The sequence below is a fragment of the Pocillopora verrucosa genome, chromosome 11 (genome assembly GCF_036669915.1).
Source record: "Pocillopora verrucosa isolate sample1 chromosome 11, ASM3666991v2, whole genome shotgun sequence".
Lineage (NCBI taxonomy): Eukaryota > Metazoa > Cnidaria > Anthozoa > Scleractinia > Pocilloporidae > Pocillopora > Pocillopora verrucosa.
The window spans coordinates 1,624,697-1,747,711 of NC_089322.1; the positions used below are offsets into that span (position 1 = coordinate 1,624,697).

General features: G+C 38.1%; 8 protein-coding genes and 4 pseudogenes across 12 annotated transcripts; 7 read left to right on the forward strand and 5 right to left on the reverse strand.

The window, feature by feature from the left end:
• Positions 1-1,172: 1,172 nt before the first annotated feature.
• On the forward strand, positions 1,173-19,381 carry LOC131768440 (uncharacterized). Of its 3 annotated transcripts, XM_066158552.1 has the most exons (4): positions 1,173-1,291; positions 2,754-2,826; positions 14,747-14,836; positions 16,790-19,381. In XM_066158552.1, the coding sequence occupies exons 3-4, from the start codon at positions 14,789-14,791 to the stop codon at positions 17,651-17,653; spliced, it is 912 nt and encodes a 303-aa protein (XP_066014649.1). In that variant the 5' UTR covers positions 1,173-1,291; positions 2,754-2,826; positions 14,747-14,788; the 3' UTR covers positions 17,654-19,381. The 3 variants fall into 3 exon arrangements, with proteins under 3 accessions (XP_066014649.1, XP_066014650.1, XP_058940163.2); XM_066158553.1 differs by lacking the exon at positions 14,747-14,836; XM_059084180.2 differs by lacking the exons at positions 1,173-1,291; positions 2,754-2,826; positions 14,747-14,836 and adding an exon at positions 15,705-15,790.
• A 12,510-nt stretch (positions 19,382-31,891) lies between these two features.
• On the reverse strand, positions 31,892-51,697 carry LOC131768493 (SRSF protein kinase 2-like). Of its 3 annotated transcripts, none has more exons than XM_059084236.2 (17): positions 51,438-51,697; positions 49,302-49,386; positions 49,117-49,208; positions 47,102-47,210; positions 45,946-46,033; positions 44,927-45,014; positions 43,946-44,052; positions 43,182-43,341; positions 42,640-42,668; positions 41,481-41,853; positions 40,389-40,460; positions 38,773-38,891; positions 38,085-38,192; positions 35,171-35,240; positions 34,235-34,327; positions 33,389-33,422; positions 31,892-33,022 (listed from the first exon to the last, which is right to left on the reverse strand). In XM_059084236.2, exons 2-17 carry the CDS (start codon positions 49,334-49,336, stop codon positions 32,869-32,871), a joined length of 1,731 nt encoding a protein of 576 aa, XP_058940219.2. In that variant the 5' UTR covers positions 49,337-49,386; positions 51,438-51,697; the 3' UTR covers positions 31,892-32,868. The 3 variants fall into 3 exon arrangements, with proteins under 3 accessions (XP_058940219.2, XP_058940213.2, XP_058940205.2); XM_059084230.2 differs by lacking the exon at positions 51,438-51,697 and adding an exon at positions 49,465-49,540; XM_059084222.2 differs by lacking the exon at positions 51,438-51,697 and adding an exon at positions 49,465-49,540 and having other exon boundaries at positions 49,117-49,386.
• Positions 51,698-53,681: 1,984 nt separating this feature from the next.
• LOC131768449 (adenosine receptor A3-like) lies at positions 53,682-54,933 on the forward strand. The gene has a single exon (XM_059084192.2). The coding sequence runs from the start codon at positions 53,795-53,797 to the stop codon at positions 54,767-54,769; it is 975 nt and encodes a 324-aa protein (XP_058940175.2). The 5' UTR covers positions 53,682-53,794; the 3' UTR covers positions 54,770-54,933.
• A 2,653-nt stretch (positions 54,934-57,586) lies between these two features.
• LOC131768560 (adenosine receptor A3-like) lies at positions 57,587-59,209 on the reverse strand (annotated as a pseudogene).
• Positions 59,210-63,971: 4,762 nt separating this feature from the next.
• Positions 63,972-64,972, forward strand: LOC131768349 (beta-1 adrenergic receptor-like; annotated as a pseudogene).
• Positions 64,973-69,505: 4,533 nt separating this feature from the next.
• LOC131768428 (adenosine receptor A3-like) lies at positions 69,506-70,480 on the forward strand. Its single transcript, XM_059084169.2, has one exon. The coding sequence runs from the start codon at positions 69,506-69,508 to the stop codon at positions 70,478-70,480; it is 975 nt and encodes a 324-aa protein (XP_058940152.2).
• Positions 70,481-73,733: 3,253 nt separating this feature from the next.
• On the reverse strand, positions 73,734-74,585 carry LOC131768409 (adenosine receptor A1-like). The gene has a single exon (XM_059084148.2). It carries the CDS (start codon positions 74,583-74,585, stop codon positions 73,734-73,736), a length of 852 nt encoding a protein of 283 aa, XP_058940131.2.
• Positions 74,586-80,794: 6,209 nt separating this feature from the next.
• On the forward strand, positions 80,795-81,762 carry LOC131768398 (beta-4C adrenergic receptor-like; annotated as a pseudogene).
• Positions 81,763-85,450: 3,688 nt separating this feature from the next.
• LOC131768460 (beta-1 adrenergic receptor-like) lies at positions 85,451-87,012 on the reverse strand. Its single transcript, XM_059084200.2, has one exon. The coding sequence runs from the start codon at positions 86,582-86,584 to the stop codon at positions 85,646-85,648; it is 939 nt and encodes a 312-aa protein (XP_058940183.1). The 5' UTR covers positions 86,585-87,012; the 3' UTR covers positions 85,451-85,645.
• Positions 87,013-98,211: 11,199 nt separating this feature from the next.
• LOC131768551 (histamine H2 receptor-like) lies at positions 98,212-99,305 on the forward strand (annotated as a pseudogene).
• A 9,611-nt stretch (positions 99,306-108,916) lies between these two features.
• On the reverse strand, positions 108,917-109,985 carry LOC131795217 (adenosine receptor A3-like). Its single transcript, XM_059112784.2, has one exon. It carries the CDS (start codon positions 109,983-109,985, stop codon positions 109,011-109,013), a length of 975 nt encoding a protein of 324 aa, XP_058968767.2. The 3' UTR covers positions 108,917-109,010.
• A 9,819-nt stretch (positions 109,986-119,804) lies between these two features.
• On the forward strand, positions 119,805-120,884 carry LOC131768367 (adenosine receptor A3-like). Its single transcript, XM_066158615.1, has one exon. It carries the CDS (start codon positions 119,910-119,912, stop codon positions 120,882-120,884), a length of 975 nt encoding a protein of 324 aa, XP_066014712.1. The 5' UTR covers positions 119,805-119,909.
• The last annotated feature ends 2,131 nt before the right edge of the window (positions 120,885-123,015 follow it).

Below are 123,015 nucleotides of genomic sequence, written 5' to 3' on the forward strand. Positions count from 1 at the left end.
ACCTTAACAATCCCCGCTCCACAGTGAAAGCTATAATTGACTTTATCGTTTCAACAGTAACTTGTTCGTTTCAAAATTTCATGATCTCAGGTCAAGTCACTTTTCTTCATTCTGTGCATACAAACGTTTATAAGGTTGACGTTTTCCGAGTGAGAGTGTAGAAGTTTTACTTATGGGCGAAACCTTTATTGTTCTGGGCGAAACCATTCTCGTTCTGGGCGAAACGATATGTGCGAAACTCGTTATGGGCGAAACCCGCTATAACCAATTGGCTTTACACAAGCCTAGGACGCTGGTACTATTTTTAGCCAGTTCACATGCATGGAACTTTTGAAAAGCCCAATTTTACTCAAGGTTATTTACTTCCCTGATTAACAAAGCCTAAAGTTTTTTTAAAAAATTGCAAAACGCGTGAAACAAACAAGATAACCAGAACTTTTCTCTGGCCTGTAATTTTTTATTTGAGGGCGGGTGCTACGAGAAAGATGGAAAATTACGCTTGTCACAGAATTGAAATCATTTTCCCGAAATTCTAGCTGTACTAAACCTATGTGGGTCCTCCGTAAGATTAATGGAGTTCGAACTGCGATGCGAAGTATTTTACGTAACGTCTTTTAAATTGATATGAACTTTTGTGGCCTTTACGGTTCGTGGCAAGACCACTAATTGACTTTACGCAAGCCTAGTGCGCTGGTACTATTTTTAACCAGCTCACGTGCATAGAACTTTTGACAAGCCTATGCTTGTTCAAGGTTATTTACTTCCCTGATTAACAAAGCATGAAGTTTTTAAAAAAAATAATTGCAAAACGCATGAAACAAACAATAGAACCAGAACTTTTCTCTGGCCTCTAATTTTTTATTTGAAGGTGGGTGCTACGACAAAGAAGAAAAATTATACTTGTCACAGAATTTGAATCATTTCTCTGAAATTCTAGCTGCACTGAACTTATGTGGGTCCTCTATAAGATTGACGGAGTTCGAACCGCGACGCGAAGTATATTGCGTAGTGTCTTTTAAATTAATATGAACTTTTGTGGCCTTTACGGTTCGTGGGAAGACTGTTAATTGGCTTTACGCAAGCGTAGTGCGCTGTTACTATTTTTAACCAGTGCAAATGCATGGAATTTTTTACAAGCCCATGCATGCCCAAGGTTTTTTTAATTCCCTGGTTAACAAATACATTTATGAAAGTAACTGGTACTTCAGGAATCATCATTCGCACCCAAACACCTCGAGAACGTCAAGTCACTAACCGTTTTCACAGGAAACTATTTCTATGCGCACTAAAGGTGAGTAGAGTCTCACTATAAACTACAAACTTGGAAACAATTTTGCTAATTAACTAATACTTCATCAATTAACTATTATTTCATCCAAATACTCCAAACTAGAAAAAGCTAAGACAAACTAACTGAAAAAAATGTTATGAAATATGTGCTTATTGTTCTTTCGTGGTGCATTAATCGATACTTAATACATACATCAATCAATTTTTATATAATCAATCGATCTCATCGCCTGATGAAGACTAGTAGTATTGCAGTCATCGCGATCAACATCCAAAGTGACTCTATCTTGAGACAAACGAATAAAGTTCATTTCCTAACTGAAAAAATATTATATCGAACTACACCGGAACTACACCAAACCATGCTGAAGAACTTCAGCTACATTCAGCATCCTGCACCAAAATTCACAAAACTGCACCAAACTACACCAACTTACTCCAAACTACACCAAACTACAACAAACTACACTAAACAACACAGAATTGTACAAACTACGAAAAACTACACTAAACAACACAGAATTGTACAAACTACGAAAAACTGCAATCGGACTACCATCTGAACTACAGTGTACTAGATTAAAGCTTATTTAATGCAAAGCAACCTCACTGATTTCACCAACAACACGGACTGAAGCTTAAAGTACGCGGAAGTACACTCAACTTCACCAGATGCTAAATTATCAACCACACTAAACTACGGTCAATTCATTTCTACCACAACTATACTTAAAAACTATATGAACTTTTAATGATAAAGTTTTCACGTTTCAACAGGTTATCATGAAAAAAAACTGAAGGCAAAAACTTAAAATCACCTTAAGGATGGTCTTCTACGTAGCGGCTGAGAATTGATATGTCAGCACAGTAGCGAAAAATGTCAAGCATCACACTTTCACGATCAAAATTTTAAGAGATAAACAGTTGTTACCATGGAGAAAGGTTTCATTCTCAAAAACAATTGAAGTGTGAGCTGTTCAACAATAACTGTTGAAACAATGTTCTGATATCCTAAAGTAGGCGTTTTAGCCTTCACTGACATATTTTCATCTCAACAGAAAATGAATCATGTCTTATACAGAATTTTCGCCACATTTTGAATCACATTTCGCCAACACAATAACAAGTTTGTGTCATCCTTCACTCGTTTAACTTTCGTAAACTCATAAATATTACAAGAACTGGCCATACGTTTCTCAGTCCTAGTGTTCGAGTGCTCATAACAAATAAACAGTATATTTCGGAAGACTTGGCAGCTGTTTCTATCAACTCTCCTGTCGATGGGAAAGATGACAGGAGAAAGAGAATCCAGAGGGGAATAGTATTTTCAGCCGCACGATCGATCATTTTGCACGCGCTGGCCGGGTCACTACACTTTTATCACTGGCATCACTGACAGCAGGCGCTGATGGTAGATTAAAGTCATTAATTGGAAAATAATTTGTTCCTTGTTGCCTTTTCAGCTTTACGGGTTGAGTCTGTTGCAAACATCATACAGTTGTGATTTAATAAAAGCGAAATCCCCTGCGAATAAAGGTAAGCCCTTGATGGTTTAAATATGATTGTCATCGTAAAAAGTGGACGACGAAGCGGAAAGTATTAAATCACTTTCATGAGCTAGCCTAAAGGCAATTATGTTGTTATGCTGTCCTCATCAAAATGGCGTCTTCAGGTCCAATTTCAAGAATCTGTCTCGTCCTTGAGTTCCGCGGCATTTTGATCTCGGATCCTAAAGTTCGTTAATTCCCAAATCTCCTGAAAAGCTAATAGAGAGAAACATGATTCGTTTGCGGTAAAATTTTGCGATTAAAAGGAATGTGAAAGTAAGGCGAACTCGTTATGTCCGAACTTGATAACAAGGAAACATAACTCGAGGTACGCGCAACTTGTTTTGGGAAAAAAATAGCAAAGATGATTCGGTTAGAAGTGGATAAATATGCTTCTCATTTATCGCCGAACCAGTGTCCGAGTAGAATATGGTTTGATGCAGATTGTTACTGCTGTGTTTGGCCTCTTGTTTTCTATTATCAAATATGTTTCTGATGTGGTTTAAAATATTTGAAGCTTATTATAACTTTTAGTATGCATCTACCGCCGTACTAACGGCTAGCAGATGCCAAGCCCGATTTTTTTCATTTTCATTGTAGTATTAAGAAAATTGAAGATGGAAATGTTTGCGAAATTTGCCTCCAGAATTTCGAAATAACTGCTATCTTTGCATTACAATATGCACACAAAGAGTTGCCCACCAGCGCGGGAAAATATAGTCATACAATAGCGCAAACATTTTTGGTTTATATCGAATACATCGCTAAAAATAAGAAGAGACCTACAGGAACCAGGAAGTTTTGTTTACGACTGATGATTCCTGAGCGTGCACAATTTACAAATAGGCATTCGATGCCGTGAGCAACGACGCGGAAAGATAAGTTTAATTGCGCGCCATTTGAAACTGACAGAGAGGGTTCGAGCTCAGAATTGGCGGCACGACCTCCACCGAGATGATCATATGCGTAATAAGCGTTATGCCCAAAATATAAGAGTTTGTATGGGAATATTTACGACCACTCTAAGGAATTAAAAATACAGTCAATTTTCAATGAAAAATGCCTCACCTTACTTCCACAGTGTATCGCTTGTTGTCTGAACGCTTACTTTGTTAAAACGAGGCCGTTATAGCGAGTTATCGTTACAAGGTTGCACACTCCATTTCCGAATATCCGATCTGAGAAGCGAAAAATCCATGCTCAAAATGACCGAGCGGCCACAAATCCAACGCAGAATCTAGCCAAATAATCTGTAGTTTCATTTCAATTCTCTACCAACTTGATCCTCCCGGTGGAACCGACGCCAAGCCGCAGTTTGCTTCCAAAATTTCCAGTTTACACGTTTCTAACAACCCGCGAACACATTCACCACGACACGCGACCGTTGAAACCGTTAAATTGGTGTCAACTTACGGCGTGGTCCCTTACTTCCTAAGAGTGGTCATAAATATTCCCATACAAACTCTTTCATTTTCGCCATGACGCTTATTACACAGGATGATCGTCTCACAGCTGGAGCTTGAGTTACCTGTGAGCTCAGAGGCAGTGATGCGAGTTAATTAGGAGCCTCAAACCACAGAGGCCACGTAGAGTTCACTAAACATAAGGAACATGGCACGAGATGTTATTCTAGCACAATTCAGACTCTATAAATATTACAAAAAGAGGCAAAGAAATCAAGCAGCAATAAGGACACACTATTAATGTGACTCGAATTTTCAAATGACGAAATTCACCAGCCACATTATAATGTAGTCATGGAAGAGAAGCTTTTCGCTTGAACAGTAATTGTCAATTAATAAGTCTTAATAGCTGTATTGCAAATCAGACTTTGATCTCGCTGCCCTAGTCAAAATAAAATCCAAAGGATGACTGATCACAAATGAATAACAAAGGCAATTTTCTTCAACAGTTACGTTGAGAAACCAAGATATGAACATATTCATGAATTTTTCGATGGGAAATAGAACGTAATGATAAAGAAATATCAAAAATAAATAATAAAATGATATGATTAAATAAATGATAAAAACAATAAAATCTTAGACATTACTGCTTCTTAATTATCACTTTTTCCAATTGCTTTTTAATCGACCAACTAACACCATTCGATCTCTTCGTTAGGAGACAGCCGAGAACCCAAATCCTCGCAAGTTTCTGTTGAATCTTACCATAAATTTCCTCAGATCTTTACTTTGCCAGAAGAAAGATGTCTTTCAGGAATAGTGATTTTCATGGATTCTTATCTCTCTTTATATAGAAGTTTCTCAGGACTTGCTGCTCCGACTCAGTTTTCATTAAGACCATCCACCACCTTGAAATTACTTCTTTAGGCCATTCACGACAATTTTTGTGTATGTTGAAGAGCAATGTGATCATTGGTTCACCAATCTGTTAATTATCTGCTCTCTTCAGGCTTATTAAGCAAGAAGACTGAGGCGAATCATTTGCATGCAAATTAAGAATCCGGAATTTTCGCAAAACATTTACAAAGCCTTTTTTGCCAGTCCCGCTTTTTCTTAGAAAAGATATTTTTAATCACATCAAAGAATGCAAACGACGGTTACTCCATAGTGTGTTTACCACATAATTTGACACGAACATTATGATATCTATCATTAATTTTCCTTTTGTGTTAGCCAATCAGAAAATATTGATGGAACAAAGCCCCTGAGAAGTAACTTCTAAAGCATAACCGGTTCATTTTTTTCTTAATTCGGATCTTGAATGTCGATGAAAGGAGGAAAGGAACCCGTCGGTTTCATTTTGATCAGGGGCAATGCTAGTAGACTATGTTAAGCGGATTCGGAACAGGACGATAATAGTTGTCTACAAAATAATTTTCGTATCTAACCCTAAGGGAAAAGAAAGAGAGACTAATTGATCTACTTTTGTCACGAGAATTAGTCGCAAAAGTAGCGTGACATGAACTGACAAATTAACCTCCGTTGTGTCCTATAGACAGGGGTTCCTCTTTGTTGTAAAGGGCTCAGAAATTAATGCAGATAAAAGATATAATATTTTTTATTTATTAAGGTAAATATTGTTTTTACGTTGAACTCTTGCACCTTTATATCATTTTCATGCAAGGACTGTGTCCATTTTCTAGGAAAAGCTCTTCAAAGCACTCCTCTGCTTTTAAATCTCAAGGCTCTAACGAGGGGCCGACTTGTAAAACCTCAGCTTTTTTTTCCCTAACAGCAGCACAAAAACTCTCAGCGGTTTCTAAACAATTAAAAGATATGTAGTTGGAACGCTATTAATACAGTGTAACTGACTCCAGGTGCAATTACCGCAAGTTCAGCATTAAAAATAAAGGACGTCGAAGCACTGATCAAGAGCACTGGACTTTATGTTGACTTCCAATGATTTATCTTTATTACAATATGCCAATGCTTAAAACCGTCAAAACAAAATACAAATAAAAATATCTAGTCCATGCGACGCGAAAGGACAAAGCCGAACAATAATTGGATGTGATAAAAACACGAACACACGAAACGGCAAAACAACTAAACTAGAAATAAAACCGACGAAATGAAACTAAGAAAGGTAAAAAACACATGCTTACCGATTGTCCCATCTGTACGCCTGAGTAGTTATAAACGTAGGATCCAAAAACTTCGCAATAAAGGCAATAAACTTCGCAAACGCAAAAACACAGACCATGCACACAGACGACTAGTAAAGACGCACGAGGTTCTGAAATACGATCTGACGGAAACGCCACTAATATCTAACCTAGAAAGTTATAACAGAAATTACTCAACTTTTAGAAGATATCAATGATTTACTGTAAGGTCTACTTCTTACCTTGATATTTATATTATACCTTGATATTTATATTGGATGAAAAGCTTTCAATAAAAAAGAGATCACTCAACTGAGTAAGAATGTAGTATTGATCCAATTTTACTTCTTAGAAGATTTAAGACCCCTTATCGAATATATCGAGCCTTTACTTTGCGGAAAGAGGTTTTTTGAAACACAAAAGCTGAATTGTGTGTAAGTCTGGGTCTTAAAACTGGAAGCTTAGCGTGCGTATAATAATAGTGGAGCTCGCAGCGCGTGCAGCGAAGCCCCATAACTATTCGAAATAGTAGTAACCCAAGAAGCCAAAATAATTTAGACTAATGACCGTACGGGCATCCGTTGAAGGTTTTTACTTCTAGCATGCGCGGCCAACTGTACCGCGGGCACTATCTTAGCTATTTCGTAATGGAAGGGCGAGGAAGAAGATAATGTGCAAGCTCGATTGCTTACGTAACTTGGATACCCCAGTATCGTGCGCTAGGAGACACCGGCAAGATGACAATGAAGTGCGCATACTCGCGTGCCGAGCTTTAGTGAAGCAAACGGGCAAACGGTTAGGCATTACACGAGGGCTTCACATGGGCTAGTAGATGTGAACCTGCTTAAACATATAATTCGCAACCCGCGTTTTGAGCGGGAAATCAAACTGGCGAGGTTTTAGTTGAACAGTGGTTCTCAGCATTTTGCAATTTCTAATCAGCTCGCAAAGCAACAATACTGGCAGAGCTATAGCTTTATCAAATGGAGGAAATTGTTTTAATTCAAGTTCGTGGAGAGAGGGTTTTGAGTGAAAATAGGCTGGATAGAAAGAGACAGAGCGACCAAAGAAACCAACCAATACACAACGTAAAGAAAGTTAGAAAAGGCGCCAAAATAGGCAGAATACGGCGAGAGGAACTCAGAGAGAACGAGAAAAGGCATAAGTAAAAAGGCAAATATCTAGCGAAAAGTAACGCGAGAAAAAAATTCGTAGTCGCTCCTGAAAACAGACTAAAAAGAGATCATCAACAAAGACAAGCAAACTACAAAGGATCCGAGAAAGAAGATGAGGTAGGTCGTGTCTTAATTTGGTTTTTTCGTACGCTAAGGCCCACAATAATTCCAACCTTTTTTTCACCAATCGTCGTTTGATACTAACTTCAGTTTTTAATTAAACTGATCACGTTTGGGTAAAACATTGACTTTGGCATTTATCTCCTAAAAGCCCTTCCGCCTGTTCATTGCTCGAATAACATTTCACAGGGTTTGTATTCTGCAGCTTATTTCTTGTCCTATCGTTTGGAATGTGTAATACAGTCGTGGTGTTAGGGGAAAAGAAGTTATCTTTCTAGGATTTTGTTTTGTTTTCAAATTATAGCGAACGGCGAGCGCAATTTTCTACTTTTCTCTCCCTTCAGTTATTCAGTAAACTATCGCAGGATTTACATTATGCATTTAAAAGAATCGCGCTTTGTCGAAAATCAAAATGAGATTGAGTCAGCGATGTTCAACTTACATTAAGTCTGACGCGCCAATTCGATTTTGACAATATTGTTATTATTATTAAATTTATTATTAAATTTAAATTTATACCGCGCAGTTTCTATAAAAATATTCAACTGCGCCTTACAATAAATATTAAATTAGAAATTAAAATAGAAGTTCAAAATTACAATTCTAAAATAATGCAATTCAATTATAAAAACTATAGAACTAATTAAACGCCCTATTAAATAAAAAAGTTTTAAGTCTAATTTTAAAAATATCTAAACTGGAAATAGATCTTATTGTGGTAGGAAGCGAATTCCAAAGTCTAGGGGCGGCACAACTAAACGATCTATCTGCCAGGGTCTTCTTGGATATTATCTTCGGGAAAGTTAATAAAGCTGCAGAGTCATCGTTGCGCCTTAAATTATACCTAGATGGCGGCAAGATAGATATTAAATGGCGCAAGTAATCGGGCGCCATACCATGCAATACCTTAAATGTAAGAAGAATTATTTTATATTCGATACGATAACAAACAGGCAGCCAATGTAATTCGTGAAGTAGAGGCGTGATGTGGCACGACTTTGGAGCACAATATACCAAACGGGCACTAGCATTCATAACACGCTGGAGTTTAGACAACTGATATTTCGGTAACCCATACAAAAGGCTGTTGCAATAATCAAGTCTGCTTGTTATAAACGCATGAACTAGTGTTTCAGTGCTACTTCTAGATAAGTACTTCCTAATATGTCTGATATTATAAAGATAATAAAATGAGCTGCTGCATGTTTTGGTAATATGTACATCCATATTCAAATGCGGATCAAACCATGTGCCCAGATTACAGACTGATGAAGAAGGACTAATATTATAATCTCCGACTCTGATGCCATCGATAGACACCTTTGTGAGTTGCTTCCGTGTCCCAACAAGCATAAAATCAGTCTTGACATCATTTAGCATTAATTTCCTCACACACATCCACTGTCTAATGTCACGAATACAATTTTCAATGGCAGTGACCGCATCCAACTCACCAGTGCCAACACTAGGACTAAAGGACAGATACAACTGAGTATCGTCCGCGTAAGCATGCGCAGTTGGTAAATGGGACTCCAGGAGAGAAAACAAATCACTTGAATAGATAGTAAACAAAAGCGGGCCGAGGCAAGAACCTTGAGGTACACCCCACTTCAAATCAAATGACTGCGAAAGCGTCTCTTTTATGCAAATTCTTTGAGATCTCCCTTCCAAATAAGACTTGAACCACGAAAGAGCAGAGCCGCAAACACCTAGTTTCGTCTGAAGGGCTTTTAATAAAATCTTGTGGTCAACAGTGTCAAAGGCGGCACTCAAGTCTAATAACACCAAGAGTGATACATGCCCCTTGTTCATATTCATTAGCAAATCGTTTTTTACTTTTAACAATGCAGTCTCAGTGCTGTGATGGGAACGATAAGCAGATTGAAGCTGAGGGAAGAGATTGTTCTTAATCATGTGACACTGAATCTGATTGGCTACCACACGTTCAGTAAGTTTGGACACAAATTGCAAGTTGCTAATTGGTCGAAAATTCTTGAAAAGAGGATCAAGACCAGGCTTTTTCAATAATGGATGTACCACAGCAGTTTTCCAGGCGTCAGGAAAATATCCAGTTCGTAAGGACAAATTAACCATATTCGTTATTACAGAAAGGAGTGGGTCAAGGCAGGCAGATAACAGAGTCGCAGGTATTGGATCCAAGATGCAAGTTTTTTTCTTCCCTGATGTAATCATATCACGTATTGCTACAGCCGTTGTACATTGAAAATCAGACAGTACAATATCGCTAGGTTCAGATACCAGATCAGGCTCCGACGTCGACAGAAGATGCGATGGAGAGATACCTTCCAACTTTGACCTTATATTAGCAATCTTGGTAATAAAAAACTCGCCCATGTCATTTGCAAGCAGAGAAACGTCAGTATGAGGAGGAAGAGCTCTATCCGGCTGCATATTCAGTAGACTCTTACTTGCCATAAACAGCCTCCGCTGGTCAGAACTATTATCTTCAATGAATTGATTGTAGTAGACACGACGTGCCTCATTCATCAAGTTCACCACACGATTTCTTTCCTTTTTAAAAGCAGCACGATCTGCAGATAGGCCAGTAATTCTCCACTTCTTTTCAGCCTTTCGTCTCGACCGTTTAGCTTTTCTGATATCATCATTAAACCACGGTGCTCGAGGCCGAACAACAATATCACGGGACAAGACAGGTGCATAGATATCTAGTATAGATCTTAGTGTCTCATTGTAACAATTGACTAGGGTATCCAAGTCGTCCGGTGGGTCAAGACAGAGCTGAGAAGAGCAAATCGTCTCGGAAAATTGATCACGGTCAATTGATTTAATTTTTCTGAACTGCAGATGTTTGATGGCCACCGGAGGTCTTTCAGGTTTTAGTTGACAGAAGACTGGGAAATGGTCAGAAAACAACTCACCAGTGTAGGGGCACCCAGCAATGATGTTATCAGATATACGAGTGATGATCAAATCCAGTGTGTGACCAAGTTCATGGGTAGGGTGTAGAACATGTTGTTTAAGACCCATCGACACCAGAAGGTCAGACATGTTTCTACAGTCAGTGTCATCAGGTAGATCCATATGAATGTTAAAATCGCCCAGTATTAACAAAGGCTCACTTGACATGACCAAAGACTCGAGATAATCTGAGAATTCAGTGATAAATGTTGAAGTAGACACAGGATGTTTAACAGAATATGGAGGCCTATAGACTAAAACAACCCGCAAACGAGTAGTAGCCACAGGATTGACCAACCATTCTGACACCTCGAATGACTCTTTTCCTGCAGCTGAAACCTTTTCAACGTTGATAGATTCTTTGAAAATCAATGCAGTCCCACCTCCTCTGCGATCACTGCGGGGATGATGAAGGAGTTTGTATCCCTGTGGTGTTATTTCACTAAGAATAGCAGTGTCATTGTCTGTAAGCCAGGTTTCAGAAACAGCAAATAGATCTGCTTTGCTATCGCATACCAAATCCACAAACGACGCTGACTTATTTCTCAAAGATCGAGCATTGAGAAGGCAAAGCAACAATCGTTGCGTATCGTTCTTGATATTTTCCAACACATTGTCATGTGAGAACCCGTCAAACATCTGAGAATTAAATTACGTACCGCACGGGATGAGTGAATTTCATTGTTTGGTTGTCTAACTTTTCAGCGCTATGTTTTCATGCTTTCTACTCGATTCGTTCCAACTTCAGGAAATGGTTGTCTCACAAAACATGGAGCCACTTTCTCTTCGCTCAATGTCTCGAGGCGTACTTATTGCTCGGGTTATGATAAAAATACTTGCGATACGATAATTTTTTGTTAATGCTGGAAACTGTGGAATCAATCTCCGGAATTGATAGTGATTACATTTTGCAAGAAGCGTTCGACTTTTGATTGTGTAATTAAACGGGGTCCTGGCAATTTGAGCTCACAAGCACGCTGGTAAGTACAATTGTTGCTTACAGTTCTCGAATTCAAGAGCAGGTGTTGTAAAAAGGTTTGCTTAGCTTTTTCATTGTTACACATTTCTTTTTCTAAGAATCTTGCTTATTCGGTGCATGCTGAATTCTAATTTTTCAACCAAATTTTCTTTTCTTTTGAATATTCTAATATCTCCTAGTATCAGTTGATATTCATGTGATTAAAATAATTACATGGAATCTTCCAGATATATAGCACATAATTTTTTCCTCTGATCCTCTTAACATTTTATTATGTGAAAAGACTGGTATTGGCTCTAAAAGTGTAGTCAAATTAAAGTTTTTATGCACATCCTATGCATCAAATTTGTGTTATAAAATGTTGTATCCTTCTTAAAACTAATTAAACAGAATAAGAATGAGTTACCAGGCACAAGAATGGCTTCCACGATGATAGTTTCCAAGTTTGAAAAAAGTCACAGCCTACTAAAATCCTCAGTTCCTTTGCCCTGACAGCCCAACCTCATCAAAACATTGCCAACAGGAGCGATTAGCAAATTAATAATACAGACAAGGGAGCCTATTCCCACATCCACCCCCCTCAATCCCTTTAGCTAATTATGGACATAGCATTTCAAACGTAGTGAATATGCCACAAGTTTTCCATTTCCCTGACTAATTATTTTGAAATAGTGTTTATAAGTTGTGGAAAATGGTTTGGTTGAAATGTAATACAAAGACTTGCCAGCAGATAGTCACATGAAAATTTTTTACATATTAATAAAACTTGTCGTTGCGTTTCATGTTAACAAGAGGCAGCAACTCCACCTTCCAGTAAATTCAATTATTGACAAACGTGAGAAAAAACCATCTAAAATTTTTCAACCTATTTAATATCGCCAACAACATTATCAACTCAACTTTCAAACTAAAGAAAAACTTGACTGAAGTTTAAAAATTAATTTCTGTAATGTAAAAATGAATTTTCCAATCCTTTTTCCTGCAGTGCGGCGTTCATAACGCAGAATATTCCTCTCGAATTCTTGTCTGGAAAATTAAACAAAACCGAAACTATAGTTTGCTTTAATTTTGACCCAAATAGTTGCACGAATGTAAGAAAGAGAAAATAAGGCTAAACATCAGAAACACTAATTGTGAGGCATTTTTCTCGGCTAACTGCAATGTATTGTGATAGGAAACGTCGTTCCACCATGATGAATATTTTAGCATATGCTAATTTAGGTGTTGATTGAAAATTACTCCACTGCAACCTTGACCGCAACTTGTTATCAAAAGATTAGCCGGCTATAGTATAGTTTCCCTCGCAATTGTTGTACATGACAATATCCGTAGATTTTTAAGTCAGTATTTTGAATCAATCACTTGACACTCAGATCTTATGACCAGAAACAATAGCTCAGCACGTGCATTCTTTACCTTTCTCAAACGTACTCTACCAAACGACAATGTGAAATCGCCAAAATTTTTTGTAGTCTGAGAACCGAAGCCCTGACTGAAAATTTTTAAAGTTTGCATTTGCACTACGTTGCTAACATAGGTATTGCTAAAAGTTGAGGTGTAGCGCCTTAAGGGACGTTAAACATTTGCAGTCATTCACGATATTTGAACCATAAGTATTTATTTATTTTTAAGCGAGGTTTTTCTCGTCATGACTGCTTAAGGTCATTTGGCACATGTGACTTTCATTCATTTGTTAACCCCTGGGCAATGTAGTTGAAAACTGGGTTAAGATAACCCAGGGTTGGTGTGAAATCTGATTTCAGATCTGTAAGCTTTAAGAAAAAGTTCAGAGTGATTTTCTGCAATTTGATTATTGGATGCCCTCAAAAGAATAGAGAATTACTGAAAAATTGTCTGAAAAAAGCTTTTGAAAAGAAGGAATAAGGAAACCCGGATGAAAATTTAACCATATGTTGGTACTTATCGTCCTTTGAGCAACGGTTAAAAAACGATTAAAAGTTTGGCCATTTTACGGCTAACAATTATTATCAAATGAATAAAGGGGTAAGTTTCGAAAGAAACTGTGGTGCTGCGTCGGTGGGAGAGTATCTCTCTGACGAAGGGCTAACGCTCGAAACGTCAGCTTTTTTACCCTTTACGGTGGCTAATTTACGTTTTCAACCCAGTTGTTAACACTAAATTACCTGCTAACAATTATTATCAATCCATTGCTGTCACCAGAAAATTTTTTACGGTTAACTCCTTATGTGACTAAAGGTTAAAATTTGTCAATTTTTACGCCTAAATGCTAAATTTTTAACGGTTAACCCCATGTAGACCCTCGAATAATATTAAAATTTAATTAGAGCCCAACTCGCCAAGGCAGCTTTCAGCGGGACCCTCGAGACGTAATTCACATTTCTGATCTGTAACCATGGCATTTCCTTAGCTTTATCTAGCAATTATTCCATGAGAGCGAAATTGATATGAGTTAGCCTTTAAGTATTTTATTTTCAAGAAGCGTAACTGTTATTTTATTGCAAACAACCAAATAAATATGTCAAAATTAGCCACAGAGAGTGCGAAAGCGAAACGAGTTTCGTACACTCCGCGAAAAGGTTTATGGCTTACGACCAATCAAAATTCAGGAGCTGAGAAGATTTCAATATTTATATCAACAACAGAACAGATACTTAAAAGTATTGTTTAAGTAGCTTGCTCCGTAAATATTATCGAGGTTGAATTATTTATTGGTAAGGTAAAGCATAATGTTTGTGAAACTTATTAGATATTTGCACTACGTGATTTTATGAGAATATCCGTGACACCAATAATCACAGATGTTTCCACGGTGTTTTAAAAACGTATAATTATCGGTTGGTTTAACTAAAAGCGAAAAGGTAAATCAACAGTTTAAATACCCGTACTAGAATAAGCTTTATGTTTGAAAAGTGTCGAATTTTCCAGAGGCTATGTTCGACCATTTATTATTCATGACAAAACTTCTATCAAGAAAGGTTACCTATTTAAATTTGAAAGGCTTTAGTCGCTTGCTGAATAAAACTTATAACTCAGAATTGTCTTTTGTTTCATGACAAACCATGCACCAATCACATTTAAGAAAAAGTGCTCCCTGCAGTTTACGGAATATCTTTAAAGGTAGGGTTTCGCTTACCCCCCTTAGAACCAGAGAAACAAAATGAAAAGCTAGACATGTTAGCTGCGGATGATTTTAATTTGCGGTCAATTGGCAGTCGATGAAGACGAATGTCAGGTAAGACATAAACCTCATTGCTAATAATTTATGTTGAGCGAACAAGGACGATATTATTGGTATTAGCATACCAATTAAAGATATGTTTCTGACCCCTCGAATGTCGATGAACTAAGTATTAGAAAACTTTTGAAAAAGATCTTAGGTTGGTACGTAACATTTGTGACTTCGTAACAAGGGCTAACTCAAATACATCCGTAAGATAAAATGTTAAGTTTTACTTGGACCTTCAGGGAAAACTTAATACGTAGGCATAGGAGGACACTGGGGTTCGCGATATTGCGACAGCGGACAATTTTTCTTGCAGTACTTCGGTAGGTTTTGTGGCATTTTGGGCGGCACCAAATATTATCCTCTAAGTCTTTCACTGTTTCCGAGCCGTTTCTAGTTTTTCCGATTCTTTCGGAAACAGACTAAATTAGAAAATTACCCAACTGAAACTAGATTTCCACAAGTCGAAATTGTTCCAGATTCCTGAAGAATCCGGTATGTTGTAGTACCGAATTCGTTTTGCCGTTTACACACAAGTAGAAAAAATCCGAAATAAACCTCCTCCCTTTCATCGTGTCTCCGGTAATTTTGAATCTGAAATCTAAAATTGGAACGTCGAATCCAAACACTTGAGTCCGGGACGTGTGAACATTTATTATGTCTGAAAAGAGTTGAATTGTCCTGAGGCTATGTTCAACAATTACTCATGACAAAGGCTTTAGTCGCTTACTGAATAAAACACAAGACTCAGAATTGTCTTTTGTTTCACGACGAACTATGCACCAATCACATTTAAGAGATTTTTTTTTGGAGTACATGCTCCGATACTGAAAGCGCTATCTTCAGTTCACGGAATGTCTTCAACGGTGGGATTTCAGAGAAACAAAATGAAAGCTAGGAAGTGTTAACTGCGGACGACTCTCAATTTGCGGTCAATTGGCAGTCGATGTAGACAAGTGTCAGGTAAGACACAAACTTCATTGCTAATAATTTGTGTTGAGCGAATAAGGGCGAAAATAAACATGCCAGAGGTACGTTTCTGACCCTTCGACTGTCGATGAAGTGAACAATAAAAAAAGGTTTTTACAAAAGATTTTAGGTAGACACATAACATTTTTGAATCCGTAACAAGGGCTCACTCAGATATATCCAGGAGATAAATGCTACGTTTTAGTTAGAACCGTAGGGATAACGTAATAAGTATGCATACGAGGACATTGAGGTTTGCGATATTGCGCCGATAGTAGACAATTTTTCTTAGAGTATTTTGATAGTTTTTGTAGCACTTTGAGCGGTATCAAATATCTTTAAAGTCTTCCAATGTATTCCGAGCCATTTTCAGTTTCTGATTCTTTCTGAAACAGACCAAATTCGAAAATTATCCAACTGGAACTAGATTTACACGAGTCGAAATTGTTCCGGATTCGTTTCGCCGTTTACACGCAAGTAAAAAAAATCCGAAATAAAACCTCTTCTCTTTGGTCGTGTCTCCTGTGATTTTGAATCTGAAATTTAAAGTTGGAATGTCACATCCGTAAAATTTTGAGTCCAGAACGTTTGGATATTTACAAATTCTAAGTTGCTATTTCCGTGTTGTTTGTACTGTGTATATTTTTGGCGATATTAAGGAATTTGCCCGTTCTTTTTTTCAGTAATGCAGCTTTCAGAACCCAGAATATCCCCCTCCGAATTCTTGTCTTGAAAATTAACTAAAACGAAAAATATGGTTCGCTTTAATTTTGACCCAAATAGTTGCACGAATGTAAAAAAGAGCAAATAAGATTATACATCAGAAACAATAAGAAGCAAAGAATAAAAGCTTTGTTCAATTAAGATTCTTTCTCGGCTAACTGCGTTGTATTGTGATCCGATGCAATACTTCGTGTAAAGAACATGTGAGAACTATCATAATACTTTTGCCCGCATTAAAAAATGTTTAAATCTTTTTATTCTCCTCTTAAGCTTGGAATGGAAAAGGAGCACCAGTTAGCAGTGGAAGATGAAATTTCTCAAAGACATAAAGAACAGGATGTAGATGTTGAGTTCATCTGCACGCTGCAGAGGATTTCCGTGGAACTCGTGAAAGAGTTGTCTCTTTATCCACTCTCCAAAAGTGATGATTATCCTGCTAAGCGTTCCCGATTTCCTGGTGTCTACCTTATATATTACGATGGTGAGACTTCACTCTATGGAAACCGGGTCCGTCCGTCAAAGGACAAACCAATCTATGTGGGAATGTCTAAAACAAGTGTCTTAGAACGCCTGAACTACCACCGCGGCAGACTGGAAGAGGCGAAAGACTTACAGGTGCAAGATTTCAAGGTACGGTTTATGAGTTTGGAAATTGACGACTATGCCCCCTGTATTGAGGGGATGCTAATAAAGTACTATGAACCTTTTTGGAACTGTAGGAATGGCTCGGAAGTAAACTTCTCTTTTGGAAACAGTAAAAGCAATAATAACACGTGGTACAAATACCACATTGATGAAGATAAGAAGATAAGAGAAACTATAGACGGTGTAAAACCTGCAAAACCTACAGGCTTGAGAGTCAGGGTTTTTCCACGTATTTATGATATCGCCATTCAGCTACTGCGCTGGAGTTTCGCGATTTTTCCACGTATTTCTGATATCGCCATTCAGCTACTGATACGTAGGAGGCGCTCGGCGAGCTCGGCGGGCGTGGCGGGCTTAGCGGGCGTGGCGGGCGTGGCTGGCGTGGTTGGCATGGCGGGTGTGGCGGGCGTGGCGGGCGTAGTAGGCGTAGCGGGCGTGGCGGGCGTGGCAGGCGTGGCAGGCGTGGCGGGCGTGTGCTTGGCAGGCTAGGCGGGCTTGGGGACCTCGACGGGCTTAACAGACTCTAGGGGCTCGAGAAACTCGGCGGGCTGGACAGGCGGAGACAAGTTAATTGAAACTGTAGAAGGTGTAAAACCTGCAGAACCATTAGAATCAACAGGCTCGACAGGCTCGGAATTAATATAGTCATTTTTAAGCCAGGTTTTTCTCGTTCTGGCTGCATAAAGTCCCTAATATCATCTGGAGACAAGGACTAGGAAGTCATTTGGCACACGTGACTCAGATACCACGAGTTTCCTTCATTTGTTAACACCTGGGCAATGTTGTTCAAAACTGGCTCAAGATAACCCAGGGTAAGTGTGAAATCTGATTTCAGATCTGCAAGCTTTGAGAAAAAACTTAGTGTAATTTGCTGCAATTTCATTATTGGATGCTCTTAAGGGAATAGAGAATTATATGAAAAATAATTTTAAAAAGGCTATTGAAAAAAAGGATTAACGAAACCAGGATTAAAATTTTATTGTATGTTGGTGCTTTTTAGCCTCCGAACATCTAAATGAAAAAGGGAGGCTCAACGAGTTGCTGGCTTTTTATGGCTAACAATTGAAATTTGACCATTTTACGGCTAACAGTTATTATCATTCCATTGCTATCACCACAAATGTTTTTACGGTTAACTTTTTTGTGACTAACGGTCTAAAATGCGTCAATTTTTACGCCTAACAGCTAAATTTTTGGCCGTTTTACGGCCAACTATTAACCCCATTAGACTCTCTAATAATGTTTAACGAGGGAACCCAACTCACTTGGGCAGTTCTCAGCGGAACCCTCAAGACGTATCTGTAATTCGTATTTCTAATCGGTGACCACGACATTTCCCAAGCTGTATTTAGCAATTATTCCATGAGAGTGAAATTGACGCGAGTTGGCCTTAACTATTTCTTTTTCAATAAATGTAATTATTATTTTACTGCAAACACCCAAACAAATATCTCAAAACTTCCCACGGAGTGTGCAAAACAAGTTTCGTACATTCTACAAAAAGGTCCTTGGCTTATGACCAAGGTTCGAGACCATTGCCTCGATTCCAATCAAAATTCAGCAACTGAGACGATTTCAATATTTATATCAACAACAGAACAGATGCTTAAAAGTATTGTCCAAGTGGCTTCCTTCGTAATTGTTATCGAAGTTGAATTATTCATTGTAAGGCAAAGAATAATGTTTGTGAAACTTATTACTAATGATCGCAGATGTTTTAAAAACGTGTAATTATCGGTTGGTTAAGCTAAAAGCGAAAGGGTAAATCAGTAGTTTATATACCCGTACTAGAATAAGCTTTATATTTGAAAAGTGTCGAATTTTCCTGAGGCTATGTTCAGCAATTTATTGTTTATGAAAAAATTTCCATGAATAAAGGTTATCTATTTGAATTTGAAAGGCTTTAGTCGCTTGCTGAATAAAACATAAGACTCAGAATTGTCTTCTGTTTTACGACAAACCATGCACCAATTACATTTATGAAAAACTGCTGCCCGCAGTTCACGGAATATCTTCAAAGGTAGGGTTTCGCTTACCCCCCTTAGAACCAGAAACAACATGAAAGGCTAGAAGTGTTAACTGCAAATGATTTTAATTTTCGGTCAATTGGCAGTCGATGAAGACGAATGCCAGGTAAGACACAAACGTCATTGCTAACAATTTATGTTGAGCGAATAAGGACGGTAATATATAGATCTAGCCACGCCTAAGAGCGTAGCTCTTGTTAGTTTATTTTTTAGCCCCTCATCAAAATAAAAACTGTAATAAAACTTTTCAGCACTGGCTGTAGAAGTGTTTCTTCAAGGGGATTAAGAGACCAGTCCCGGGGATGGGGAGGGAAGGGAAGAATTAGCGAGGTCTGGAACCTGGGGACGATGTTCTCACAACTTGCGATAAAACGCATGCTAGCCAGCGCTATCTTCAAGCAGCTGAGGACCTTCGTTGTTGTTCGTGATAACAGTGAATTAGTAAATCAAGACGCCAGAATCGTATGGGCTTCTCTTATATCTTCTCTTGAAGTTGCCAGGTATGACTGCTTGCCCCACCATTTTTCCTAATGTTTCAACCTCTTCTTTCTCGCGAAAAAATTAAAAAGAAAAGTCGTTTTCAACTAGTGTTTGAACATGTAATTTCTGAAAACTTTTCCTGTTTTGACTATTATCGTTTCATGATTTTCCTCTGGCTGGAAATACACGGCGTCTTTTTGACATTCTTTCTGTTATTTTATTCGGTAACCTCTGCTGTAACTACTTATAATGTAGCTTTCTTTAGGCCAACTACCCATGATCTTAGCAACTCTAGGTAATGAAGTACGAAATTTGTCTAACATGTTTCATACGCTACAAAAGTTTGCTTAAAGAGAAGACAAGCTAGAGCTTAAATGTAATGATCAAAACTTGATGACGAAGAGAGACCTAGGATTCGATCATGAATACATTTGTGAAAAACTTGAGATAATACCTGGATTTCATTTAGCATCACAGAAATCAATTCCAAACATCAATCAAGTTTTCTCTTTAGTTTTAAAGTTGAGTTGATGTTGGTATTGGTTACATTAAATGGTTTGAAAATATTTTTGATGGTATTTTATCATGTTTGCAAATAGTAGAAACATAATGAAGCATCACTCATGCCCATTATGCGTGTGGCACGTAGGGCGGCTACGAAGGATCGCCACGTCTGTCAGTTCCAGGCAAGCTTCTGGATGGTACCCCAAGTGTGTTGCATGGTCTTGAGCTATGCCTCAACAGTTCGGCGCCAGGTGTTTCTTGGTCTTCTGCTCTTGCGCTTTCCTTCAGGTGTCCAGTGAAGGGCTGTACGAATGATGGTGTCCTGCTCTCTCCTCATGACGTGCCCAATCCACTTCCATCACCTTCCCATGATGATGGTCTCCATGCTGTCTTGATTACAGTGGGCGAGTAGCTTTTGGTTGGAGATGGTGTCAGGCCAAAATATTTGCAGGATTCTCCTGAGGTTCTTTGTTTGGAAGACTGACAGCTCGGTGACGTCGCTCTCTTAGGGTTGGACACTTTCAGCAGCATCACTTCTGTCTTCTTTTGGCTGATCTTCAGGCCAACTCGCTGTGCGTAAGTGGTGAGTCGGGTCGTCTTTTTCTGGATGTGTTGGTGAGTATGGGAGACCAAGGCTAGATCATCTCCAAAATCTACGTCCTCCAGCGTAGATAAGAGGGTCCATCTGATACCCCATGACTGATCATCTGTTGTGCGCCTCATTACCCAGTAAATGGTCATGTTGAAGAGCATTGCCGACATTGTACAGCCTTGTCTGACGCCAGTCTTCACTTCAAAGCTGGTTTCGCTGTTGCTTACTCTGCATTTGAAGTTGTTGTAGAAGCTTTTGATGATGTCGATAATCTGCTGTGGTATCTCATAGGCCCGAAGGATGCGCCACAGACTTTCCCGGTGCACACTGTCAAAAGCCTTCTCAAAGTCTAAAAAGTTAATGTAAAGTTATCTCCGCCACTCTGTGCACTGCTCTATGATGTTACGCAAGGTGAAGATCTGGTATGTACATCTCTTTCCTTTCCAAAACCCTGCCTACTCTCTTCTCAGTTGTTGGTCCACTGTGTCGGCTATTCGCTAGATGATGATCTTGGCCAGGATCTTACTGGGTACAGATAGTAAGGTGATTCCTCGCTAGTTGTTGCAGTTGTTGAGGGCACTTTTCTTCGGAATCTTCACAATGACTCCCTCTGTCCAATCTTCAGGTAACTTCTTCCCCTCTCAGATGCCTGTAAAGAGTGGCTGAAGTTGGTCTGCTGCTAGCTGTGGGTCTGCTTTAAATACTTCTGCACTGAGATTATCTTGTCCAGGGAATTTTGAAGCATGATATGGATAAATTCAATCTCACCCAGTTTGAATGTAGATTCCGAAATCTAATAAACTTACTAGCGAATAGGAAAAAGCTCAATGTGTTTTTCCTACTTCTGTCATTCTAAATATCACGAATCAATCATGCCACCACTTCAGTACGATTTTGTTTAAGAGGTGTACTTTTTCTTATAGTCATCTATTTTTTAGCATCTATCTTTTACCAGCTGATGTCTGAGAAGAATCAAGTCCACACTGGTGACTTGACACATTGTAAGCAAACCCTACAACTGATTAAATTTTATTTGATCAAAAACATGAAGGGCAATAGAGGAAACTGGCTAGCACAATTCAAGTTTCCCTTCTTAAGTATTCTGCGATCGTTTCTTCTACCATTGGGTAAAGTTTACAGTTTCCCCCATTTCACTGTCTTCTGTTCATCTGTTTGCTTTTCTAATAATCTTAACTATTGTTGCCAACAAGTGCAAGGAGCATATAAAATGTGTACAGTTATTAACACTTTAATTCCTGAGAGTGACTAGTATCTAATTTCTCCTTTCAATGTCATCCCTAAATCAAACATTAGTGTCATGAGAATAAAGGAAATGATAATCAACTGAAGAACCTCTTGATTGTTAAACAAATTCTCCTTGCCAGCACATCAGGAAATGCATTAAGAAGAATACGGAGAATACACATACTGATGTTAGGGTGTAAAGGGTTAAAGACATCATGTATCAGTTTTATAAATGTAGACCAATAAAAAGGGACCAAAAAAAACAAGAAGTAAAAGAAGTAAAGCGAGTCGATAAAAACGCGCAAGATAGTTTGAGAGGACACCACAATAGGTAGAATACGGTGAAAGGAACGCGAAAGAGAACAAGAAAAGACATAAATAAAAAGGCAAATATCTAACGAAGAGCAACGCCAGAAGGAAATACAAAGACGCTCCTGAAAACAGACCGAGAAGAGGTCATCAACAAAAAGAAACGAACTAAAAAGGATCCGAGGAAGACGAGGAGGTAAGTCGTGTCTTATCTGGGTTTTCTCTAACGCTGAGGCCCAGAAAAATGCAAGCCTTTTTAAAAAATCGTCGTTTAACACTAGCTTCAGTTTATAACTAAAATCACGTGTCAGTAAAACAATGACTTTGGCCTTCATTGCCTAAAAACCCTCGCGCCGGTTCATCGCTCGAATAACATTTCAAAGTGTTCTTGTTCTTCAAGGTATTTCTTTTCCTCTCGTTTGGAATGTTTTATACAGTCATGGTGTTTATGGAAAAGAACTTATCCTTCGGATTTTGTTTTCCCTTGAAAGCTTTCAAATAATAGCGAACGGCGAGAACAAGTTTCTACCTCTTTCTTTCTTTCTTTAGTCAACTATCGCAGGATTTACTCTGCTCATTAAAAAAATCGCAATTTGTCAAAGGAGTGTTATTTTTGCCTAAGAACAAAGTGGTAGCCTTTCCCAAAATTGAAATTAAATGAGATTGAGTCAGTGATGTCCAGGTTTACATTAAGTCTGACGCGGTAATTTGATTTTGACGTTATTGTCATGTGAAAACCCGTCATACATCTGAGAATTCTATTATGGACCGCAAATGTGTGGTGCGAGCAAATCACGGGTAAAATGGAGTTAGTTCAACTGCTGAATGAGGAAACTTCATCGCCTAGTCATAGCACTTTTCAGCGCTAAGTTTTCATGCTTTCTACTCGATTCGTATGAACTTCAGGAAACAATTTCAATTGTCTCACAAAACATGGAGCCATTCTCTCTCCTCTCAAGCGTACTTACTGCTTGGTTTATGATGAAGATGCTTGCGATGCGATATTTTTCCTAATGCTGGAAAATGAAGAATCAATCTCTGAAATCGATAGTCATCACATTTTGCAAGAAGCGTCTGAGCTGTGATCGTGTAATTAAACGGGGTCTTGGCAATTTGAGCTCACAAACACGCTGATAAGCACATGGTTAGCGTAAATAATTGTTGTGTACAGTTTTTTAATTCGAGAGCCGTTTTTGAGAGTCCGTTTCTGTAACCTATTTACAATCTCGGAATTTTATGAGTGATTATGAACGATAAATTCGTATCGGCACCATAATTTATGGAGGTTTTGTGTACACATTATCAGTTTACAATTCGTGAACAATGTCTGTAAGCTACTTGGATATTTTCTTTTCAAGTAATTGAGTCACACTCTCGGAATTTCATCAGTAATTAAGAACGATAAATCCGTATATGTAGCACAAGTGAAGCAGATTTTAAACTTTCCATGCTATTTTAGAAAATATATTTAATTTCCTCTCGATAAATTGACCTGTCATAACGCGTTGATTATTTCACTATTCTGTAGCCCTAAAAGCCCGACTTATGACTCTGGAAGTACTGAACTTAATATATTTGATACAGAGGGCACCCTTGAAGGAGGAAGGCTATAGTAAAATAATTGCTTTTACGATCGTATATTTGTAGTAAGTTAACAGCAGTCAAGATCGTTACTAAAGTTTATTACACGAAGCAACATAGTCGACTCACATGGGAGAAGCACTATAAAACAAAGGATCACGGGAGAAAACGCTTTACATCAAAGCATGATGGGAAACACGTTATCTTCTTTCAACAGAACTAAACAAAGCTTCTTTACAGCTAACAGCAATGAAAATAATTTTCTAATGTCAGTGGTCCCATCTTAGAGTATTGTCACTGCTGTTAAAGGTCAATATAGGCTGTACGTTTACATAAATGGGTACTCTACCCCTGTAACAAGAAATGCAATACATCGCATAGTTAATCAGAATACCGAGCCGGAAGTTGAGTAACTCGATCACTTCGAGTAACTGTTTGAGACTTAGGCAAACCAGGTGACGGAGGGACAGGGGATACCAGAGGTGGCGTAGGTGATAGCATAGCACAACAGAGTGAAGTTTCTATGTAAGCTGGTGCTGATGACAGGGGGATTTCCATAGACCTTGCTGGAGTCTGGGATATTGGAGTTGTAACCGTTAATTAATTGAGTAGTAGTTGGTCGCGAAGAGTTCGTTCAGCCCGGCTGTAAAACGAAGAGTTACTTGAGTCACTTCGGGGAGGGGCTAGCTGAACTTGAACACGGTTTCGACTGATTCGGCTTTTGCCAGTATCAATGAGGTAGGATCGAGGACCGGCGTGACCAACCATTTTTCTCGGGATCCAGGCCTTACTTGTTGTAAGCGGTGGCTTTGCATACACGTAATTTCCTGGAGGCAGGGCAGAAAGAGGGGCGCTTGTATGTTTATCATACGCATTCTTTTGTTTCAGTTTACGATGGCCATGATCAGCCACCACAGTGTCACGTGGGGAAGTAGAAGGTTCCAAAGAGGCAGCAGGTCGAGGAAGATCGCTGTGGGGTGAGCTGCCAAATAATCGCTGAGCAGGTGAGAAGGTATGTCTTGCAGGTGGGGTGTTGCGGATGGATAATGAAGCTAAGTCCACATCGTCAGCTATGAGCAGGATGTGTTTTGCTAATTTGACAGCAGTTCAGCTCGTCCATTTGACTGAGACCAGTATGGGGAAGTTGTAAAGTGGTTAAATTGGTTCTTCTCGGCAAATGTCTTAGATAAATCAGAGGTAAACTGAGCACCACTGTCGGCTATGAGAGTGTGTGGAATTCCGTGTCGGACAAAATGTTGTTTAGTGATTTGGATGACAGCTGAAGATTGGATAGTTGGGAGTTTGTCAATTTCATAAAAGTCGCCGTAATAGTCAACTGTGACCTCCCATTTGGCTGAACTAATACCAAATGGGAGGCGCGTCCAACGGTAACGACCCTATGGGGTGTGCATGGTGGTCATCCGAGAAGATTCCTCTGTTAGCTCATTGGTTTGAAACGCGTCCCTGATATCAAACACAGAAAAAATCTTCGCTTGGTAGAACCGGTAAATGTTCTCCTCAGTAGCTAGTAGCAGATGCAGGACGCTCACGAACAACCATATTAGAGATCCAGGCAGTTGGTTCATTTACTCGAACCAACTGACCAGTTTGAATAAGTTTATCCAAGGCCCCCTTGATAATAGGTAGTTTAGGTGCAGCATAACGGTTGGGAGGTACTTGGATGGGCTTCACATCGGGATTGAGGTTGATCGAAAAGGGTTCACTCAGTTTGCCTAAACCCTCAAACAATTCTAGATCTGCAAGTTTGATGTTATCTGAGGCTAAGCCAACAAGAGAAGGAGAAGACGTTTGAGTAGACTCCAGGTGATTAGCAGTGTCCACGTCATAATGGAAAATGCCAATGCAGATGCTGTCAGCCAATCCTAAGAGGGGGGCATAATTGTGCTCCGCAGTGATTATTTGGACTACAATCTTGTATGATTTCCCACGGCGAGTGCACTGTAATGTGGTTTACCCCGAGGTTGGGATGACTGACTTTGAGTAGTCAAGGAGACGGACAGAGGACAGATCCACTCGTACCAGGGAGAGCTTGTTGAGGTCGGTGACATGTATAGTGTTGCAGGAGAAACCAGAGTCAGCCTGGAATCTGAGCCGTTTGGGAGAGGCTGGCAGCTTCTTCCAGGTGTTGCTGGGTGATGGCAGTCAGTTTGAATGCTCGCCTCAAAATTAAGTCTTAACGAGAGATGATGCCACTGCGAAAGCGTTGGAAAGAATCATTTAGGCCAATAACAAAAATGTCTCTCTGCAATCTGTCATCTGCTACTGAAGGGAAGTTGCATTTTTTGTATTCCACACGCACAAGAGTATGCCATGCTTGTATAGACATTCCTAGCTCTTGTTTCAGGATACCGAGGAAATGGTGTGTACTTTGCATTATCGGCTCCCCGCCAAGATAGTGTTCAGAGAGCTTGATGAGCCATTGTGCAGGATTTTATTTGTCCTCCTCAGCGATTTGCGCGTCGATAGTAGTAGTGAGAGCGTCCCATTCCGCTTGTGGGAAAGCGCGACGAAAAGCAGCCATAGCTTTGGGACGTTTAGCGGCTATCCAGTAGTCCTAGCTGTTAAAAGCCGGACTTATGTAATCTCTCGTTACACAAAAGTCTCTGACATTTGCCACGAAGAACTTGAATGCTATCATTTTTAAGTTTTTTGCATTTTCTATTTTAAAATCCACGAACAGTATTCTCTTTTCATCCACGTAAAGAGATATTACACATTTCTTAAACTAAAATCTGAATCATGAAGTCAACTTAATTTCAATGAGTTTGAAAGTTCATTGTACATAAGAAACTTTACCGGAGTATGTTACATACTAACCCTTTACACCCTAACATCAGTATCCATGTTCTCTATATTGTTCTTTATACATCTCCTGATGGGCTGGCAAGGAGAATTGGTTTAACAATTAAGAAGTTCTTCAGTTGATCATCATTTCCTTTATTCTTATGACCTTATTATGCTTCATTTAGGATTGATATTGAAAGGAGAAATTAGATACTATTTACTCTCAAGAATTAAAGTTTTAATAACTGTACACATTTTACATCTTCCTCGCATTTGTTAGCAACAATAGTTAAGATTGTTAGGAAAGCTAACAGATGAACAGTAGACAGTGAAATGAGGGAAACTGTAAAATTTACCCTATGGTAAAAGAAACGATCACAGAATAATTAAAAAGGAAAACATCTTCACACTGAAGTGGTGGCATGATCGATTTGTGATATTTAGAATGACAGAAGCAGGAAAAGCACGTTGAGCTTTTTCCTATTCGCTATTAAGTTTATTAGATTTCGGATTCTACATTCAAACTGGTTGAGATTAAAGTTATCCACATCATGCTTCATTATGTTTCTATTATTTGCAAACATGAGAAAATACCATTAAAAACTTTTCAACCCATTTAATATAGCCAATAACAACATCAACTCAACTTTAAAACTAAAGAGAAAACTTGATTGACGTTTGGAATTGATTGCTGTGATGCAAAAATGAAATCCAGGTATTATCTCAGGTTTTCCACATATGTCTTCATGATCGAACCATAAGTCTCTCTTCGTCGTCAAGTTTTGATCGTGAAATTTTAGCTCTAGCTTGTCTTCTTTTAAAGCAAACTTTTGCAGCGTAAGAAACATGCTAGACAAATTTCGTACTTCATTAGCTAGAGTTGTTAAGATCATGAGTAGTTGGCTTAAAGAAACCTACACTATAAGTAGTTACAGCAGAGGTTACCGAATCAAATAACAGAAAGAATCTCAAAAAGACGCCGTGTATTTCCAGCCAGAGGACAATAACGAAACGATAATAGCCAAAAGAGGAAACGTTTTAAGAAATCACAGCTTCAAACACTTGTTGAAAATGACTTTTCTTTTAAATTTTTACACGAGAGAGAGGAGGTTGAAACGTTAGGGGAAAAATGGTGGGGCAAGCAGTCATACCTGGCAACTTCAAGAGGAGATATAAGAGAAGCCCATACGATTCTGGCGTCTTGATTGACTAGTTCACCGCTATCACATGCATACTCTTCAACCGACCGATGATGTCTAAACTCGAAGTAGTTTACCGTCGTTTCTTTCAATTTTGGCTCATTTTCCCAAACCAAAATTATCAGTCACGCTCAAAAGAATATAACTTTAACTGATGCTGACATCGCACACTTCCTCTGAGGAAGAAAAGATTCTCTATCTTCGAAAATCTACTCAAAACATCACGAACAACAACAAGGTCCTCAGCTGCTTGAAGATAGCGCTGATTAGCGTGCGTTTTATCGCAAGTTGTGATAACGTCGTCCTCAGGTTCCAGACCTCGCCAATTCTTCCCTTCCCTCCCCATCCCCCGGACGGGTCTCTTAATCCCCTTAAAGAAACTCTTCCACAGCCAGTGCTGAAGAGTTTTATTACAGTCTTTATTATAATGAGGGGCTAGAAAATAAACTAACAAGAGCTCCGCTTTTAGCCTAGACCACAAAATGCTACGTTTTAGTTAGAAGTGTAGGGATAGCGTAATACATATGCATAGGAGGACACTGGGGTTTGCGATATTGCGCCAATAGTGGACAATTTGTCTTGCAGTATTTCAGTATTTTGGGCGGTATCAAATATTATCTTCCAAGTCTTCCAATGTATTCCGAGCCATCTCCAGTTTCCGATTCTTTCGGAAACAGACCAAATTCGAAAATTACCCAGCTGAAACTAGATTTACACTAGTCGAAATTGTTCCGGATTCGTTTCGCCGTTTACACACAAGGAGAAAAAAATCCGAAATAAAACCTCTTCTCTTTGGTCGTGTCTCCTATGATTTTGAATCTGAAATTTAAAGTCTTAACGTCGTATCCGAAAACTTTTGAGTCCAGAACGCTTGAATATTTACAAATTCTTAATTGCTATTTCTATGTTGTTTGTACTGAGTACATTATTGGCGATATTGGGGTATTTGCCCATTCTTTTTTTTAGTAATGCAGCTTTCAGAACCCAGAATATCCCCCTTCGAATTCTTGTCTTGAATGTTAACCAAAACCGAAAATATGGTTCGCTTTAATTTTGACCCAAATAGTTGCACGAATGTAAGAAAGAACAAATGGAGCTAGGAATGGAAAAGGTGCAACAGTTAGCAGTGGAAGATGCAATTCGTCAAGAATGTAAATAACAGAATGTAGATGACAAGTTTACGTGGATCTTGCCGGGGATTTCTGTGAAATTCGTGGAAAGTTTGCCTCTTTTTCCACTCCCCACAAGTAATGGTTATCTTGGTGAGCGTTCCCAATTTCCTAGTGTCTATCTCATACATTACCCTAGTAAAAAATTGTCTTAAACAAGTGTCTTATCTCGCCCCAACAGGCACCACGGCTAAGTGTAAAAAGCGAAATACTTACAAATGCAAGATTTCATGGTACGATTTATGAGTTCAGACATATAGAAGACTATGCCCCCTTATTGAGGGGTTCTTATAAAGTACTCTAGATCTTTGTGGAACGAAACGACAGTAAAGTTCTCTTTTGGAAACAGTGGCGACGAAAATAACAATTGCTAGAAATACCATATTGATTAGGATAAGGATACAATAAAAATCATGATAGAACGTGTACAAATTGTAAAAGGTGGAAAAGATGTAGAGCGTGTAAAAGTAGCACGTTTGCACTTTTTAAAAGAAGCATCTAGAAAGTAACAGGTTCACCCAATCAAAAAAATACGGTAGAACGTTAAAAGTGGTACGTGTAAAACCTGTACAAGTAGAAGGTGTACACAATCAAAAACGTGTAGAACCTGTAGAATGTGATGAGGAGTATCAATTAGTACAGCAGGCCTAGCGCCTCAATCTGACCACACCTTAATTTGTAAATCCGTCATAATTGGGCTTAAAGTTTTTAATTTAAGTTGCATATAAATAATTTTATCACATAAACTGCGGTGTCATACAAGGATTTCCGGCCCTGAGAAAAGCCGTAACAACACACGTGAAAAAATAACGTATTTTTTCACGTGTGTTGATATATCCAATCAGCTACTTATACGTCACTCGCCTTTAGCGCCACTCGGTCAGGTTGATGAATGAATGGCAAAGTCTCCACGATTCTCAATACAAGTTGTTTGTCGGAGTTTTCTCGAATTATGGCGGCTAAAACACTGAAAAATCCGTATCGCTGGCAGACAATGAGATTCAAACTTTCCTAGAAAGGAAGAAACCCAATATACTAAAAGAAAAACCGAAAGTTGAGTATTCAGTGGCATTAGTATTAGCATTTCTCTCGTCTGAGAATGAAAATCGACAACTGGAAGATTTTCTACGAGCCGATTTTGGCCGTTTATCTGAAAGACATCTTCTGTCGGTAAATTCAATAAATGAGAATTTTGTAAATTGAAAATTACGACCATTGTTGTTTTTGTAATCACGATTCGACGCATTTTTCCATCTGAAGAGCCAGCGCAAACGCACTATATTCATATATTGTTGTTTTTGTAATCATGATTCAACGCATTTTTCCATCTTAAGAGTCAGCGCCAACGCACTTTACGATTATTATTCGAGGATTGCCGATTCATCTATTTTCATTCATTAATGAAGTCGACTTTTCTTCCCAAGAGAGGGCTATTGTGTTTATATGATAAACAAAATAATACATGGTCGCTTGTAGATATGGAATTTCTCTTCTCGTGTTCAACTCGCTCACTCGTGAGCTATCGAGTTAAACAGTCGAAGAGAAATTCCATATCTACGCACGCCCATGTATTATTCTCTATTTATTTGATCTCAAGGGAATGTCTGAGTAATTAGCAACTGCTGGACGAGGTTGAGAAGAATAAAATAGTCAGTGACAATTAAGTCAGTTGGTTTTGAACTCCGGAGACTAAGGCATCGACCATCGGGACATATTGAAGAGTCGCCTAAATTTGTGGTAACCCAGTTCAAAAAATGCGTGATCATTCGATTACCAAGTTTGTTGTACATACCTGTTTTGTTTTTTTGTTTTCGTCTTTTTTCGGGAATCTCGTCTACCGTCTTTCCCCAACCCCTTCCCCCGTTGTCCCATTTCATTGTCACGCACTTAGGAATCGAGGTTGCATCCTTGACCAATTGGAGCGCACGCTCTGGGGATGAGTGTGGGCACTGACTACGCATGTACAGAATATCAATAGGATCAAACCCGATCAGATAGATCAATCAGATACATTTACTCCGTTTCGGGCATGAACAGACCATTAATCGTTACGCGACGTAGTAAGATCCAAATAAACGAAACTGAAGAAGAGAGATATCGAATGATGACTTCTCATGTCCTTCTGGATCTAACAAACTGTCTGGCTTACCACTATTCCAGATCCTCGTTCAATGAGGCGAGCCGTTCACGGCTAACTCTGTGGGTGGGAGATTATCAGCTTGGCCCCTCTTCGAGTGATCGAACTAGAATGACTGTTTATAAAGAAATAATTCACACTAACACTTTGCAAGTTTGATCCCCTCAAAGAAAATTGAATACATGTAAATCCAGTCTTTTTTCAGGAATGAGGAAGTCTCCAGCCTTCACGCTTTCCCTCAACTCTTTAACCCCTTAGAGACTAGCGTCTAATTTCTCCTTACAATATCACCCCTTAATCAAACATTGAGGTCATAAGAATAGAGAAAATGACCACCAATGAAAGCAGCTCTTGATTGTTAACCCAATTCTCCTTGTCGGCACCTTAGTAAATGTAAAGAGGACAGTATTGAGAATATCCATACTGATGTTAGGGTGTTAAGGGTTCATTGGGTTGACAAAATTGGAAAATTTCACGAAGCTTCACTATTTCTCCAGTTGGTTTTTCATTGAATCATTCTATTACGGGAACCCGACTGAGAAAGTTAAGCTTTTAGCTGTGGCTTTTACTGGGTCTCTTCACCAGCTGTAGTTATTTTTGTTTGTTTGTTTATAAATCTTCATCATGGAAGAACACCTCGGTGAATTGCGCTTACAAAGAAAAACACTTCACGACTAAACTTGACTCATGGCAAAAAAAATCATTTGAAACATTAAATACACCTTAGGACAAATATACATTACTTCGATTTAACTCGTTAGTTTAAGCGTTACATAAAACATATCCGCTTCACATCTTTCAAAGACTGCTCACTCTTGTGATTAGTCAAAGGTTTGATTGACTTTTGGCACCTTTTAATGGTTTTCTCTGCCGACACTAAAAGAACTCATGTTGCCAAATGTTGCCACATGCTTATAGTTTTAATTCGAGACTGTTTTTAATTGTAAATAACTGCCCACTATATAAAATCAAAATTTTAGTCTCTTTGTCTTAACGAATTATTGCTTTAAGCAGTAGTTAGATCAATGACTCTGTGTAAGTATGGTTTGTAGTAACCTGAATAAATACTTCGTGTGCTGTTCAAGTGGTACTTCTTCGAATAAGATGTCCTTTTTTCATGGTTTTTCTACAACACTGAGTCTTCGGAATACTTTATTCCTTGTACAGACCGCTTGAATTTGGACGAAACTGTGACAGTTTTGAGTCTGAGAACTCTCCTGGAAGTTTTTAAGAACTTTTTTTTGTTTTGCAGACTTGAAAGACGAAAATGAAGTATGCTTAAACCAAGGAAAATCCAAAAAGACTGTAAGAGTGTTATGTTCACAGTGTAACGTTCACATCTGTACAAAAATTTCACCTCATCATCTTTTATCGGAAGTGAACTGTTAAGTTCCAAACGAAAATGCAACCTTAGTTAAATCCGCCACATCTGACTAGCTGCTTTTTCGTTCTATCTTCGCCACAAAGCGTGGTTTATTTAAGTTAACAGTGCTCGACCAAACATAAATCCATCTTCGGATAAAAGGGTTTTAAAGAAAAACAATATATCCAGATGATATCAGACAACCCTTAGTCATCTTCAGCTGTACAAGATGGCTTAAAAGGATCATGAATGCCAAATTCAGCGAACACAGGTTTGTTTTCCTCTGGGTTCTTCTAAACTTCTTTCAGCCACGGATGTTCGAGGCACTGCGCGGCTGTTGCCCGTTTATCTGTGTTGAAGTCGAGCATTGGAAGCAGAAACGCTGAGAATTCTATGGCGTCCTTTTCAGGCCATTCGTATTTCTCGCGAAGAACATCGTAAAGTCCCCTGGAAGAGAAGACAATCACAACTTAGAATCTATAGCTTTGAAGCTTTTCTCAAAAAAAAAAAAAGAAAACAAAAACCTTTGGACGACTCCTAGCTCATTCAAGGTTTGAAGCTGATAAGTTTCAAAAGAAACTGTGGTTCTGCTGCCGCACAGTGTTTCCAAAGTACACGTTTCGAGCGTTAGCCCTCCGTCTGAGCGGATGGCGAGGGGCTAACGCTTTAAACGTCAGGTTTAGTGACACTTTACGGTGGCCGATTTACATATCAACCCAGTTGATAAAACAAAATCTTCGTTCAAGGTTTTCCTTGCAAAAATTTACAGCCATGTATGGTTCTCTGATATAATAAGCTAGAAACACTACTCACCAAGGACGTAACTTGGAAATATGTTTGAGTTCTCCTATTACAAACAAAAACAAAAAATAAATTTGACAGACCTCTCTGAAAACTAAAACAAAATTAAAAGGTACGTGCCAATTTTTGAGACAAGTCAAACAAGGACAAGGGGTAAGAATTCAGAGTCGTACAGTAACCTTGTCCCAAGTTTTTTTATGGTAGTCAAATTATGCGAACCGTTGGGGAACGGAGCACTCGCCTAAGATGTGATCATCTAGAAAGGTAAGTAAATGGCGAAAACAGGTGATATGCCGGGGAAAACCGCTAGTTGCCCGCCCTTGTCGAGAACTTGTCCGAACTACAAAGGATTGAGATATAAACAACTAAATTCAAATAATTAAAACTTAAAATAATTTTGAGGTTAAAAAAACTAATGTGCGGCCCTCCGGGCGTTAAAAAAAACGAGGGGTTTGGGTCGGGTCGTTCATTATACGACCAGAACCAAAACAAAGTTAAAAGGAAGTTAAAACGAAGCGCGATAGTAGCAGAGGAGTGAAAAAACGAGGAAGTTTTGGGTCGCGTCGTTCATTATGCGACCCGACCCAAACCCTTCCCGTTTTTTCACTCCTTTATCGCGCTTCCTTTTAACTGATTGCCTGGTGAAGGCTACAATTTATTCAGCAATAGCATGGCAATTTAGACATGCTCAGTTTCCGAGTGATTCAAAATCCTGACAATTCAATAGTCACCGAATAACCAGAACGCGTTCGCCGTCTTTCGCAATGAATCCATCTGTATGCTGTTTCACAGCGTGTTCATTGATGTTTCAATTAAAAAAAATTGAAAAGGATTAAACAGGCTCAAGGTAAAACCTACCTTTCTTGTTGAAAAAATCTCTGGAATATTTCCCGGAGAGAGCTATGTGCCGTGGAACTTTCCCAAGAAGTTCAATAACGTGAGCAAGGTGATCTGTAAAATAGACAAATTAAATAACAAAGATAACATCGATCAATTAACGAATCAGCCATTGATCATAAATTCCTAAAGATATCATTACCATAAGTTTTCCTACAAAAGACCAATTTTCAACTAAGAGTCACAAAGAACTCTTTGTGACCCTCAGTTGAAAAGAGTTTTAGTTGACGACGCTCTGTGATTAGTCTAAAATTTGGCGTGGTCTTTCACAACCAATCAGATGCAAAATTTAAATCAATCGCGTCTGGTCACCAGCGTTTTTTTCCCGCCGCTTACCGCAATTTGGTTACGTATACTTCGAGTTTTCACAGACTCCTTGTAATTGACGGTCTGGAATTTTCTACTCGACAATCAATCGAAAGAGATCTGTCATTCTAACATCTTCAAAACATTTCAACGATCCGCGAGAGGAAAATATCCAGCTTTCTTTGTTTACCCGAGACTCTGTAAGGCTTCTGTTCTCGACAGGATTGATTCACACCTGCGTATCCGCTCGTTTCGACAGGGCGCGATTAATTTAGACCAACACGCGTGAGTAATTTCTACCATTTCGCGAGCAATTCAGACCAACACGTGCGATTAACTCAGACCAACACACGCGTGTAACGCAGAGCAACACGTACGAGTAGCTCAGACCAACACGTGCGTGTAACTAAGGCCAACACGTGCGAGTAACTCAGACCAACACGTGCAAGTAACTGACCAACACGCACGACGAAATGGGCCTCTTTGGTGCGTGTCCAATCTACTTCGCGCGCGTTTCTTACGTTCTTGTCTAACAGAATGCCACGCCATTTCAAAGAACAACAAAGGATTAATACACCTCAAACTGTTTACCTTCATCTCTTGAATAATCTTCTCCTGAATGTGGCTCAAATAGGAAGTCTCCTGTAGCTAATTCAAATGCCTAGAGAGAAATGGCAAAAAATTACATTCTTTGGCAAGTTGCACACCGTCAGGGCACCATAGGGAAAACACATAGAATTCCACGAGTCTCCAGGTTTTCCACGACCCGAAAGAACTATAGAATCAAAGAGACCGTGCTTGAACAGAGGCCTGGTTTGCCTTTTTAGGCAAGACACTTCCATCTCACAGTGCCTCTCTCCTTCGACTCACTCGTTAGCCGCTGGTCGGGAGATGAGCCTGCACTCCTACCAAACTGTTTGGGAAACGAGATTAAATAAAGGGGGATAACTTGCGATGGACTAGCGTCTCATGATATTAACTTAGTAGCCATAAAAATCGGGAAAAGTCTGGCTTTAAGGGCAAATGTTCTCAAGTTGGCACATCCTGACATCTACAACTCTCGGTCTTACTTACTGTTCTCGTTAACTGCTTCTACATCCTACATAAAACACTACCGAACTACACATTGTATATTACCGGATTGCAAAGACCATAAATGCTTAACTAAAACTCAGTTAACTTCCTGACGTCGGAATGTACTCAAAATACGTGGCAAATATCAAACTCCTCCACGTTAGCCATTTCAGTGCATCTTTGATCGCAGTTTGTATCTTCACTAATTCGTGCAAAGCAATGAGAGAGTTTAAAACTCATCTTACTTTGCAAGAATAAGTGAAAAAACAAGCAGGGCTCAGTGAGCGTTGATTTCAACATGAGACATGACACATATTTTATTAACCCTTAGACTCCCATGAATGACCAAGACATAATTTCCCTTAAAATATCAATACAATTTCAAGTAGACAAGTGATGAGAATGAAGGAAATATGAATGATTTGAAAAAAACAAACCAAAAAAAAACCGGTGTAAAATCTCCAAAACAGAATAATTGTATTGTGAATCAAACTATTTATCGACCTATTGGGGCATGAAAATGTTGTAAAACTGAGAGAATTCTGAACGATATGTACGGACTTTTAAAAAGCCTTGTCCGAAAGTTGAATCTTGATATGCCAATACATTCAGTAATAGTACAATTTTCGATGAAGTCTCGCCGGAAAGTAATCCGGAATCACATTGGTTTTGCTTCACTTCGTTCTGTGATTGGTCCAGAAACCCCTGCCACTCTTTCATCCAATCAGATACAGAATTAAAACCAATCATGACATGATCGCTCGCGTTTCCCTGCGCCTTAGACAAATTGGTTTACTTGATTTTAAGTTTCGACTGCCTCTTTGAGGTATTTTTCTTTCTCCCGATTGGCCGTTGTTGATACTTTGATTTCGGTTTTCCAACACTCAATCGAAAAATGCTCTAACACAAAGGGGTATCAAACTCGCTCTTAACTAAAAACAAGGGTGTTTTTAAAAGCTGCAGTGTTGTTATGGTAACCTTCCATACCTGAAATAGATCACAACACGCTGAAAAGTAATTGTCTATTTGATTCTTCCAAGGAAACAAACTAGAAGTGTGTGGAAAAAAATTGCCTAAAAGAGTCCAAACCACTTTCAGCGGTATCCGCCGCTTTCGCCCCCTATCGAGTTCGCCCCTACCTTATACCGTGTTCGCCCCCACACTTTTCGAGTTCGACCCCACCAAGTCGAGTTCGCCCCCAGATTGAGTCATGTCTAAATTTAGTTGCTATCGAACAATTCCTTTCAGCCGCCATTTGGATTGTTTCAAATAAAAGGGGACGGAAATTCCTCGGAGCTTTAGATTAAAAAAGAAACAATTCAAAATTCTAGGTTCTCCTCACAGTATCACCCTTTAAAGGTCACAAGAATGAAGAAAATGATCATCAATTTAAGACGCTCTTGGTTGTCAAACAAATTCTCCTTTTCATTACTACAGGAAATGTAGAGTGATCAGTGTGGAGAATATGAATACTGATATTAGGGTGTACAGGGTTAGATAGCAATCCATGAAGTCTCATTACCCAAGAAGAGTTCAGTGAGTTCAACACACATGACTGTTCAAGAGTTCATGAAACAACATGGAGGTACCTGTACACTTTAATTCATTTTCTCACTGGATAGGAAAAGTAACAAATCGGTATAAAAATCAGAATCCCTGGCAAAAACAACACATCAGATAACCCACAAAGAACTAGGCATATCCTGATCTATGTAACATGGAACCACAAGAAGTAACAACTACTCCCCCCTGGATGGGATGCCTATTCAAAGCAAGGTTACCCCCCAGCATTTCCTGAGGCTTCCCTGACAGTTTCACAGTACCCATTTATACTCCTGGAAGGAGAGAGACAATATCCATTTTAATACTACTGGGTGAAGAGAAGCACTGTGAGAGTAAGGTGTCTTGCCAAGGAACTCAACACATTGACCCAGCCAGATCTGGAAACCAGACTTCTTATCACAGATTCCAGCACATTGACCCTCCCCCCCTCTAAATGTTATCATATTTTTGATTGGCAACCATTAACACACAAGCTCAGATTCACAAACTTTTCTAATATTTCCCTACACTTGTCTTCACAGGAGACTGTTTCACCCTACCCTGACACCCTAGCAAATTGAAATAAAAATCAGAATCTCTGGCAAAAACAACAAATCAGGTAGCCTACAAGGCACTGGGCATATCCCAACATCTGTAACATGGAACCACAAGGAGTAAAACTACTCCCCCCTGAATGGGATGTTAGTTCAGTGCAGACTCATCATATTAACCACATGGCCTGTGAAAATGCCCTCTCAATATTTAGCATTGTACATAATGCAACACTTAAAGAAACTCATATAAAGCAACGCTAGAACAGGGAGGCCCACATGTAACTGATGGTGTCTCCCTTTGAAGCCCCTTCAGGTATGTTACTTCTTTCTCTCACCATACAAGCTGTGCTCCACATATCAGCCGCTGGGCCATAACCAGCTCCGATTAAAACTTCAAGGCTACGGTATTGTCTTGTTTGGATCTCTTCTGTAAAGTGATGATGCTAAAAGAGAGAGAAATCATATGTGACTGTCGGGAATTGGCTAATGTTGGCCAACATTGACCAAGGATCTCACAACTACTTGTTTTTTCTTAGTTAATAATTCCACCTTTCAAAAACACCAGTACCCCCTGTGTAATTCTTCCTTTCAAAAACACCAGTACCCCCTGCATTCTTCTTTTTGGGCCACGACCAGTAAAATTCACCTCCTGTCATACCACTCATTACCAACTAAATTCAGCAGGAATTCTTGAAAATTTAAGATGTAAAAGGATTGTTTCCCTAGTTTAAGAAATTTCTTTTAACTGTCATGCTTAAAATTTGGGAGAATAATGTACCCTACTACTCCTCTGCAATGTTGGAAAAGATCCTTGATACAATAAATAAAAGCTGAAGCTGTGCTACACCTTGCCTGGTGGAAAAGGGAAGGGAGGAGAGTTAGGTACCCTCACAAAAAAAAAGATTTTTGTAATCAATAAGGCACATATTTTAATACAAGCCTCTAGATACAACATTGAAAGTGTCCTTCCTAATTTTAACCAGGGTTGTTGTTATATTAAGTACAATTAGTGCCTATACTTACAATCCAACATGCATTCCCCAGATCAGCTATTTTTACTCTTATAGAATCTTCATCTTCTTCTGGTTCTGTGACAATTTCTTCTGGACAAATTTCACCAACACAACTCTCCTCAGGTGCAGCTACAAAAAAATACACCACAGGGAGCATGTAGTAATCTCCTATCACAAAAGCAGATTTCGTTCTTAACCATTTACACCAATATCAGTCTGCATATTCTCTATACTGTTCTCTAGGCATTTACTAAGGCACTGACAAGGAGAATTTGTTAAAGAATCAATAGCTTATTTAGTTGGTGATAATTTCTCTATTTTCCTGACCGTAATGTGTAAATTAGTGATGTCATCGCAGGGCGTGAAATTGCACCTAATACAGGCGCCAACGTGACTAAATTTTTAACTTTGGTGACCAAATCCTGAAAATTGCTCGCCAAATTGGCGACTAGAATGTTTCGTCTCAACCTTACCATGATATATAGTCAATTAAAAAGATTTGCAAAGATAAATCCGTGGCAAACTTCCTCGTTAACGCAGCACATGCATCTCGATCGATAACTAGACGCCATTTGGATTTAGGTGAGCTTGAACGTTGTGTATCATCCATCCTAGTGTCCACTTTGTAGACGTTAAAAATCTTTTCCCAAACTTAATTAAGGAGGGTCTATCTAGAACGCTGACAGCGTAAAAAAAGGTTTTGTTTGTCTTTAAAATTGGCGACCATATTTTTTGAATTGACTTTGAAGAATTTAGGAGCCAAGTGGCTATCAGAAAAAAAAGTTAATTTTATGCCCTGCTGTTAAAAGGAGAAATTAGAAGCTAATCACCCCCATGGTTAAAGGGTTTGAACTCAAAGCTCAGCCTCTTTAAGTTGCCATTCAACAACCAAATGATTACCACAAATTAAATGTAAGTCATTGAAGAATGGAAATAGACATTTTGTGTAACATCAAATGAGCTGCCATGCCCTTAACCCTTTAACCCCTGACAGTCACTGGCATCTACTTTCTCCTTAGAAAATCAAACCCAAATCCCAGATTAAGATCGTGAGAATAAAGGAAATGGTCACCAACAAGAGAAGCTGTGGATTATAAAACAAATTCTCCTCATCAGCACCTTAGGGATTGTATAGAGAACAGTATGGAGAATATGCATACTGATGTTAGGGTGGAAAGGGTTGACCAAACTGCTTATGTAACCAAAAAGTGTGGCTAGCAACTATTCTTGGAAGTTCATGCAACACTCGAAGCATAATTTTTCACTGGAGAAAATGATGGAGAATTGGCAGAATCGTTCACAAGTAAATATCTTAAATTAACAGGGTTTTTGATAGGTTTTGAAGTAGCAACAAAACCTTCGAAGTAAGCAGCTAATGGAAGTTTGATCTTCACTCTAAAGTTATGAATTTCAGAGGAAATAGGTGGCAAATTTTCCTTTTGTCAGCTGTTAGTGAAAACCTTGAATTGACCTTAAAAGTACAAACACAGATCACCATATCAGCATTTTTAACCCAAAATTTCCTTTTCTTTTTCATCTTGCCATCAGGACCAAAATGGTCTCAACATCCAGCCCTGTTGATGATATATTAGAAAATAAAGTTTAACATAACATCATCTCAAGTACCTTTCTCCTCTGGTAAAGATTCCATATCTACACTTTTGCTATCTTGTGCATCACCATTGCAAAGCAGAGCATCTAAAAGCAGGTAGCAAAGTTAGATTCTGACAGTTAAATTCAGTAGTTATTCCTTTTCCACACTGCTCTCTATGCATTTCCCATGGTACCAATCAAGAGCTTCTTACATTGGCAATAATTGACTTAATTTATACTCAGGACTTTATGGTTTGATTCAGAGGTGACACAGCTGTGAGAAGAAATTGTGTGCTAGTCACCCTTTCTGCAGGAAGTGGGGGAGGGGGGATTAAGGGGTGGGGTTTACAGGGCTAAGTATCTCAGTGGCCCATGATTATAATTCCTTAGAAAAAATTGCTGACAGATGATTTTGCCACACTGATATCCCTAAGCAGTAAATTATTGAATATGGCTACTGCTCAGATATTTTGACAAATTCTATCTCCAAATAACGAGGAAGAGGGTAGCTTAAAGGACGTAAAATTAATTTTTTTTTTTTCTGATAGCCACTTGGCTCCTAAAGTTTTCAAAGTGGTAGCCAATTCAAAAAAAGTTGGTCACCATTTTTTAAAACAAACAAAACGTTTTTTAACGCTGTTTGCGCACTAGATAGACCCTCCAATATTAAGTTGGGAAAGAGATAGTTAACGTGCTACGAAGTGGACACTAAGATGGATGATATACAACGTTCAAACTCAATTAAATCCAAGATGGCGTCTAATAATCGATCAATATACATGTGCTGCGTTTTGGAAACAAACCTAACGAGGAAGTTTGCCATAGATTTATCTTTGCAAATCTTTTTAATTCACAATATCTCTAGGTAAGGTTATGGTGAAGCATTCTAGTCGCCAATTTGGCGACTCATTTTCAGGAGTTGTTCACCGAAGTGAAAAATTTAGTCGCATTAGTGCCTGTATTAGACGCAATTTCACGCCCTGGGCTTATAATTTCAGAATAGAGATTTTTCTCAAACAGTAACTGAACATGAAATAATATAAGGTAAATCTACATGTCCTCAATAAACCCCTTGACATAAAAAATAAAATAAATGAAAACAACCCACAATTAATTGTTGTGTACCTGGTTCATTCTGTTCCTCTGTCACTGACATATCATCATTGGTGACTATGCACTTTTGTTGAAGAGATTGGCCACTTAGATCTTCAGAATTTTCAACCGATTCACAATCAACAAGATTTTCTACAGTCTCTTCCTGCAACTGATTTGATTCAAGTTCATTATCATTCTGTTCACAATTTGTGGAATTTTCTGTGCAATTTTCCATGCTATTGCTACAACATTTCTCTGTCTCCTTGTCTGAAGCTTCTTCATTTTCTTCCAACATCCCTTGTTCAATTTCATCCTGCTGCTGCTGTTGCTTCTCAATCTGCTTTTTTAACTTTTTCTTCATCTTCTTTTTCTTATTCTTTGAAATCTTTGTTGAGGTGCATTGCTGCCAAATAAAGAGAACATTTGTACCATGAAGACCAGAAACATGTGGACACATCTCTCTCTTTCTTTCTCTTCAAGCACCAATTATTCCCTCACAAAAAAACGGGTTTAGATCGAGAGTCAAGACAGGAGAATTGTATGACATAGGAGGATAGGATTATATAACCAACACACCAGCAATAACTTTGGGAACAAAATGAGTTTACTTTGGGACGACTCAAACTCTTAACTATAGAAGTCATTGCCGACAGTTTCTAGAATAAAAGTTACAAAAATAATACATTAAGAACTGCACAATTTATTTCAACATTGAAAAAAACAAAGGAATAACATACTACGAAATATGCATAGCATAGGAAACAAGAGAAAAACAATAAAAGTTGACATTTATTTGCTCATTTGGGGGTACAGCAAAACAGCTTAAGAACATAACATTACTCATGATCACTTGTGAACTCAAGTAAACACTTTGGCCTTTTTCATAGCCAGCACCAAAGTCAAACTATTTAAGGATGGACGTGGGGACTAGGCAGGAATTGGTTTACACATATATGATATATAGCTCAGGCTGTCAAAATTACACCAGAGAATTATACATAGCAACTGGAAAACAAACACCCTGCAAGATAAACGTCAGGTTTCTGGTTTGAAAATCTCACACACCATGGTATAAATATCACAGAGACCTGCTCAGCTTGCTGTTAGTTTGATATGAGGTGGAAATAACTAAATTGGCATTGTTTAAAAAAACATGTTCTGCTTTAAAAATAAAAAGTTTACTACACACCTGCATCACTGACGGAGGAGCTGTACTGACTGGAAAAAGTAGAAAAGAAAAAATAGTTCATCCTGTTTAATAAATAAAGTTTCCATAACATCTGCATTAGTTCTAACATATCAGTGCCCCTTTACACCCTAAGATCAGCATGGGCATTCTCCATACTGTTCTTTAACCATTTCCTATAGCTCTGTCAAAGAGAATTTGGTTTTGGATCAAAAGCTTCCTTATTTGATGATCATTTTCTTTATTCTCATGACCTCTATGTTTGATTCAAGGGTGACAATGCAATTGGATGCTAGTCACTCTTAGCAGTCATTGGGTCAAGAGATCAAATCTTTCTATTTCTTATCATAAGTTTCTTGTAGTATTGGTAATGAGAATTTTTGGTTAGATCAAACAATACCATATCCCCTGGACTCTTCCTTACTCTTGTCATCTGCATGACAGTGTACAAACATTATAATGAGAAATTGAGTACACATCACTACTGAGAATAAAAAAGGTTCTAAGTTAAATTTCAATCCTAATAATGATCTGTTTGTACTTACTGAGTGCAGGAGAGTACAGCCCTGATGCCCTTGCTGCTGCAGCCTCTGCTGCCAGTTGTTGTATGTATTTCTCACTCACACACAGTAAAATATTCTCTGGTTTAATATCTGTATGAATTATTTTACATTTTGAGTGCAGATAGTCTAGGCCTTGTAACGTCTGTAAAAAACAGAGTTGAAAAAACAGATTGCTGTGTTATTTGAACTTTCAACATCTACACATATGCAACAGTACAAGTTTATTTGGCAGTATTTCACAATTATTCTCTAAAGTGGAGGTAAATGGAGACAATGATACTGAGGTGAATAACTGTTTTTAATACCACACAATCTGGGGCATGATCTTTGGGAACAACAAACAGGAGATTTTTTTTTTTTTTAAAACCCATGCTGGTGACAAAATGACAAACATCCCTCTTCACAACACAGAGATAACAAATAAACAAAAAGGTTCCATATTGCTACACATCTGTTCAGTAATAGATCACAGATGATGCCAAATTGTGTAACTGAGAGCACAAAAGTAGCACATAAGACACAGCTGAGTATATCACCGATGTTTTAAATATTACAAAATTTTTACATCATCTGTGAAAGTGATGAAAGGTATGTATACTAGTAATCATCCTCAGACTTCTTCCCCTGATGAAGACTCACTGTATTCAGTTGAAAACATAGCAATCCATATCCAAAAAAAAAACAAACAAACAAACAGCAGAGTAAGACAAACAATTACACTCCAATACAATGTACTCAAGGCTGACCTGTTTTATGATACTCTTCACTTGCACTAAAGGTATACCCTTATAGCTGGACTTGATTATTAATTTCAACAAGTTATGACCTAGCACTTCAAAGACCATACATATATCTGTTGTATCTAAGTCAAAGAATGAATGTGTTGAATATTGTAAAAAAAAATCCTCATTTAATCCTTTAAACCCTTAAATCAACACACACATTCTCCATACTGTTCTGTATACATTTCCTAAGGTGCTGACAAGGAGAATTTGTCTAATAATCAAGAGCTTCTTTAGTTGGTGATCATTTCCTTTAATATCATGAAAAAATGTGTGATTTGGGGTGTGATAATGCAAGAAGAAATTAGATGCCAGGGAGTTTTTAGGGGTTAAAACTTTAACTCCCCCATCAGATTTGTAATTCTCCTTACTGTCAACCATACAATTCTTATAATTTTAGTTCAGAGAATTTAGAATTAGATCCACTTAGTCCCCAAATTGATATTTTTCTTTATTCTCATCACTTATCTGGTTGATATTGTATTGATATTGTGAGGAGAAATTCTGTCTGATTGGATCACTTTTAAAGGTTGCAAAAAAAAAAAAATTTGCTCACTCAACATCTGATTGTTTATTCTTCCCTTCCTCTACTTGTTACACATTTCAATTCACACTAGTTGTAAGAATTTGGTGTTAGATCAAGTTTTGCAATTGCTATCTGATAAGTTTGAGTATTCTCATTTCCTGTTTGCTGGATATCGTATGGATATTATAGGAAAAGTTACAAGATCACTTCTGGGAACTAATTGAATTAGGACATGTCAATGACGATGGCCACATTGGCAACTTTCATTGAAAATTCAGTTGCCAACTTTTTTCTTTTGCTTGCCATGGTTGCCTAAAGGGTTAAAAAAATTACATTTTCTAATACTCATAGTCCCCACATTGAAGGTACAAGAAACGGAAAACAGGTTTCTTTGGACAGAGTTCTGTCATAAAGGATACGTGAGCCATTTATTCCTACAATTTTGAAATCATCTGTTAGTTGGACGACATGTTTATATCCAGTGTGAGTCAAATCAGCTGTGTGGACCTAACAAAAAAACGAAGAAAGCAAATTAACTGACAGATCTTCTTAAAGCACTCTGGTAAGGAAGCAAATAAAGTCCACAATGATATGTACAAGATGGTTGTACTATTTCCAATAATCAATTCAAAATTCTACATTGCTATGAAGGCACTTAAAAGATGTGGTAGCTTTCCAGACTGTTCTCTGCAGGATACCAAGCTGACTTCAACCCTAAATCCATACTCCACACTAGACTGTTTTTTTAATGTTCCTAATTGGCAACCTGGCTCGTGATTATAGCGCTCATCTTTGATTGAAGCAGTATAGCTGGGAAATGTCTTCAGCAGTTCACTTAACAACTTAAGTCTTAGGAGTTGGAAAACCATGGCTTCACACAACCATTAAACTCTGGTCAACAAGTACTGTCTACAGTGAGGCTGTTTTTCTCTCTTGCACTATAGGAATCCGACAAAAATGTTGTGTTCCGATCTTTCTTAAGCCTTTTATTTTTATCAAGTTTTATCACACTTTAAGTGGTGATGTTCAAAAGCATAATCCTAAATTTTTTTAGCATCATTACTCTGACCCTACTGATGACAGATGATAAACATTGACAAAACATAGGAGTTCAAGTTGCTTATACCAATAACCACAAAAGGGGGAATTTGATTTTCCACCAACAAGAAGAATCAGACCTTGCACATGAGACCCGGCACAAAAACAAGAAGAGTCAGTACTAAAGGCATAATCCTGGACTTTTTTAGCATAACTACTCAGAACCTACTGATGACAGATGGTGAACATTGACAAAACATGGGAGAGTTCAAGTTGCATATATACCAATAACCACAAGAGGGGGAATTTGATTTCCACTAACAAGAAGAATCAGTTCTCATTATACTTATTCAGCCAGACCATGCACACGAGACCCAGCACAAAAAAAAAAGTTCCTTACTGTTCTTAAAAGTTTCATTTCATCAATGGCTGTCTCTGTGTAATGCGATGCACTTTTTACAATCTTCAGCGCCACAAACCGCCGCTCTCTGGGAAATAGAAAAACATGATGTAACATGAATAAACAGCATACAATAAACATTAACAAAGAAAACTATCAATTGAAGGGGTAAGGTATAGGTTAAGTCTGTATTTGAGCAAAATGACCCATTCAGCTAGAGCTGAGTGGGTCACTTGGGTAAATTTTACCCCTAGTATTTCATCAAGCTTCCCTGACAATTTGCAGTAGTTTCAATGAAAGCTGGTTAGGGGTGGCCTACTGCTGCCTAGAAGACTTCTTATCCCCATCTCTTTAGCCTGAGCGAGCTATCATGATTGGTTTTGAGTTATACCTTTCAGTTTTTCCAAGCACAACCCCCCTTGTGCTCTATTGGCAGCTGCTTATGAGAGAAGTAAGTAAAACCCCTGAATTTACACATTCCCATTTGTACTTCTGACTGGAGGGAGGCAGTGAGAGAGCCAGGTGTTTTTCATCACAATTGGCAGTACTGTCACAATCTGATTAGCCAATTTGCTATTGTCCAGACAATATTGCTTGCGTCAAGGTGTCATGATCTTAGTCACACACCCAAAAATGGTTTTATTTGACCTAAATATTGCCCTAAAAAACAAATGGACAGTGGTTTAGCGTGGTCTGGTCAACAATATTCATCACCACAGTGGTCAAAATTTGTTGCCTTGCAAGTCCATAAAATTACAACCACGGTGATGACAAATATCATTGTTCACTAGATACAGACCATGCTAAACCACTGTTAATATCTTAATTGCCGAGAACACAATCTCGATTCAAGGAGAGCATGGAAAAAAACTTGAAGCATTTTTGAACAGATTGCTAATATTATATTCTCTAATAAACACACTGATAATCACTAACAGCTTTCGTCTATGCACCACTTAAATTTATTTTTTGTTTTTTTGAAAACTCACTTGAGATCCCATGCTAGCCAGAGAGTTGAAAAGTGACCCCAGCCCTGAACAGATTGCTAATTTCTCCATTAAAATAATATTGTTTTCTCTAACAACCACACTAATAATCACTAACAGGTTTAGTCTGTGTACCACTTAAATTTATTTTTTGTTTTTTAAAAACTCACTTGAGATCCCACGCTAGCCAGACAGTTGAAAAGTGGCCCCACCCAAGCTTTCTGATAATACTATAGCGGTTGTTGAACAGGTCACCCAAGCGCACAGGATGGTAACCTCCTATAAGGTAACGATTCAATAGAAGAGTACAAATTATAATACACAGAGCAAGCTGGTTTACACTTGGTTTTGTTTTGCTTCTTTGTTTTTATGATTATTATTACTATTAATTGGATATCATGAATTTATTAACAGACATACATAAAATTAGAATATTACGTTGCATTATAATGATAGATTGCATACAGTAGTATATTATATTACACTGTTGCTTTACTGACATAATACCATTACTATGTAACAATACCACATTCTTGACAGACAAATGCCATTTACTTTAAATATAAAACAGCACTGTTCATTAAATTTCTCACACAAATTTTCTTAAGAGCCACTTTGGCCAGACGTTCTTGAAACATAAAAAGAGCCAAAAATTAAAAATTGACTGAAGTAATATTATTTCCGTTCAAGTCGAACTTCATTGTTTTGTTGAAGTTATTTTTCTTTTAGCTTCAAGCTGATGAAAGTATCATTCTCTTGTGGCAGAAGACAAAAGCTGTTTCATTTGCAAAACTCAATCATAACAAGCTTCAATGCTAATTGTCACTTTTGGGACTTTTGCACAAGTTCAGTAATAACCATTAGTATATACCACACAGATAAATAGTGCTTTTTGCACACCCTGATGGACTAGTTTGGTGGTGATTAGCAAGTACTATTCACATCCTCACAGCTGAGGAAACAAAATTGTACATCAGCAATTTAATTTTTGTCCATTTTTTTGATATATTGACAAAAATACATTAATTTTTTTAGTTTTGTGTGGTGTGTAATTAAACAATTGTTCACTTCCATTTTATTGAATTCTTAATTATTCTTGTGCTGCTTTCTAAAGAAAACGAATTCTTAAACATTGATCCTCGCTGAATTAAAGATGTGTTTTCAGCAACAGCAGATATAATTTGATCTCACACAAAAGCGACTTTAAATGTTATGCACACAAAAAAAAAACTGAATAACAGAATATTTGAAAATGACAAAAGACAAATCATCTGGTGAACTTGAGATATTCAGAGCACTCTACTTTTTTTTTTCTTTTTTATATCACAATATGTCTAGCAGTTGACAGTGTACCAAAATGCTACATAACTGAAGGAAATTTCAAAGAGTAACTGGCTTTCAAAATACGTTTTCAAAACAAAAACAAGAACTAAAAGCATATATTTTTATTTTAAGACAGTAATCAAAAATATATCCCGAGAAAAAGGATACAGATGAAAATCATCTATTGTGTTTAAAGAATATTTTGTAAGCTTGATGCATACACAATTCTAATTGCCACCTTTTAACCTCAAACAAAGCCATTCTGAAACCTCTGTTGCCGCAGAAACAAAATCCATGCAAATATTTTGGTTTACAGAGCAAGATATACTTCCTTTGAGATTAAATACTCCAACTTGCCTTGAAATGTCTTCTAAAAGTCGATCTTTCGTACACCTGTTAACTATGTTGACGATCGATTCAAAAGGCGCAGTTAATTTTGGTACATGTCGATGTACACTTTCACAAAGCTAAAACAAATTCCTTTATTGCTACATTTCGTAAGCAGTTAAATAACTTCTGTGTTGGCTAAAATTGCTAATCAGCTGAACTGCCCTAAGACGATTACTGGCAAACCTTTTAAGAACGAGTCAAGCTGGAAGCAACTTAATGTTCTAGTTTTCAACACATCATAAGATTAATTTACCATTTGACTTGTCATTTGCGAAGTGCTGATAGATTCGTACTCAACATCGATCGCGGCACAAAATAAATTCCCGGCAACGGAAAAATGAATCCTTTTTTCATCTCACAGTGTAATATTTCAACAAGATGAAGATCCTTAGAATTGAGTAAATCGAGCGCTAACTTATGCAAAACCCTTTCCAATGTGCAATTTGTTACTCGCTCAAGAAGGCAAGCTTACCTTTGCAATAGTCACCAGAATCTTCTTGCTCCTCATCGTCGGAATTCTCGTCTACCTCATAATCGTCGTCGTTAAAACTAGACACACTCCCGCTAGACATAACAGAAAACAAGAATCCTTTAAACTTTGGCCTTTGTAAAAGCAATGAGGCGACACCGCCTTGTATATAGTACAAATTCGCCCACCTTTTCGGCTTGGATTTCGTATCTTCAGGCCTCATGCGTGCTTTCGGCGCCTTGTAACGCTTTTTCTTCGCTTGTATTGCAAGAACTGAAAGATAATAAGGCGAAAAGGGAGGTTTAAAATCTACTCCTGCTCCGTCCAGAAAGAAATATCAGTCACTTATACCTTTCCGCTGCATTTTTGAATTCATTTCGCCGTTTTTACGATGCCACTGAAAAGTTTGCTTGAAAACTACGGTTTTTTTTAGGCGCGCATGTCAGCGCACAAAAAACGCGGGCTCGCATAAAAATTTTATCACAAAATATTCCTTTGAGCGCTCCAAAGATATCATTTTAATTTAACATAAGAGCCTTGGAAATATATTGTTTTCAGAGGGTAAGAGTGCAATTGGTTCGTTAAGAAACTAAGCCAGAGAAATATCGATACGGATAAACTGTCAAAACGCACAGTCCAGCGGTTCTATATTTCTTGCCACAACGCGAAATATGTACTGCAACTCATGAACATTGAAAAAAAACAAACGAAAAGTTATGTGTTTCTTTTCAATTCTTCGACAGGAAAAGAGTTCATATCAAAATTGAGGGCCTTTTAAGTTTAACGTCTTATATTCTTTGCACGATTGCACCATAAACTCCAATTCCTGAGAAAAAATGTTCAAAATATACTGTTAGTATTTTTGTAACACGCCATGCTGTGAACAACTGGAGCGTTAAATTAATTTCGACTTTGTCCCAAATTGAAAAGCAAAACTCGGGAAACGAAGTAAAGTAAATTTGCACCTCTTCTGAGATGAAGAACTTTTATAACCCAGCGGGGATCCCTTGTTAAATTTATAACAACATAAGATTCCTCTAAAGAAAGCTAAGTCGCAAACAGAGAATATCGTGACTACTTGGACGAAAAATATCAGCTCGCAATCTGCATCAATTATATGTGTTATACAGAAACTAAGCATGTAACATGCCTCGGGGTAAATGTATATTTGGAAAAGGAATAAAAGAATCGTGGTAACATTGCAATAACGGTTTGATCGCATGTAGTGACATCCAATTCAGTTGGATAATATTCTTTTCTTTTCGAAATTTTCAAACCCTTAATAAAGATGTACGAACTCAGACTTATATTAATTTGCATGAGACCGCATAAGGAAGGATGCAAACGATATTTAATTCATCAGTATTATTTATTAGACAATTAACGAGTTCGATGTAAGCCTTAGTATTACCAATATCGTTTATTGTCTCTTTTTCATGATCAAAGATTCTTCAAAACCATGGTTGTCGGTTTCAGTCGATAATTAGATTTAACTCGCTACGTGGATCACGCGATCGAACTGGAATGTTTACAACCGATATATAAGAAGTGTTTGGGTATCAATGAGCGAAATGCATCATGTTTTGGATTCGAGAATCTACTGAATCCAGTATTAAATGAATGTGATTAATTGTCCGTGTTCAATTGGCAAGTTTTGAAATAATTAATTGTGACCTCTTCGGCCTGTTGCAAAATGTAAAACCCATTCGACATAAATTGGCTTAAGTTACAGAAATTGCAAAGTTCGCACCTTTGTGCGTTTTATTGATAATTGGCACAATCAAGAGGTAACACTGCATGAATTCCCGAGATTGAAAATATCAGTGCAAGATCTAAACTCCGGGTAAAGAAATTAGCGCCGAGTTGCCGCAAGTAAGATTTTGAAGATTTCAGAGCTCGTTCAAACATCTGTGCTTTGACGATAGCGAAGAAGTGATTCCAAAAATTGTTTCTCCGCTACCACTGTTTCCAATAAATGTTTTGAAAAGAAGTATCTATTTTTACTCACTGATTGGAAGAGGACTTAAAGGCTGCAAAATTCAGATTCCTTAACACTAAGAGGGAAGCATTTTAGTTGAAAGCCTTTCGTTATCGTTGGACTATTTGACAAACTTTCTTGAATTAACAATTTATAGAGATCAGCTGGAATTCTGCATTGGCATCAACAGAAGAGAAGATTTTGAAATATATAAAATTCCCTTTATCTTAAATCAGAATGATTATTTGTCGTTTGGTTCGATCAAGTTGTTTTCGCTCTCGAGCTTCACCGAGTTGCTCGGTAACCAGACAAAATATCTGAAGACATATTGTTGCGATTTGCTCACCTTCCCTTATGGAGGACTCTGCTGCACAATGACACCAGTAACAGTCAAATCGCCCACAAAATAACCTTGTGGGTTCTGTATCTGTCAAGTCTGTTCTTGAAAAGATCAAATTCTCCGAATACCAGATGAATGGATTTCAATTATAAGGCTCCAGTGGTTAAAGCAGGGTGAGTGGCGCACCGCTTCGGATTAAAACGTTATTGAGTTTGTTTTTGTTTGAAAAGCGCTCCGATTGATAACTCAAACAAAGATACTGCCGTGACCCTTCATCGCTCAAATGACGTTGCGACATGCTGATAAAGATTTGACAGCTCAAGTGTATTCAAAATTGCCAATGAATGAAACGCTCTTGAGGTTGCCCTGTAGGCGCTCGGTTAGAACAAATTAGAAGAAAAAAACGTTGACAAAAGGACTTTTCACCGCTTTTTCGTTAGATTCTCGATAGAGCTATCCAACAATTTGGCAAATTTCTATTTCAAAATAATCGAACATGATAGACCATCAAATCTAACTGCTTTGCACCGATACATTTTATCATTTAGGCAAAGGAAAAGAAGGTAAAAGTATTTACATGTAATATGCCCAGTTCCTGAACTTTCGAAAGCATTTCTGTGGTTTCATTTGTGACGTTACTGGTGTTATTTCTGTCAAAAAGCGGAAATAGGTAACATTAGCCAAATTAGAGGTTTCCTTCTAAATCCAACCAAGAAAAATCACATCAACAGTGCATCTTGTATTTCCGATGAAAAAACAAACAAACAAGCAAAGTAAGAGGAAAAAGGAATAATTAAGGGAGTTACGAAAGATTCAACGCAAAATATTTTTCCTCTATTGAAACAACCTCCTTCCGTGAGTTCGCAGTGCACGCTGGAGGCGAGAGTGAATGTAAATAACTCAAAAAGCACGGTGGAGGGGGGTGGGAAGGAGTCGGAGGATTTTGGTAGTGTCACAATAAAATTTACCTGAACCCCCTATAACGCTCTGCATAATCTAGTACCCAGATCCTACCGTGTTACTGACTGAAATGTGATCTTGCCCCTGAAGGGTCTGGTTACGAGACTAGGCACTGCAGTATTCTGATAATCCCTCCCCTCCACCTTCATTGATTTTTTATGGTTTCCCGTCTATAGTAATTATATGCAATTATCAATATTGAAAATATATGCAAGTAATTCGCTCAATACACGCAACAGCGAAATTTGAAAGAAACAACAGAACAGTAAGTTTTGTTTTATTACTGAACGACCACTGGCCTTTTTAAGTGAAATTTTAGCTTTGAATACATGTTTTCGATACTCTACTAATGTGATATGAATAACTAACCAGTCGAAAAAAACCGTACGGAGGGAAGAGAGGAGGGGAGGGGGCAGAGAGGGGGTGAACGGGATAATTTCCATAATTCGCCCTTCAGACTCTGTTAGCAACAACTGATCCCTCATCTGTCCCCCAAGGAAAACGTGTTATTCTCTGGCCCCTCAAAAAAAAAAAAAAAAAAAGTCCCCATCCCTCGGTCGATAAATATAAATAACGACTGTTCCCTTAGATTTCAAATTTCTTCAAACGTAAAGTTAGCCAGAACTAAGGAGAAATATTCTCCACCCAAACAGGAGAAACTATTAGGACATAATTTCCTCTTCGGTTGTGTTTTTCCTGTACGCCGTCACCCGAGGTGCGGAATTGTATAAATTACCAAAGTTTGAATTTTTCATAAAAAACCCGGAAATTGAAGAAATCTATTATTTGTGAATTTTTTTGAAATAACTTTCTGTTGACTTGAGCAAAATGCTTTACGAAAGCGACAACACGGGCGGCTTTAGTTCGACGTTTTAGTAATTATGCAAGATCGATATCGCTAAAGATGGTTCAGGCCTGTGCCAAGACGCTAGAAAAATTTCAGAACTCTGATCGATCCAAATGACGAGTTTTTTCGTAATTGCCTCCTTTCGCTTAGAAAAGATTAACTTTCAGGTTTTTGTGTTGAACAGTTCTTCTCAATTTCATGGAATTAAGAAAAAAGCTTGAGTTAACATGTTTAACATACACTTGAAAAACAAGCGTAGGGAGAAAACCGTCTATTTTAAAATATATTAGAACATCTTGACCGCTCACATATCTGTTAATTTGTCTGACGTAAGTTCTTCCTTTGTCATTGGTTTACATCCCAAAAACCCGTGCCACTCGGGAAGTTTTGTTGAAGTTCACCACTTTTGGGAGAAAAGGTAGCGTTTTAAGTTGAAAGCGAAATCAGCTAAAAAATTACTGCCCGAAATAAGGAGAAAACTGTCCTGCTAAAGAATCGCAACACGTTCTGTTTGTCTGGAATAGTGGTTCCTATATTTTATAAGTGAGTTGATATCATGAACGACGTTACTTGCAACGATTCTGCACGGTTTTACCCCATATCCACTGAACTCAAAGATCTTCGTTCGACTTTTATCGCCAACTGTATCTTCAATATTTTTCTTACTCACACTTCCATCATTTTGAATATCATGACAATCTACGCTATCCACAAAACTTCGGCAATCGTAAAAACTTTGAAAACTCTGCTGCTGAGTCTTGCCATCTCGGATATTGCTGTTGGTTTGTTTAACCAACCATTATACACTTTCTTTCTGGTCAAGTGGTTACAACTGGACAATCTTAACTGTAATATTTACCAAGCGCTGAATATTTCAGGTTATTTATTCTCAGCTGTTTCGTTCCTTGGTGTTGTGGCTGTAAGTGTAGACAGGTTCTTAGCTGTTCATCTTCATCTCAGATATCAAGAGCTTGTGACTCAAAAGCGTGTTGTTGTTGTGGTGATCAGCAAATGGTTGTGCAGTGCATTTGTTTCTTCGGTAGCATTGTGGGGGTTGCCTGGTGCTCGGAATATTACAGAGTCAGTCGTTGCAGTTTTCGGTTTCGTTGTCACGTTTGTGGTGTACACCAGGATATATTTAACTGTCCGACGGCACAAAAATCAGATTCATTCTATGCAAATACAAGAAGTAGCTCATTCTGATGGAATAAAACACTTCATTGTCCTCATTAAATCCACAGCTAGCATATTTTACGTATATCTCTTGTTGTTGATTTGTTATTTGCCTTTTTTCATTTGCATGGCTGTTATTCGAATCTATGGCTCGAGTATCGCTTTAAAACAATTTTTACTTTACTCATCGACTCTCATATTTCTTAATTCATCTTTGAATCCTGTCATTTACTGCTGGAAGATGAGACACGTTCGGCACGCTATCGTGAACTTACTTCGAAAGATGTCCAGGACCAGCAATCGGCCATTACGGATAAACTACAATCGATCATCGAGTGTCGTCCATGTTGATAACTGATACACTCTGTGCGTCTAACAAGGACTGTGCGCGGTTTGTTTACCACAAAGGAAACAGGGAGAAAGAACATTGTACATAAACTTAGTGATGTGACTCAGCAGCCAAATCATTGGGTATCCTGTCGAGTTTCAAATACACAATACATCAAATTCTCACGAGTGGAATGAAGGAGGACAATTAAACAGGAAAGTCGGTTTGGTTATCGATGTATCTCAGCTAATTCCTAAATTAAACGAGCGTCATTTGCTTTTTATCCCAACCTGGTTATCTATTCTAAGGAGGTTAAAACAGAACAAAACTGTTTAGGCTCACGACAGTACATGGCTCAAAACTTCGATAAGTCATTTTTTTTATTTAGCCATATGTTGATCAGAGGGGAATTCCCTCGAAGCATCTTCAAAAAAGCTGCTATAACTCTAGTTTTTATTATCAATGTAATCATTTTTTTTTCCATAGAAGCATTACCCTAAGAAGGAGTAAGATAAAGTCCGCGAAGATAATTGCTCGTACCTAAATGAGAAAAAAACTTTTACGGGCATAGAGTTAAAAGCATCTGTTTGCGCTAATTTTAATGAATGGATCACGCTGTAAGCAGACATCCCGCGGTATTTTTCTTTCAATTTACCTCTTTTTACTTCGAAGGATAACTTGTATTGCTAACATCATTGTGACAATGTGAACTACTTACAATCAAAAAGAGTTTCATCGTTATTACTTTCGTTTGCAGAAGTCTGACGATTAACTAGGCTTGTTTGGAAAATAGGAAAACACAAAAAAAAAAAAAATAGCTTTTGAATAACGTGTTGTGACCAATTACAACGTTTTACCTAATTTACTATTTCCGATGATATGGCATATACCTTAAATCTTAAATGACTGAATTTTATTGCGAGAGTTCACTTCTCGCGTGACCATGCTTATCGAGATAGTTCTTTCTTGGTTTATGATAATTTGCAGGAAGACTTAAGACACAATTTAAGTGGCTAAAAATAGCGTGTTGGAGTAGTATACGGTGCACATCTTAAAAAACAGTCAACTCCTTAACTCCCCTATTAAAGTGTAATTTAAAGACAGTTTAAAGCAAGCAGATGATGAGATTGGCAAATATGATCAATTTAGGGACACTGTATTGATAGTAAGATGCTGAGTAATAAACAGCAAATAAATATAAGTGATGACCCTGAGTGAAGGGAATAAACTTCCGTCTCTTTATTTAGAAGTTAAAAACTTTAAATGATTCCACGATGAAATGGTATAGCGTCACATTTGGAGCGTCACGTTTTTTCGTCAGGAAAAGAAAAAACCAGGAGCACCTATTTAAGAGGGAAAGGGAAATTATTGTTTATCATTGTCTATTGAGTGAATAGAAAGCGAAAATGGGTTGATTAATATGCTTGAAAACTAACCAAACAGCGAATAGCATTTCGTTTGCCTTTGGTTACACTTTTGAGGTAAAAATTTATTCAAAGCAGAATGTTGCATACGAAAACGAAAGTTATAGATTAGTCTGCAGATGTTTTAATGTGATTTTACATAATACTAGCTAACCGGGAATTTTATGAGCTTAATATTAAATATGTTTCCTTTGTAATCTCCTTTCGCTTAGACGCAATAGCAGATAGGTTTTTGAATTAATTTAACAATTCTTTCTAATTTCTAGACAAATTAATGGGTCAGACTCTCTTAGCGACGACTTTTCCCCACTCTTTTGCCCCTGAAAACCAGGAGAAATCGAGGCTTTTAGAAATATTCTCTGAGATTTTGAAAGGCATTTTCAAATTGCCACGTAATCATCATAGATGTGCCCAAAATTTAAGCCGTCGATTATCTGTATAAACAAACACTTTTATTTCGAGACTAATGTTTTCAATACATCTCATTGTATTTGACCCATCAACTTGTCTAGAAACTGTAAAGAATTGTCATAATGATTCTAAAACCTATCTCTTATTTGCATGTAAACAAAGGAAATAACCAGGAAAAACATACTTAATTTTAAGTTCTTAAAACTCCCGAAAACATCTGCAGGGTAATCAGTAACTCTTAAGCCACCTCTGCCGTCGTTTTCATATGCAGCATTCACCTTCGACTCAGTTTTTACCTCAAAAGTGTTAAGGCAAACTCATGCTTTTTGTAGTTTGTTCAATTTTCAAGGATATCGATCAATTCATTTTCGTTTTGAATCCACTCATTAGCCAATGATTAACATCGATTATTCTTCCCTCGTAAATACTAGCTCCTGTTTGTTTTTCTTCCTGAAGGCATTACGAGACGCCCTAAATGTGACGCTATATCGCTTTATCGTATGATCAATTAAAGTTTTTAACTTCTAATAAAAGAGCTGGAAGTTTATTCCCTTCGCTCGTAATCATAACTTATATTTATTTGTTGTTTAGCTCTGAGAATCTTACCATCAATACCATGTCTCCGAATTGATCATCTCTGTCATTCTTATTACCTGTTTGCTCGAGAATTTCTTCAAATTACACGTTAAGGATGGCCAAAGCGTTGACTGTTTATTAAAAGGAAGAAGTTCGCTTCCACTATTACAAAGTAATTTGGGAATTCTGCTTTTGAGGCAGAAGGATGAATGGCAAAAAAATTCCTTCTGTTTTATTTGAAACTTGCATGTCACTTAGTTGTCAGTGCTAGTTTTAAGAAATTCGGCGAAACAGTTGGCAGTTATGGGCGGAATTTACAAGGGAAAAATGAAACCTTTTCCGAAGCTTAAGTCTGCAACCACCGTTATTGGTTTTAAATTCTGATTTGAAACTAAGAACGACGGAAACCTCGATGTGAATAAAATCTTGTGTCGTATCCTACTTTTATTTACATCCATAATTACAATTTCTCTATCCATCGATGACAAAACCAGCTTTCTTGCTCAAATTAGCCTTTCCCTGTCACACTAAAGATTATTCGATTTATTGTGTACTTAAAATTAGAACTACGCGATTATTTGGCTGCCGGGTCATATCAATAAGTTTATGTATACTATAATATTGTTTCTCCCTATTTCAGTTTGTCGTAAACAATTATTATGCGTAGTAAGCCACACAGAAGGGATCATTTATCGATATGCACGACACTCGATGACCGATTGTAGTTGATCCGAAATGGCTGATTGCTGTTCCAAGACATCCTCCGCAGTATGTCTATGATAGCGTGTCGAATGTGTTTCATCTTCCAGCAGTAAATTACAGGGTTCAAAGATGAATTCAGGTACACGAAGGTCAGTGAGTAAAGATAAAGTTTCTTTAAAACGATACTCGGGCCGTAGATTTGAAGAACAGCCTTGCAAATTAGGTAGGGCAAATAACAAATTAAAAACACGAGATGTACGTAGAATATGCCAACTGTGGATTTAATTAAGACAGTAAAGTTTTTTATTTCCTCATACTGAGCTTCTTTTCGTATTTGCATGGACTGAATATGATTTTTGTGCCTTCGCATAGTTAGATATATCCTGATGTACACCACGAGTGTGATAATAAAACTGAAAGCAAAATTAATCATACCTACAAGATCCCGAGTACCAAGAAGCTCCCACAATATCATCAAAGAAACAAATGCATTATATACCCATATGACAATCACAACAATAACAACACGCCTGTGAGTCACAAGCTCTTGGTATCTGAGATGAAGATGAACAGCTAAGAACCTGTCTACACTTACAGCCACAACACCAAGGAACGAAGCACCTGAAAATAAAATAGTTGAAATCGTCCGCACTTGTTGAGTGTTACAGCCAGGATTGTCTAGTCGAAGCCAGTTGATCAAAATGAAAGTGTATAATGGTTGACTAAACAAACCAACGGCAACATCCGAGCAGGCAAGACTAAGCAGCAGAGTTTTCAAAGTGTTTGGCATTGTCGAAGTTTTGTGTAAGGCGTAGTTGTCACAATATTCAACATGAAGGCGGTGTAAGCAAGGAAAATGTTAAAGACACAGTTGGCGACACAAGTCGAACGAAGATCTTCAAGTTCGGTGAATATGGGCAAAAATTGCGAAAACTGGTTTCAATACAATTTGTTCATGATTTTCGCTAGGAGCCGCTATTTCAGACAAATATTTTTGCAGGCCAACTTCTCACAAGCCTTACTGAGGATAACAACGATAGTACCCTCCGTCATTCAACGTTGAAGTAAACAGTCCTTGGATCTCGGCAGATCGTTGCGGCCGGTTCTGAGATAGGAAGTTAAAAGAAAATAAGTTAATTATCAGTTTTCCTTGATTACCAACATTCGCTTAACACGTGTAACAGTGCGTTTGTAGAGCTCGTTGGATTTCTCGTTCATGTTCTATAACTGTAAAACAAACGCTCAAAAAATTAGTGGCTTGATGATGGACTGATCATTGTCGCAGGACGAGAGTTGAGGGTCGGAGGATTTTGGCTGTCACGATAAAATTTACCTGACGAGACAATTTGATTTTATCTGAGTTGATAATGTAAATTAAACACTGAGGAAAGTTTCTAAAACTGAAGTTTCGACCGTTTGCGTTTCGTCGGAGTAAATGTCTAAAAAAGTATCACTTGGGCTATTCCGTGCTTTTGACGGTCCGCCTGCTCTTGTTTCGGATTCTCATTCGCTAATTATGGTGTTACCCACTGTTCCGATGCCCGTGTGGATAAGACTGGTTTTGTTATTTCGACACGCATGTGGAGCCTGCTTTATTCTTAATTTGCGTTTAAATATTCTGAACATGGTTCTTTGGGGTTTACATGCTACATATGCGCCATACTAAGCTCGCCTTATTCCCCCCATTGATACAGATGAGGCGCAGTAAAATGAACATGGACTACAAACAAATGTAGAAACGAAAGAAGCAATTTAATTCTCTTTGTATTCTTTGTATAACATTGAGCCTTGCTAGAGCTACAAAAAAATAAGCAACATCAAGTACACAGATACACGAAATTAAGTAGGTATCACTTGGGGAGATAATGAAAATTAATAATGTACGCAAAAGTAAAACATAATTAAGAGCTTGCAGTCCTTCTGAAGGCTATCATAAAAATTTTAGTCTTTCCTTCACACGCTTGCTAACTCCAAAGTTTATCCGTCATGTCAGTTCTTCATTCTTCGGCCTCCAAAGCCGTACAGCGTGCGTCCTTGTCGTTTCAGCGCGTATTCAATGTCCATCTGGCCTCCGTTTTGCGCTCAGCGTGTTCAGTGTATGTCACCGCGTCGCTTATCATGTTTTCGAAGAAACCTTGGAGAACTCTGCGATATTCTTCATAAATGAGACCTGAAAGGCGCTTTTTATGTTTTATTAACATCCTAATAAACATAGCTGTCACTCTGGAATAAATGAAAGCAATTAAAATGAGCTTAGTATTTTTGGTTTTACTCATTGACTCTCACATTTCTTAATTCGTCTTTGAAACCTGCCATTTACTTCTGAAAGATGAGACACATTCGACACGCTATCATGGATATGCAGTGGAACATGTCTTGGGAAGAAATCAGCCATCTTGCGTAATTTGCAAACCGTCTTCACTTAGTGTCGTTCCACGGGTGGACCACACTATGTGTTCATGGTTAATTAGAACAGAATATGTGAGGGTTATGAATAAGGCTCTGAAAATTGCCGGCATATCTAAGTCACATCTCGGTTGATTAACATTTCATACTTCACATTTTATTTTTCATGTCACTAAGAAGGACTTGTGCAATGACTGTATACTGAGATGCAATCCGAACCCAAAAAGTATTCTATTTATAACAGCGACAACACCTGTGGCTTAAATTCGACGTTTTAGCAATTAGGCCAAATATTGCTGCAGATGGTTCAGGTCTGTGCTAAGACGCGGAAATTTCAGATCTTTGTTAAAGGATGAGTTTTTCTTGATTAGCCATGTCGGCTTAGCTTAGACACGGGTTACTCTCGGGTTTTTGTGTTGTAAAAGTATGAAAATAGTATTAACATGTTTAACGAGTCTATTTAGAAAACAAACCTTGTTAAAAAAATTGTTAAAAGTTTCTTTTGAGAGATACTTCTCGACTATAATAAATCATTCAGTACTTGTTTTAGCGGTGACTTAATTTCGCAGGACTTTAATTTCTCGATTCGGCCAAAACAAGAGGTTATAAATCGTCTACAATCTTTGTCAAAAGTATATATTAGAAGGAACTGAGTAAATCGAAAATTGTCAAAATACTGATCAGCAGGAACAAAGAATTAATTAACAAGTATAAATAACTTGTCATGACGTTTTACAAGGAGTCAGATAAGAATATAATGGCACCTGTATGAAGCAGCACCGTATTAGCGGTCACCCTGTATTAGGAGGTCAGTTGTTAAAGTGCTGAAAATGGAACCCCTTAGTTTGTGCAATTTTCACCTCTATCAAGCGGGAGTGACTAGCTTCTAATTTCTCTTTACAGCATCACCCCTGCATCACACATTAAGGTTATGAGAAAAATAGAAAGCAAATTCTCCTTATCAGTGTCATTGGAAATGTATAGAGATCAGTGTGGAGAATATGCATACTGATATTAGGGGTGTCAAGGGTTAGGCAGTAGCGGTCACCCTTTCCTGAGTCCCAACGGCTTGTTGTTACTTTTACATGTCTATGTTGTGATCCATGTTGATTCTGTTCTTTTATTTTGTTGTTGTTTTTTTCTCATCGAGATTCTATTTTGATTTTAAAGAGACGACGAAAACCTTGATGCACATAATATCATGTCTCCCAATTCCTTCTTCTTCGAGAACCTTCATAATAACAACATCTCACTAAAGTAAAACCGGCTTTACTATTCAATTTAATCTGTCCGTCTTTCCCACTGCAATTCCTTCATAGATTGTTTCATTAAAATATTGAAGTGACCAATAATTTTGGCCATTGGGACATCATTGAGTCTAAATACAATTTCGTATCTCCCATCCCTGTTTACTCTAACGACAGCAAACGTCCAAACAAAGCGCTTGTTAGCCACACAGAAGATTTCAGCTATTGTTGTGGAAGACACTCGATCACAGATATGCCCGAAATTTAAGCCGTCAATTATCTGTACAAATAAACTTTTCAACACTTTTATTATGAGACTAATGCTTTCACTACATTTCACTTTATTGATCCATTAACTTGTCTAGAAATTGAAAAGGATTGTCAAATTGATGTCAAAACCTATCTGTTATTTGCATCTAAGCGGAAAGAGATAACAAGGAAGAACAAACTTAGTTTCAAAACTCACGGTATTATCAAGAACCACCTGCAAACATGCGCGGGCTAATCAATAACTCTATAGCCACCTCTGTTATCGTTTTCATAGGCAGTTTCTGCTTCGAATAAGTTTTTACCACAAAAGTGTTGAGGCAAACTAGATGCTTTTCGTTGTTTGTGTAATTTTCAAGTATGTCGCTTAATCTATCTTCGTTATGAAGCCACTCATTAGCCAATGATTAACATCGATTTTTCTTCCCTCGTAAATATTAGCTCCTGTTTGTTTTTCTTCCTGACGGCATTACCAGACGCTCGCAATGTGACGCTATACCGTTTTATCGTAGGATCATTTAAATTTTTTAACTTCTAATGAAAGAGCTAGAAGTTTATTCCCTTCACTTATGATTATACCTTAGATTCATTTGTTGTTTAGTTGTGAGAATCTTACTATCAATACCATATCCCCAAATTGCTTGAGAATTTCTTTAAATAACACATTCAAAGGAGTCAAGGCGTTGACTGTATATAATAGGAAGAAGTTCGTTTTCCATTACTAAGGAGTAATTTAGGAATTTTGCTTTTGAGGCAGAAGGATGGATGGCACGGGTTTCCTTCTATTTTATTTGAAGCTGGCATCTCATTTAGTTGTCAGTGCTAGTTTTAAGGGATTCGGCGAAACAGTTGGCAGTCATGAGTAAAATTTACAAGCCAAAGAAGAGACTTTTCCGAAGCTCAAGAGCGCAACCACCGTTACTGGTTTTTAATTCTGATCTGAAATTAAGAGCGACAGAAACCTTAATATGAATACTTTTATTTGCATCCATAATTACAATTTCATGATCGATCGATGACAAAGCCAGCTTTCTAGCTCAAAGTAGCCTCTGCCCTTCCAGTTGTGATTATTCGATATATTGTGTACTTAAAAGTGGAACTATTAAAATTGGCTGCCGGGCCATATCACTAAGTTTATGTACAATCTTGTTTGTTCCTATTTCACTTTGTCGTAAAGAATTACTGTGTATAGTCTTTGTAAGCCACACAGAGGAGATCAGTTATCAATATGGACGACACTCGATGACCGATTGTAGTTTACCCGAAATGGCCGATTGCTGTTCCAGGACATCTTTCGAAGTATGTCCATGATAGCGTGTCGAACGTGTCTCATCTTCCAGCAGTAAATGACAGGGTTCAAAGATGAATTTAGATACATGAGGGTCAATGGAATAACAGCCATGCAAATGAGATAGGGCAAATAACAAACCAAAAACACGAGATATACGTAGAATATGCCAACTGTGGATTTAATGAGTACAGTTAAGTTTTTTATCTCCTCAGACTGAGCTTCGTCTCGTATTTGCACGGACTCAATGTGATTCTTCTGCCGTCGTACAGTTTGATATTTCCTGATGTACACCACAAATGTGATAAGAAAACCGAAAGCAGCAATGATTGTACTTATAAGTTCCCGAGTACTAAGAAGCCCCCAAAATGTCATCAAAGAAATGAACATGGACTACAAACAAACGTAGAAACGAAAGAAGCAATTTAATTCTCTTTACATTCTTTGTATAATATTAAGCCTTGCTACAGCTACAAAAAATAGGCAACATCAACTACACAGGTATACGAAATTACGACGGCGGTAATGTTTCCGCGCGGGATTCTGGCGGCGGTTCTGCTTTGGTATTCGTGACGTCCTTAGCGCGTTTCCCTGTTTCAATGGGAAAATTGACGCCACTTTGTCTCGAGCCTTCTCCAACAGCTCCATAGTTTCGCCCACAGTGTTTTTGATTGATTTTAAACTCTCCAGAAGTTCTTCATTCGCATTAGGACTAAATTTATGACCAGATTAAATATCCCGTCCGTTTGAATCGAACAGCGCATCACCATGAAGGTAGCATTTTAGGCAGAAAGTGGAATCAGCTCAAGATTTGCTGCCCAAAATCAGAAGAGACCGTCCACTTAAAGAATCGCAACACGTTCTGTTTGTCTGGAATAGAGGGTTCCATGTTTCATGAGTGAGTTGATATCATGAACGAATTATTTTGTAACGAATCTCTGGATTATTTTCCCACATACACTGAACTCAAAGATCTTCGTTCGACTTTTATCGCCAACTGTATCTTCAACAATTTTCTTACTTACACCTTCATCATGTTGAATATTGTGACAATCTACGCTATACGCAAAACACCGACAATGGCAAAAACTTTGAAAACTCTGCTGCTGAATCTTTCCTGCTCTGATGTTGGTGTTGGTTTGTTTAGCCAACCATTATACACTTTTTTCCTGGTCAAGTGGTTACAACTGGACAGTATTAACTGTAATACTTACCAAGTGCTGGATATTTCAGGTCTTTTATTCTTGACTGCTTCGTTCTTTGGTGTTGTGGCTGTAAGTGTAGACAGGTTCTTAGCTGTTCATCTTCATCTCAGATATCAAGAGCTTGTGACTCACATGCTTGTTGTTGTTGTTGTGATTGGCATATGGGTGTACAGTGCATTTGTTTCTTTCATGACATTGTGGGAGTTGCCTAGTACTCGGGATCTTATTGATTTAGTTGCTACAGCTTTCAGTTTCATCATCACATTTGTGGTGTACAGCAGGACATATTTAACTGTACGACGGCACCAGAATCATATTCAGTCCATGCAAATACGAAACGAAGCTCATTCTGATGAAATAAAAACCTTAATTGTTCTCTTGAAATCCACAGTAGGCATGTTCTACGTATATCTCGTGTTTTAATCTGTTATTTGCCCTATTTCATTTGCATGGCTGTTATTCGAATCTATGGCTCGAGTATCGCTTTAAAACATTTTTATTTTTACTCATCGACTCTCCTATTTCTCAATTCATCTTTCAACCCTATCATTTACTGCTGGAAGATGAGACACGTTCGACACGCTATCGTGAACATACTGCGAAAGACGTTTTGGAACAGCAATCGGCCATTACGAATCAACTACAATCGATCTTCGAGTGTCGTGCATATTGTGCGTCTAACGAGGACTGCGCACGGTTGTTTATGACAAACGAAGTGGGGAGAAAAAACATTGCACATAAACTTAGTGATATGACTCAGCAGCCAAATAATTGTGTATTTAGTCCAGTTTGAACACATAATACATAAAATTATAACAAGTGGAAAGGAAGACGCCAATTAAACAGGAAAGCTGGTTTGGTTATCCATGTGTTTCAGCTAATTCTTATTAAACGCGCTCATTGCTTTTTGCCTCAGCCTGGTTAGCTATCCTAAGGAGGTTAAAACATAACAAAACTGTTTAGGCTCACAACAGTTCATGGCTCAAAGCTTTGATAAGTCATTTTTTATTTAGCTATAAGTTGATAAGAGGGGAATTCCCTTAAAGCATATTCAAAAACGCTGCTTTAACTCATGAAAAAGCGAGTTTTTATTATCAATATAATCAATTTTTTCCCAAAGAAGCATTACCCTGAGAAGGAGTGACGTAAAGTCCGCGAAAAGAATTGCTCTTACATCAGTGAGAACAAGCTTTTACGGGCATAGAGTTATAAAGCACCTGTTTGCGCTAATTTTGTTGAATGATTATGTTGCAGGTAGAGATCCTGGAGTATTTTTCTTTCAATTTACCACTTTTCACTTTGAAGAGTGACTTTTATTGCTAACATCATTGTGACAATGTGAACTATTTACAATTAAAAATATTTTCATTGTTATTGCTTTCGTTTGCACAAGTCTAACGATTAACTAGGCTTGTTTGAAAAATAGGTAAAAACAAAACAAAACGGAAATAACTTTTGAGTAACTTGTGACCAGTTACGACGTTTAACCGATGATATGGCATATAACCTTTATCTTAAAAGGCTGGATTTTATCGCGACAGCTCACTACTCGCGTGACCATGATTATCTAGATAGTTCTTTCTTGGTTTAAGATAATTTGCTGGAAGATTTAAGACATAATTTAAGTGGCTAAAATAGCGTGTTGGTGTATGCGGTGCTCATCTTAATAAACAGTCAACTCCTTAACTCCTTAAAATGTGTAATTTAAAGAAAGTTTAAAGCAAGCAGATAATGACAACGACGAAGATGATCAATTTAGTATTGATAGTAAGATGCCCAGAAATAAACAGCAAATAAATACAAGTTGTGATCACGAGTGAAGGGAATAAACCTCCAGCTCTTACTTTAGAAGTTAAAAACTGAATTAAAAACTGATTCCACGATAAAATGATACAGCGTCACATTTGGAGCATAACGTTTTTTCGTCAGGAAGAGAAGAAACCGGGAGCACGTATTTAAGAGGGAAAGGAAAATTATTGTTTATCATTGTCTATTGAGTGAACGGAAAACGAAAATGGATTGATTGATATGCTTGAAAACTAAACAAACAGCGAAGATAATTTTTTATTCCTTTGGTTACACTTTTGAGATAAAAATTTATTCAAAGCAGAATGCTGCATACGAAGACGAAAACAGAGGTGGCTGTAGAGTTATTGATTAGCCTGGAGATGTTTTCAGGTGATTTTGCATAATACTAGCTGACCGGGAATTTTATGAGCTTAAAATTAAGTATGTCTTTCCTTGTAATCTCCTCTCGCTCAGACGCAGTGATAGATAGGTTTTTGAGTTGATTTAACAATTCTTTCCAATTTCTAGACAAGTTAATGGGTTAGTTATGTAAAATGAAGTCAAAAAATTATTCTCGTAATAAAAGTACTTGAATTTTTTTTTGACAGATAATCGACCGCTTAAATTTCAGGATTATCCATGATGATTACGTGGTGATCTAAAGATGTCTTCCAAAATCTCGGATATTATTTGTAACAGCGTCGATTTTTCCTAGCTTTAAGGAAAAACGGAGGGGGTTTCAGTTGTCGCTAACAGAATATAAAGATGAGACTGACTGACCGATCAACTGGCACCCAGGAGGGAGGGGTCATAGGGGTCTTATAGGATTCTTATGGGGGGCTGTGTAAAGATTGTTGTGACTCGACCAAGATCCTCTAACACCCCATCTCTCTCCCCACAGGCGATAAATAATGACCAGTCTATGAGAAGGATAAATGACAGATGAACTATTTTTAATGGCTTTCTGCTGTAAAAACTCAGATTATACGCATTTACTTCTAACAGCAACGATTACTGCAAAAACTCGTTCAGGAAAAGCGAGATCACTGATACCAAAAGTTCCATAAGTTACATAACTTATTATCGGTTAAGATAATAAAACCAAACATTGCTTATTGTTCAGAATGTATTTTTATCATCTTGAAGGCTTTTTGATGTTTTATTTATTTCCTAAGGAGGATTTTGGTTATTTCGAGATAAAAGTAACATTATAACCCATAAGACTGTAATATTATTATTACCCCCTCCTGCCTTGTTGCCTGGTAAGCTTGTAAGAAAGCTAAAAACGACGCTCTTACAAATATCATCCACGGCAAGTTTCTTTAGCGTCCCCCCCCCCCCCACACACACACACACACACACACACACACACAAACACACACCACACACAAATGTCATTTACCCTCCCGAAGGACTGGTTATTATTCATCGTTTGTGGGGGGGGGCGGTCGGAGTATTTTGGTTGTATCAAGACATTACCCATCATAAGTCCTATCATATTCTTATAACTCGCTCCCTCCCTGTTAGCGTGCCAGTTTTTAATAATCTCCCTTTATACTCTGTTGACGACGACTGATCCCCACTCTGTTGCCCCCGAAAACCAGGAGAAATCGAGGCTTTTAGAAATATTCTCCGAGATTTTCAAAGGCATTTTCAAATTGCCACATAATCATCATAGATGTGCCCAAAATTTAAGCCGTCGATTATCTGAATAAACAAACTTTTGAACACTTTTATTTCGAGACTTATGTTTTCAATACATTTCATTTTATTGACTTATCAACTTGTCTAGAAATTGCAAAGAGTTGTCATAATGATTCCAAAACCTATCTGTTATTTGCATATAAACAAAGTACTCAAAACTCCCGCTGTTATAAAGAACCACCGGCAAACATCTGCAGGCTAATCAGTAACTCTATGGCCACCTCTGTTTTCGTTTTCATATGCAGCATTCTGCTTCGACTAAGTTTTTCCCTCAAAAGTGTTAAGGCAAACTCGATGCTTTTTGTAGTTTGTTTAATTTTCAAGGACATCGATCAATCCATTTTCGTTTTGAATCCACTCATTAGCTAATGATTAACATGGATTCTTCTTCCCTCGTAAATACTAGCTCATGTTTATTTTTCTTCTTGAGGGCATTACGAGACGCTCTCAATGTGACGCTATATCATTTTATCGTATGATCAATTAAAGTTTTTTACTTCTAATGAAAGAGCTGGAAGTTTAATCCCTCCGCTCCTAATCATACCTTATATTTATTTGTTGTTTAGTTCTGAGAATCTTACTGTCAATACCATGTCTCCAAATTGATCATCTCTGTCATTCTTATTACCTGTTTGCTTGAGAATTTCTTCAAATTATACATTAAGGGTGGCCAAAGCGTTGACTGTTTATCAAAAGGAAGAAGTTCGTTTACACTATCACAAAGTAATTTGAGAATTATGCTTTTGAGGCAGAAGGATGGATGGAAAAACATTTCCTTCTGTTTTATTTGTAGCTGGCGTGTCACTTAGTTGTCAGTGCTAGTTTTGGCGAGACAGTCGGCAGTTATAGGCAAAATTTACGTGAAAAAAAAAGAAACCTTTTCCGAAGCTTAAGTCCGCAACTACCGTTATTGGTTTATTAATTCTGATTTTAAATTGAAAGCGACGGAATCCTTGATAGGAATAAAAGCATATGTCCTACTGAATCCTTTGCCTTCCCTCCCACCCCAGAAAATAAATACTGACCGTTCCTTTGGTAGGATATATGACAGATGAACTATTTTTTAATGGCTTTCTGCTGTAGAAACCCAAATTGTATGCATCTACTTCTAACAGCAACGATTACTGCGAAAACGTATTCGCAAATAGCGAGAACTGAGTTATTAGAAAGAGTTCCATAGCGGATTGTCATTTACTGTTAAGAGGTGAGACACATTCGACGCACTTTTATGGAAATACCGCAAAACATATCTTGGAGAATAAATCAGCCATCTGGCGTAATTTTACAATCGGCGTTCAAGTGTCGTTCATGTTGATATCGGAATAACTCAGGGACGGCGGAGCTAGGGGCTGGGGAAAGGGAGGCTTTTCAAGGACACATTTTATTTTGTGTTAGTATGAGTATTAACATCTCCAAGATATATGATTAAATCAAGCCTCGGGAGAAAAGTGTCGATTACAAAATACAATCGAACATCTTGACTGCCTCCATCTGTGAATTAATTTGTCTGACGTAAGTTCTTTCTTTGTCATTGGCTGACATCCCAAAAACCCATATTGCGAGAGTTTAGAGGACTCCTTTTGTCGAAGTTTATCACTATTGGGAGGAAAGGTAACATTTTAGGCAGAAAGTGGAATCAGCTCAAGATTTTCTGCCTAAAATAAGGAGAAACTGTCCTGCTAAAGAATTGCAACACGTTCTGTTTGTCTGGAGTAGATGGTCCTATCTTTTATAAGTGAGATGATATCATGAGCGAATTATTTTGTAACGAGTCTTTGGATTATTTTCCCACATACACTGAACTTAAAGATCTTCGTTCGACTTTTATCACCAACTGTATTTTTAACAATGTTTTAACTCACACCTCCATCATGTTGAATATTGTAACAATCTACGCCATCCACAAAACTTCGGCAATCGCAAAAACTTTGAAAACTTTGCTGCTGAGTCTTGCCTTCTCGGATGTTGCTGTTGGTTTGTTTAGCCAACCAGTATACACTTTCTTTCTGGTCAAGTGGTTGCATCTGGAACATATTAACTGTAATACTTACCAAGTGCTTAATATTCCTTTTCTTTTATTCTTAGCTGCTTCTTTTCTTGGTGTTGTGGCGGTAGGTGTAGATAGGTTCTTAGCTGTTCATCTTCATCTCAGATATCAAGAGCTTGTGACTCACAGGCGTGTTGTTGTTGTGGTGATCGGAAAATGGCTGTGCAGTGCATTTTTTTCTTTGATAACATTGTGGGGGTTAGCTGGTGCTCAGGAGATTATAAAGTCAGTTATTGCAGCTTTCTGTTTCATTGTCACATTCGTGGTGTACATCAGGATATATTTTACTGTACGACGGCACAAGAATCAGATTCATTCTTTGCAAGTACAAGAAGTAGCTCATTCTGATGAAATAAAGAGCTTTATTGTTCTCTTGAAATCCACAGTTGGCATATTCTACGTATATCTCGTGTTTTTAATTTGTTATTTGCCTTCTTTTATTTGCATGGCTGTTATTCGAATGTATGGCTCGAGTACCGCTTTAAAACAATTTTCTCTTTACTCAATGACTCTCGTATTTATTAATTCGTCTTTGAATCCTGTCATTTACTGCTGGAAGATGAGACACGTTCGACACGCTATCATGAACATACTTCGAAAGATGTCTTGGAAGAACAATCGGCCATTACGGATAAACTACAATCGATCATCGAGTGTCGTCCATGTTGATAACTGATCCACTCTGTGCGTCTAACATGGACTGTGCGCGGTTTGTTTACCACAAAGGAAACAGGGAGAAAGAACATTGTACATAAACTTAGTGATGTGACTCGGCAGCCAAATCATTGGGTATCCTGTCGAGTTTCAAATACACAAAACATCAGATTCTCACAAGTGGAACGAAAGAAGCCAATTAAACAGGAGAGCTGGTTTGGTTATCGATGTATCTCAGCTAATTCCTAAATTAAACGAGCTTCATTTGCTTTTTACCCCAACCTGGTTATCTATTCTAAGGAGGTTAAAACAGAACAAAACTGTTTAGGCTCACGACAGCACATGGCTCAAAACTTCGATAAGTCATTTTTTTATTTAGCCATATGATCAGAGGGGAATTTCCTCGAAGCATCTTCAAAAAAGCTGCTATAACTCATGAAAAAGCGAGTTTTTATTATCAATGTAATCATTTTTTTTTTTGCATAGAAGCATTACCCTAAGAAGGAGTAAGATAAAGTCCGCGAAGACAAATGCTCGTACCTAAATGAAAAAAAACTTATACAGGCATAGAGTTAAAAGCATCTGTTTGCGCTAATTTTAATAAATGGATCACGCTGTAAGCAGACATCCTGCAGTATTTTTCTTTCAATTTACCACTTTTTACTTCGAAGGATAACTTGTATTGCTAACATCATTGTGACAATGTGAACTATTTACAATCAAAAAGAGTTTAATCGCTAGCGCTTTCGTTTGCACAAGTCTGACGATTAACTAGGCTTGTTTGGAAAATAGGAAAACACACAACAAAACGAAAATAGCTTTCAAACAACTTATTGTGATCAATTGCAGCGTTTTACCTAATTTACTATTTCCGATGATATGGCATGTAACTTTTAACTTAAATGACTGAGTTTTATTGCGAGAGTTCACTTCTCGCGTGACCATGCTGATCGAGATATAGTTCTTTCTTGGTTTATGATAATTTGCTGGACGATTTAAGTGCACATAATTTAAGTGGCTAAAAATAGCGTGTTTGAGTTGAATACGGTGCTCATATTAATAAACAGTCAACTCCTTAACTCCCCTATTAAAGTGTAATTTAAAGAAAGTCTAAAGCAAGCAGATGATGAAAACGACCAAGATTTTCAATTTAGGGACATGATATTGATTGTAAGATGCCCAGGAATAAACAGCAAATAAATACAAGTTATGATCATGAGTGCAGGGAATAAACTTCCAGCTCTTTCTTTAAAAGTTAATAACTTTGAATGATTCCACGATGAAATGGTATAGCGTCACATTTGGAGCGTCACGTTTTTTCCTCAGGAAGAGAAGAAACTAGGAGCACGTATTTAAGAGGGAAAGGGAAATTATTGTTTATCTTTGTTTATTGAGTGAATGGAAAACGAAAATAGATTCATCGATATGCTTGAAAACTTAACAAACAGCGAAGAACGTTTCATTTGCCTTTGGTTACACTTTTGAGGAAAAAATTTATCCAAAGCAGAATGCTGCATGCGAAAACGAAAACAGAGGTGGCAGTAAAGTTATTGATTAGCCTACATATGTTTTCAGGTGCTTTTACATAATACTAGCTGACCGGGAATTTTGTGAGCGTAAAAATTAAGTACGTTTTTCCTTATAATCTCCTTTCGCTTAGACGCAGTGATAGATAGGTTTTTCAATTGATTTAACAATTCTTTCCAATTTCTAGACAAGTTAATGGGTCAGTTATATAAAATATAGTCAAAAAATTATTCTCCTAATAAAAGTGCTTAATTTTTTTTTTTGACAGATAATCGACGGCTCAATTTTCAGAATTATCCATGATGATTACGAGGTGATTTGAAGAAGTCTTTCAAAATCTCGGAGACTATTTGTAACAGCGTCGATTTTGTCTAGCTTTATGGAAAAACGGAAGGGAGTTCAGTTGTCGCCAACAGAGCATTAAGAGGAGACTGACTGACCAATTAACTGTCACCTAGGGAGGGAGGGGTCATAGGAATCTTATGGGAGGCTGTGTAAAGATTGTTGTGACTCGACCAAGATCTTCTAACATCCCTCCCCTCCCCCCACAGGCGACAAATACACACCCCCTCTCCCCCTCCCCCACAGGCGACAAATAACGACCAGTCTCCTAGAAGGATAAATTACAGATGAACTATTTTTAATGGCTTTCTGCTGTAGAAACTCAGATAATACGCATTTACTTCTAAAAACAACGATTACTGCAAAAACTCATTCACGAAAAGCGATGTCAAGTGTTAAAAAGCGATGATACCAAAATTTCACTGGCTTATTATCGGTTAAGGTAACTTAACCAAACATTGCTTATTGTTCAGAATGTATTGTTATCATCTTGAAGGCTTTGTAATGTTTTATTCATTTGCTAAGGAGGATTTTGGTTGTGTCAAGATAAAAACAACATTATCCCGAATAAGACTTTAATATGCTTATTACCCCCTCCTGCCTGCCATCTTGTAAGAAAGCTGAAAAGCGACGCTGTTACAAATATCCTCCAAGGCAAGTTTCTTTAGCCCCTACCCCGAAACTCTCTTAGCGACGACTGATCCTCACTCTGTTGCCCCTGAAAACCAGAAGAAATCGAGGCTTTAGAAATATTCTGCGAGATTTTGAAGGCATTTTCAAATTACCATATAATCATCATAGATACGCCCGAAATTTAAGCCGTCGATTATCTGTATAGACAAACTTTTGAACACTTCTTTTTCGAGACTAATGTTTTCAATACATCTAATTTTATTACAGAGTAATTTGGGAATTCTGCTTTTGAGGCAGAAGGATGGATGGTAAAACATTTCCTTCTGTTTTATTTGAAGCTGGCATGTCACTTGGTTGTCAGTGCTAGTTTTAAGAAATTCGGCGAAACAGTTGGCAGTTATGGGCAAAATTTACAAGGGAAAAATGAAACCTTTTCCGAAGCTTAAGTCCGCAACCACCGTTATTGGTTTTAAATTCTGATTTGAAACCAAGAGCAACGGAAACCTTGATGTGAATAAAATCTTTTGTCGTATCCTACTTTTATTTACATCCATAATTACAATTTCACTATCGATCGATGACAAAACCAGCTTTCTTGCTCAAATTAGCCTTTCCCTGTCACACTACAGATTATTCGATTTATTGTGTACTTAAAATTGGAACTACGCGATTATATTACATATCACTGAGTTTATGTACAATCTTGTTTGTCCCTATTTTACTTTGTCGTAAACAATTACTGCGCATAGTCTTTGTAAGCCACACAGAGGCGATCAGTTATCAATATGAACGACACTCGATGACCGATTGTAATGGATCCGAAATGGCTGATTGTTGTTCCAATACATCTTTCGTAATATGTCTATGATAGCGTGTCGAATGTGTTTAATCTTCCAGCGGTAAATAACAGGGTTCAAAGATGAATTCAGGAACACGAGAGTCAATAATAAAAGAAAAAGTTTCTTTAAAACGATACTCGAGCCATAAAATTGAATAACAGCCATACAAATGAAAAGGGGCAAATAACAAATTAAAAACACGAGATATACGTAAAATATTCCAACTGTGTATTTAATTAGAGCAGTTAAGTTTTTTATCTCCTGAGACTGAGCTTCGTCTCGTATTTGCGTGGACTGAATGTGATTCTTGTGCCGTCGTACAGTTTGATACATCCTAATGTACACCACGAGTGTGATGATAAAACCGAAGGCAACAGTAATTGTATTTATAAGATTCCAAGCACTAAGAAGCCCCCACAATGTAACCAAAGAAACAAATGCACTATACACCCACATGCTGACCACCACCAGAACAACACGCCTGTGAGACACGAACTCCTGGTATCTGAGATGAAGATGAACAGCTAAGAACCTATCTACACTTACAGCCACGACACCGAGGAACGAGGCAGCTGAAAATAAACTACCTAAAATCGTCCCTACTTGTTTAGGGATACAGCCAGGATTGTCTAGTCGAAGCCAGTTGATAAGGAAGAAAGTGTATAATGGTTGACTAAATAAACCAACAGCAACATCCGAGCAAGCAAGACTTAGCAGCAGAGTTTTCAAAGTTTTTGGCACTGTTGAAGTTTTGTGGATGGCGAAGATTGTCACAATATTCAACATGAAGGCGGTGTAAGTAAGAAAAATGTTGAAGACACAGTTGGCGATACAAGTCGAGCGAAGATCTTCAAGTTCGGCGAATATGGGCAAAAATTTCGAAGAATGATTTTCACTCACTTATAAATTATAGGGGCCGCTATTTCAGACAAATAGTTGATGGGTTGCGATATTTTAGCAAGCCAATTTATCACAAGCCTTACTAAGGACAACAACGATAGTACCCTCCGTCATCTAACGTTCAAGTAAACAGTCCTCACATCTCGGCAGATGGTTGCGGTCGGTGCTGAGATAGGAAGTTAAAGAAAATAAATTAATTATGAGTTTCCCTCGGTTACCTCCATTCGCTTAAAACGTATAACAGTATGTTTGTGGAGCTCGTTTTTTCTCGTTCATGGTTTTGGTTGTCACGACAAAATTTAGCTGATTCCCCCATCAGCTTCTGTAATATTCTTACGATCCTCTCTCATTGGCAGTTCAATGGCAGCCAATTCTCTATAGTTCTGTAAAGGGTAGTCAGCTAGAGGTCTGCAAGTGGTGCCAGACCCCTGACACACCTCTCCCTGATTCGTTTCAAGTCTTACCACGGGCAGAGAAGGTCTGCTTGAAGGTAGTCTCGTAGCCACCCCATTCACGGCCGGGCGGTTGTAACTTACAGTTCAATTACTGTTAAAGGGTTGGATCTGGGTACGAGATCACCTCGCAGGCTACTGAATTTGAGCGAAACCGTTCATTTTTTGGCAGAAATCTAAACTGCAAATGAACAAGGGGGTGTGTTTTCCGAAAAACTGTGATGCTACTTCGGTGGGGGTATTGCGAGTCAATTTTATTTTATCTGAGATGATCATGTTACTTGACAGTTCGACATCAATCGGGCATCACTCGGGCCATTTAGTGCTTTGGACAGTCCACCTATTCTTGTTTCGGGTTCTCATTTGTTAATTATGATGTTAACCACAGTTCCGATTGCCCGTGTGGATTAAACTGGTCATGTTCCTTCGACAGGGATGTGGAACCTGCTTTATTCTAAAACTTATGTTTGAATATTCATGCACACTAACCTCGCCTTAGTCCCCCCATGGATACAGATGAGGCGCGCTAAAATGAACATGGACTACAAACAAATGTAGAAACGAAAGAAGTAATTTAATTCCGTGCAAAGGGAATTAAATTTGGCAACATCAACTACACAGATACAAAGGAGACAAAATTAAGCAGGTATCACCTGGAGAAATAAGGGAGACGTTACATAGTAATGTTAAATAGTTTCATTTCAAAGCAGAAAATTGATAATGTACGCTAAATTAAAACATAATTAAGAGCTTGCAGTCCTGCTGGAAGCTATCATGAAAATTTCAGAATTAATTAACAAGGAATCGGAAAGATAAACAATGGCAACTGTATGAAGCGGTACCGCATTAGCAGTCACCCTGTATTCAGCGGTCGGCCGTCCGAGTCCTGAAATTGTTACCTCTTAGTTATTTTAATTTTCACCTGTATCAAACGGTCATCTCTATTAAGCAGTCGTGGTCGCCCTTTCCTGAGTCCCAGTGGCTTGTCATTTTGTTTTATAAAAGTCTTCAAAAGTCCATGTTGATGCTGTTCTTTCATTTTATCGGTTTTTTTTCCAAGTCCAAGTGAAAGCTGCTGTTTAGGAGAAACGACTGCTATTATCTACAAAACGGAGAGGTTCCTTTACGGCCCCAAGGTGTGAATGCAACCAAAAAAAAAAATTGTATTCATGAGTAAAACGAACAACGAGTGACAAAACCCTCATTCAAAGTTAAGGTCTTCGATCAGGCTCGTAATTTCGTTTTTTTCCTCTCTCATCGACTTTCTATTTTGATTTTAAAGAGAAGACGAAAACTTTGGTGCATATAATATCATATCTCTTTAAGTACCTTCATAATTACAACATTTCACTAAAGTAAAACCAGCTTTACTATTCAATTTAATCTCTCCGTCTTTGCTTCTGCAATTCCTACATACATTATTTCATTAAAAAATTGAAGTGAGCAGTAATTTTGACCATTGCGACATATCATTGAGTCTAAATACAATTTTGTATCTACAGTCCCTGTTTACTCTAACGACAGCCTACCATGACCGTGAGTCATGTTGACCCTCATGTACATGTACAGCATGTACGAGCATTTACAAAAGAGACTTTTTCTATTGCCTTCTTCGAAGTTTCTCAATGATTTATGCCTTTAACTTAAGTTACTAAATTCGCTTACCTACTTTTGGAAACGTTTATTAAATTAAATATACCAATTTCTATCGGTTGCATAATTTCTCAATTTCTTCTGGGGAGATTTTCATACTCTCGATGGGGAAACAACAACATATCATGATATAAATGCCGAACTAAATGTTTCTTTCATTTGAGTTCACCAGCCGTGAGACAATCTTGTAATGCTGGTATTGCGTGACTAGCCTAGTTCACAACAGTCCACAGTCACGCTGAAAAAACTCCACCGCGTTAATCATGAAAACCAACTAGGTCACAATCTAAACAACTTTCACAAATAGTGAGACGAAATTTTTTCCCAAGTAAGGGGGAATTATTTTCCAGAAGAAAAACGGCAAAACAGGTCTGAAAAGATTATGCACAAGATAAAAACACTTGCGGGAAGTGAACAACTTAGTTGTTAAAACAAACTGGATTCCCTTGGCGCATTGTGTTCAAAGGAATTGGCTCTTGAAATTTTACGTAAAGCTTTCAAGAAAGGATACAACAGATGAGTTTCACATTTGTAGGAACACTTCTTTGAACGGCTAAAAGTTGTTACGGAAACTATAACACGAATGCATGAAGCTGATTTGCATATAGGAATTATTAACGAAGTATTTTTCCGGAAAATTTGAGCCATTTCGTGAAAATATGGCCAAAATGATAAATTATATCGATCTTGATACTCCATCACATAATCGTTGCGGCACCTTCAAGTATTTTAGGGCTGCTTTAGAAACCTATCTGCAGGTCGGACCGCCTTATCGTTGGTTTCAATCAAGATGGCGAATATTTATGAAATTCGCAAAGTTCTCTACGGTGCAGGATGGGGAGTGCCCAAAAGTTTTATTCTATGTTTAACTTGCTCTATCTAAGTACTTTTAAGCTGCAATAGACTTGACTCTAGATCAGGTCCACGTAAGAGAAAATAGCTTCCAACCGCATTTACCTCAATCCTCACAAATTTCAATGCTCACGATAAGGTATTTTGAAAATTTCATAACTCGCTAAAAATTTTATAGAATGCAATCATTTTACCTTTAAAGTATTGAAATAAAGTCATTCTTAAATATGTGAAATAATCAGCTTTCTAGCTATAGATCGGGAAATAAGGATTTGGTAGCGCTCGATATTTATAGCTTAATAATAAGAGTCACCGAAAGCAAATTGGGCAGTTTTGGGTTGACCTTTAAAATTGTCTCATAAAAAATAAAAAAGGATGAAAAATGATCAAAATAAATGTGATATTTGTACATGGGATAGAATTATCGACGTTCACTGAAAAACTTAGAGAAATCGGTGAAGGGCCGAAATTTGCCTAGAACGTTCTTACGCGGACAGCCCCTTAACTTGTCCAGAAATAAAAAATGACTGTCAAATTGATGTCAAAACCTATCTGTTATTTTCATCTACGCGAAAGGAGATGACAACATTTCCTTCTGTTTTATTTGAAGCTGGCATGTCACTTAGTTGTCAGTGCTAGTTTTTCTTCAAATTACACATTAAGGGGAGTTAAGGGGTTGACTGTTTATTACCTAAAGGAGAAGTTCGTTTTTACTATTACAGAGTAATTTGGGAATTCTGCTTTTGAGGCAGAAGGATCGATGGCAAAACATTTCCTTCTGTTTTATTTGAAGTTGGCATGTCACTTGGTTGTCAGTGCTAGTTTTAAGAGATTCGGCGAAACAGTTGGCAGTTATGGGCAAAATTTACAAGGGAAAAATAAAACATTTTTCCGAAGCTTAAGTCCGCAACCACCATTATTGGTTTTAAATTCTGATTTGAAACTAAGAGCGACGGAAACCTTGATGTGAATAAAATCTTGAGTCGTATCCTACTTTTATTTACATCCATAATTACAATTTTCCATCTATCGATGACAAAACCAGCTTTCTTGCTCAAATTGGCCTTTCCCTTCCACACTACAGATTATTCGATTTATTGCGTAATTAAAATTGGAACTAAGCGATTATTAGAATGCTGGGTCATATCACTCAGTTTATGTACAATCTTGTTTGTCCCCATTTCACTTTGTAGTAAACAACTACTGTGCGTAGTGTTTGTAAGCCACACAGATACTGCCGTGACCCTTCATCGCTCAAATGACGTTGCGACATGCTGATAAAGATTTCACAGCTCAAATGTATTCAAAATCGCTAATGAATGAAACGCTCTTGAGGTTGCCCTGTAGGCGCTCGGTTAGAACAAATTAGAAAAAAAAAAAAACCTTGACAAAAGGACTTTTCACCGCTTTTTCGTTAGATTCTCGATAGAGCTATCCAACAATTTGGCAAATTTCTATTTTAAAATAATCGATTATGATAGACCATCAAATCTAACTGCTTTGCACCGATGCATTTTATCATTTAGGCAAAGGAAAAGAAGGTAAAAGTATTTACATGTAATATGCCCAGTTCCTGAACTTTCGAAAGCATTTCTGTGGTTTCATTTGTGACGTTACTGTTGTTATTTCTGTCAAAAAGCGGAAATAGGTAACATTAGCCAAATCAGAGGTTTCCTTCTAAATCTAACCAAGAAAAATCGCATCAACAGTGCAGCTTGTATTTCCGATGAAAAAACAAGCAAACAAACAAAGTAAGAGGCAAAAGGAATAATTAAGGGACTTACGAAGGATTCAACTCAAAACATTTTTCCTCTGAAACAACCTCCTTGCGAAAGGTCTGGGTGCGAGACTAGGCACTGCAGTATTCTGATGATCCCTCCCCTCCACCTTCATTGACTTTTTATGATCTCCCGTCTTATGTAGTTATATACAATTACCACTATTGAAAATATATGCAAGTAATTCGCTCAATACACACAACAGCGAAATTTGAAAGAAGCAGAACAGCAAGTTTATTTTATTACTGAACGACCACTGGCCTTTTCAAGTGAAATTTTAGCTTTGAATACATGTTTTCGATATTCTACATATTCTACCAATGTAATATAAATAACTAACCTGTCGAAAAAAACCGTACGGAGGGAGGAGGGGAGGGAAGAGGGCAGAGAGGTAGTGAACGGGATAATTTCCTTAGTTCCCCCATCAGACTCTGTTAGCAACAATTGATCCCTCATCTGTCCCCTAATGGAAACGTGTAATTCCCTTCCCCCTCAAAAAAAAAAAAAAAAAAAAAAAAAAAAGCCCTCCGACACCATCCCTCAGTCGATAAACATAAATAATGACTGTTCCCTTGGATTTCAAATTTATTCAAACGTAAAGCTAACCAGAACTAAGGAGAATTGTTCTTCACCCAAACACTGAGGAGAAATTATTGGGACATAATTTCCTCGTCGGTTGTGTTTTTCCTCTACGCCGTCACCCGAGGTGCGGAATTATATAAGTTATTAAAGCTTGAATTTTTCATGAAAACCCGGAAATTGAAGAAATCTATTATTTGTGAACTTTTCTGAAATAATTTTCTGTTGACTTGAACAAAATACTTTACGAAAGCGACAACACGGGCGGCTTTAGTTCGACGTTTTAGTAATTAGGCAAGATCGATATCTCTGAAGATGGTTCTGGCCGGCGCCAAGACGTCAGAAAAATTTCAGAACTCTGATCGAACTAAATGACTAGTTTTTTCTTAATTGTCTCCTTTCACTTAGACAAGAGTAACTTTCAGGTTTTTGTCTTAAACAGCTCCTCTCAATTTTATGGAATTAAGGAAAAAGAGTTAACATTGTTTAACATACACTTAAAAAAAAAGCTTAGGGAGAAAATTGTCGATTTTACAATACCAATGAACATCTTGACTACCTCCATCTGTTAATTTGTCTGACGTAAGTTCTTTCTTTATCATTGACTTACATTTGTTGAAATTCATCACTTTTGGGAGGAAAGGTAACATTTTAGGTAGAAAGTGGAATCAGCTAAAGAATTGCCGCCCGAAATAAGAAGAAACTGTCCTGCTAAAGAAACGCAACACGTTTCAATTTGTCTGGAATAGAGGGTGCTATCTTTTATGAGTGAGTTGATATCATGAGCGAATTATTTTGTGACGAGTTTTTGGATTATTTTCCCACATACATGGAACTTAAAGATCTTCGTTCGACTTTTATCACCAACTGCATTTTTAACAATTTTGTAACTCACACCTCCATCATGTTGAATATTGTGACAATCTACGCTATCCACAAAACTTCGGCAATCGCAAAAACTTTGAAAACTCTACTGCTGAGTCTTGCCTGCTCGGACGTTGCTGTTGGTTTGTTTAGCCAACCATTATACACTTTTTTTCTGGTCAAGTTGTTACAACTGGACAATATTAACTGTAATACTTACCAAGTGCTAAATATTTCAGGTTATTTATTCTCAACTGCTTCGTTCCTTGGTGTTGTGGCTGTAGGTGTAGACAGGTTCTTAGCTGTTCATCTTCATCTCAGATATCAAGAGCTTGTGACTCACAGGCGTGTTATTGTTGTGGTGATCGGCAAATGGGTGTGCAGTGCATTTGTTTCTTTGATGATATTTTGGGGCTTACCTAGTACTCAGCAACTTATTAATTTAGTTGGCGCAGCTTTGGGTTTCATTATCGCACTCGTGGTGTACATCAGGTTATATTTTACTGTCCGACGGCACAAAAATCAGATTCAATGTATGCAAATACAAGAAGTAACCCATTCTGATGAAACAAAGAACTTTATTGCTCTCATTAAATCCACAGTTAGCATATTCTACGTATATCTCCCGTTGTTAGTTTGCCTTTTTTCATTTGCTCGGCTGTTATGCGAATGTATGGCTCGAGTATCGCTTTAAAACAATTTTTTCTTTACTCAATGACTCTCGTATTTATTAATTCGTCTTTGAATCCTGTCATTTACTGCTGGAAGATGAGACACGTTCGACACGCTATCATGAACATACTTCGAAAGATGTCTAGGAAGAGCAATCGGCCATTACGGATAAAATACAATCGATCATCGAGTGTCGTCCATGTTAATACTTGATCCACTCTGTGCGCCTAACAAGGACTGTGCAAGGTTTGTTTACCACAAAGGAAACAGGGAGAAAGAACTTTGTAAATAAACTTAATGGTATGACTCAGCAGCAGAATCATTTCGTATCCTGTCGAGTTTAAATACTCAATGCGTCAAATTCTCACAACTGGAACGAAAGAGGCCAATTAAACAGGAAGTATATGGCTCAAAATTTCGATAAGTCATGTTTTATTTAGCCATATATTGATCAGAGGGGAATTCCCTTGAAGTATCTTCAAAAACGCTGCTTTAACTTAGGAAAAAGCGAGTTTTTATTGTCAATGTAATCATTTTTTTTCCATAGAAGGATTACCCTAATAAGGAGTAAGATAAAGTCCGCGAAAACAATTGCTCGTACCTAGATGAGAAAAAACGTTTATGGGCATAGAGTTAATAGCATCTGTTTGTGGTAATTATAATGAATGGATCACGTTACATCCTGCAATTTACCTCTTTCTACTTCGAAGGGTGACATTTATTCAGCTAACATCATTGTGTCAAAGTGAACTATTTACAATCAAAAAAAATTTATGGTTGTCGCTTTCGTTTGCACAAGTCTGACGATTAACTAGGCTTGTTTGGAAAATAGTAAAACACAAAACAAAACAATAGCTTTTGAATAACTTATTGTGACCAATTGCAGCGTTTTACCTAACTTACTATTTCCCATGATATGGCATATAACTTCTATCTTAAATGAATCAATTTCGTGTCGAGAGCTCACTTCTCGCGTGACCATGCTGATCAAAATATAGTTCTTTCTTGGTTTATGATAATTTGCCGGCAGATTAAAGTGGCCAAAAATAGCGTGTTGGAATAGTATACGGTGCTCATATTAATAAACAGTCAACTCCTTAACTCCCTTATTAAAGTGTAATTAAAGAAAGTTTAAAGCAAGCAGATAATGAGAATGACAAAGAGGATCAATTTAGGGACACGGTATTGATAGTAAGAAGCTCAGGAATAAACAGCAAATAAATGTAAGGTATGATCATGAGTGAAGTAAATAAACTTCCAGCTTTTTCGTGAGAAGTTTAAATTTTAATGAAATGGTAAAGCGTCACATTTGGAGCGTCGCGTTTTTCCCTCAGGAAGGGAAGAAACCAGGAGCACGTATTTAAGAAGGAAAGGGAAATTATTGTTTATCATTGTCTATTGAGTGGATTGAAAACGAAAATGGATTGAGCGATATGCTTCAAAACTAAACAAAGAGCAAAAGCATTTCGTTTGCCTTTGGTTGCACTTTTGAAGTAAAAACTTAGTTAAAGCAGAACGCTGCATATGAAAACGAAAACAGAGGTGGTTGTAAAATTATTAATTAGGCCGCAAATGTTTTCAGGTGATTTTACATAATACAAGCTGACCGGGAATTTTATGAGCTTAAAATCAAACATGTTTTTGCTGCTAATCCCCTTTCGCTTAGACGCAATAACAGATAGGTTTTTGAATTAGTTTAACAATTCTTTCCAATTTCCAGACAAGTTAATGGATCAGTTGTGTAAAATGTAGTCAAAAAATTAGTTTCGTATTAAAAGTTCTTAAAATAATTGTTTTGACAGATAATCGACCGCTCAAATTTCGGGCTTATCCATGATGATTATGTAATGATTTGAAGATGTCTTTAAAAATCTCGGAGATTATTTGTTACAGGGTCGATTTCTCCTGGCTTTAGCCTTTTAACTCCCAGGAATGATTTAAAACTAATTTCTCTCTAAAATATCCATACATCATCCAGCAAATAGGTCATGAGAATACTTTAACTTATCAGGTAGAAGTTGTTACCTTGATCTAACATCAAATTCTTGTAACTTACCTACAAGGAAGTGTGTAGCAGGTAGAGGGGAGAATTAACAATCAGATCTTGGGAGTTAAAAGGTTAAGGAAAAACGGAGGGGGGTTTAGCTGTCGTCAATAAAGTGTTGAGAGGGGACTACAGGTAATTGACTGCCAATTACTGTCAATTAGGAAGGGAGGGGCCATAGGAATCTTAGAGAACCTTCAGTATATGGGGGGCTGTGTAAACATTCTCATGAGTCGACCAAGTTGCTCTAACGCCCCCCCTCCCCCCACAGGAGATAAATAGTGACCAGTCTCTTAGAAGGATAAATGACAGATGACCTATTTTCAATGGCTTTCTCCTACGGGAACTGAGATTGTACGCATTTACTTCTAAAAGCAACAATTACTGCAAAAACCCATTCAGGAAAAGCGAGGTCAGTGATACCAAAAGTTCCATAACTTACATAACTTATTATCGGTTAAGATAATAAAACCAAACATTGTTTATTGTTCAGAATGTATTGTTGTCATCTTGAAGGCTTTGTAATGTTTTATTTATTTTCTAAGGAGGATTTTGGTTGTGTCAAGATAAAAGTAACATTATCCCCCATAAGACTGTAACATTCATATTACCCCCTCCACCCTTGTTGCCTTGTCAGCTTTCAAGCAAGTTTCTTTAGCCCCCCCCCCCCCCCCTCGAAACTCGAAACTCTCTTGGCGACAACTGATCCCCACTCTGTTGCCCCTGAAAACCAGGAGAAATCGAGGCTTTAGAAATATTCTCCGAAATTTTGAAAGGCATTTTCGAATTGCCTTGTAATCATCATAGATATGCCCAAAATTTAGGCCGTCGATTATCTGTATAAACAAACTTTTGAACACTTTTATTTCGAGACTAATGTTTTCAATACATTTCATTTTATTAACCCATCAACTTGTCTAGAAATTGCAAAGAATTGTCATAATGATTCCAAAACCTATCTGTTATTTGCATATAAACAAAGGAAATAACAAGGAAAAACATACTGAATTTTAAGTTCTCAAAACTCCCTGTGTTATAAAGAACCACCTGCAAACATCTGCGGGGTAATCAATAACTCTAAAGCCACCTCTGCTTTCGTTTTCATATGCAGCATTCTCCTTCGACTAAGTTTTTTCCTCAAAATTGTTAAGGCAAAACTCATGCTCTTTGTAGCTTGTTTAATTTTCAAGGATATCGATCAATCCATTTTCGTTTTGAATCCACTCATTTGCCAATGATTAACATCGATTATTCTTCCCTCGTAAATACTAGCTCCTGTTTGTTTCTCTTCCTGAGGGCATTACGAGACGCCTTAAATGTGACGCTATATCGCTTTATCGTATGATCAATTAAAGTTTTTAACTTCTAATGAAAGAGCTGGAAGTTTATTCCCTTCGCTCCTGATCATAACTTATATTTATTTGTTGTCTAGCTCTGAGAATCTTACCATCAATACCATGTCTCCGAATTGATCATCTCTGTCATTCTTATTACCTAGCTGTTTGCTCGAGAATTTCTTCAAATTACACGTTAAGGATGGCCAAAGCGTTGACTGTTTATTAAAAGGAAGAGGTTCGTTTCCACTATTACAAAGTAATTTGGGAATTCTGCTTTTGAGGCAGAAGGATGGATGGCAAAACATTTCCTTCTGTTTTATTTGAAACTGGCATGTCACTTAGTTGTCAGTGCTAGTTTTAAGAAATTCGGCGAAACAGTTGGCAGTTATGGGCAAAATTTACAAGGGAAAAAGGAAACCTTTTCCGAGGCTTAAGTCTGCAACCACCGTTATTGGTTTTAAATTCTGATTTGAAACTAAGAACGACGGAAACCTTGATGTGAATAAAATCTTGTGTCGTATCCTACTTTTATTTACATCCATAATTACAATTTCTCTATCCATCGATGACAAAACCAGCTTTCTTGCTCAAATTAGCCTTTCCCTGTCACACTAAAGATTATTCGATTTATTGTGTACTTAAAATGGGAACTACGCGATTATTTGGCTGCCGGGTCATATCAATAAGTTTATGTATACTATAATATTGTTTCTCCCTATTTGATCCGAAATGGCTGATTGCTGTTCCAAGACATCCTCCGCAGTATGTCTATGATAGCGTGTCGAATGTGTTTCATCTTCCAGCAGTAAATGACAGGGTTCAAAGATGAATTCAGGTACACGAAGGTCAGTGAGTAAAGATAAAGTTTCTTTAATACGATACTCGGGCCGTAGATTTGAAGAACAGCCTTGCAAATTAGGTAGGGCAAATAACAAATTAAAAACACGAGATATACGTAGAATATGCCAACTGTGGATTTAATTAGGACAGTAAAGTTTTTTATCTCCTCAGACTGAGCTTCGTTTCGTATTTGCATGGACTGAATATGATTTTTGTGCCGTCGCATAGTTAGATATATCCTGATGTACACCACGAGTGTGATAATAAAACTGAAAGCAAAATTAATCATACCTACAACATCCAGAGTACCAAGAGGCTCCCACAATATCATCAAAGAAAGAAATGCATTATATACCCATATGACAATCACAACAATAACAACACGCCTGTGAGTCACAAGCTCTTGGTATCTGAGATGAAGATGAACAGCTAAGAACCTGTCTACACTTACAGCCACAACACCAAGGAACGAAGCACCTGAAAATAAAATAGTTGAAATCGTCCGCACTTGTTGAGTGTTACAGCCAGGATTGTCTAGTCGAAGCCAGTTGATCAAAAAGAAAGTGTATAATGGTTGACTAAACAAACCAACGGCAACATCCGAGCAGGCAAGACTTAGCAGCAGAGTTTTCAAATTGTTTGGCATTGTCGAAGTTTTGTGTAAGGCGTAGATTGTCACAATATTCAACATGAAGGCGGTGTAAGCAAGGAAAATGTTAAAGACGCAGTTGGTGATACAAGTCGAACGAAGATCTTCAAGTTCGGTGAATGTGGGCATAAATTGCGAAGACTGGTTACAATACAATTTGTTCATGATTTTCGCTAGGAGCCACTATTTCAGAGAAATATTTAAGCAGGCCAACTTCTTACAAGCCTTACTGAAGATAACAACGATAGTACCCTCCGTCATTCAACGTTGAAGTAAACAGTCCTTGGATCTCGGCAGATGGTTGCGGCCGGTTCTGAGATAGGAAGTTAAAAGAAAATAAATTAATTATCAGTTTTCCTTGATTACCAACATTCGCTTAACACGTGTAACAGTACGTTTGTACAGCTCGTTGGATTTCTTGTTCATGTTCTATAACTGTAAAACAAACGCTGAAAAAATTAGTGGCTTAATGATGGACTGATCATTGTTTATCGCAGGACGGGAGTTGAGGGTCGGAGGATTTTGGTTGTCAAGATAAAATTTTCCTGACTCCCCCATAAGCCTCTGTAATATTCTTATAATCCTTAGCTACTTTATTGGCAGTTCAATGGCAGCCAATTCTCTATTGTCCTTTGTAGAGTAGTCAGCTAGAGGTCTGCAGGTAGTGCCAGACCCCCGGCAGACCTCTCCCCGATTCGTCTCAAGCCTTCTCACGGGCAGAGATGGTATGCTCGTAGATAGTCTCGTACCCACCCCTTTCACGGTCGAACGGTTTGAACCTACATTTCCCTTACAGATAAACGGTAAGATCTGAATACGAAATTATAGTAGTCCACAGGCTACTGAATTTGAGCGAAACCGTTAAGTTTTTGGCAGAAATTAAAACTGCAAATGAACGAAGGGGGCGCGTTTTGAAGGAAACTGTAGTACTTCGGTGGGGGTATTACGAGACAATTTGATTTTATCTGAGTGGATAATGTAAATTAAACACTGAGGAAAGTTTCTAAAACTGAAGTTTCGACCGTTTGCATTTCGTCGGAGTAAATGTCTCAAAAAGCATCACTTGGGCTATTCCGTGCTTTTGACGGTCCGCCTGCTCTTGTTTCGCGTTCTCATTCGCTAACTATGGTGTTACCCACTGTTCCGATGCCCGTGTGGATAAGACTGGTTTTGTTATTTCGACACGCATGTGGAGCCTGCTTTATTCAAGGTTTCCTCGAAAACATGATGCGCGTCGCGCATCATGTTTTCGAGGAAACCTTGGAGAACTCCGCGATATTCTTCATAAATGAGACCTGAAATGCGCTTTTTTATGTTTTATTAATATCCTAATAAACATAGCTGTCACTCTGGAAAAAATGAAAGCAATGAAAATGAGCTTAGTATTTTGGTTTTACTCATTGACTCTCACATTTCTTAATTCGTCTTTGAAACCTGCCATTTACTTCTGAAAGATGAGACACATTCGACACGCTATCATGGACATGCTGTGGAACATGTCTTGGGAAGAAGGCAGCCATCTTTCGTAACTTGCAAACCGTCTTCAAGTGTCGTTCCACGGGTGGACCACGCAATGCGTTCATGGTTAATTATTGTTGACATGAGACAAACAGAATATGTGAGGGTTAGGAATAAGACTCTGAAAATTGCCGGCATATCTAAGTCACATCTCGGTCTGAATATCTCAATAAAGTTCAATGAAATGTTAATCGACGCACTTGTGATATTTTTAGCCTTCATGGGCCGTTTGAGGCGTCTGCGTCCAGAAGTAATTTAGTAAAAAGACGCTTCAAACGGCCCATGAAGGCGAAAAAAAAATACTGCAAATGAGTTGATTAACATTTCATACTTCACATTTTATTTTGCATGTCACTAACAAGGACCTGTGCAATGACTGTATACTGAGATGCAATCCGAACCCAAAAAGTATTCTATTTATAACAGCGACAACACCTGTGGCTTAAATTCGACGTTTTAGCAATTAGGCCAAATATTGCTGCAGATGGTTCAGGTCTGTGCTAAGACGCGGAAATTTCAGATCTTTGTTAAAGGATGAGTTTTTCTTGATTAGCCATGTCGGCGTAGCTTAGACACGGGTTACTCTCGGGTTTTTGTGTTGTAAAAGTATGAAAATAGTATTAACATGTTTAACGAGTCTATTTAGAAAACAAACCTTGTTAAAAAATTGTTAAAAGTTTCTTTTGAGAGATACTTTTCGACTATAATAAATCATTCAGTACTTGTTTTAGCGGTGACTTAATTTCGCAGGACTTTAATTTCTCGATTCCGTCAAAACAAGAGGTTATAAATCGTCTACAATCTCTTGGCCAAAAGTATATATTAGAAGGAACTGAGTAAAGCGAAAATTGTCAAAATACTGATCAGCAGGAACAAAGAATTAATTAACAAGTATAAATAACTTGTCATGACGTTTTACAAGGAGTCAGATAGGAATATAATGGCACCTGCATGAAGCAGCACCGTATTAGCGGTCACCCTGTATTAGGAGGTCAGTTGTTAAAGTGCTGAAAATGGTACCACTTAGTTTGTGCAATTTTCACCTCTATCAAGCGGTCACCTATATCAACCCTTTGACCCCTAGGAGTGACTAGCTTCTAATTTCTCTTTACAACATCAACCCTGCATCCCACATTAAGGTGATGAGAAAAATAGAAAGCAAATTCTCCTTATCAGTGTCATTGGAAATGTATAGAGACCAGTGTGGAGAATATGCATACTGATGTTAGGGGTGTCAAGGGTTAGGCAGTAGCGGTCACCTTTTCCTGAGTCCCAACGGCTTGTTGTTACTTTTACATGTCTATCTTGAGATCCATGTTGATTCTGTTCTTTTATTTTTTTGTTGTTTTTTTCTCATCGAGATTCTATTTTGATTTTAAAGAGACGACGAAAACCTTGATGCACATAATATCATGTCTCCCAATTCCTTCTTCTTCGAGAACCTTCATAATAACAACATCTCACTAAAGTAAAACCGGCTTTACTATTCAATTTAATCTGTCCGTCTTTCCGACTGCAATTCCTTCATAGATTATTTCATTAAAATATTGAAGTGACCAATAATTTTGGCCATTGGGATATCATTGAGTCTAAATACAATTTCGTATCTCCCATCCCTGTTTACTCTAACGACAGCAAACGTCCAAACAAAGCGCTTGTTAGCCACACAGAAGATTTCAGCTATTGTTGTGGAAGACACTCGATCATAGATATGCCCGAAATTTAAGCCGTCGATTATCTGTACAAATAAACTTTTCAACACTTTTATTATGAGACTAATGCTTTCACTACATTTCACTTAATTGATCCATTAACTTGTCTAGAAATTAAAAATGACTGTCAAATTGATGTCAAAACTTATCTGTTATTTGCATCTAAGCGGAAAGAGATAACAAGGAAGAACATACTTAATTTCAAAACTCACGGTATTATCACGAACCACCTGCAAACATGCGCGGGCTAATCAATAACTCTATAGCCACCTCTGTTATCGTTTTCATAGGCAGTTTCTGCTTCGACTAAGTTTTTACCACAAAAGTGTTGAGGCAAACTAGATGCTTTTCGTTGTTTGTGTAATTTTCAAGTATGTCGCTTAATCCATCTTCGTTATGAAGCCACTCATTAGGGAATGATTAACATCGATTCTTCTTCCCTCGTAAATACTAGCTCCTGTTTGTTTTTCTTCCTGACGGTATTACCAGACGCTCGCAATGCGACGCTATACCGTTTTATCGTAGGATCATTTAAATTTTTTAACTTCTAATGAAAGAGCTGGAAGTTTATTCCCTTCATTTATGATTATACCTTAGATTCATTTGTTGTTTAGTTCTGAGAATCTTACTATCAATACCATGTCCCCAAATTGCTCGAGAATTTCTTTAAATAACACATTCAAAGGAGTCAAGGCGTTGACTGTATATAATAGGAAGAAGTTCGTTTTCCATTACTAAGGAGTAATTTAGGAATTTTGCTTTTGAGGCAGAAGGATGGATGGCACGGGTTTCCTTCTATTTTATTTGAAGCTGGCATCTCATCTAGTTGTCAGTGCTAGTTTTAAGGGATTCGGCGAAACAGTTGGCAGTCATGGGCAAAATTTACAAGCGAAAGAAGAGACTTTTCCGAAGCTCAAGAGCGCAACCACCGTTACTGGTTTTTAATTCTGATCTGAAATTAAGAGCGACGGAAACCTTAATATGAATAAAAGCATGTGTCATATTCTACTTTTATTTGCATCCATAATTACAATTTCATGATCGATCGATGACAAAGCCAGCTTTCTAGCTCAAAGTAGCCTCTGCCCTTCCAGTTGTGATTATTCGATATATTGTGTACTTAAAATTGGAACTATTAAAATTGGCTGCCGGGCCATATCACTAAGTTTATGTACAATCTTGTTTGTTCCTATTTCACTTTGTCCTAAAGAATTACTGTGTATAGTCTTTGTAAGCCACACAGAGGAGATCAGTTATCAATATGGACGACACTCGATGACCGATTGTAGTTTACCCGAAATGGCCGATTGCTGTTCCAAGACATCTTTCGAAGTATGTCCATGATAGCGTGTCGAACGTGTCTAATCTTCCAGCAGTAAATGACAGGGTTCCAAGATAAATTTAGATACATGAGGGTCAATGGAATAACAGCCATGCAAATGAGATAGGGCAAATAGCAAATCAAAAACACGAGATATACGTAGAATATGCCAACTGTGGATTTAATGAGAACAGTTAAGTTTTTTATCTCCTCAGACTGAGCTTCGTCTCGCATTTGCATGGACTGAATGTGATTCTTGTGCTTTCGTACAGTTTGATATGTCCTGATGTACACCACAAATGTGATAAGAAAACCGAAAGCAGCAATGATTGTACTTATAAGTTCCCGAGTACTAAGAAGCCCCCAAAATATCATCAAAGAAATGAACATGGACTACAAACAAAAGCAGAAACGAAAGAAGCAATTTAATTCTCTTTACACTCTTTGTATAATATTAAGCCTTGCTACAGCTACAAAAAATAGGCATCATCAACTACACAGGTACACGAAATTACGACGGCGGTAATGTTTCCGCGCGGGGTTCTGGTGGCGGTTCTGCTTTAGTATTCGCGACTTCCTTGGCGCGTTTCCCTGTTTGAATGGGAAAATTGACGCCACTTTGTCACGATTCTGTGAACTCAAAAGGGTTGTTTATTGTGCGAACTCGACTGCCGCCACGTGTGTGTTCGTTGTCTCCCTAGTCTTCTAAATATAAAGATGTTCATCGGCCCAGTGGCGTGACCGTGTAACGCAATATCACGACATCTTCCCCTTTTTACAATGTTTATCTTCAAAAGTTAATTAATACTTAATGTTCGGTTTCGATCACTGTTCAAATCACATAAAATCGATAAAACATTGTTCTTCATTGAAATCATAAAAAGATAGAAACAGACTCAACAACTATTTAGCGGCTCAATCATTCAATGTTCAGTTCATATGGTAATCCTGATGCCACAAAGGCGGTCGACGTCTGCGTTCTGATCGACGAGTTTCAATCCTTTGTGGCTCAAGCTCAGTTCCCATCTCATTTTCAGGTGGCATTCTCTCTGTTTTGGTCTCGCCATGGAACTCCGGTGGAGGAGGTCCTGGCTCTGTCAGATTTGGCGCCGGTTTGAGGGTAGACTCGGGCGGAGTTAGTTCTACCAGACTCATAGGTGGTGCTGTTTCCGGGGTCAGGCGCAGTTGCCGACGGTTGCGTCGGTATCGCTTGCCGCAAACTTCAACTTCATAAGACCTGTTCCCCAAGGCTTTCATGCAGGTCCCCAGACTCCATTCCTCCCTTCCGGGAAGCCGCATCCTGATGGCCTGTCCACACTTTAGTGCCTCTAAAGGGAGAAACTTTTTGTTGTATTGTTGAGCTTGTCTTTTCTTGCGCTCAGCTAATTTGGTGGCTGTTTCCTGGTGTGATGGCTGCCGCAGGAGCGTTTCATGGGTTGGTAAGAAAGTGCGTGTGCGGCGTCCCATCAGTCTCTGTACGGGTGATGTTCCTAGACCCTCTGTTGGGGTGTTGCGCCAATCAAGAAGGGCTAACAGCGGGTCTTGCCCATCCGCTTTCGCTTTCGTCATCAAGTTCTTGCAGGTCTTCACGGCATTCTCGGCGCGGCCATTTGACTGGGGGTAACGGGGGCTCGAAGTTCTATGTTCAAACTGCCATTCTCTCACGAATGCACTGAACACCGATGACGTAAACTGAGGTCCGTTGTCGGTAATAAGCACGTCTGGTATCCCATGGCGGGCGAATTGTACTTTACACGCAGCTATCACGCTAGCAGATGTGGCCACCTTAATCTCCTGGACTTCAAAGAACCCACTCCAGTAGTCGACTAGGACAAAGAAATGTTGTTGCCCAAGGTCAAAAAAATCGGCACCTAGCATCGACCAGGGACGCGACGGGATCGGATACGGTTGCAATTCCTCGCGGCACTGATCTGGCTGGTACGACTGGCAGATTGAGCATTTGGAAACAAAGTCCTTTACTTCCGAATTCATGAGGGGCCAATAGAGGACCTCCCTAGCGCGACGTAAACACCCTTCGATTCCAATATGTGATCGGTGAATTTGCTTCAACATTTCTTTTCTCAGGGAAGGGGGTACCAGCAATCGCTCCCCCAGGAATACTAGTCCCTTGTCTTCTATAAGCTCACTTCGTTTGTCATAGTAAGGCGTCAGCTCAGGGGTACAGGACTTCCTTGACACTGGCCATTCACCCTTGATTGCTCCGATTAGCTTTTGCATCACTGGGTCCCTGGCAATCTTGTTTCTGAATTCAGCGAGCCTGTATGGTGCAATCGAGAGGTTTTCTGAATGATCTATCTCGGCAAGTGTACAGATCAGACTTGTATCGTGCTTGGAGGCTTCGGTGGTGTTGCGGTATGCTCGACTCAGTGCATCTGATACCCACATAAGTTCCCCTTTTTTATACTGCACATCCAGGGAGTAATTCTGAAGGGCCATCAGCATTCTCTGGAGTCTCTTTGGTGAGTTGTGTATTGGCTTGGTAAAAACTGCCCTTAGTGGTTCGTGGTCAGACTCGATGTGTACAACTTCGCGTCCCAGTATGTATTGATTGAACTTGTCGGTTGACCACACTATGGCGAGGAGCTCTTTCTCGATTTGAGCGTAACGCGTTTCGGTGTCGGTCAGAGCTCGCGAGGCAAAGGCAACGGGCTGACCCTTTTGCATCAGTACTGCACCTAGACCCGTTATGCTGGCATCGCATTGGATTGTCACTTCTTCAGTAACATCATAGTATTTCAGTACCGGGGCCTTGGCCAAGTATTCTTTGACTGTGGTAAATGCTTTCTCATGCTGTGCAAGCCAACACCACTCGACGTCCTTGTCCTCAAGCCTTCGCAAAGGTTCTGTCATGTCGGACAGGAGTGGCAAGAATTTGGCCAGATAATTGACCATCCCCAAAAACCTCTTCAGGCCTTTCACATCAGTCGGCGGTGGCATATCCAAAATAGCTTCAACTTTGGCTGGGTCTGCCTTTAGACTATCAGGAGTCAAGAGGTGGCCCATGAAACTGCACGGTTTGAGATCTTTTCAGCTTGAGTTTGTTGAGCTTGAGGTTCCACTCCCGGCATTTCTTGAAGAACGCACGTTCGTTCTTTTCAAGGCTCGAGTTGACCTCTGCGTCAGTTTCGCCAAATCCAGCGATGAGGAAGTCGTCAGCGATAACTTCAACTCCTACGAATTCATGCATGCGTCGCTGCCAAACTTCAGGCGCACTTGAGATACCAAAAGGCATGCGGGCCCATCTATAACGCCCAAAAGGCGTATTGAACGTTGTCAGGAAACTAGAAGCATCGTCTAAGAGGATTTGGTGGAAACCATCCTTGGCGTCACAAAGAGTAAATTTCTTGGCACCTGTTAAGCGGGAGGCCACTTCATCGATAGTCGGCAACTGGTAATGCTCTCGCCGAATGGCACGATTTAAATCTCTCGGGTCAATACAGATGCGTACTTTGTTTGGCTTCACTATGGCCAACATGCTGGATACCCACTGCGTCGGTTCTGTTACTGGAATAATAACTTTACGATCAACAAGTTCGTCCAGCTTGTTTTTGATGCATGGACGCAAGGCTACTGGCACTCGCCTCGGTGCGTGGACAACTGGTTGCGCCTGTTCGTCTATGGCTATTTTGTATGTTCCCGGTAGGGCCCCTAATCCGTCGAATACGTCCTCATACTCTTCGAGCAAGGAGGCTTTGGGACACTTGACGTGTAATGCTAGGACGTCACAATTATTCAAACTCACAAAGCCAAGATTGAGGCTGGTGTTCAATGATAAAATCGGTTGATAGTCTCCGTCTAAGATGTTAAACTCCATTGACCTCCGCTGTCCACGGGACCACACAGGCAGGGTAGCTTTACCAGCAATTTTGCGGCGATCCCCTGTGTACGAGACTATTTCCTTTTGGCATGGTTTGAGGCGATGAAGGAGGGTGTCCCCAGTGATTTGCTTGTATAATTGGGCCGGGAGAATGTCGCACTGCGACCCAGTATCTATTTGAAACTGGACTTCTGTCTTGGGATCTGGCCCATAAATGTGGAGTTTGACCACTGCCAATTTTTCCTGGCCCTTGCTCTTACTAGTAGTAGCACCAATGTAGTAGGGGTCGTTTCCCATGTCGACGGCTTCGTGGACCGCCGAAACTCTACTTTTCACTCCTCGGGGATTAGCGCGACATTTATTCGCAAAATGATTCATACTCCCACAGTTAAAACATGTTCTTCCATACGCGGGACAATGACGTCCATGCACCATTCCGCAATTTCCACATTCTTTAAACGGTCTTCTAAATGCTTGTGACTTAAGTTGTCGTTCTTCTTCAGGTTTTTCTGCCGATCCCGCCTTCCGTAACGCATGAACTGCAGTGTCTCCTCCAGCCATTAGCTTTACTTGCTGTTGGGTCTGTTCTGACGACTTAATAATGTCAACTGCTTGTAGGAGAGATAAATCATTCAAACGGAGAAGTCTCTCGCGGACGCGATCATCCCGTATGCCTAGCACGAGGCGGTCACGCAAAATTTCATCTGGTGTGATTGTATCGTGTGCACAGTTTTTTGCGATCGTTCGAAGCTCCGTAAGATACGTCGAGATGTTTTCGCCTGGTTCCTGGTTTCGGTTGTTGAACCTATAGCGTTCATATATGACCTGTGTCCTAGGAATGCAGAATTCGTCGAACTTCTTCAGGACTTGTGAAATGTCGTCTGCGTTTTCGTCTTCGTTCCAAATAAAGGTGTCGTGGGCTCTGACGCCATCCTCGCCTATAATGCTTAGTAATGTCGACACACGAACTATGCCCTCTTGTTTATATACACCAGTAGCGATTTCGTAGCGCTGCCACGCTGCTTTCCACGGTTTCCATGCGGTGGCTAAATTGTCGTCAAAATTAAGCGCTTTCGGCGGGGGCAAATTTGACGGGGGAATAAAAACTTGAGTCGGCGCTGGTGGCACAACTATGGATGCTTCAGCTGCTTCTGTCATCTTTAGGGGTGAACAGATCCCACTCCTGACACCATGTCACGATTCTGTGAACTCAAAAGGGTTGTTTATTGTGCGAACTCGACTGCCGCCACGTGTGTGTTCGTTGTCTCCCTAGTCTCCTAAATATAAAGATGTTCATCGGCCCAGTGGCGTGACCGTGTAACGCAATATCACGACACACTTTATCTCGAGCCTTCTCCAACAGCTCCATGGTTTCGCCCACAGTGTTTTTGATTGATTTTAAACTCTCCAGGAGTTCTTCATTCGCATTAGGACTAAATTTATGGCCAGATTAAATATCCCGTCCGTTTGAATCGAACAGCGCATCACCATTTTCAGTTACTTTCGCATTCAGCTCGATTTTGCCCTGCGGCTTCGAAAGGTCATCAATGTTGTTCTTAATAGTGGTAGCGTCATGGCGTTTTGCGCTAAAGTTTTCCTTCATGAATCTCCCGGCAGCCGCTGGATTGTCAGGAGTCACAAAAGCCAACTTGTAATTTATTGCTATTGCTTTCAAAGCCTCGCGGACTTCCCATTGGCGCTTTCTTTCAGTCACGAAACAGCGGCGAAAGCGTTCCATGTAGGTACAAGTGATCCAAAAGGGCAGATAGCATTTTGGCAGAATATTACTTGAGAATTCAGTATATTCGCCCTTTGGGTCCGGGAAACACCCCAGGTCTTCATCTTTCTACTTCTGTGGACTTGCACTTTCACTTGTTCCCGCACCCGATGTACCACCAACAGAGTCGGGGAATAACGGGCATCCTTTTCAGAATGGCGAGTCGGCAAACAGCCACAATATCCACAAGTTGCTCTGACCTCATGAAATCCTCGCATTTACCACAAGCGCATATTCCTCTTTCTGTTCCTCGTACGTCCTTGCCCATTTTCAAGTTTTTACCGTGCAATCACACGCCACGCAATTAACTAGTTTGTGCGCAGACGCGGTTGTGTGAATAACACTTCCGGTTAATTATTTTCACTTCCGGTTATTTTTGTCTTGGAGGAGATGAGGGAGGGTCAGATGTTTTGTGTAGGTATTTGTAAAGAGTCATACATTAATCCATTCTGTGAAGTGCGACCCACCCCCCTCACCCCCCCAATAAAAAATGTACCTTCCCTTACTCTTTTGGGGTAAAAATTTATTCAAAGCAGAATGCTGCATATGAAAACGAAAACAGAGGTGTCTCTTAAGCTATTAATTAGTCCGCAGATGTTTTCAGGTGATCTTACATGATACAATCTGACCGGGAATTTTATGAGCTTAAGCTTAAGTATGTTTTTTCTTGTGATCGCCTTTGGCCTAGACGCAGTAATAGATAGGTTTTTGAATTGATTTAACATTTATTTCCAATTTCTAGACAAGTTAATGGGTCAGTTATGTAAAATGTGGTCAAAAAATTAGTCTCGTGATAAAAGTGCTTCAAAGCTTTTCTTTTGACAGGTAATCGACGGCTCAAATTTCGGGCTTATCCATGACGATTACGTGACGATTTGAAATTGAAATTGATTTTGAAAAATGAATAATGACCGTTCCTTTTGTGGGATAAATGACAGATGAAATATATTCGGTGGCTTTCTGCTGTAGACACCCAAATAGTATGCATCTACTTCTAACAGCAACGATTGCTGCAAAAACTGATTCTCAAATAGCGAGAACTGAGGTATTAGAAAGAGTTCCATAACGGATCGTCATTTACTGCTAAAAGGTGAGACGCATTCGACGCACTTTCATAGAAATACCGCAGAACATATCTTGGAGAACAAATCAGCCATCTCGCGTAATTTTACAATCGGCGTTCTAGTGTCGTTCATGGTGGTACATGAATACCTCAGGGACGGCGGAGGTGTGGGCTGGGGCAAGGGAGGCTTTCAAGGCCACATTTTATTTTGTCTTAGTATGAGTATTAATATCTCCAAGATATATGATTAAAAACAAGCCTCGGGAGAAAACTGTTTAGTTCATAAGACAATTGAACATCTTCACAGCTTACGTCTGTTGATTTGTCTGACGTAAGCTCTTTCTTTATCATTGCCTTACAACATTAAAACCCATACCTCAAGAAAAGGATACCTTTTGTTGATGTTCACCACTTTTGGGAGGAAAGGTAACGTTTTAGGCAGAATGTGGAATCAGCCAAAGAATCGCTGCCCGAAATAAGGAGAAACTGTCCTGCTAAAGAATCGCAACTCGTTCAATTTGTCTGGAATAGAGGATCCTATCTTTTATAAGTGAGTTGATATCATGAACGAGTTATTTTGTAAAGAATTTTTGGATTATTTTCCTACATACACAGAACTTAAAGATCTTCGTTTGACTTTTATCACCAACTGCATTTTCAACAATTTTATAACTCACACCTCCATCATGTTGAATATTGTGACAATCTACGCTATCCACAAAACTTCGGCAATGGCAAAAACTTTGAAAACTCTGCTGCTGAGTCTTGCCTTCTCGGACCTTGCTGTTGGTTTGTTTAGCCAACCATTATACACTTTCTTTCTGGTCAAGTGCTTACAACTGGACAATCTTAACTGTGATACTTATCAAGTGCTGATTATTTCAGGTTATTTATTCTCAACTGCTTCCTTCTTTGGTGTTGTGGCTGTAAGTGTAGACAGGTTCTTAGCTGTTCATCTTCATCTCAGATATCAAGAGCTTGTGACTCACAGGCGTGTTGTTGTTGTGGTGATCGGCAAATGGTTGTGCAGTGCATTTGTTTCTTTGATAACGTTGTGGGGGTTACCTGGTACTCGGGATCTTATAGGGTCAGTTGTTGCAGCTTTCGGTTTCATTGTCACTTTTGTTGTGTACACCAGGATATATTTTACTGCACGACGGCACAAGAAACAGATTCACTCTATGCAAGTACAAGAAGTAGCTCATTCTGATGAAATAAAAAACTTTATTAGTTCTTATCAAATCCACAGTTAGCTTATTCTACGTATATCTCTTGTTGTTGATTTGTTGTTTGCCTTTTTTTATTTGCTCGGCTGTTATTCGAATCTTGGGCTCGAGTATCGCTTCAAAACATTTTTTTCTTTACTCATTGACTCTCATATTTCTTAATTCATCTTTGAACCCTGTCATTTACTGCTGGAAGATGAGACACGTTCGACACGCTATCATGGACATACTGCGAAAGATGTCTCGGAAGAGCAATCGGCCATTACGAATAAACTACAATCGATCATTGAGTGTTGTCCAAATTGATAACTGATCCACTCTGTACATCTAACATGGACTTTGCGTGGTTTGTTTACGACAAAGGAAATAGGGAAAAAGAACATTCTACATAAACTTAGTGATATGACTCAGCAGCCAAATGATTGTGTATTCAGTCGAGTTTTCAATACACAATAGATAAAAATTATAACAAGTGGAAAGGAAGACGCCAATGAAACAGAAAAGCTGGTTTGCTTATCGTTTAATAATTCTTATTAAACGCGCTTCATTTGCTTTTTGGCTCAGCCTGGTTGGCTATCCTAAGGAGGTTAAAACATAACAAAACTGTTTAGGCTTACCACAGTACAAGGCTCAAAGCTTTGATAACTCATTTTTTTATTTAGTCATAAGTTGATAAGAGGGGAATTCCTTTGAAGCATGTTCAAAAACGTTGCTTTAGCGCATGAAAAAGCGAGCTTTTATTATCAATATAATCAATTTTTTTCCATAGAAGCATTACCCTAAGAAGGAGTGATGCGAAGAAAATTTCTCTTACCTTAATGAGAACAAGCTTTAAAGGGCAAAGAGTTATAAAGCACCTGTTTGCGCTAATTATGTTGAATGGATCACGTTGGAGACAGAGATCCTAGAGTATTTTTCTTTCGGCTTACCACTTTTCACTTTGTAGGCTGACTTTTATTGCTAACATCATTGAGACACTGACACTAAGAAGGAGTGAGATAAACTCCGTAAAGAAAATTTTTCTTACGGTAATGACAACACACTTTTACGGGCATAAAGTGGTAAAGCATCTGTTTGCACTAATTATAATCAATGGATCACGTCGCAGGCAGAAATCACGTAGTATTTTCCTTCAATTTACCACTTTTCACTTTTGAAGGGTAACTTTTATTGCCAACATCATTGTGACAATGTGAACTACTGGCAATTAGAAAGATTTTAATCTTTATTGCTTTCGTTTGCACAAGTCTGACGATTAACTAGACTGGTTTGGAAATAGGAAAAAAACAAAACAAAACGGAAATAGCTTTTGAGTAACTTGTTGTGACCAATTAAAGCGTTTATTGTTTACTTCTTTCAAGGATATGGTATACAACCTTTATTTTAAATTACTGAATTTTCGTGCGACAGCTCACTTCTCGCGTGACCATGCTGGTCGAGATATAGTTCTTGGCTTATGATAATTTTCAGGAAGATTTAAGTGCACATAATTTAAGTGGCTAAAAATAGCGTGTTGGAGTAGTATACGGTGCTCATATCAATAAACAGTCAACTCCACAACTCCCCTACTAATTTGTTATTTAAAGAAATTTTAAAGCAAGCACATAATGAGCCAGAATGACAAAGATAATCCATTAAGGGACATGGTATTGATAGTAAGATGCTCAGGAATAAACAGCAATTAAATGTGAGGTATAAGTGAAGTGAATAAACTTCCAGCTTTTTCGTTAGAAGTTTAAATATTAAAATGATCCTACGACGAAACGGTCTAGCGTCACATTTGGAGGGTTTTTTTCCTTAGGAAAAAAAAAAACCAGGAGTAAGTATTTAAGAGGGAAGGGGAAATTATTGTTTATCATTGTCTATTGAGTGGATTGAAAACGAAAACGGATTAATCTATGTGCTTGAAAACTAAACAAATAGTGAAGAGCAGTTCATTTGCCTTTGGTTACACTTTGAAGATAAAAACTTAGTCAAAGGAGAATGCTGCATACGAAAACAAAACAGAAGTGACAGTAAAGTTATTGATTAGCCCGCAGATGTCAGGTGATTTTTCATAATTCTAGCTGACCGGCAATTTTATGAGCTTAAAATTAAGCATGTTTTTCCTAGAAATCTCCTTTCGTTTAGACGCAATAACCGATAGGTTTTTTAATTCATTTAACAATTCTTTCCAATTTTTAGACAAGCTAATGGGTCAGTTATGTAAAATGTAGTCAAAATATTAGTCTCGTAATGAAAGTGCTTTAAAGCTTTTTTTGACAGATACTCGACGGCTCAAATTTCGGGCTTATTCATGATGATTAAGTAACAGTTTGAAGATGTCTCAAAATCTCGGAGATTATTTGAAACAGCGTCAATTTCTCCTGGCTTTAACCCGTTAACTATTAGGAGTGATTTAAAACTAATTTCTCTCTAAAATATCCATACATTATCCAACGAATAGGTAATGAGAATACCTAAACTTATCAGATAGAAGTTGTTACCTTGATCTAACGTTAAATTCTTATAAATTATTTACAAGGAAATGTGTAGCAGGTAGAGGGGAGAATTAACAATCAGATCTTGGGAGTTGAAGGGTTAAGGAAAAACGGAGGGGGTGCCGTTATCGCTAACATAGTATTAAAAGGAGACCATAGTAAATTGACTGCCAATTAATTGTCAACAAGGGAGGGAGGGGTCAGGAATCTTAGAAAATCTTTTGGAGGGGGAGGGCTATGTAAATATTGTTATGACTCGACCTACCCCCTCAAAAAAAAAGCAGGCGATAAAGAATGACAAGTCCCTTGAGAGGAATAAATGACAAAGGAAATTTTTTAAAGGTTTTCTGCTATAGAAACCCAAATTATATGCTTTGACTTCTAAAAGCAACGATTACTGAAAAAAAATCATTCAGGAAAAACGAGGTCTGTGTTAGAAAATCGATGATACCAAAAGTTCCATAACCTATTCTCGGTTAAGATAACTAAACCAAACTTGCTTATTGTTCAGAATGTACTGTTATCATCTTGAAGGCTTTTTGATGTTTTATTTATTTCCTAAGGAGGATTTTGGTTGTGTCAAGTTAAAAACAACATTATCCGGCCATAAGACTGAAATATTCCTATTACCCCCTCCCTCCTTGGTACCTTGTAAGCTTTTAAGAAAGTTGACAAGCGACGCTGTTAGAAATATTCTCCAAGGCAAGTTTCTCTCTTCCCCCTCCTACCACGAAACTCTCTTGGCGACAACTGATCCCCGCTCTGTTGCCAATGAAAACCACGAGAAATAGAGGCTTTTAGAAATATTCTCCGAGATTTTGAAAGGCATCGTCAAATTGCCACGTGATCATCATAGATATGCCCACAATTTATGCATTCGATTATCTTTACAAAAAACGTCGGATTTTCCGTATGCAAAACACGGGTTAACGTTAATAAACCTGCGTTTTGCGTGAATTTAACCTTCGTTTTCCGTACGGTGAACGCTAGTTTTTTTGCCGTATATAACTTTTGAACACTCTTATTTCGAGACTGACGTTTCCAATACATTCCACTTTATTGACTCATTAAGTTACCTAGAAACTGTCAAATTGATTCCAAAATCTATCTGTTATTTGCATCTAAACAAAGGGAATAACAAGGAAAAACATACTTAACTTTAAGCTCTCAAAACTCCCGGTATTCTCAAGAACCACGTGCAAAAATCTGCAGGCTAATCAATAACTCTATAGCCACCTCTGTTTTCGTTTTAATACGTAGCATTCTGCTTCGACAAAGTTTCTACCTCGAAAGTGTTGACGCAAACTTATGCTTTTTATGGCTTGTTTAATTTTCAAGGATATTGATCAATCCATTTTCGTCTTCAGTCCACTCATTAGCTAATGATTAACATCGATTCTTCTTCCCTCGTAAATACTAGCTCCTTTTTCTTCCTGAGGGCATTACGAGACGTTCTCAATGTGACGCTATACTGTTTTATAGTTTTTAACTTCTAATGAAAGAGCTGGAAGTTTATTCCATTCACTCATGATCATACCTTATATTTATTTGTTGTTTAGTCCTGAAAATCTTACTATCAATACCATATCCCAAAATTGATCATCTCTGTCACTGTTATTACCTGTTTGCTTGAGAATTTCTTCAAATCATACATTAAGGGTGGCTAAAGCGTTGACTGTTTATTAAAAGGAAGAAGTTCGTTTCCACTATTACAGAGTAACTTGGAAATTCTGGTTTTGAGGCTGAAGGATGGATGGCATAAGTTTCCTGTTTCATTTGAAGCTGGCATGTCATTTAGTTGTCAGTACTTGTTTTAAGAGATTTGGCGAAACAGTTGGTAGTTATAGGCAAAATTTACAAAGAAAAAAAAGAAAGCTTTTCCGAAGCTTAAGTCCGCAACTACCGTTATTGGTTTCTTCATTCTGATTTTAAATTAAAAGCGGCGGAAACCTTAATATGAATAAAAGCATGTGTCCTACTGAATCCTCTGCCCCCTCCCCACAAAGAAAATGAATACTGACCGTTCCTTTTGTAGGATATAGGACAGATTAACTATTTTTTAATGGCTCTCCCGCTGTAGAACCCAAATTGTATGCATCTCCTTTGAACAGCAACGATTACTGCAAAATACCTCAGGAACGGCGGAGCTAGGGGCTGGGGCAAGGGAGGCTTTCAAAGACACATTTTATTTTGTGTTAGTATGAGTATTAATATATTCAAGAAATATCATTAAAAATAAGCCTCGAGAGAAAAGTATCGATTTCAAAATATAATTGAACATCTTGACTGCCTCTTCCACATCCCAAAAACTCATATTGCGAGAATTAAGAGGATTCTTTTTGATGAATTTTTTCGCTTTTGGGAGGAAAGGTAACATTTTACGCAGAAAGTGGAATCAGCTCAACATTTGCTGCCCTAAATAAGGAGAGACTGGCCTGCTAAAGAATCGCAACACATTCTGTTTGTCTGGAATAAAGGGTCCTATCTTTTATGAGTGAGTTGATATCATGAACGAATTATTTTGTAACGAGTCTTTGGATTATTTTCCCCGATACACTGAACTTAAATATCTTCGCTAGACTTTTAACACCAACTGCATTTTTAACAATTTTATAACTCACCCCCATCATGTTGAATATTGGGACAATCTACGCCATCCACAAAACTTCGGCTATGGCAAAAACTTTGAAAACTCTGCTGCTGAGTCTTTTCTTCTCAGATGTTGCTGTTGGTTTGTTCAGCAAAGCAATATACACTTTCTTTCTTGTCTTGCCGAAGTTTTGTGGATGGCGTAGATTGTCACAATATTCAACATGATGGAGGTGTGAGTTAAAAAACTGTTAAAAATACAGTTGGTGATAAAAGTCGAACGAAGATCTTTAAGTTCAGTGTATGTGGGAAAATAATCCAAAGACTCGTTACAAAATAATTCGCTCATGATATCAACTCACTCATAAAAGATAGGACCATCTACTCCAGACAAACAGAACGTGTTGCAATTCTTTAGCAGGACAGTTTCTCCTTATTTTAGGCAGAAAATCTTGAGCTGATTCCACTTTCAGCCTAAAATGTCACCTTTCCTCCCAATAGTGATAAACTTCAACAAGAGGAATCCTCTTAACTCTCGCAATATGGGTTTTTTGGGATGTCAGCCAATGACAAAGAAAGAACTTACGTCAGACAAATTAATTCAGAGATGGAGGCAGTCAAGATGTTGGATTGTATTTTGTAATCGACACTTTTCTCCCGAGGCTTGTTTTAATCATATATCTTGGAGATGTTAATACTAATACTAACACAGGATAAAATGTGTCCTTGAAAAGCCTCCCTTGCCCCAGCCCCTAGCTCCGCCGTCCCTGAGGTATTCCGATATCAACATGAACGACACTTGAACGCCGATTGTAAAATTACGTCAGATGGCTGATTTGTTCTCTAAGATATGTTTTGCGGTATTTCCATAAAAGTGCGTCGAATGTGTCTCACCTCTTAAGAGTAAATGACAATCTGCTATGGAACTCTTTCTAATAACTCAGTTCTCGCTATTTGCGAATAAGTTTTTGCAGTAATCGTTGCTGTTAGAAGTAGATGCATACAATTTGGGTTTCTACTGCAGAAAGCCATTAAAAAATAGTTTCCATATTTCCTACCAAAGGAACGGTCAGTATTTATTTTCTGGGGTGGGAGGGAAGGCAAAGGATTCAGTAGGACACATGCTTTTATTCCTATCAAGGATTCCGTCGCTTTCAATTTAAAATCAGAATTAATGAACCAATAACGGTAGTTGCGGACTTAAGCTTCGGAAACGGTTTCCTCTTTTTCATGTAAATTTTGCCTATAACTGCCGACTGTCTCGCCAAAACTAGCACTGACAACTAAGTGACATGCCAGCTTCAAATAAAACAGAAGGAAATGTTTTGCCATCCATCCTTCTGCCTCAAAATCAGAATTCTCAAATTCCTTTGTGATAGTGTAAACGAACTTCTTCCTTTTGATAAACAGTCAACGCTTTGGCCACCCGTAATGTATAATTTGAAGAAATTCTCAAGCAAACAGGTAATAAGAATGACAGAAATGGTCAATTTGGGGACATGGTATTGACAGTAAGATTCTCAGAACTAAACAACAAATGAATACAAAGTATGATCAGGAGCGGAGGGAAGAAACTTCCAGCTCTTTCATTAGAAGTAAAAAAACTTTAATTGATCATACGATAAAACGATATAGCGTCACATTGAGAGCGTCTCGTAATGCCCTCAGGAAGAAAAACAAACATGAGCTAGTATTTACGAGGGGAGAAGAATCATTAGCTATTGAGTGGATTCAAAACGAAAATGGATTGATCGATATCCTTGAAAATTAAACAAAGTACAAAAAGCATGAGTTTGCCTTAACACTTTTGAGGGAAAAACTTAGTTGAAGCAGAATGCTGCATATGAAAACGAAAACAGAGGTGGCTATAGAGTTACTGATTAGCCTGCAGATGTTTGTGGGTGGTTCTTTATAACAGCGAGTTTTAAGAACTTTGTTTATATGCAAATAACAGATAGGTTTTGGAATCATTATGACAACTCTTTGCAATTTCTAGACAAGTTGATGGGTCAATAAAATGAAATGAACAATAAGCAATGTTTGGTTTAATTATTTTAACAGATAATAAGTTATGTAACTTATGGAACTTTTGGTATCAGTGATCTCGCTTTTCCTGAATGAGTTTTTGCAGTAATCGTTGCTGTTAGAAGTAAATGCGTATAATCTGAATTTTTACAGCAGAAGTGACTGTGCACGTGCACGGTTTGTTCACCACAAAGGAAACAGGGAGAAAGAACATTGTACATAAACTTAGTGATATGACTCAGCAGCCAAATCATTGGGTATCCTGTCGAGTTTCAAATACACAAAACATCAGATTCTCACGAGTGGAACGAAAGAGGAGAATTAAACAGGAAAGTTGGTTTGGTTATCGATGTATCTCAGCTAATTCCTAAATTAAACGAGCTTCATTTGCTTTTTACCTCAACCTGGTTATCTATTCTAAGGAGGTTGAAACAGAACAAAACTGTTTATGCTCACGACAGTACATAGCTCAAAACTTCGATAAGTCATTTTTTTTATTTAGCCATATGTTGATCAGAGGGGAATTCCCTAGAAGCATCTTCAAAAAAATGCTATAACTCTAGTTTTTAATATCAACGTAATCATTTTTTTTTTCATAGAAGCATTACCCTAAGAAGGAGTAAGATAAAGTCCGCGAAGACAATTGCTCGTACCTAAATGAGAACAAACTTTTACAGGCACAGAGTTTAAAAGCATCTGTTTGCGCTAATTTTAATGAATGGATCACGCTGTAAGCAGACATCCTGCAGTATTTTTCTTTCAATTTACCACTTTTTACTTCGACTTTTATGGCTAACATCATTGTGACAATGTAAATTATTTATAATCAAAAAGAGTTTTATCGTTATTGCTTTCGTTTGCTCAAGTCTGACGATTAACTAGGCTTGTTTGGAAAATAGGAAAACACAAAACAAAACGAAAATAGCTTTCGAATAACTTATTGTGATCAAGTACAGCGTTTTACCTTATTTACTATTTCCGATGATATGGCATTTAACTTTTATCTTAAATGACTGAATTTTACTGCTTATCGAGGTAGTTCTTTCTTGGTTTATGATGATTTGAAGGGAGATTTAAGACATAATTTAAGTGGCTAAAAAGAGTTTGTTGGAGGAGTATACGATGCTCTTATTAATAAACAGTCAACTCCTCTACTCCCCTATTAAAGTGTAATTTTAAGAAAGTTTAAAGCAAGCAGATAATGAGAATGACAAAGATGATCAATTTAGGGACATGGTATTGATAGTATGATGCTCAGGAATAAACAGCAAATAAATATAAGTTATGATCATGAGTGAAGGGAATAAACTTCCGGCTCTTTCTTTAGAAGTTAAAAACTTTAAATGATTCCACGATGAAATGGTATAGCGTCACATTTGGAGCGTCACGTTTTTTCCTCAGGCGGAGAAGTAACAAGAGGCACGTATTTAAGAAGGAAAGGGAAATTATTGTTTATCATTGTCTGTCGGGTGAATGGAAAACGAAAATGGGTTGATTGATATGCTTGAAAACTAAACAAACAGCGAAGAGCATTTCGTTTGCCTTTGGTTACACTTTTGAGGTAAAAATTTATTCAAAGCAGAATGCTGCATACGAAAACGAAAGTTATCGATTAGTCTGCAGATGTTTTAATGACATTTTACATAATACTAGCTGACCAAGAATTTTATGAGCTTAAAATTAAGTATTTTGTCTTTGTAACCTCCTTTCGCTTAGACACAATAGCTGATAGGTTTTTGAATTAATTTAACAATTCTTTCTCATTTCTAGACAAGTTAATGGGTCAGTCACATAAAATAAAGTCAAAAAATTATTCTCGTTTTAAAAGTTTTTTTTTTGGACAGATAATCGACGGCTTCAATTTCAGGATTATCCATGATGATTATGTGGTGATTTAAAGATGTCTTTCCAAATCTCGGAGATTATTTGTAATTGCGTCGAAGGGAAAACAAAAGGGGTTTCAGTTGTCGCCAACAGAGTATTAAGAGGAGACTGACTGACCGATTAGCCTCCCCCCCCCCACGAAATCTCTTAGCGAAGACTGATCCCCACTCTGTTGCCCCTCAAAACCAGGAGAAATCGAGGCTTTAGAATATTCTCCGAGATTTTGAAAGGCATTTTAAAATTGCCACGTAATCATCATAGATATGCCCAAAATTTAAGCCGTCGATTATTTGTATAAACAAACTTTCGAGACTAATGTTTTCAATACATCTCATTTTATTGACCCATTTAATTTGTCTTCAAATTGCAAAGAATTGTCATAATGATTCCAAAACCTATCTGTTATTTGCATATAAACAAAGGAAATAACAAGGAAAAACATACTTAATTTTAAGTTCTCAAAACTCTCGGTGTTATTAAGGGTAACCTGCAAACATCTGCGGGCTAATCAATAACTCTAAAGCCACCTCTGTTTTTGTTTTCATATGCAGCATTCTGCTTCGACTAAGTTTTTACCTCAAAAGTGTTAACACAAACTCAGTGCTTTTTGTTGTTTGTTTAATTTCCAAGGATATCGATCAATCCATTTTCGTTTTCAGTCCACTCACTAGCTAATCATTAACATCGATTTTTCTTCCCTCGTAAATACTAGCTCCTATTTGTTTTTCTGACAGTGCTAGTTTTAACTGAGAAATTCGACGAAACAGTTAGCAGTTATGGGCAAAATATACAAAGGAAAAATGAAACCTTTTCCGAAGCTTAAGTCCGCAACCACTGTTATTGATTTTAAATTCTGATTTGAAACTAAGAGCGACGGAAACCTTGATGTGAATAAAATCTTGTGTCGTATCCTACTTTTATTTACATCCATAATTACAATTTCACTATCTATCGATGATAACACCAGCTTTCTTGCTCAAATTAGCCTTTCCCTTCCACATTACAGATTGTTCGATTTATCGAGTACTTAAAATTGGAACCACGGGATTATTGGCTGCCGGGTCATATCACTAAGTTTATGTACAATCTTGTTTGTCCCTATTTTACTTTGTCGTAAACAAATACCGCCCATAGTCTTTGTAAGCCACACAGAGGCGATCAGTTATCAATATGGACGACACTCGATGACCGATTGTAATTGATCCGAAATGGCCGATTGCTGTTCCAATACATCTTTCGTAATATGTCTATGATAGCGTATCGAATGTGTTTAATCTTCCAGCAGTAAATAAAAGGGTTCAAAGATGAATTCAGGAACACGAGAGTCAATAAGAAAAGAAAAAGTTTCTTTAAAACGATACTCGAGCCATAAAATTGAATAACAGCCATGCAAATGAAAAGGGGCAAATAACAAACTAAAAACACGAGATATACGTGAAATATTCCAACTGTGTATTTAATTAGGGCAGTTAAGTTTTTTATCTCCTCAGACTGAGCTTCGTCTCGTATTTGCATGGACTGAATGTGATTCTTGTGCCGTCGTACAGTTTGATATATCCTGATGTACACCACGAGTGTGATAATAAAACCGAAAGCAACAGTAATTGTATTTATAAGATTCCAAGCACTAAGAAGCCCCCACAATGTAAACAAAGAAACAAATGCACTATACACCCATATGCTGACCACCACCACAACAACACGCCTGTGAGACACGAACTCCTGGTATCTGAGATGAAGATGAACAGCTAAGAACCTGTCTACACTTATAGCCACAACACCAAGGAACGAGGCAGCTGAAAATAAACTACCTAAAATCGTCCCCACTTGTTTAGGGATACAGCTAGGATTGTCTAGTCGAAGCCAGTTGATAAGGAAGAAAGTGTATAATGGTTGACTAAATAAACCAACACCAACATCCGAGCAGGCAAGACTTAGCAGCAGAGTTTTCAAAGTTTTTGGCACTGTTGAAGTTTTGTGGATGGCGTAGATTGTCACAATATTCAACATGAAGGCGGTGTAAGTAAGAAAAATGTTAAAGACACAGTTGGCGATACAAGTCGAGCGAAGATCTTCAAGTTCGGCGAATATGGGCAAAAATTTCGAAGACTGGTTACAATACAATTTGCTCATGATTTTCACTCACTTATAAATTATAGGGGTCGCTATTTCAGACAAATAGTTGATGGGTTGCGATATTTTAGCAAGCCAATTTATCACAAGCCTTACTAAGGACAACAACGATAGTACCCTCCGTCATCTAACGTTCGAGTAAACAGTCCTCACATCTCGGCAGATGGTTGCGGCCGGTGCTGAGATGGGAAGTTAAAGAAAATAAATTACATATGAGTTTCCCTTTGTTACCTCCGTTCGCTTAAAACGTATAACAATATGTTTGTGGAGCTCGTTTTTTCTCGTTCATGGTTTTGGTTGTCACGATAAAATTTTCCTGATTCCCCCATAAGCTTCTGTAATATTCTTACGATCCTCTCTCATTGGCAGTGCAATGGCAGCCAATTCTCTATAGTCCTGTGAAGGGTAGTCAGCTAGAGGTTTGCAAGTGGTGCCGGATCCCTGGCACACCTCTCCCTGATTCGTTTCAAGTCTTCCCACGGGCAGAGAAGGTCTGCTTGAAGGTAGTCTCTTACCCACCCCATTCACGGCCGGGCGGTTGTAACTTACAGTTCAATTACAGTTAAAGGGTTGGATCTGGGTACGAGATCACCTCACAAGCTACTGAATTTGAGCGAAACCGTTCATTTTTGGCAGAAATCTAAACTGCAAATGAACAGAGGGGGTGAGTTTTCCGAAAAAATGCGATGCTACTTCGGTGGGGGTATTGCGAGTCAATTTTATTTTATCTGAGATGATCATGTAACTTGGACGCTGAGGAGACATTTTTTAAAACTGACAGTTCGAATGTTAGCTTTTCGTCGGAGTGAATGGCGCTAAAAGCATCACTCGGCTCATTTAGTGCTTTTGACAGTCCGTCTATTCTGACTTGTTTCGGGTTCTCATTCGCTTATTATGATGTTAACCACAGTTCTGATTGCCCGTGTGGATTAAACTGGTCATGTTCCTTCGACAGGCATGTGGAACCTGCTTTATTCTAAAACTTATGTTTGAATATTCACGCACACTAACCTCGCCTTAGTCCCCCCATGGATACAGATGATTTATGTAATTTATCGTTCAGTACTTGTTTTTCGCGGTTCTTAATTTCGCGGGACTTTAATTTCTCGATTTGGCCAAAACAAAAGGTTATAAACTGTTTACAATCTCTTGGCCAAAAGTATAAATTAGAAGCAACTAAGTAAAGAAAAAATTGTCTAAATACTGATCAGAAGGAACAAAGAAATAATTTACAAGCATAAACAGCTTGTCGTGACGTTTTACAAGTAGTCAGAAAGATATACAGTGGCAACTGTATGAAGCGGCACCGTATTAGCGGTCACCCTGTATTTAGCGGTCGGTTGTCAGAGTCCTGAAATTGTTACCTCTTAGTTATTTTAATTTTCACCTGTATTAAACGTTAAGCTTAACGACTGTTAAGCAGTCGTGGTCGCCCTTTCCTGAGTCCCAGCGGCTTGTCATTATCTTTATAAAAGTCTTCAAAAGTCCATGTTGATGCTGCCCATTTTTATTTTATCGGTTTTTTTCCAAGTCCAGGTGAAAGCTGCTGCTTAGGAGAATCGACTGTTATTATCTTCAAAACAGAGAGGTTCCTTAACGGCCCGAGGGTGTGAATGCAACCAAAAAAAAAATTGCATTCATGGGTAAAACGAACAACGAGTGACAAAACCTCATTCAAAGTTAAGGTCTTCGATCAGGCTCGTAATTTCGTTTTCTTCCTCCGTCTCATCGACTTTCTATTTTGATGTTAAAGAGAAGACGAAAACTTTGGTGCAGATAATATCATATCTCTTTAAGTACCTTCATAATTTCCACCATTCTCTAAAGTAAAACTAGCTTTACTTTCAATTTAATCTCTCCGTCTTTGCTTCTGCAATTCCTACATACATTATTTCATTAAAAAAATTGAAGTGCACAGTAATTTTGGCCATTGGGACATATAATTGAGTCTAAATACAATTTTGTATCTCCAGTCCCTGTTTACTCTAACGACAGCCTACCGTGACCATGAGTCATGTAGACCCTCACTCTACAGCATGTACGAGCATTTAGAAAAGAGACTTTTTCTATTGCCTCCTCGAAATTTCCTCAATGATTTATGCCTTTAACTTAAGTTACTAAATTCGCTTACCTACTTTTGGAAACGTTTATTAAATTAAATATAACAATTTCTATCGGTTGCATAATTTCTCAATTTCTTCTGGGGAGATTTTCATTCTCACGATGGGGTAACATCAACATATCATGATATAACTGCCGAATTAATTAAATGTTTCTTTAATTTGAGTTCACCAGACGAGAGACAATCTTGTAATGCTGGTACTGCGTGACTAGGCTAGTTCACAGCAGTCCACAGTCACGCTACAAAAACTCCACCGCGTTAATCATGAGAACCAACTAGCTCACCATCTAAACAACTTTCACAAATGGTAAGACGAAATTTTTCCCCAAGTGAAGGTGAATTATTTTCCTGAAGAAAAACGGCAAAACAGGTCTGAAAAGATTATGCACTAGATAAAAACACTTGCGGGAAATGAACAACTTAGTTATCAAAACAAACTGGATTCCCATAGCGCATTGTGTTCAAAGGAATTGGCTCTTGAAATTTTACATAGAGCTTTCAAGAAAGGATACAACAGATGAGTTTCACATTTATAGGAACACTTCTTTGAACGGCTAAATGTTGTTACTATTTTTGACGTGTATAACACGAACGCATAAAGCTGATTTGCATATAGGAATTATTAACGAAGTATTTTTCCGGAAAATTTGAGCCATTTCGTGAAAATATGGCCAAAATGATGAATTATATCGATCTTGATACTCCATCACATAATCGTTGCGGGACCTTCAAGTATTTTAGGGCTGCTTTAGAAACCTATCTGCAGGTCGGACCGCCTTATCGTTGGTTTCAATCAAGATGGCGAATATTTATGAAATTCGCGAAGTTCTCTACGATGCAGGATGGAGAGTGCCCAAAAGTTTTATTCTATGTTTAACTTGTTCTATCTAAGTACTTTTAAGCTGCAATAGACTTGACCCTAGATCAGGTCCCACGTAAGAGAAAATAGCTTTCAACCGCATGTACCTCAATCCTCACAAATTTCAATGCTCACGATAAGGTATTTTGAAAGTTTCACAACTCGGTAAAATTTTTATAGAATGCAATCATTTTACCTTTAAAGTATTGAAATAAAGTCATTTTTAAATATGTGAAATAATCAGCTTTCTAGAGCAGTAAATAAGGATTTGGTAGCGCTCGATATTTATAGCTTAATAATAGGGGTCACCGAGGGCAAATTGGGCAGTTTTGGGGTGACCTTTAAAATTGTCTCATAAAGAATGAAAAAGGATGAAAAATTATCAAAATAAATGTGATATTTGTACATGGGATAGAATTATCGACTTTCACTGAAAAACATAGGGAAATCGGTGAAGGGACGAAATTTGCCTTATACGTTCTTACGCGGACAGCCTCTTAAGAGGACATCCGTGCAAAAATCGAACAAAAATGGTATTTCTGACGATTGAGTCTGCGAATAAGGCAGAAATAAATATTTTGTCGGCACGAGATACGACAAGGCCCGGGCCTTAGGCCCGAGCATCATGGGTAATGATGCAGTGGTATATAAAGGGTAGTATAGCACGTGGCGTCCATCTAGGCCTCAGAACCAACCGTCCACCTCTGACTGATGACAAATTTATTTTAGTTTGAAAACTTATTTTCTTTAACTGTGAAGCCTCGTAGGACGGGCTGCCAACTGCTCTGAGTGTGGGCCATGGTTCCTACCCAGATTTCCTGTCATATTTTTTCCCCAAAGGGGTTTTTTTTTTCTGGCAGGTTTTTTCTGGCCTCCGTATAACCGTAGTAATGTCCTTGTAAGCGGTTGCCCACCTCTGTTAATCCCGACTTGGTGAAGTGTGCATGTTAGTAATTTATACCTATTTTGAATGTGTAAGGAATTGACTTTATATCAGGATTGTATATGGTATATCAGTTGCGAATGTATGTATGCACGCCTCGGGCTATATGTGCCTCGGGTTGGTTCTCGGCAGGCTTCCCTAAATAAACTTATTTGGTGTACACTACTGTGTTTTTTGTTGTGTAGTGGAGACTAAATATGAAATTTTTATGGCAAGGGTCAAAAATTTAAATTGTCTCAAGTTTTGCACACAAGTAGAACCTAGTAAGACAAGAAACACAAGAAAGACTGTGTATTTTTTTTCTTCAAATATGTTTTTATTTTCGAGAAAAACGAACTTTTTACTTACACCCTCTTTCGCTCGCCTCGCATTTCAAAGATATTTCATCAAGGGAAATCTAACAAACGTGTGCTCTTTCATTGAGTCTTCGTCTTCTGTAAAGTGTAAGTTGTGTGGGAATTGGTTGCTTAGAAGCTTTTGGCCATGCGAAAAAGCAATGTCCTCTCTTCCGTTACAAAAAAATGTCGGTGAAGGAAACCTCTTTTTTCACCATGTGCCATTATTCAGAATTCCACCAAACGTATGTAAATTTCCGAAGGAATGATTTTCAAAATGACGTAAAGTTTTCTTAGGGAAAATGTTTTCCCGCGACGCAGGAAACTCTTCAAAATAGCACACGGAAGACATAAAATCACGCAATGTGTAGATTGCGTGACCAAAGAGTTAAGGAGCATTCCTGCCTTCGAAATGACTCCGGATCCAACAGCAGAACTTTTTCAGAAACAAATAACATAGTTATACCCAGTTTTATTAAATTACTTTTTCGTTTATCATTCGAAGCTTGTTTCTGCAGAGATATTCTGCCATCGTTCTGTCTAGTACAATTATTCACCAGTGCTAGTAACGGTATACGATTGAAGACTTTGCTGGTCTCTCGCATACGAATCTTAAGTTTCTGCCCATTGTTTAACTTTCTCTATGTGCTTACCCGTGTCTTTTAACCAGCACTCGATAAAAACTAACAGAGTTTTCAAAGGGAGGTTTTTGCAGGAGTTAAGTGGACTAACTGAGGGCTTGCATGACCCAATTAGCATAATTGCAGGTATGGTCACTCGACGGTCATTTTGGGTACTGTTATTTTCTTTTCGGATGATAATTTCAATGTTCTTTGACCAAATGAAAGTTTTTGGATAATGTGTTCACTTGTGATGAAGTTAAGGAAGTGGTCGAGCTGTGTGGCTGAGACATACATCCTCGGCACACTACGAGTTTCAACTTCAGCACCTCCTCCATACATGTGAGCGTGTTTCCTGGCGACATTAAATCTATATCGTGGTAGACCGGGAATCCAACTCTGTAACGTTCGATAGTTTACTTTGTCAGCAATAATGGATAGGATTTGCCTTCGTGTGCTCCAGTGGCTCGCATTCTTGTAGCAACTTGGTCCTCTGTCTGTGCCACGTCGTTTGATATCACTATTTTATTCAAGAAGATTTCAGCGTTTCCAGGCGCAGTTTCTTCTAGGGCTGCCATCACGACTTGTCTTGCTTTACGAATGTGGTAGTGTTGTGTTCTGCGAGCTATTGAACCCCCTGATGTTAGCAACTGATGACGTACAGGGCTGACATCCCTACATGCTAGGAATGCATTGAGTGCTTCTCTAGAACTACCTTTTGCTTCTTTTGCACCATCGGATAATTCAGAGCTCTCAGATGGGTGGTAAAAGCTCCCAGGTGCTTCCGCGGTCAGTCCCGGTGGTATTCAGAACTACTACAAGTACCTTTTACCTCTGTTGCGCTTTCAAAATCTTCTGAGCTCTCAGATGGGTGGTAAAGGCTCTCCGTTGTTTCCATAGCCAATGCCGATGTTTTCTGGAGTAGCTGTAGGATTCATTGGTATGTCACTACTGTTGGCCTGAGGATATATTCAAAGCACAAGTTTGAGTAGCGGCTATATGGCTCGGCACTCTATTTACGGAATTTTTTTGCACTGCAGCAGGCTCGGCAGTTCTCTTGCTTAATTAGGCCCTCCTAAATTACTTACAACAACAAATAGAAATTTTAGTTTAACTTTATTTACTTCCTCAAAAAGTGTTATTGCGTTAGGAAAAGGCAGTGTAATTCTATTGAACCTATCGAGTAGATTGCTCACCATCTTTAGATCCTTGACTGCAAGCGTTAGCTCATCAATCTGTGACTTGCTTTCAAAACTCTCTCTGCATTTTCTACAGACACCTGTGCAATGGTAATAGAAGAAACAGTTATGAAAACGATAACGGTAATGATAATGACAATGATAATAATAATGATGCTGGTGATGTTTATGATGATAATAACGACAATCATAATGAAGACGATGACGACAACAACGATGACGAGTAAAATGACTTTCAGTGAAAGTTAACTTTGACATGGAGCTCTTCCTTCCCATGATCGAAAAAATGACTACAAATCGTGGGCAAGTAATACAGAAAAAACAAACTTGGCCTAGCAACCTTGGTCAAACCTTCGACGTTCTCAAGGTATGAGTTCCTATCATCTCTAATCTGGACCTGAACCAATTTTAAGACTCACGCAGCCAATAATTTATGTCTACTGAAAAATTGCATTTCTTAAAAAGCACCAATATCTGAATACATAGAGCACATATATTACACAACAATTACCTTTTTTGCAATAGGGTTCATGAAAGCCATGCCTGAACCCAGAGGTACAAGGATGCCGGTTCTCTGAAATATAACTTTTGATATCGCTCTACTAACGCCTCTGTCTCCTCCTTCGCCATCCAGTGCCAAGCTCAGAACGGTGGAATGGACAAATTATTAAGGCGTTTATATCCTTTGCACTCATGTAAAAAATTTCTGCTCAGGAAAGGATGAGTTCACTCTCGTTCTCAACTCCGGCAAAACACCAAGCACTTTTATGACCCTGTACATCCTTATTGCATGACACCAAGGGAACCACCTCAAATAATTTACTCCTGTCTCGTCGGTCGTACGAGCAAGCACTTCCAACTCTAAACTTAAATGAGCAAGAAGCTTCCATTTCATTCACAAGTGAGACTTCCGATTCAGAAAGGGCGGGAAATAATTATTTTTCTTAGTTTCGCGCGAGAAAAATCGAATGGAGCAATGTTTATTAGGTTTTGTTAATTTAATTAATTGTCTCGCTTTTAAATAGAAAAGTCAACAAACATCATAGTTTTACTCACGCAGAAAATAAAATAACACGAGTAAAAATTGAGGAAAACTCAGAGCTAAATGGATATCTAGACTTATTATTTCTTTTCCTCGTATTTGTGCCTATTTAAATGCCGTCGACCGACCCCACTCGCAGGTGTAAATTATTTTGTCACAAGAGCACGACGACTCGTACCGCAATTATGCAAACTAGGTCACGCAAGCCCTCACTTAACTCTTGCAGGGGCCTCTGTAAGGTAACATTTTGTGGATTTTCGTTTACCATGGGCTAGTTAAAAGGCACGGGTTAGCAAGTCAAACAAAGGGTAGAAACTTAAGATTCGTATGCGAGAGACGAGCAAAGTTTTTAATCGTAGACCGTTACTGGCACTGGTGCATAATCGTACTAGACAGAACGATGGCAGAATATCTCTGCAGAAACAAGCTTCAAATGATAAAAGACAAAGTAATTTAACAAAACTACGTATAAATTTGTTATTTGTTTTTGAAAAAGTTCTCCTGTACGATTTTGAGTAATTTCAAAGGCAGGAATGCTCCTTAACTCTTTGGTCATGCAATCTACATATTGCGTGGTTTTATGCTATTTTGAAGAGTTTCCTGTGTCGCGAGAAAACATTTTCCCAAAGAAAACTTTACGTCATTTTGAAGATCATTCCTTCGGAAATTTACATACGTAGTTTGGTGGAATTCTGAATAATGGCACATGGTGAAAAAAGAGGTTTCCTTCATCGACATATTTTTGTAACGGAAGAGAGCACATTGTTTTTTCGCATGGCTAAAAGCTTCTAAGCAACCAATTCCTACACAACTTACATTTTACAGAAGACGAAGAGTCTATGAAAGAGCACACGTTGATAAGATTTCCCTAGACGTAATATCTTTGAAATGCGAAGCGAGCGAAAGTGTTCAATTTTCGACCTGTTATGACCCGTTCCATTGATTCTAGAGGGTGAAAGCGAAAAGTTCGTTTTTCTCGAAAATAAAAACATATTTGAGGAAAAAAATATACAGTCTTTCTTGTCTTATTAGGTTCTACTTGTGTGCAAAACTTGAGACAATTTGAATTTTTGACCCTTGAAATAAAAATTCCATTTTTGTTTGATTTTTGCACGGATGTCCTCTTAACTTGTCCAAAAATTAAAAATGATTGTCAAATTGATGTCAAAACCTATCTGTTATATGCATCTAAGTGAAAGGAGATGACAAGGAAAAACACAATTACTTTTAAGTTGTCAAAACTCCTACTATTATCAAGGACTACCCGTAAACATCTGCGGGCTAATCAATAACTTTATAGCATCTTCTGCTTTTGTTTCCATACGCAGCATTGTGCTTTGACTAACTTTTTACCTCAAAGTGTTGAGACAAACTCGATGCTTTTCGTTGTTTGTTTAATTTCCAAGTATATCGTCCAATCTATTTTCGTTTTGAATCCACTCATTAGCCAATGATCAACATCGATTTTTTCTTCCCTCGTAAATACTAGCTCCTGTTTGCTTTTCTCCCTGAGGGCATTACGAGACGCTCTCAACGTAACGCTATACCGTTTTATCGTATGATCAATTAAAGTTTAAATTTCTAATGAAAGAGCTGGAAGTTTTTCCCCTTCACTCATGATCAAACCTTATATTTATTTTTTTTTTGTCCTGAGAATCTTACAATCAATACCATGTCCCCAAATTGATCATCTCTGTTGTTCTTATTACCAGTTTGCTTAAGAATTTCTTCAAATTGCACATTAAGGGTAGTCAAAAAGTTGACTGTATATTAAGAGGAAGAAGTTCGTTTCCACTATAACAAAGTAATTTGGGAATTCTGCTTTTGAGGCAGAAGTATAGATGACATAGGTTTCCTTCTGTTTTATTTGAAGCTGGCATGTCACTTAGTTGTCAGTGCTAGTTTTAAGAGGTTTGGTGAAACAGTCGGCAGTTATAGGCAAAATTTACATAGAAAAAAAGAAACCATTTCCGAAGCTTAAGTCCGCAACTACCGTTACCGGTTTCTTAATTCTTATTTTTAATTGAAGGCGACGGAAACTTTGATAGGAATAAAAGCATATGTCCTACTGAATCCTTTGCCTTTCTTCCCACCCCAGAAAATAAATACTGACCGTTCCTTTTGTACGATATATGATAGAGGGACTATTTTTTAACGGCTTTCTGCCGTAGAAACCCAAATTGTATGCATCTACTTTGAACAGCAACGATTACTACAAAGACCGATTCGCAAATAGCGAGAACTGAGATATTAGAAAGAGTTCCATAGCGGATTGTCATTTATTTTTAAAAGGTGAGACGCATTCGACGCGCTTTCATGGAAATACCGCTGAACATATCTTGGAGAACAAATCAGCCATCTGGCGCAATTTTACAATCGGCGTTCAAGTGTCGTTCATGGTGATACCTGAATACCTCAGGGACGGCAGAGCTAGGGGCTGTAGCAAGAGAGGCTTTCAAGGACATGTTTTATTTTGTGTTAGTATGAGTATTAACATCTTCAAGATATATAATTAAAAAACAAGCCTCGGGAGAAAAGTGTCGATTTCAAAATACAATTGAACATCTTGACTTCCTCCATCTGTGAAATAATTTGTCTGACGTAAGTTCTTTCTTTAGCATTAGCTGACATTCCAAAAACTCAGATTGCGAGGATTAAGAGGATTCCTTTTCTTAAATTTTATCACTTTTGGGAGGAAAGGTAACATTTTAAGTAGAAAAGGAGAAACTGTCCTGCTAAAGAATCGCAACACGTTCTGTTTGTCTGGAATACAGGGCCCTATCTTTTATGAGTGAGTTGAGATCATGAGCGAATTATTTTGTAACGAGTCTTTGGATTATATTCCCAGATACACTGAACTTAAAGATCTTCGTTCGACTTTTATCACCAATTGCATTTTTAGCAATTTTACAACTCACACCTCCATCATGTTGAATATTGTGACAATCTACGCCATCCACAAAACTTCGGCTATGGCAAAAACTTTGAAAACTCTGCTGCTGAGTCTTGCCTTCTCAGATGTTGCTGTTGGTTTGTTTAGCCAACCAATATACACTTTCTTTCTGGTCAAGTGGTTACAACTGGAAAATATTAACTGTAATACTTACCAAGTGCTGAATATTTCAGGTTATTTATTCTCAACTGCTTCGTTCCTTGGTGTTGTGGCTGTAAGTGTAGACAGGTTCTTAGCTGTTCATCTTCATCTCAGATATCAAGAGCTTGTGACTCACAAGCGTGTTGTCGTTGTGATGATCGGGAAATGGTTGTGCAGTGCATTTGTTTCTTCGACAGTATTGTGGGGGTTGCCTAGTGTTTGGAGTATTACAGAGTCAGTTCTTGCAGCTTTTGGTTTCATTGTCACATTTGTGGTGTACACCAGGATATATTTAATTATACGACGGCACAAGAATCAGATTCATTCTATGCAAGTACAAGAAGTAGCTCATTCTGATGAAATAAAACACTTTATTGTTCTAATTAAATCCACAGTTAGCACATTTTACGTATATCTCTTGTTGTTGATTTGTTATTTGCCTTTTTTAATTTGCAAGGCTGTTATTCGAATCTATGGCTCGAGTATCGCTTTAAAACAATTTTTCCTTTACTCAATGACTCTCATATTTCTTAATTCATCTTTGAATCCTGTCATTTACTGCTGGAACATGAGACACGTTCGACACGCCATCGTGAACATACTTCGAAAGATGTTTAGAACCAGCAATCGGCCATTACGGATAAACTACAATCGATCATCGAGTGTCATCCATGTTGATAACTGATCCACTCTGTCCGCCCAACAAGGACTGTGCACGGTTTGTTTACCACAAAGTAAATGGGGAGAAAGAATATTGTACATAAACTCAGGACAATACATGGCTCAAAACTTCGATAAGTCATTTTTTTTATTTAGCCATATGTTGATCCGGAGGGGAATTCCCTCGAAGCATCTTCAAAAAAGCTGCTATAACTCATGAAAAAGCGAATTTTTATTATCAATGTAATCATTTTTCTTTCCATAGAAGCATTACCCTAAAAAGGAGTGAGATAAAGTCCGCGAAGACAAATGCTCGTACCTAAATGCGAAAAAACTTTTACAGGCATAGAGTTAAAAGCATCTGTTTGCGCTAATCTTAATGAATGGATCACGCTGTATGTAGACATCCTGCAGTATTTTTCTTTCAATTTACCACTTTTTACTTCGAAGGATAACTTGTATTGCTAACATCATTGTGGCAATGTGAACTATTTACAATCAAAAAGAATTTTATCGTTATCGCTTTCGTTTGCACAAGTCTGACGATTAACTAGGCTTGTTTGGAAAATAGGAAAACACACACAAACAAAAAAAAAACCAAAATAGCTTTTGAATAACTTAATGTGATCAATTGCAGCGTTTTTACTATTTCCTACGGAATTTACTATTTCCAATGATATGCCATATAACTTTTATCTTAAACGAATGAATTTTACCGCGACAGCTCACTTTTCGCGTGACCATGCTGATTGGGATAGTTCTTTCTTGGTTTATGATAATTTTCACGCACATTTAAGACATAATTTAAGTGGCTTAAAATAGCGTGTTGGAGGAGTATTCGGTGCTCATATTAATAAACAGTCAACTCTTTAACCCCCCCCCCCCTACTAAAGTGTAATTAAAGAAAGTTTAGAGCAAGCAGATAATGAGGATGACAAAGAGGATCAATTTAGGGACATGGTATTAATAGTAAGATGCTCGGGAATAAACAGCAAATAAATATAAGTTACGATCATGAGTGAAGAGAATAAACTTCTAGCTCTTTCTTTAGAAGTTAAAAACTTTAAATGATTCCACGATGAAATGGTATAGCGTCACATATGGAGCGTCACGTTTTTTCTCAGGAAGAGAAGAAACCAGGAGCACGTATTTAAGAGGGAAAGGGAAATTATTGTTTATCATTGTCTATCGAGTGAATGGAAAACGAAAATGGGTTGATTGATATGCTTGAAAACTAAACAAACAGCGAAGAGTATTTCGATTGCCTTTGGTTACACTTTTGTGGTAAAAATTTATTCAAAACAGAGTGCTGCATGCGAAAACGAAAGTTATTGATTAGTCTGCATATGTTTCAATGAGATTTTACATGACACTAGCTCACCGGGAATTTTATGAATTTAAAATTAAGTATGTTTTTCTTTGTAATCTCCTTTCGCTTAGACGCAATAGCAGATAGGTTTTTGAATTAATTTAACAATTCTTTCTAATTTCTAGACAAGTTCATGGGTCAGTTATGTAAAATATAGTCAAAAAGTTATTCTCGTTATAAAAGTTTGTTTTATTTGACAGATAATCGACGGCTTAAATTTCAGGATTATCCATTACGATTACGTGATGATTTAAAGATGTCTTTCAAAATCTGGGAGATTATTTGTAACAGCGTCGATTTTTCCTGGCTCCAAGGAAAGATGGAAGGGGTTTCAGTTGTCGCTAACAGAGTATTAAGAGGAGACTGACTGACCTATTAACTGTCAGCTAGGAGGGAGGGGTGATTGGAATCTCATAGAATCTTATGGGGGGCTGTGTAAAGATTGTTGTGACTCGACCAAGATCCTCTAACACCCCCCTCTCCCCACAGGTGACAAATAATGACCAGTCTCTTAGGAGGTAAATGACAGATGAATTATCTTTAATGGCTTTCTGCTGTGAACTCAGATTATACGCATTTACGAGGGTTTTCGAAATATTCTCCGAGATTTTGAAAGGCATTTTCAAATTGCCACATAATCATCATAGATGTGCCCAAAATTTAAGCCGTCGATTACCTGTATAAACCAACTTTTGAACACTTTTATTTCGAAACTAATTTTTTCAAAACATTTCATTTTATTGACCCATCAACTTGTCTAGAAATTGCAAAGAATTGTCATAATGAT

Excerpts from the sequence above, each read along its gene's own strand:
- LOC131768440 (XM_066158552.1), top strand. The coding sequence starts at position 14,789 with ATGATTTTAATTTGCGGTCAATTGGCAGTCGATGAAGACGAATGTCAG. Across the intron at positions 14,837-16,789 it reads TCGATGAAGACGAATGTCAG|CTTGGAATGGAAAAGGAGCA; the intron begins GTAAGACATAAA and ends TCTCCTCTTAAG.
- LOC131768493 (XM_059084222.2), bottom strand. The coding sequence starts at position 49,489 with ATGAATTCAAAAATGCAGCGGAAAG. Across the intron at positions 38,892-40,388 it reads ATCTTTACCAGAGGAGAAAG|CTGCACCTGAGGAGAGTTGT; the intron begins GTACTTGAGATG and ends ATTTTTTTGTAG. Across the intron at positions 34,328-35,170 it reads AGATTATTCAAGAGATGAAG|ATCACCTTGCTCACGTTATT; the intron begins GTAAACAGTTTG and ends TCTATTTTACAG.
- LOC131768449 (XM_059084192.2), top strand. The coding sequence starts at position 53,795 with ATGAACGACGTTACTTGCAACGATTCTGCACGGTTTTACCCCATATCC.
- LOC131768428 (XM_059084169.2), top strand. The coding sequence starts at position 69,506 with ATGAGCGAATTATTTTGTAACGAGTCTTTGGATTATTTTCCCACATAC.
- LOC131768409 (XM_059084148.2), bottom strand. The coding sequence starts at position 74,585 with ATGTTGAATATTGTGACAATCTTCGCCATCCACAAAACTTCAACAGTG.
- LOC131768460 (XM_059084200.2), bottom strand. The coding sequence starts at position 86,584 with ATGAACAAATTGTATTGTAACCAGTCTTCGCAATTTATGCCCACATTC.
- LOC131795217 (XM_059112784.2), bottom strand. The coding sequence starts at position 109,985 with ATGAGCAAATTGTATTGTAACCAGTCTTCGAAATTTTTGCCCATATTC.
- LOC131768367 (XM_066158615.1), top strand. The coding sequence starts at position 119,910 with ATGAGCGAATTATTTTGTAACGAGTCTTTGGATTATATTCCCAGATAC.